This window comes from Periplaneta americana, chromosome 3 (genome assembly GCF_040183065.1).
Source record: "Periplaneta americana isolate PAMFEO1 chromosome 3, P.americana_PAMFEO1_priV1, whole genome shotgun sequence".
NCBI classification, from domain to species: domain Eukaryota; kingdom Metazoa; phylum Arthropoda; class Insecta; order Blattodea; family Blattidae; genus Periplaneta; species Periplaneta americana.
The window spans coordinates 129,405,766-129,548,909 of NC_091119.1; the positions used below are offsets into that span (position 1 = coordinate 129,405,766).

General features: G+C 36.2%; 3 protein-coding genes across 7 annotated transcripts; 1 reads left to right on the forward strand and 2 right to left on the reverse strand.

The window, feature by feature from the left end:
• Nucleotides 1-787: 787 nt before the first annotated feature.
• LOC138696515 (prostaglandin reductase 1-like) lies at nt 788-39,026 on the reverse strand. 4 transcript variants are annotated; one of them, XM_069821572.1, is made up of 10 exons: nt 38,950-39,024; nt 32,376-32,506; nt 31,942-31,987; nt 28,452-28,508; nt 25,666-25,854; nt 23,415-23,533; nt 22,367-22,521; nt 16,891-17,002; nt 7,835-7,953; nt 788-1,129 (listed from the first exon to the last, which is right to left on the reverse strand). In XM_069821572.1, exons 1-10 carry the CDS (start codon nt 38,964-38,966, stop codon nt 1,019-1,021), a joined length of 1,056 nt encoding a protein of 351 aa, XP_069677673.1. In that variant the 5' UTR covers nt 38,967-39,024; the 3' UTR covers nt 788-1,018. The 4 variants fall into 4 exon arrangements, with proteins under 4 accessions (XP_069677673.1, XP_069677674.1, XP_069677676.1 ...); XM_069821573.1 differs by lacking the exon at nt 25,666-25,854 and having other exon boundaries at nt 38,950-39,026; XM_069821575.1 differs by lacking the exons at nt 31,942-31,987; nt 32,376-32,506; nt 38,950-39,024 and adding an exon at nt 31,303-31,476.
• Nucleotides 39,027-52,368: 13,342 nt separating this feature from the next.
• Nucleotides 52,369-120,397, reverse strand: rictor (rapamycin-insensitive companion of Tor). 2 transcript variants are annotated; one of them, XM_069821570.1, is made up of 29 exons: nt 120,243-120,397; nt 120,112-120,156; nt 119,838-120,000; nt 113,398-113,529; nt 105,351-105,541; nt 103,223-103,433; nt 100,413-100,566; nt 96,741-96,919; nt 95,420-95,550; nt 90,742-91,010; nt 90,104-90,208; nt 89,405-89,590; nt 87,286-87,494; nt 85,329-85,418; nt 84,016-84,217; nt 82,952-83,121; nt 78,682-78,889; nt 77,910-78,153; nt 75,717-76,064; nt 74,921-75,113; nt 73,529-73,773; nt 71,207-71,462; nt 67,125-67,243; nt 66,126-66,317; nt 63,309-63,479; nt 61,887-62,027; nt 58,826-58,958; nt 57,151-57,289; nt 52,369-54,763 (listed from the first exon to the last, which is right to left on the reverse strand). In XM_069821570.1, the coding sequence occupies exons 1-29, from the start codon at nt 120,301-120,303 to the stop codon at nt 52,847-52,849; spliced, it is 6,804 nt and encodes a 2,267-aa protein (XP_069677671.1). In that variant the 5' UTR covers nt 120,304-120,397; the 3' UTR covers nt 52,369-52,846. The 2 variants fall into 2 exon arrangements, with proteins under 2 accessions (XP_069677671.1, XP_069677672.1); XM_069821571.1 differs by having other exon boundaries at nt 120,108-120,156; nt 120,243-120,393.
• An 8,141-nt stretch (nt 120,398-128,538) lies between these two features.
• Nucleotides 128,539-131,758, forward strand: LOC138696517 (sodium/potassium-transporting ATPase subunit alpha-like). Its single transcript, XM_069821581.1, has one exon. The coding sequence runs from the start codon at nt 128,580-128,582 to the stop codon at nt 131,595-131,597; it is 3,018 nt and encodes a 1,005-aa protein (XP_069677682.1). The 5' UTR covers nt 128,539-128,579; the 3' UTR covers nt 131,598-131,758.
• The last annotated feature ends 11,386 nt before the right edge of the window (nt 131,759-143,144 follow it).

Genomic DNA, 143,144 nt, shown 5'->3' on the forward strand with positions numbered 1-143,144 from the left:
AAAGTACATGAATATTAGAGTATCAATTTTTAACTCAATTAGCTTAAAAGAAATATAAAACAAATAATTAATCTAATTTGTTCCCTAAATCTGTGTGTGTTAAATGTACTTAGTTCAGGGTAAGCTCTAATTAATGCATTATATATTGTTGGTCCAAAATTTCTGCTGTGTTTTAATCCAGCAGTTGTGTGGCATTTTGGAGGTGTTCAGAAAGAAACTGTAGTTTTGTCTCGTACAGTATTCATGAGGATCAAATTTAAATTTATTCTGATTTTTATGGAAGTAAATCAGCAATGTTTGTTTATAAATTTGTTCTAGATTTGATACATCAAATTCCTGAAAAATTAATTTTGTTGGGTAATCTAAATGTTTATACGGACAAATTTTGATAATTCTTTTCTGGAGCAAATTTAAAGGGTGGAGAGTCGATTTTGTCATTTCTCTCCAATATACTATATGTGTGTGTCTAATACTCAATATTTAACAGTGAAGTCATTCTCCTTCTTGCTTCCCAATATTTAGATGAAAGGTCCATAAAATTTTCCAGAGATTCAAAGACATTTAGATGTTCCATATTCATGGCATCTTCCTTACTGCACAATAAACATTTAGCAGAGTCCAATAATCCGATTCGATGTAGATGTTTTGTAAGACAGTCATGACCAGTAATCAGTCTGAACATGGCCACGTGGTAGATCAAGAATGGATTTTAAATCTTGTAGTAGATTGTTCCATCTTTAACTTCCCCAACCTAATATAAAATGCTTCCATTATATAGATATGTAAGAAATCCTTTATTAATAAAAAAATATGCTGCAGAATACCATGTTTTAAATGTGAGGTATTATTTGTTTCACTACCTCAGTATCTCGTAATTAAAAATATACATTTATATATTTATGTTCAGAAGAATGAGCTAAATGCTCCCCAATTCAGCCATTGGAAAACAACATACTGTATTGTATGTTCAATTGACAGATTTCTTCTACATCAATCAATACCAGCATCTGTTTTAGATTCATGCTTTCACGATTGCTTTTCCAGTATTTTCTCCTCTAAGCATTCCTATGAATGCTTTAGTCATGTTTTCAAATCCTTCTGTTACAGTTTCACGATACACCAGTTTTCCCTGCAATGACGAATTACACAATGATAGGACACTGCATTCATTTAAGAAATATACGAGTCCTTATAAACTTGCAGAAATTATAATTCACATTACAGCTTACTTATTTTCACACACTGCAATGTTCTATCTATGTTATTGTAAGCTCCAATATGTTGATTTATATATGAAATAAAAAAATTAAATACAGAGCATTCCAGTGATAAGTACCGGTTTGTTCATCAGCCGCTAAGCACTGGCAGTGGTTAAGCAACCGCCAGATGGCCAGCTCCCCTCTCTCGGCATTCAATACTTCACGTAACATTTCAATGACTAGTCAGTCTGAGATTGGAATACATAGAGAGGAGTCATGTTGTGTTGCGTATTTAGTTACTAGATGGAGATTGTGTAATGGTGAGGTATTCTGTACTTGAACATACACATGCTATGAAAACTTATTATACGAAAAAAAATCGTATGACAAAACAAGGCGAAAATTTAGAAATTGTTTTCCAGGCCGCCCAGTTCTGACCAGGAGGGTAATAAAACAATTAGTGAAAAAATTTATTGAAACAGGTTGTGTAATTGGCAGAAATAAAAAATCAGAATCTCGTGTGCTTACAGAAGAAAAAACTGAGGAAGTTAGAGCAAAATGATCAACATTTCCAGCAGCTAGTCATGAGGATGAGTACAAAATTCTGTAATTAATATAACATATAATAATTAATGTTAAATACAACGTATTATGGTTAGTTTGTATACGTGTATGTTTTAATTCGGTGAAGCGCCATGAGTTTAAGGGCCCGGTTGCCAGAGGATGGGTCTATGATAAAAGAAGTAATTAATGAAGGGCATCCAATATATTCCCTCTTCATATGAAGCAACATCCCAAAATTAGTTCCAGCTCACAAAAAATGTTTTCCTATGGTTCACTCAAAGTGTCTCGTACGTTTCTATTATCACTTTAATATTGCAGAACTCCCGATCACAAATCAAACAGGTGGTCGCACAGGTCTGCAACTGCTCTCAGTGCAGAGATATTACCGAGAGAGGCCAAGTAGCACAGCTAATTTTATATGCAACGTCAGTGCTCTCCATGCCAGTAGCGAGGAGAGGAGATGTTATTTGGCATGGTCACACAAGCTGCAGTGGTTCATGGACCAGCTACTGATAACATTAGCATTCAGTTGTGGCTCATAGTGTTGTTACAGTAAGCATTTGAAATTCTGCAATTTTTTGTTTTACCACAGATCCTGTGCCCATATTCAGTGCAGGGGAAAATGTAATCTAAGTTGAAAGGGTGAAAGGCGAAGAGGAGAGGAAAAAGGAAGAGAAAGTAATAGTATTTTATTTAACACTGCTTTCAATTGCAGAAGTCCTGCACCATAGCATTGCAGTCTAAGGCTTTATGCCTAGGACTCATATTACGGAATGAGTGCTGATTCAAGTCCTCATGGGGAAGAAATTTTCTTCGGAAAACGTATTGTGTGTCCTTTCTCGTGTTAAATTTTACATTACCTCATTAACATGTTTCAGTCTGTTATCGGCCATCTTCAGAACTGGTTGTTGCTGGTCTTGGCGCATTTTGTTTGTGTTTCCTGTGGGGGTGTGTTTGTGTAGTGTAATGTAGAGTCAAAGAGTGTGTGTGTTCTGAAATTGAGTTGTGTGTTGTGTTGAGAATTTCATTTGGATGTGTTTTTGTGTGTCTATATATTTCGTATTGTTCTAGTGTGTTTAGTTTCTGGCTTTTTGATTGAATATGTAGAATTCCCATGTTGTGTTGATGTCTCTGTTAGCACTTGTGATGTGTTCTGCATATGTGGAAATGTTTTGTAGTTTTGTTATGGCTGTGATGTGTTCCTTGTAACGTGTTTGAAATGATCTGCCTGTCTGTCCTATGTAGAAGTTGTTGCAGGTGTTGTATTTGAGTTTTTATACGCCTGTGTGGTTGAATTTGTTTGTGTTGTTTGTGTGTTGAGATGCTTTTGTAGAGTGTTATTTGTTCTGTATCCTAAGTTGTAATTTAATTTCTTGAATGAGGTTGCAATCTTGTGTGTGTTTTTATTTTCTCATGAAATTTTGGACAGTGTATAGAACCAGTGTCCACCAGGACTCGAAATGAACTGGAACGGCATTCCGGTTCATGAATTTCAGGAACCTTTTCATTCCATATCAAAAGAAATGGCTATTGTCCATACTGGGTAGTTTCAATTTGGCATTAATAAATTATATATGATATTTCAATACATTTTTCAATTAAGTGTGAAGTAAATTGTTAAAAATACTGACAATGACACTGTAGGTACTACTACATTGTTATTATAGCATTCGTATAAGCTTTCGCTAATATATAATAATTAAAGCCCGGATTTCTAAGCAAAATGAATATTCTTTTCCACACTTTTAAAGGTAAGCAGAAAGGTTATACTTCGTAAGACACACCTAGATAAGCATTTTTAACTATGTTTGTTAGTGCTTATAAATGCTTATTTCGCAGGAAAACGTTTTTGCTTACTTATTTTACGATTTTTAACTAAAACAGCATATTTTACCCAAAACTGTAATTTTAAAAGTGCATATTTCACTCCTAGCAGTCATTTATCACTGATTCCCCCATTTTTTGACTAATAAAAAATTAACTTCAGTCAAATGCGTAAGAAAGCAATGCTAGGATATGACCCAGGATGTTGTGAAATAATACTGCATAGTTCTAATTAGGAGAGAACCTTGGGATTCCCCACCAAGCTTCTGCGAGTAGGCAGGTCAATCGATTATCGCACTTATCAGAATGATGTCATGTGCATGGATGGTGAATCCCCGACTTTTTAGGTGTGTCTGATTGCTCGCTGTTGCAGTTAAGAAATGCCACTCACAAAAACCTCTCAATCAGCATTCTACGAAACAAATAATTTATTATATTTCTGTGTATTCGTTTTTGGTTATTTTGACCATTTTTAGTGCGTATTTGCTTGCTTATTTTACTGTTTGATTGTGCTTAGAAATCCGGGCTTTAATAATAATCTTGTGGCATATCTTTGATATGTTTGATTCTGCACTGAGTATTATTGAGGTTAAGAATAATAGTGCAGCATTAATGAACTTAAAAGGGCCGGAACTCCGAAACATTTTATCACCCCATATCGAGCTAATGATAAGTTGTCTTAGATCATATATTCTGTTGAATGAAGTGACTACCTTTCGTAATTTCCGTCTGTGTAAACATGATAAATGGATGAAAATTTCCGAAGTAACGTGTCCCTAATTTTTGTATTAATTGATGTGTATATAAATATTTCATGGTAATACTTGTAGTCATCTCAATGGTCATTAATTCGGTCGTTGGTGTCATCAACACCACCATGTCTACAAAAAAATTAACAGAGCATTTTGGTTCAGTGATATCGTCCAATTCGAGCCCTGATGCCCATCCATCATGATGGATTTGGGGAGCTACACTACATAGAGAAATCTGTTCTCGAGAACCAGCTATAACAGCTGAGAAGTTCATCATGCAGACCATATGTTATCCTCATGCTGATTGGATGTTTGTTCGAGGTATGTGGACGTGAGAGCAGTTGGCTGGCCGGTTTTGGCCTTTCATGGTCTGTCATGGCTGGATTACATTCAACTGAAGATGCTACTGAGCATTGAAATTCAACATGAACAAGAAATGGTCTAGAGCTACATATCAAGGACAAAGTTATTTTAAGTGCTGGAAATCTCAAACATGAGTCTCCCTCCCAGAGATCATGCAAAGGATTTTATCACCCTTTAAAATCCATTGTTGTGTTAATGGCAGGGCTTAAATCGAAAGGAAACGCAGGTACAGCTTGATTCAGGAATTTTGGCCCCTGCAAAAAGTAAGTAGATAGACTAAGAGCGAGTTACTCATCACTACTGGCAGGCCACCCAGTCATAAGTCATAACATCAAACACTTCCTTCTTATCATGTCGCAGTACACTCCACCTTAAAAACATAATATTCTTCCACACGTCCCGTTACTACGTCTGTTGACTAAACAGTGTCATGATGACTTACATTTTCTTGACATGAGTCTCCTCAGCTACAAGCATAGATATTATTTTCATTCTTCCTCTTCCCTCTTCCCCTCCTATGCACATTTGTGATTAAATTTCTTTCTTGTGACGCAACACACAGCTCGCTCACTAACCAAACAACCAAGGACAGGGGCCAATAACGTTGAATCGAGCTGTACATGCCTTACCCCTATGTGTTTTTCCACAGGGGAATGATGTATCCTCACTTTTCAGGCCCTTTACCGATTCGGGACATTGAGAAGATAACAGGTTTCAACTATTTACTGCTGAACATTGGAATGTCCACACCTGTGGAGTAACAGTCAGCACATCTGGCTGCGAAACCAGGTGGCCCGGGTTCAAATCCTGGTTGGGGCAAGTTACCTGGTTGAGGTTTTTTCCGGGGTTTTCCCTCAACCCAATACGAGCAAATGCTGGGTAACTTTCGGTGCTGGACCCCAGACTCATTTCACCGGCATTATCACCTTCATATCATTCAGACGCTAAATGACCTAGATGTTGATACAGCGTCGTAAAATAACCCAATAAAAAAAAATAAAAAAAAACATTGGAACACACAACCGATATTAGTTTTTTCTCAGATCGTTTTGGCAACACTGCACCTACATCATCTTTTGTTGCAGTTTTGTAAGCGGCTAAGCGCTAAGTGGTTGAGTGTATCCCAGTGTTGATGGCAGCAACTTACAAAGCTCTTCAAACAAACAACTGTCAGTACTGCCAATTTAACAGTTAGCTATTTTCGTTTTTTGAAAGAGAAACAAACAACGAAGTATAGCAAAAGTCAATCTGGTTGTGGATGTTGTATTTGTATATTTATTTGTATACAATAAAGTGAGTACAAGGAAACGAAGTATCGCTGATTATATTTTAACGTCTGTTCAGGTGCAAACGAATCTGAGAGTGCTCCAAAATCAAGTAAAATTGATGTAGGCCTATGCTCAAAATCTGTTGAAGTAAATGTGCATAGTGAAAGTGAAGATGCAATGTCGGTTACTGTTACTATTACCACGAATGCGCCTACTAATACAGACGTGAACAAAGAAACAACAAATCTGTTAAATATCCTGAGTGTTGGAGTGAAAGCATATGCAATGACTTTAAATCAAAGTACGAGTGGCTGATATGTTCAGGTGGTAAATTAGGGTGCGATGTATGCAGGAAAGTGAAAGATTTCAGAGAAGATAAATCTCAAGGGCTATACATTTCTAAAGAATGCTGTGGTGTTACAGTAAATGCTACTACCGAAAACAGACAAGCTCAACTAACTTCACTGACAAACAAAATATTCAAACACAAAAATTCTGAATTTCATGAACTGGCATGTAAAAAAGTGATAGAATCTAAAAATTTATATTTGGAAACTCTTGTAATTAACCAACACGGAGAGTTGTTTGAAAGTACCAGCAAAGTATTTAGAACTGCTTATTGCGGGGAGGAAGGGGAGGGGAGAGAGAGAGAGAGAGAGAGAGAGAGAGAGCAATGGAGGAGGACGGAGGAGAGAGAGAGAGAATTATTTCGAAAATAAAGAATATTAACATACTACTGATACTAGAACTACACTGTTCTGTCATTTCGTCAATGTGAAAATGAAATGACTAATTCTAATACCGTATATACCCGCATAATAGAAGCACTTTTTTTTTTCGATTTTTATAACAAAAAATTAGGGTGCGTCCTTTATGCGAAAAAAATATTTTAGTCAAAAGAAAAAAAAACACGTATTAAAGGTGTTTATTTTCAATTTCAGGATACTTCCCACACTTTAGACCACGAAATGATTTTCTTGATTTGTTGGGGGTTTTTAATAGTGGTTCTTTTTGTTTCTGCCACTTACACACATTACACTCAGATACTGTAAATGTTAAAAATGTTATGTTTCATTTAACGACGCTCGCAACTGCAGAGGTTATATCAGCGTCGCCGGATGTGCCGGAATTTTGTCCCGCGGGAGTTCTTTTACATGCCAGTAAATCTACTGACATGAGCCTGTCGCATTTAAGCACACTTAAATGCCATCGACCTGGCCCGGGATCAAACCCGCAACCTTGGGCGTAGGAGGCCAGTGCTATACCAACTTGCCAACCAGGTCGACGACACTGTAAATTCTGTTACCTTGTTCTTCCGCGAATTTGATAACTTTCAGCTTAAAACTTGCTGTATAACTTGAATATATCGGTTGATTCTTATCCATTGTCGAAACACAATTTTATCAACACAAGTGATTACTGCAGATGTCCTAAGAATATTGCATTATTAATTGGAGGGTATTTATATTTTGTGCGCGTAAAAAAATAACAAATCACGATTGCAGTGATACTGTGCATTGTTGTTTAAAAACTTAAATTGAAACATAAGTAGTGCAGCCAATCTTACGACTTTCGATATTATCAAAACGATCTTTGTTTAAAATGAGATGCGTCTATTACGCGGGGAATTGTTTTTTTTTTTTTATTTTAACGCGAAAAACTGGGGTGCGTCCATTATGCGGATAAATACAGTATTATAGCATTATTTTGATTCTTTAAATATAGCCTACGTAATTATTTAGTATTAAAGTACAAGAGGTTTACATTCCAGTACAAATAATTACGGATTTCAAAATGATATCGATAAACAGGTTTAGAGGATTCCATAATATATCACAGAAAAAAAACCTGGAATTTTATTTACCTCCTTTATCCACTGCAAATTCTGCATGATTCCCTCATTCCACCTATCCAACCAGCGATAAGTAAGGAAACCTTCCATCTTTAACTGTTTGGACACCACTGCAAGCTGAACGATAGGTGCTGTAAAATAATATTTATTGTGTCATATAAATTCTACATAAATAAAACCTACATACCAGTAATATTAACTCAGAAATGTGTTCTAGTATGTTTACAATACTAATGAATATACGAGTTAATTATGAATACGATATCCATGATAAAGGACCATTTAAATTCATATTATGTAACATACCGGTACCAGTAAACCAGTCAGCCTCATAAACGAATGTCTGTATTATAATAATTCAAACAAAGTTAAAATGTTTTACTTATTCAATAAAAAAAAAAAATAAAACAAACTATAAAAAATAAGCAGAAGAACTTCCAGAACCTAGAAATACCGGTACGTCAATTATTTGTAATTATACAGACTAAATCAAACTTCATGTCATCATAATATTACTTCGAAAATTTATCAGCTATTTGTGAACAAAGTTTGAGCAATATGCGCTTCTCATGTGAAAAAGTTAAGTTTTTTATCTTGTTGGTACGTGATTACCAGCTCAAAATAGAGAAGAACCCTTTTATAACGAATCTCTGAGGGGATTACTTTTTGTTTCCTTAAGCAGGGGTTTTCCTTAAAAGGGAGTTTACATAAAATGGGAAGGAAAGGCTAAAATAACCAGTACCGGTACTAACGTGTGTTATATATCAAATATTATAATCATTTATGTTGTTGTTGTTTTCTAATGCCAGGCATTTGACAATAAAGTCATTTGACCTCTTGCACTCCAATATTTTTCAAAGATATTATCATGGCCAGCCACTGAAGCACAGATTTTGAGGTGTTCCGAATCCATTTCTTGGTTTGAGTTGCACAATGGGCAGTTAGGGAACTGATATATTCCAATTCTATGCAGGTGTTTGGCCAAACAATCATGGCCTGTTGCCAATCTAAATGCAGCTACAGACGATTTGCGTGGTAAATCGGGAATCAACTGTGGATTATGATGCAGAGAGTTCCATTTTTTCCCTTGAGATTATGTTATCAAATTTTGTTTGTTGAAGTCTAAGTATGTAGATTTAATAAATCTTTTCACAGAGTAATATGTAGATTTAGTAACAGGTCTGTAAGTAGCAGTGCTGCCCTTCTTTGGTACAGCATCAGTATTCTCGTTTCCCAGGATTCCACAATGGGATGGTATCCATTGGAATACAATTCTTTTATTGAGTGATATTAATTGAGAGAGCATTTCAGTTATTTCTGCTGTTTGAGATGAAGGTGTGTGTTTAGAGACGATTGATAGAATAGCTGCTTTGGAGTCTGACAATACAGGGTGTTTCAAAAATACGGGTATAACTTCAGGTATGTATTTCCCACATGTAGACAATCAAAATAATTCATTACAACATGTGTCCGGAAATGCTTCATTTCCGAGTTATGGCCTTCACAACATTGAAATTCACCGGAACGTTTTTCTTTCCGCAGGTCGTTGTCATTACAGAAGATGTTCAAAATGTCTACCTCCTGCTTGAATACAGACCTCACCTCGATGTCTCATTGACCTGCGAACACGATCCCAAACTCCAGGAGTATTGCGTATGTCCTCAGAACATGCCACAATTCGATTCCGAAGGGATTCCAAATCAGGTACCGGAGACGAATAAACCAATGATTTTAAATGGCCCCACAAATAGAAATTGAGAGGGTTCAGATCAGGTAGCGTGGAGGCCAAGCAATTGGGCCATCTCTACCTATCCATCGATCAGGAAACCTTCGATCCAAGTACCGGCGAGCCGTACGACTGAAGTGTGCAGGAGCGCCATCGTGCAAGAAGTGAATGTGTTGACGATTAATCAGTAGACTGTCTTCTAAAACATGAGGTATGGTGTTTCCCAGGAAGTTTGTGTACGCCTGCCCCATAAGTCTGTTTACAAGTACATGGGGTCCAACTAATCGATCACCATGATACCGGCCCACATGTTGAGGGAGAACCACACCTCGTGATGAGATGGAACAGTTGCACGTGGGTTTTCATATGCCTATACATGTTGGTTGTGGAAATTTGTTATGCCATCTCGTGTGAACTGTGCTTCATCTGTAAATAATACTAAGGCAGGAAAGTTCGGATTTACACCACACTGCTGCAAGAACCACTGACAGAACCTAACTCGTGCAGGGTAATCTGCTAGTGACAGGGCCTGTACACGCTGCAAATGATAAGGATACAATTGATACTCTTTCAACAGTCTCCAGACAGTCGTATGAGGAACATTGACTTGCAACGCTACCCTTCGTGTGCGCATAGAAGGAGCAATGTTCACAGCCTCCAGAATCTCCTCCTGTACTTCTGGAGTTGTAGATCTTGGTCGTCCCCTTCCCAAACCAGGAGAGTTAAATTTTCCATACTCGCACAGACGGTAATGGAGACGTACAAATGTCTTCCAATCTGGACATTGTCGCTGTGGGTACCTCTCCTGGTACAAACGACGAGCCAGCGCAGCATTGCCGTCCGCCTTACCGTACATGAAGTGTACAGTATCTCTGCCAGCTCTTGATTTGAATACATGTCGCACAGTCTAACGCCTACACAACACTGAATGTAACTTTCGCCTCGGAATGAACTGTCAGAGTGCCCTCTTAATGTCTCCTTTGACGGCAACGACCTGCGGAAAGAAAAACGTTCCGGTGAATTTCAATGTTGTGAAGGCCATAACTCGGAAATAAAGCATTTCCGGACACATGTTGTAATAAACTATTTTGATTGTCTACATGTGGGAAATACATACCTGAAATTATGCCCTTTATTTTTGAAACACCCTGTATAACTGCATTCTTAAATTTATTGATGTGGCATAGAAGATTCCTGAGACTTTCACTTATTGCAATGATTCTTCATTAAAACTTGTTGTTCCATACCCAAGAGATCTATAAAGTGAGAAGAGACAGCACGTAACACCTGCACCAGCACCTTGTTCTCTGGAGATCAAGGATCCGTCAGTGTATAAATGAAGCCAGTTTTGTGGAGGGTACCTAATATTAATTGTCTCTAAAGACAATTGTTTTAGTATTTCAGTGTTTACTTTTGATTTCAGTATTTCTTCTGTTAAATTTAGATTATATTCTATATTTTATAGAGTTAAAGGGTTTGGTTTAATTTGTAAGTTTTCTTTTGAATTCGGGATATTGATTTTCTGTTTTAATTCTTGAACAATGGATATGAAACTTTTTTGAGTTTTCAATCTACAGAGAGAACTGTATGAATGCCAATTGTTTCCTGGTAATCTGATAAGTTTTTCATATTGGATCAGTGCTTTTTCTTCTATTGTCATTTTGATGCTGTTAATATTAGTGAGGAATCTCATAGAATCTATTGGAGTTGTTTTGATTCCACCAGTAATGAGTCTGAGAGCTTGGTTTTGAACATATTCTATTTCGTTTATGAAAGGTGAAGTAATTAAAATTTCTCCGCAGTATGTCAGCACTGGCTGTATAAATATTTATAATCATTTATTTAGGCTTATAATTATTATTTACAATACATTTCTTTATAATATTTTCTAACTCTTTAAATGGTGAGGCATCAATGTTTTTCCACTTGGTTGAATCCAACCACACTGAAAATTTCTTCTTTCTTTTTCAAGATTACCCGTAATGAAGTAGTTGGCAAATAAAGTTTTTTTTTTTTTTCATACCTTATTATTTTCACTTTCTGTCCGAGAGTTAATTTCTTCTGTTTCTTTACCATTATAACAATGCATAAACAGCAAAAACTAACAAAAAAATTGGAAACATGATGCACAAATCGCGAGAACAAAGCAAGCAAAGCAACCACTCTGTGAAAGCAAGGCAAAGCAAGACCATAAAGGACAAAAAAAGAATAATGCCACCAAATTACAATCAGTTGAGATGCACTATCGAATATGCTGGTAATATTGATTATTGAAAGTCGAGTTAATATTTCGGGCTTCATTATCACAAAATCCACTTGAAAAGTATTTCTTAAAAGTGGGAATTAAATACATTATTCTTATGGTAATTTGGCTGGGACTTACCAGATTATTCCTTAAAAACGTGACTATAAGAATTGGGTTTTACTGTATAAATATATTTTCTGAATTCTGTAAAATTACCAATATATAACTTAGTTACGCATTACAACAGCACTGTATCCCTTGACTATGAACTCTCAATTTCGAAATATTTGCTTTTGCTCCGGTTTAATTATCAGGTTGTTAAACCTGTAGGGGAAGGGACATGTTTCTAGTTTCAAGATTATCTCTAGGTACCAGTACAACATACTCTTACAAATTCAGCTTTGACGCCAGATTTTCATTAAGCTATGAAGTATTATTGAAGAAGAAAAGACCACATTCAGATAAATTGTAAAAGGTAATGTAAAAACATCACTGATTTATAAGCATCTATTCAGGAAGCAACATCACGGTATAAGCAGGGGCGTATTTTGCGGACTACCGGGGCTACCCAAGGAAATTACAAAAGAAAAAGTTTATAATATAACATAATGTAATAATTTTGTATTACCGTATTAGTTTTACCACAGTCATTAAAATTAAAGTAATTGTTAGATTTATATGCGCTCTCTGCTCTCGAAAAGAAACAAGTTGTCAAGGCGGCATCACTGGAGAAACAGCTGCTACGAAGGGTAGCCTGTGACCGTTCCACTCACGTCGCACAACTGCCCGTCCCCCACTCCCTTCAGTTTCTATCGTGTAGTGTAGGCAGGTGAGTTGCCGCTCTCGTGATCGGTTTCTTGGAAGGCACGAAGCAACAATAAGCTTAGTACGCTAGCTCATTAATGTGATTGTGTTCTTGCAGTGCAGTATTTTAAATCTGTGATTTGTTCGAGTGTCTTAGAGTTATATTAATTGTGAATTATTAAGTTTTTAATTTCCCAATTAAGTGATATTGTGAAAAATATGGCAGAACAAGTTTCTGGAGAGGTTTGTGTTGAAAATGACTGTGTAATAGAAGGTTTATTAAAAGTGCCTTTTAACCGTCGTACATACAACGAGAAAGTTGAAATTGTGAAAATGGAAAGACCAACTCCTGAGTTAAATTTGTCCATGGACGTAAAAGAAAAACAGCGTGAGTACACACGCCATTTCACTTCAACATCATATGGTAAGTGGAATTGGTTGTGTGGTAGTTTAAACTGTCTAAACTATTTTGCTGGCCATGTTTGTTATTTAGCCGCGAAACTAATGTGTTGTCAAAAGAGGGGTTTTCTAATATGAACTCCCTTCGAACGGCAGTCCTAAAACACGACAAATCAAAAGCTCATATTTATAGTAGCATGAACTTTGCAAACTTTGGGAAGACAAGAATTGATTTACAGCTAGATAAGCAAAAAGCTCTACACATCAACCAACACAATGCTCTTGTGAAAAAAAATCGGGAGATTTTACTGCGTCTTATTAATGCAGTCTGCTTTCTAGGAAAACAAGAATTGGCTTTTTGGGGTCATAATGAGAGTGTGGAATCAGACAATAGAGGAAATTATATTGAATATTTAAGTTCCTTACGTGAATTTGACCATTTACTGGCCAATCATCTTGAGAGTTCAACAGTATTCCGTGGTACTTCTCCCGCAATTCAGAATGACTTAATATTTGCTATAAGTGGGGTTATGATAAAGAACATAAAATCTGAAATAGAAGAAGCACCTTTTGTGGCCATTGTTGTTGATGAAACAAGTGACTGCTCTAATCAGAGTCAATTGTCCACTGTTTTAAGATACGTCGACAGTACTGCCAATGTTCAAGAACGGTTTATAGGATTCACAAATGTCAGTTCGGGCAAAACTGCTGCTGCTTTGTTTCAGCATGTGGAAGGTGTTATAGCAGAATACAATGTCGGCAATAAGTTAATTGCACAGATATACGATGGTACTTCAGTTATGGCGGGAAATATTAATGGCTTAAAAACAAAAGTTCAAGAAAAGTATCCTCAAGCACTATTTGTCCATTGTTACAGCCATGTTCTCAATTTAATTTTGCAACAAACTACTTTATCCATTCCAGAATGCCGCATTTTTTTTCAAAACACTGACGGGTTTAGCTCCATTTTTCTCATCATCTCCTAAAAGATAAGAAAAACTCAAGGAATTTATGAAAAAGAAACTCCCAAAAGTAGCACCAACTAGATGGAATTTTACATCTCGGCTTGTAAATACAGTAAAGGAATACAGAGAACAACTGACTGCTTTCTTTGAAAATATCATTTGTAATGACTCTGAAGAAAACTGGGATGATGATGTAATTGTGGAGGCTCAAGGATATTTGTATTTTTTCACACAGTTTCAGAATATATTTCTTCTTGAAGTCTATGCTAGAGTGTTCGCACATACAGATGTGCTCTACAATATTCTTCAGACAAAAAGTCTAGACATAGCATACTGCTTGCAAGAGGTATCAAAGTTAAAAAATACTATATCCGAGTTCAGACGTAGTGGGTTTCCGTCCATATGGAGTAATATGGAAAATGAAAATTCTTCAGACAATACAATGGAACCACCATTAAAGCGAAGAAAAGGAGATGATGAATTGAAATACAGGCAGCTGTACTACAGCATACTAGATCGTATGCACATGGAAATTACTGACAGATTTTCTGATTATGGTAAGCTTCAGTTCACACATCTTCTAGATTCTCAAAAATTTTCTGCTTATAGAGAAAACTTCCCGAATGAGGCACTACACAAATTATTTCAGTCCTATAACAGTCACTTTGATCAAGTACATTTGAAAAATGAATTAAGTGTAATATATTCAGCAGAAGTCTTTGATTTTTCGAACAAACCTATCCATGAAATATTATCTGCCATATATGAAAACCAGCTGAACCAAGTTATTCCTGAAGTCCTTAAATTGGCAACATTAACTGTGACAATACCAGCTACGTCAGCATCGGTAGAAAGAACATTTTTTGCATTGAAGAGAATAAAATCCTACTGTAGATCAACTCATACACAAGAACGTTTATCCGGCTTGGCACTGATGTCCATTCAAAGTCATTTCTACAGAAACTTCGCAAGCGGCCCAACTGTAATTTCAATGACGAAGTCAGCAAAGTATTTTCGTCCCAATCAAGACGTCTGAAATTTACATATAAATAGGTAAGGAATTTTATTATAAAGGTAAAGGTAAAGGTAAAGGTATCCCCGTAACATGCCATGAAGGCATTTGGGGGGCATGGACGTAGAGCCCCATGCTTTCCATGACCTCGGCACTAGAATGAGGTGGTGTGGTCGGCACCACGCTCTGACCGCCTTTTACCCCTGGGAAAGACCCGGTACTCAATTTTATAGGAGGCTGAGTGAACCTCGGGGCCATTCTGAAAGTTTGGCAACGAGAAAAAATCCTGTCACCACCTGGGATCGAACCCCGGACCTTCCAGTCCGTAGCCAGCTGCTCTACTAACTGAGCTACCCGGCCGCCCAGGAATTTTATTATAGGGTTTTTAAAATATATTTTGTGTAATAATAGGGTCAGTGGTAGCCCAGACCCTTAAACCAGTATACGCCACTGGGTATAAGATGTCAAAAATTTGTTCACTGCAATTTATGAAATCTTTTAACGAATATGTGGGAAAGAAACGATTTACTTATGAACGAGAAATATCGTTTGTGACCAATTTCTGTAAAAAATTACGGTTATACCAGTGTGAAATATCTTGTAATATCTTGACTGAGAGTAAGCTTGTAGAAATGTTATTGTGTTCGCGTATGAAAACTGTACCGTAATTAGAGTTATTTATAATATATTATTGTGATTTTGTGAAAATATGCAAAAGATTATTTTTAAGGTGTTTCTGCTCATACTAAATTTAATGGGTATTAAAATACCCAATTTAATGTAGTTAAAATACCTAAATGTGTTTCAGTTTCTACTCTCACCTATCCTTATATGAAGTGAAAACCCTTTTCTAACAAAAATATGCTTTTGAGGAAAAATTAATATTAATCAGCTAAGATTCGTTAAATAAGGATTTTACAGTTTATATTGCAACTACACGTTTAGTTTTAAAACAGTGATGAGAGTGAATGCCAGCATTTTAGTATACAACTACGAAATATGTACAAAAAATACTTATTTCACTTATTCAATAAACATTTTGCAACAATATACATGGTTTCCAGGATGATAACTATCAATAAGAAAGTCTTGTTAAGTGTGCCCATAATGCAGTGACGAAAATTCTATTCACAGCAAAACACAGAGCAGCTTATAAAGTTTCGATGGTGGCATCACTGTAATCCTCGGTCATGTTTGGCACTGTTGTTGCCCTGCACAGTCTGTGATCAAAGTACGACCACGACCACGACCACGACCACGACCACGACCACGACCACGACCACGACCACGACCACGACCACGACCACGACCACGACCACGACCACGACCACGACCACGACCACGACCACGACCACGACCACGACCACGACCACGACCACGACCACGACCACGACCACGACCACGACCACGACCACGACCACGACCACGACCACGACCACGACCACGACCACGACCACGACCACGACCACGACCACGACCACGACCACGACCACGACCACGACCACGACCACGACCACGACCACGACCACGACCACGACCACGACCACGACCACGACCACGACCACGACCACGACCACGACCACGACCACGACCACGACCACGACCACGACCACGACCACGACCACGACCACGACCACGACCACGACCACGACCACGACCACGACCACGACCACGACCACGACCACGACCACGACCACGACCACGACCACGACCACGACCACGACCACGACCACGACCACGACCACGACCACGACCACGACCACGACCACGACCACGACCACGACCACGACCACGACCACGACCATAAAAAGTAATGGAAAAGCACAATAAGCCTAAAGATGTGCTAGTCTTCGGGACCCTCCTCGAACTTTACACATGAGTTAAATAAAATTTCTATGAAACATTCAATGGACATACCTGAAGGCATGTTCTTAATATCTGCATTGTACGAGGAAATGGAACCACACACTGAAATACGACCCCTCTCATTCATGCAGGAAATGATGGCACTGCTCAATGTTCCACCAACCTAAAACAAATAATAATAATAATAATAATAATAATAATAATAATAATAATAATAATACGTCGATCTAATGGCCAGTTTTTCCAAGTAATGTTTAATTTGGGTTAACAAATGTTAAATTAACAGCTGGTTTATTTTTAACGTTTTGTTAAGATATTTTCCATTTTTCCAACATAATTTTGTTTAAAATAACCAACACTTAACTTTAACTGTCGTTAATACTATTCTAACTACTCAAAAGCAGTTGGTAATGATTTTGCATATATAAGACAACTTCTTATTGGCTGGTATTATTATTTAAATTCTGTACTGTAGAGTAAGTCATGAAACATATGTAAAATCATAACTTGTTACAGTAGCCATGATTCATACAGTACAGAGAGTTGATAAATGAAAGTTGCATTGACTACTAATGAATAATAATAATAATAATTATTATTATTATTATTATTATTATTATTATTATAAGTATGGTTATATTTTATAATGCTAAATATGAATTTCTGTTTAGAAAAATCTCAGCATTATGACTACCAGGTGACAATAATTACACGAATGTGTATAGTCAACTGTACGCAAAACCCCGAGGAGAATTCCGTATCATATAAAATTCTCTAATTCAGGTCCATGTATAAATTATATATAATTTCGTCCTAAAGAAGCAAATGCTGCTGAAACATTTTATTTACTCTTTGCGTATTTTGAAGCACTATTGACATCGGCTGTAGTTGAAGAGCCAGTAACATAGAATCTAGAGTTAATAGTAGCTGGTGAATTGGAACAAGTGGCCTATTTCTGTTTGTAGGATATTCAAATCTGACTTCTTATTTCTTGCCACGTTGAGATATCACATTTCCTCAATGTTAAATGGATAATAGCTCAGCATCGAAATAAGCGTCAGTATGATAATCATTTCACTTATAAAGATTATCTTCCCTACATTAATATTCCAAAATATCTTTTAAATTATATATTACCAGTCTTGTGGCCGGTTTCACAAAGCTTCATTAAGGTTTTAATGATTCATTAATGTATTTACTGGTTCATTAAATCATTTTTATATCTCACCAAGCATCTTTAGCCTAACGAACCAGTAAAACTATCATTAAATTTAGTGATAGAAATTTCAGTCTTTAAATTTTTAATTATTCATTAGTTGCAATATAAAATGGCGGAACGTTTCGACGCAGAATTGTTATATCTGGAACTGCTCGAAAATTAAGAGTCAAATGGAGATAATGTTAACCATTTAAAAACCGATCATTTTGAAAATTTGAATGACACAAAAATTCACAAAAGATACCGCATCACGAAGATCGTGGTACCGGTACTCAAAATTTTAGAAGAAACTGATCATGGGTTAGAATATCATAAAAACGGCTGAGACAAAGCTGAAACTAGTCAACTAGGTAACATACAACTGAGTTTTATTTTAAGACATGAAAGTGATTATTATAACTACATACCAGTACCTAAGAAATATCAGTAAATTAATACATAATGTGCATTCAAACATAATAAAACTTAATTGGTATATTAACTTTCATTTATTATAATTATATCAACTTATAGCTAGCGATAAGATATGTTTGCACTGGCTTTAAAACACAAGCGAAAGAACTGGATTCTTGGAATTTATAATCGTTTTCTTTCCGATGGAAATTTAATTTTCCAGCAGGATAATCACCCCGTGCACACCGCCATAAACGTTCAAAGACGGTTCACGGAATAGCATGGAAAAGAGGAGGATTGACAAATGTCGAGACATCCCACCTCAAAATCCAGATCAGTTCTGGGATCAAGTTCTGGCTACCTGGGAAGATTTCGCTAAGGACCAGAACTATTTCCGCGATCTGGTGGACTCAATGCCCCGATAATGCCAGGCAGTGATAGACGCCGGTGGCATGTGGACAATGTATTAGATCCACATGTGTATTTCTTTTATTTTTCTTTAATTTGTTTGTTTATCTTTGTTTTATTTCGGGAAGAAAACTGATCTCCCAAGAGTTTTTTTAAATTCTCCTAGTGGAGTCAGAGTAGCGAAATAATTCGTTCCACTACACAAAATTAAAAAAATGAAGGAAGGTAAGATGTATAAAAATTAGTTACGTTAATAAAAAAAAGCCATTGCCGAGAATCGAACACGGGCCCCTAGAATGGCAAGCCAACGCACTACTGACTGCTCCATCGGATATTCGTGACATAACTAGTGCGACGAGGCACATATAGCTGCTAGGCTTGAAGTCTAGAGAGACAGCGCACATATAAACATACTCGTGTATATATTTTAATGTTCAGTACTAGTTTATGTTTCATTTGAGCTGATTTACTGAAACTTGGTGAAACCGGCCCTTACTCTAAACATTCCTCAAAGAGAAACATAACATGTTATTTTCACAACTTTTGTCTGAACAGCTGTGGTGTTATCCGTCATGTTTACTGTTTGTTAAATGAGTTAACGGCCTAAAATCCTTCATTTAAAGTTAACAAACGGTTAAGAATCTGTTAAGCCAAACTGGTGTTGAACAAATGGAAAAACTGTATTTAACAAACTGTTGAAGGTTTACCAGTCATTAAGTGTTCTAACAATACTTGGACAAACCGGCCATAAGCATAATAAAATTAACAAACATATGAAATTGGCAAATATTTAAAAAGATTGGAAATTTTCTTAAAATTGAAACTGCTACAAATCCACTTCCAGGAATATGTCACATTATGAAAACTAATATAATGAGAGACACAATAATAATAATAATAATAATAATAATAATAATAATAATAATAATAATAATAATAATAATAATGATAATAATAATAATAATAATAATAATAATAATAATAATAATAATAATAATGTCAACCTAAGCATACTAAAATTAACAAACATATGAAATTGACAGACGTATAAAAAGAGTGGAAAACTTCTTAAAATTAAAACAGTTAGAACTCCAATTCCAGGAATATGTCAAATCTGAAAACTAATCTAATGACATACACGCACGCTCACACACATACACAAGTATTCTGTCCATGGGCAGGTCTTTTACTGCAAACCCAGCATTCTCCAATCTTTCCTATTTTCTGCCTTCCTCTTAGTCTATGCATATGATCCATATATCTTAATGTCATCTATCTTCTGATATCTTCTTCTGCCCTGAACTCTTCTCCTGTGCATCATTCCTTCCAGTGCATCCTTCAGTAGGCAGTTTCTTCTCAGCCCGTAACCCAATCAATTTCTTTTTCTTTTCCTGATCAGTTTCAGCATCATTCTTTCTTCACCCACTCTTTCCAACACAGCTTCATTTCTTATTCTGTCTGTCCACTTCACACGCTCCATTCTTCTCCATATCCACATTTCAAATGCTTCTATTCGTTTCTCTTCATTTCGTCATAATGTCCATGTCTCTGCCCCATACAATGCCACACTCCACACAAAGCACTTGACTAGTCTCTTCCTTAGTTCTTTTTCCAGAGGTCCACAGAAGATGCTCCTTTTTCTATTAAAAGTTTCCTTTGCCATTGCTATCCTCCTTTTGGCTTTCTGGCTGCAGCTCATGTCACTGCTTATAGTGAATCCCAAATAATAATAATAATAATAATAATAATAATAATAATAATAATAATAATAATAATAATAATAATAATAATACGTCATCCTAAGCATAGTAAAATTAACAAAACTTGGAATTAGCTGATGTAATAAGCACAAACTGGAAAATTTATTAAATTTAAACTACTACTTACAACTCCAATTCTAGGAACATGTAACATATGAAAACAAATATGTAATGCGATACACAATAAATAAAATGATGATGATGATGATGATGATGATGATGATGATGATGATGATGATGATGATGATGATAATACGTCATCCTAAGCATAGTAAAATTAACAAAACTTGGAATTAGCTGAAGTAATAAACACGAACTGGAAAATTTCTTAAATTGAAACTACTACTTACAACTGCAATTCTAGGAACATGTAACATATGAAAACAAATGTAATGAGATACACAATAAATAAGATGATGATGATGATGATGACGATAATAATAATAATAATAATAATAATAATAATAATAATAATAATAATAATAATACGTCATCCTAAACATAGTAAAATTAAAAAACTTGGAATTAGCTGATGTAATAAACACAAACTGGAAAATTTCTTAAATTGAAATTACTACTTACAACTCCGAACATGTAACATATGAAAACAAATGTAATGAGATACACAATAAATAAGATGATGATGATGATGATGATGATGATGATGATGATGATGATGATGATGATGATAATAATAATAATAATAATAATAATAATAATAATAATAATAATAATAATATAAACATTTAGAATTAGCTGATGTAATAAACATAAAGTGGAAAATTTCTTAAGTAATTGAAAAAACTACAACTCCATTTCTAGGAATATGTAACATATGGAAACAAACGTAATGAGATACACAATAAGCAGCAGCAGCAGCACCAGCACCAGCACCAGCACCAGCAGCAGTAGCAGGAGTAGTAGCAGTAGTAGGTATTACAAAAAGAACAAAAACAACATAGGCCCAATTAGTATGAAGAGTGCACAAGGAAACGAGACAAAATAGCTGATAGAACATCTTTCTACCATTCTTAGTGCATCACATTTGTTTGAATGCATTACGGAGACCAATTATTTCAGATATGTCACAGCATATACACGACGCTTAGCTAGCAATACATAATTATAATCTTACTAACTGTAGCCGTAAGAATGTGGTTGTCTCGAGTGCTATCTTTTCTTTTTCAGTGATAATTTTACAATCTTTATCAACTGCTATGGTTATCTAGTGTCTGAATGAGATGGTGATAATGCTAACGAAATGAGTTTATAGCTATTGCGATTTGTTAGTCTTTCACTATTAACACTTTTGAATTGCAGAGGAAAATTAACTGGAGCAATGATGCAACGAGAATTGCAAGAGAAGCTGCAGTGTTACGAGAAAACAAACTCTGTATGCAACAAACCTCATGGGATCTACCCAGCATCGAGTCCCTAGTCCTTTGGTAAGACGTTTTCTGCTAGACGCCTGAGCAATTGGACGTTTTACAGGTGGAAAGTAACAAACCCATACACACTCACATGAGTCCATGTTGCTACCTCAAAATTGAACGTGACTAAGAAATTGCCGATAAATTTGTCTTGAGCACTCTTTTACAAAGGCAAAGTTATTTTAAATGCTGCAAATCTAAGGCACAGACAGGACTTCCAGATTCTTTTCCACTTTTCTTCCAAAAGAACCCATGCTATGAATTATTATCCTCGCCTAAGAAATAGTTGTTAGACTTTTTTAGTTTCTTATACTCACGTTGTCGAAGTAACAATCTACACCATTGGGGGCTGCCTGTTTCAGAGCTTTTGTCACATCAGTTGTCTCGTAGTTGAATGCAGCATCGAATTTGAGTTCATCCACCAACCATTTCACTTTGTCATCCGACCCAGCAAATCCAATTACCTTGCAACCTGCAGAAGGGAGAGATTTATCAATCAAGGATTTATCTAGATTGAAAGACAGTGCAGAAAGTGAGGAAACATGCACCAACTACTGCACATAATTTTTTTTTTAATATATGGTTGTCATATTTAAAAAGTGAAAATCCGGGACACTTTACTTCCATCTTTAAAATGTAAGGAATGAAAAGGATTAAAATTACATTAACTTCCTTGCATTTGATGGTATAGTAAATTATACAATAACTAAAACTGTAAAACATTTCTAAAAATACTTTATATAGGCTATATAAGCAAATATAGTTACCCTACCTTAAAACCACGTCTATTTTATATTCAACAATCAGCACCTAATGAATCACTACTGACTTACTGAGATTACAAAAAACCATTTCCTGGACAAGGGAGCAACAGAAACAAAATACAACATTTTTACCTCAATATTTTCTATTTTATCATATTTTTCAACAAGAGACAGATGGAAACAGAGTAGTCTACCAGTAATACCAACAATAACCACACACAGACTTCAGTAAAATGCTTTGTTCCTGATCCATTCATTATGAACCTAGCTGAATCGTGAACTTAAATCCAGTCCTGTACCAGTATATATTTGTTAAGTTCTTCATTTTAAACCTTTTGTTGTCTAGGTAAAATAATTTAAATAAAATAATTATAGGTAAGAAAAATTGAAATAATGGATTGAAAATAATACAATTGTTGGAAAAGAAAGGAAACTCTGATTTTCTTTGTTTTCCTTACTGTTTGCTGAAAACAGAGATGTTTAGGCGACCGAGATGCAAATATTTGTTCCGGTATGGTCCCGGAAATATGGGACATATGGCAATCCTATCTTAATAAGAGTTTTAGAGTAACCCCACTGTGATCTGTATACATATTCGTACCCTTAATTTGTGCGATTTGTCCAACATGGCTGCCAATTGCACCTGCTGCTCCACTGACGACCACAACTTCTCCTGGTTTTGGGTCACATATCTCAAGGAACCCAAAATATGATGTATTCCTGAAAGATGTCAAATTATATATGTAAACATGGTTGGTTTTTAATGCCTGCAGATATTCATTCATTAATTCATCTAAAACTGGCACTTCAACCTATGAAGAGCATGGGCCTTTTCTAATATTTGAAGCTAGTACATTTAAAGCAAGGAAAACGTTATACAATTTGAATTCTAGAGTTTTAATGCAAGAGTATACCATTATGCATTAGTGATTAGAGAGACTGGTTTCTTTTTTCGATATACATTTCGTTGCTATGGTAACTGTGCCATGCTTCTATAATAAAAACAATTTTATTGTTGTTAAGATACAGACAGCAATAATTATGTACAATGGTTTTGCTTTTACGAGTTCCTATTGGGCTCGGAAACTGTACACTGCAGTCCAACCATAACTCTGTCTTTTAATTGGGTATTTCTTAGTAGACCACACTAGTGAGAAACTGAAATAATTGATATCGGATGTAATTGAAAATATTTCTAGGAATGCACTTACTAATGCTGTTTATAACACAGAATAACGAATATTTCTTATTAAACAACATGGTGGTGGCCATTTTTAACCTTTCTGTTTTTTTGTTTCTTCTTGTTATAATAAACTCCAATTTCGTTTCGAACAAATTGGTGTTTTTATTTTTGCATAATTTAAAAATTTGCCAAAATTTGAAACTGAGAATTTATTTTTCATTTTTTCATTTAATTTATTGTATTCCATAGATCTTACATTAGTATCGAAGCTTTTAAGTGGTGGAATAAGTAAACATTTTACAAGATTACAATATTTGACAAGATGAGGCCACGGATTCGCCATAGATCTCCTGGCATTTGCCTTATGGTTGGGAAAAATCTTGGAAAAAACCGAACCAGGTAATCAGACCAAAAGGGGATCCAACCCAAGCCCAAGTGCCGACATGGATACAGGTCTTAAAATACAAACTGTCTGTACAAAATAGGAACATAATATGGCAACCCCACTTTTATATACACTGTCTCCCGTGGAATCACTACCACAAAGAAATATCTCGTCACTCAGTGAATTTAGAAATATGTTTCTCATCTTGTCTTATGTAGAAACTCTCCAAGTTTGGTAACAATGAAAATTATGACTCTAGTACGCATGCGCGGGGTATGACAACACATAGAGTTAAAATGTCGGAATTCACGGTACAGCAGAAAGTGAAATATTATTGGTTAGCTGAATTGAAGTTTCCAATTGCAGTGCAAAGACGATTTAGGCAGGAATATGGTGCAAATGCTGCAGAGCGTCATATCATTGTGAAATGGTATAATCAGCTGTTGGAAACAGACTCTATGTTAAGGAAGAAGGGAAGCGGCAAAAAAGCAGTGTCTGCAGCAAAGTTGAAGGTGTTAGGCAAGCATTTCACTGCAGCGCAAGGAACTCAATTCAACGGAACAGTTCAGAGCTTAGTATTCCGAAGTCGACTGTTCACAACACTGTGACTTAGAGCATACAAAATCCAACTTGTGCAAAAGCTGCAGCGAAATGATAAACCCAGAAGGACCAAGTTCACTAATGCAGTATTATCCCGCATTGATGATGACAATGGATTCCTCAACCACGTCGCATTCTCAGACGAAGCAACCTTTCATACGTGTGGTAAAGTGCACCGCCATAACTGTAGAATATGGGGAGAAGAAAACCCACGTGTTGTAATGAAATATGAACATGATAGCCCTAGAGTTAACGTGTGGTGTGCTTTGACTTGTGATACTGTGATCGGACCTTTCTTCTTTGCTGAAAGCACAGTGACAAGGACAATATACCTAGATATGCTGGAGAACTATGCAGTCCCGCAAATACAGGATGAGTTCTTCTTCCAGCAATATGGAGCCCTTCCACATTACGCCAATCAAGTTCGAGACTACCTCAACACACAATTTCCAAACCAGTGAATCGAAAGATCAGGTCCCATTAAATGGCCTCCAAGGTCACCAGATTTGACTCCTTTAGATTTGTTTCTTTAGGGATATGTAAAAATCATTGTTTATCGAACTCCAGGACAGGACCTGGCTGACCTCCGAAGGCGGATAATAAACGCATGTGCTTCCATTACACCTGCAATGCCGGGGAAGACATGGAGAGAGATAGAATACCGTCTGTGACATTTTCACTCACCCTGGCATGCCCAACATCCCAAGTGCAAGAGACAGAGGCAGGCCCTTCAAGTCTGGTATGACTGCAGCCTTTACGTTGAGTCCTCCTTCCAGAGGCTTGTCACCATTAACAACTGTCTTTGTTCGCCACCCAAGTTGTCCCACAACATGGCAACCAACTTTGTAATCTGGGTGTTTACTTTCAATAACCCTAGAAAAGAATTGTTTGTGCATGGCATCATTGATATTGACAGAAAACTAATCCAGTCACATCTGCAGTAACATCCATAAGGTACAGTAGAACCTCACTAATTCGGACTAATTGGGAAAATTCAGTCTGAATTAGTTTAAGTCCAATTCTTTAATTTATTTATTTTACGACACTTTATCAACTGTGATGGTTAACTAGCGTTTGAGTGAAATTAAGTTGATAATACTTACTTACTTACTGGCTTTTAATGAACCCGGAGGTTCATTGCCGCCCTCACATAAGCCCCCCATTGGTCCCTATCCTGAGCAAGATTAATCCAGTCTCTACCATCATATCCCACCTCCCTCAAATCCATTTTGATATTATCTTCCCATCTACGTCTCGGCCTCCCCAACGGTCTTTTTCCCGCCGGCCTCCCAACTAACACTCTATATGCATTTCTGGACTCGCCCATACGTGCTACATGCTCTGCCCATCTCAAACGTCTGGATTTAATGTTCCTAATTATGTCAGGTGAAGTATACAATGAGTGCAGCTCTGCATTGTGTAACTTTCTCCATTCTCCTGTAACTTCATCCCTCTTAGCCCCAAATATTTTTCTACGAACCTTATTCTCAAACACCCTTAATCTCTGTTCCTCTCTCAAAGTGAGAGTCCAAGTTTCACAACCATACAGAACAACCGGTAATATAACTGTTTTATAAATTCTAACTTTCAGATTTTTTGACAGAAGACTAGATGACAAAAGCTTCTCAACCGAATAATAACAGGCATTTCCCATATTCAGTCTGCGTTTAATTTCCTCCCGAGTGTCATTTATATTTGTGCTCCAAGATATTTGAATTTTTCCACATCTTCGAAGGATAAATCTCCAATTTTTATAGTTCCATTTCGTACAATATTCTGATCACGAGACATAATCATATACTTAGTCTTTTTGGGATTTACTTCCAACCCTATCGCTTTACTTGCTTCAACTAGAATTTCCGCGTTTTCCCTAATCGTTTGTGGATTTTATCCTAACATATTCACGTCATCTGCATAGACATTTATAACTACGATATCGCACCATCTACCCTTAAGTACTAAATACGATAACCTGTCACTGATAAATTCAACCTTTTTTACTGCTGATTTTATTCTTTTATGTACAAAGAATCCTGTTCCTAACTGGTGATTATCGTTTATATCAGACAAAATGAGTCCATGGCCCAGCACCGAAAGTTACCTAGCATTTGCTCTTCATGGGTTCAGGGAAAACCCCGGAAAAAACCTCAACCAGACAATTTGTTCCAACCAGGATTTGAACCCGGCTTGCTCATTTCACAGTCAGATATGCTAACTGTTACTTCACAGTGGTGGACAAAAGTCGCTTGCTTCATATGTACCAACTTGCATTTGTTTTCTATTCACATGTGATTCACAATAATGGATGGACTAACGTCTATGAATAAGAAAAACGTTCTCTGCTTTTGGTACACAGTTGGTACCGCCTTAATCCGGACTAATCACGACTATGAATAGCACCCAGTGAGTTTAAAGTTATCTAGTCCAAGTCCATTACTGCACAGGAAGTATACAGTGTAATTTAGCTTTTGAAACACATAGCACACAAAACTTTACTCCAAGTCAATTAGCGAATAGTAGTTTTTTTTTTTTTTTTTTAATTTTCAGACAGTGATTTGAAGAAAGAGGCAAGTGTCGTCTGCGTCTGTTTGCACTGTTGTTTTTCATGTACAGATACAGAAATAAAATTTGGAGTTCTCTTATTGTATAAGTTTTGCTTACAATACACTGTGCATGTGCAGTAAACAAGAATCTCTGTATTTATGTTACTTGTGGACAGTCGTGCGAAATTGTTGCCTATATACAGGTGGACTCCCATCAAGACTCGCTACAAATTTTAATTCCTTATCTGTAGATCATGACGCATTTCTTTTAAGGCAAGATAAAATTTCTGATAGTTCGGATTACAGTTCAAAAATTCAATAAATTTATCTAAATGAATCTTATGTTGGATAATATGAATTTATTACCACATTTTTCACTCTTTGCATTCACTTCTATATTCAATGTGTGGATCTCGAATTCCGAATTAATGATTTCACTGTACTTAAAAACGAAACTACTGTAGTTTAAAATTTGAAAAGAACAGCAGTTCCAATTCTGATATCCAGAAGTGAAACCTCGACTATTACAAAAGTAGAATTTCAAAAATGCAAAACAAAAAAAATTCAATGTCATAAAGATCACTTATTTTCTTTTTATGTGTTCTGCACATTATTTTTTTAAATATGTTATTTTACGATGCTTTATCAACATCTTAGATTATTTATCGTGATAATGCCAGTGAAATGAGTCCGAGGTTCAGCACCGAAAGTTACTCAGCATTTGCTCATATTGGGTTGAGGGAAAACCCCGGAAAAAACCTCAACCAGGTAACTTGTCCCAACTGGGAATCGAATCCAGGCCACCTGGTTTCGTGGCCAGATGCGCTAGCCGTTACTTCACAGGTGTGGACTCTGCATATTACGTAGCAATTCAGTTCTCCTCCATGTTACTACAATCTACCTAAATTTGAAAAAAGAATAACTTACTTGGCAATTTGCGATCCAACCATAGTGACGCCTGTGGGATATCTTGCTGTGTAAGGTCTGTAAAAAAATTATTTCAATCAGCATAATAAAATGTACAAATTACTTAATCTAGTTCGAACTTCTAGCTTTGCCACCAAAAGATGCAACACATAATTGCCTTAACAGAGGAATAAAATATACAGCCTACTTACATACAAGGTGATATGTGACTAACAGGTGATACTTCAGTTACTGCGGTAAGAATAGCTTTTGTGAACATGGATCCGAGTTTCGAAGGTTGCAGTGTTATTGTCCTTTATATGAATAATTGATTAAATAGCAATCTTGGTCGTGTTAATTGTGTAAGCATGTGCGGCTTACAGTTGTTTCGGTGTTACTTCACACCATCCTCAGAGCCTACTAGATCTCGGCGTCATCTCGAACTTCGCTGCCTGTTGTGTGGGTGTGTTCGATTGTTGAAAAGTGTTGAAATGTGGTGTCAAAAAGTGTGTGTGTTCTGAAATTGATCTGTGTGTTGAGAATTTGATCAGGGTGTGTTTTGGTGTGTCTGTATATTTCATATTGTTCTAGTGTGTTGAGTTTTTGGTTTTTGGGTTGTATGTGTAGGATTTCCATGTCTGTATTTATGTTATTGTATGTGTGGTTAGCATTAGTCATGTGATCAAATTATCAACACACAGATCAATTTCAGAACACACACACTATTTGACACCAAATTTCAACACTTTTAAACAATCAAACGCACCCATACAACAGGCAGCGAAGTTCGAGATGACGCCGAGATCTAGTAGGCTCTGAGGATGGTGTGAAGTAACACCGAAACAGCTGTAAGCCGCACATGCTTACACAATTAACACGAGTAAGATTGCCATTTAATCAATTATTTATATTCAAGTGTTAAAAGTAGTGTACGAAAGATTCAACATGGATTGTCATTTATATATTGGTAAAAACGGAGTACAGAATATTTAAATTTACAAATCGAAAGTTAGAACACTGTTCAAAACTATGGCACTATAATCATTGGTCTAAGTCATCACTCATGTTACTTGAAGATATCAAAAGTTTCAACCAACAGCTGATACAGAATTATAATTCACGAGAAATCTGCAAACTTGCAGTTCAAATTGAGTGTCCTGCAGGATACTTGCTATCACAACACGCCAACTCAGCTATTATATGAGACTGAACTCAGTGGTCGTGTAAAGAATGCAGGATGTACATTATGTAGCCTATCAATTCTTACCCAGTTTCTTGAAGCCATGTCTATATTCGCCAGCTTCCGCACTGGTAATGTCCAGTGCATAAAACATTACTCACCACTATATTACAGAGGTCGCACAAGTCCGAGTTAGTAAGTTTATCTTCGGTCACTGTGTCGAAAGATGAGGAGGAAACATTGCTGTCACTGTCATTTTTACTAATGCTGTCTTCTCCGACATGTATGATGAAACTGAGTAATATGTCAAGAAGAATGTGATCTGTTTCCCAGTTCTCAACTCTGATTGAGGTGTACATACATTAACAGGCAGTACATCTCATTTGACGATATGTGTCAGAGGAAGAACAATTATTTGTATGCATCTGAAGTCTACATTAGTGTAATATGGAGCTAGTCAGTGATGTATGCAATGGAAGGGAAAAGAAACTGACCATCCTACTCCATTATCTTCTGGCCTAGTTGTCTCGAAGTAGTGCCTTCTTGGTATCACTTGTGAGGTTCAAACCTATTTTTGAACAGTTGACTAAACAACAAACAATTTTTTTGACATGATTCTCTATTATTTTGCGTCCTTCTGAATTAATTATTTCATTCTTTTTTGAAGGATCCATATTAATATAATGCACAGACGCTACAATATAATATGGAAGCTAATTCAAGCCATACCTGTGGCTCAGCACTGTCGTGATATCCATCCTGATCATGATGGAATTGTGGTGGACAAAGCAGATATTATAGAGAATTTTTCTCGGAGTATTTCCGTTTAACTCTTTCATTCCACCAAACACCCATTTCCCTCCATTTCATCTATCATCTGGAATTGTTAAAAATAGGCTGGGATTAACTCTTGGGGGCAGTATGGGTCTCCGTACCAATATAGAATTTAACACTTACCGCCCAGCCATGGTAATATTACCATGCACTTAAATTTGCCAAAATGCCACATTCCTCTAATACCTGCAATGTTAGGCACGATGTGCTGGCTAGACATACCTCGTGTGACTTGAACCACTCGGCTAATGAAATCAACACGACTTTACCCAATTATGCAGTTATACGAACTCCTGTTTAAAAGTTATAAATTTGCATGCAATAGTGGTATAAGAAATTTTACCAGGCGCAAAATGTTAAAGACTTTGGGCTCGAGGTTCTGGAGTTTATCATGTACTCGTCTGGATATGGGACCTGACTGTCTAGACTCAGACAGGATGGCTTGTCTGTCAGCATTGGATTTACAACTGCCACCCAGGCCATTTTTCAGACTGGAATAATAATCCATATAGGTCGTACAAAGGACCAATGTGAGCCAAAGTATATGGATCCATTTCCGATATGTTCCTCAAAAAGCCAGCCAGCCAACCAACACAATGCAATCCTCTCAAAATTAATACGACATATTTAGACAGACAGACAGACAGATGATAGATAGATGAATTTAATGTCATTCAGCAAATCAATAGCCATAGACGTCAGAGTAGAAATATAAAATGCATGGCTACTACAACATGAATAAATGTAGAAATAAAATCAAAAATAAATATACACTTACCAGATAATCACAAAAACAGGTTAAAAATGTTGAAAGAAATAGTATAAAATCAGGTTAAAATATACAGATTTGTCAATTACCTATCTAACATCACGTAGTAAACTGAAATCTGTTACTGGCAGCATCTGTTGTCCTCTTAATCTGGTTACATCTACAGGGTGTCCCAAAAGTCTCCAGACATAGGGAACGCCAATCCAAATTAGAAATGTCACATAATGTGGTCAATGTGGCGGTCTTCGAGAGTCAATGAATGTGTTCCAAGTAATTACGATGCAAATGCTGCAACATGTCCACCGTCATAAGACAGGCGTCGACAATACGGGTTTGCAGATGATGTAAGTCCCAGATTTTCTTCTTGTAGACCTGCGACTTAAGATGACTCTAGAGGTAAAAAACAAGAGCTGTGAGATCTAGGGAGTGGGTTGGTTATGTTGAGCATATTATGTAACATTTTTAATTTGAACAGGCATTTCCTATGTGTGGTGACTTTTGGGACACTGTGTGCAAACACACCTGCCTGAAGTGCTTGTCAAAGCAATATAATTGCATACATGTTAGCCACACCTATGACTCAAATCTTTTTTTCAGGCGGCGCAAGTTCGATCTTGGCCAGGTCGTGATAGAATTTGAGATCAACAAAATAGACGTTGCTGTGCTTTATACGCATTACAAATACGCATGGGAATGAAGTAAGTGCAGACAATAATGTCTCTACTTACCTCATATATGGGTCCACGCTTAGATATTCTGCTTCACAAAGAAATTCTGTAATAAAAGAAAGTTCATATAGAGTACACACATGATAAAAACTAAGAAAATAATAACCAGTCAAAATGAAAATGTCCTCAATTCTTAAACTGGACACTGTAAAAAACAGAAATAAAATTATGTCATGATTTGGAGCACAAATAGAACCCTATGGACTCATTGCAAGAATGTGCATAATATCTCTGAAGACTTCTTGTAGTCTTATCCTCACAGATAATTTATTCCAGTCATTCATTCATTATTCATTCATTCAATGTCATCAATTTTTACTTTTTTCACTTGTTGCAGTCATTCATTACATTTCAGTTCTATTTAATTTCATAATTCAAAAAGAAAATCTCGGTACCGGTATTTTAGTACACCGAAACAAAAATAAACATCTTACCTTTATCTTTCAGAGGAGGCAACTCTTCTTCGACAAGTTCCAAATCACTTTCCTTTGGTTCCCCAACAAAGTGCTTGACAAGAACAAATTTCTTTGCCTTCACCATGTTTCTCGCCAAATTTGGGAAATTTCTGTAAATAATACTAATTGTTAGTTCATTACTGCGATTTATTTAACAAATTAATACTTTCCCTACTAAAAAACCCACATTAGGGTTAAAATTATGACATATTGATGACGGACTGTACAAGAGTACGATAAATCAGAAATTTGTTCACTGAAAAGAGTGCAAGTATGCACACACAAAACATTGTACTATCTACATGAAAATAAAGAAGGATTTTGGTAATTGCTAGATACCATTATAGCCTATAAGAATTTGGTACCTTATTTCATTTTCCTATTAATTAAGTTATATAAAATAAAACAAATAATTCCAACATTCGTCTTTTCGTCACTTCTAGCGATGTGATTTATTGTAGAATAATCAAATAACTCATACGTGCATTAGGCTTTTCTTACCATCATTCACTAATGTCACGATGAAATTCACGATTGACGGCCTAGTTGCACCAAGCAACGCTAGAATTAACTGAATAACTGATACCTCAACATCTAAACAAATTTAAGATTTGATTATGTTTAACTTTTAACTCCAGTACATTTCTTGTATTCGAAGTTTTAAAATTACAAGAAATTCAATAATTAGAAAAGTTAAATGTTAAATGAAAATAAAAATAAAAAGTAGAACTGGAGATTTTTTTGTAGAGAGAAGAGTATAGAGTATATGGACCTCTAAAAGAGTATAGGGCCATTCCATGACAAAGAGAGCCTGACCCCAAAATTTTCAAACACCTTATATTACATCGAATTTTGAAGATTTTGCAAGAGAAAAACATTGAAATTATCTGTGAAAGAAGAAATATGAATATCAGTTCGCCATTTATCAAGAAATTACGGTTTAAAGAGAGTAGTGGAAATTTGCAGGCCTCAATTAGATTTTGTACTGTAAGTTAGTAATACTGTATAAAGTTCCCCATTCCATTAGTTTGCCCTTTTATTGTGCTGAATAAAATAAGATAGTTCACTGTTGCAACCGCAATAATATTTGGTTCTGAAAGGTAGGCATATTTTCTAAAATTAGTGCATATTATAGTGCTTGTTTAAATGTCCTGCCTGTGACAAAATAACTTGATAAGTTTGTTTCTAGAAAAGCAGAGCTGGAGGTTAAAGTTGAAGTTATGTATATGTAAACATGTCTTCATTAACATTACGAATCCAGTGTTTCAGATTGGTACACAAAGAGATTTCCAAGATTATTGTAATTTTTATGTGTCCCATACATGACAGATTTTATGGAGACATTTCTTTCCACACACGGGTAAAACAACATCTGCTGACAGTATGCAGAACTTGCCCACAGGAGATAAAAGGAAGTGTGGAAATTTTTTTTTACTTGTTTATTTAACGACGCTGTATCAACTACTAGATTATTTAGCATCAATGAAATTGGTAATAGTGAGATGGTATTTGGCGAGATGAGGCCGAGGATTCGCCATAGATTACCTTGCATTCACATTACGGTTGGGGAAAAATCTCGGAAAAAACCCAGCCAGGTAATCAGCCCAAGCGGGGATCGAACCCGCGCCCGCACGTAACTTCAGACTGGCAGGCAAGTGCCTTAACCGACTGAGCTACGCCGGTGGCTGGGAAGTGTGGAAATTATAAAAAAAAGAGAAAGGAAGGACAAAGACGGCAGACAAAATGAGAATAAAAGTAAGCTGATTTAAAGGAAATATGTGTAAAGTAGCTTAAAAGAAAAAAAAACTGTACCGGCAAAAAATGAAGGATAATAGTGAAAACAAACAAAAACAAGTCCGTTTTTGTTTCAAATCAGGACCATATAGGACTTTCCTTGCACTTATGAAGTAGAGTTCAGGAAGTTCTTTCTCATATTCCGAGCGAAAATTTACACCAATCCACAATGAGTAGAAATCACTAAAATTTATTATTAAAAAAAGTCATCCGTTCGCCAAGCATTCCATGCATTACAGAAGTGTATGGTGTGTGTAAGATACCGGTCAATAATGAGGGATTATTTTTGGCCCCAATTGGAAGGTGTGGATCTCAGAAACGTCTCATTTCAGCAAGATGACGCCACATGTCATACTGCTCACGAAACAGTCGACCTTTTGAGGGAGAAGTTCAGAGGCTTCATCATTTCACATGGTGGTGTTAACTGGCACCCGAGATCATGTGATTTAATGCCGCTGGATTCCTTCTTATGGGGTTATGTTAAATAACAGGTTTATACCAACAAGCCAAATATCACGTGCGTTATTCGTGAAATTGAATGTTTATGTTTGTCTGTTATTGAAAATTGGAAGACCCGTATACGTGCAACCCAATGAACCTGTAGTGGCCATTTAGGTGACGTTCTCTTCCATACACAATGGGATTAAGTATATTTCAATATAATAGTAAATAAATAAATAGACCTCTTTCGTTTATACAATTTATTTCATGTTAAATGTGTGACACTCTTATTGGAAGACTCTTTATAAAAATTTCCAATGTAGGTAAGCCAAACTAATTTTGCATAATATTAGAATATACCATCACTTCACGTTCACACAAATAATTTTTTTAGAGAGAGAGAGAGAGAGACAGAGTTAATTGTCCATATAAGTGGTTTCTGAGAAATTGTACTGAATATATAACCGCATTAACAGCCAGCATTTTTAATGTACGGGTTGGAACATTAAATCTCTTACAATATTCAACAAACAAGTTTGAGATGGTAGCTACCATGTGAACCTAAAAACAAACGTATCACTTCAATATCACCACAAATTTTATACTTGTGCTTAAAGTATTTGCGAACTGGTTCATAAATATTTTTCTTCTGTATATTCACTTGTTGTTGTTGATCAACACTAGTCTCAAATCGAAGTCTTGAAAACAGCCTAACACTGATCGTAGATTTACAGTTTGCCCAATCATTTTTAGAGTCCCTTTCCATTTCAGTACTGAAAGGCCTTCTCATGTCATTACTCATTTATTTGTAGGCGTATTATAGGTCTACTCTTGGAATAATTCAACACCTTGTCCTTTATGATTTAATGCACACCATTTCTTGTATTTTTCAGTTCTCAGAATATTTCTTAAGATCATTCCAAATTCTGCATAAAAAAGTCTCATATATTTTCGTACATAATCACTTTCGCTGTCATTCAGCCAGTTGGTAATGAAACTAATACATAAACAGCTTTTAAAATGCGGTATGGGATACTACCTATATTACTTTTGAACACACATTTCAATTGCCAAAAACACAAATTAGCAGCAGTGCAATGGCTCAGTCCTGGCTAGTCAGTTTGCTGACATCTCATCAGATTAATTTATCGCCATAAGCTAATATATTCGTATAAGATAGGATCAACAGCTATACGACAAATTTTCTTCAAATACGAGGTGCGTCCAGAAAGTAAGTTTCTCTGAGACCGTTTACAGAAAGAAAACACAATTTCATGGAAAGATTTATTGTAACAGGTACAGCAATTATTGAGGGATTTTTCAACATATTCCCTACCGGAATTGGGACATTTGCCATGCTGTGGGATCAACTTTTATACCACTGCTTTGTAGAAGTCTGCTGCCTGGGATCGGAACCAGTTTGTGACAGCCATCTGTACTTCTTTATCATTGTGGAAATGCTGACCTGACAGCTCTTGAAGTGTAAGATACGATGTCAATTCCCAAGGTTGTCTAGCATCGATGAACTAGTAATCACGCGATAGTAGCCTATATCGGCGAGATAAGACGCTTCACATCTGCCTTACAGTTGTGGAAAGCATCGTAAAAAAATATTCTTCGCTGATCCCTCCCACCAGAAAACGTTACTCAGTTCGGGAATTAAACTACAATTATGTTGGTTTGATTTTTTTTTTTTGGGTTTATAAATAGAGGATTTGAGTCTATGACAAGGGCAGTGATTAATTAAGGGGAGTGTATGCAATATACAGTGCATGCATTTGATCTTTTCAAGCACTCTGATCCATACATACTTCCGCGAGCGTGGAATGTATACAATCATAGTCGGAGTTATGGGGTGGGGACATGGGGGGCACTGCCCCCCCCAAACTTGACCGAACTTTTTTTTTCTATTAACGTTAGAAAATACTGAATTCAAAACAGTTTTCTTGCTTTTGTTTATGATTAAGTTTCTGTGCTTAAATTGACGAATTAATGTCTTCAGACCATATGTCTGGGCTAAATTTATTTTAAATTTCTGAATGTATAAGAATTTCTATACCTCATTTGAGAAATGGAAGCACTGTAATGTTTCTTTTGTAACAGCCTATACTTATGTGTTAGAACTCTGCAGATCTTGGAGAAATATGAATAATATACTGCACAACAATGCAGAAAAAGAAAAGTGATCTCAGTATAACGTGTAAACATAAAGACGAGATGTATAAATAAAATAATTAGAATTTACATTTCATACGACATCTTGCTTTTTTAAATGAACAGATAAATTAAATGTAAAATTGCTCCTCCACTGTGTACTCATGGCTAGCACGTCTGGCCATGAAACAAGTGGGCCTAGATTCATATCCTGGTTGGGACAAGTTACTTGGTTGGGGTTTTCCCTCAAGCAATTGAAGCAGAATTGCTGGGTAATTTTCGGTGTTAGACCTCAGACTTGTTTTGCCATCATTAATTCACATATCATCATACATACATTAGCCTGGGTTAAGTTCACGGTGCAGCATGCTGTACTTGTACAAGAGCGCGGCCATTCAGCTACCTAATCATTCACAGAATAAGAGTGGTAAGCACAAAAATACTCAGGCTGCAGTGCAAGCCTTCAGGTCCCTCTTCCATACAAGAGGAAAAAAAAGTAAAATTCTCTGTGCTTTTTGTTACAATTTTACTTTATTTTACAATACCTTTATTAAATGATCATATTCCGATATAATGTAGCAAGGTCAAGCTCTAATGTAGCGAGGAGATTAAAATATGATGTCTCCCATAATCTCGTTATATCAGGATTCTATGGTTTTGCTTTGCCCCCTCTCCCTCCCCCCCCCCCCAGGAAACTGTTTTCTCTCCGCCTATGTATACAATATACATATGGAGCGACATTCCGAAATTCACAATAATTTTTCACAATGGTTCGCTCAATGTGCATCATATGTATCTGCTACCACTTCAATATTTCATAACTCGAGATTACAAAACAGACTAGGGGTCGCACAGGTCTGTAGCTGCTCTCAATGTCAAGATATTACCAGTCTAGTATATAGTCACGAAGCTAGAGTTGTTGAGGGTACCGTACTATAGGAACAATAGACTGTGCCGGTATTATTTCGCATTGTCTGTAATGAGGCGATAGTAGCGATCCTAGTGGTTAGCAACTATCTATGGATGCATATTCTCTACGTATTAAGCTTCGTGACTGTATATACTAGACCAGGGGTGGGCACCGGGAGCAAATCCAAACTCTAAACGGAGACGTTTAATATTCATCCGTCACTTCATCAATGCTGCGCAGTATTCGGCGGGGAAGGAAGGAGTTGAAGAGAAGTCATATGGCTCCCCGTGAGAGAGTAGAATTCGCTCTTGGTGCCCAGCCCTGTACTAGACTGTGATATTACTGAGCGAGGCTGTGCCGGCTAACTTTATAGGCCTACACTTCGACGGCCTCATGCTAGTAGCGAGAAGTGGCGTTCAATGGGCGTGGTCACAAGTTCACAGCCTAATTATTACTAACATTTTCAGCAATGGCTCATAGTGTTGTTACAGTAAGCACGTGAAATATTGTAATTTTTTAAGCACGGATCTCATAATGGGTGCCCGTACTCAGTGGGAGGAAAAAAATTTCTACGTCAAAGCCTAATAAACGGCTGTATCGGTAGTTAACGAGATTGGAATCCACGAACTTTCTTACGTTAACCAGAAATGCTCTTTAGATCTTCAATAGTTGCATACCGGTATTCTGAAAATGTAGGACTACAGGAGCACCCTTAGCCTACACAGAAACTGCATTACTGTGATAACATAGAAACTTGCGAATTTGTGAAGTAAATTACTTAAATATGCAGTATAAATTATATTTCGATCCTTACCAGCTAAATAAGTGGTCACTCCGTCTTCAAGATATTCCCGACGAGAATAGACGTTTTCACGATGATAAAGCAAAATGATTCTGCTATGAAATAATCTATTGTAATGTTAAGCTTGCTGAAGGTCACTAATAAGATAACAAGCTATGATAACAAGTGCGACACTATAGCTTGAATTTTAGAAGAAACTAACGTTGAGGTACCAGTAGTTCCGTGATTTTGGAAGTGAAAATCGTTGAATTTACGTACAATATTTTTTTTTTTTTTTTTTTTTTTGTGGAGATGAAGTTGATCCTTTATGCAAGGCATAACAAAAGCCTAAACTAACCAAACCTAATCTGTCACAGATTCGTATATACGAGGCGTATGAGCCAAGAGGAGTACTCCTTTTGGTATGAGCAGAGTACGAAGAGACCTACGTACACCCCTAGATCATATGGTACACCCCACATGACCACATCCCAAACAAGTTGTTAGTAGCCGGGTAAACATTTGGACGGATCGTCGTGTCGTCTGCTGTAGTTTTAGTTCTAATTCTGCCGCTAGATGTTAACTGGCGCGTTAAATGAAATATCGGTTTAGAAAAAGCGAGAAGCATGCAACAAGTTCATTCGTTATCTCGTGAAATCTACCTGCGGATCAGGGGAAGAAGAAAGTGGAGTGTGAACTGAGAAGCTTTTCTTCCTCGCTACGCTTCTACTCGTAGCAAGCGAGCTCACTTACCCCAAATACTCTACAATGATAATACCGGAAAATTCACGGTAAAAGTGGCGAATGACTCGCCAGTGCTATCTAGCGGCAGGGATTGTAGGCAGCGAGGATGACGTGACGAATAGCGCGTTGAACTGTGATATGAGCTTTATTCTTCAAAAAACACATGATGTCCAAAGGATTATTCTCATTATAATTGTAGCCTACACAATGTCAGTTGAATGAGGAAATGTTTGTACTATGTTTTGTAAAAACTATGCCTAACAAAATATGCTAGAACTTTCTTCAGATTTCCAAAAGATAGAGATTGGGAGTAGTCATGTAAACACCAGTAGAGTAGTACTTTTCTGTTACAAGATGATGCTGATGCTTATTATTATTATTATTATTATTATTATTATTATTATTATTATTATTATTATTATTATTATTATTATTACTGCTTCTACTACCGGTACTAGTTATTTGCTTTTGTCTTCTAGGTGTGCCATGCTCATATAGGTAAACAAACGCAGACAGACCTTAGTTAATGAGGTTTAATAGGGCGCGTCAGCTACTATCGTTATTTGCGTCCTTATCTAAACTTCTTTAAAAAACAAAACACAAACGATATCATAAGCAAAATGTGAGCACTAACTAAAAACGCTGTCAACAGTTCTAGACAAACATTTAAAATTAGAGGGATAGAATATATTATGTACAAAAATCACAAAATATTTTCGGATTACTTTTGATTATGAAACGTCAATAACCATAATTCGAAACAATAGGGAAAAGTAAAAATAGGGTGTAATAAATAAGGAAAAGTATACCGAAGTTTTAAATCAGTCGTAGGACTGTTAATTTTTAATACTCTGGTTTTAATAACAGACTGAAGATAATAGTTATTATAGAATTTAACAGGTCCTTCTTCCGAAAATATGAGTCAAAATAAAAGCACAATGAAAGAATCACGAAGGTCCCAAATAAACATATTAGATCTTGCATCGAGGAAGCTGCGGGATTTCTGATATTAGACGGAAACGACAGACCATACTCCTCCATCATGTAATTAGATAGTGCATTAGCAATGACATTCTCTATGTTAACTGAAACAGATACTAAACTGCATAAATCTACTTTACATTGTTCATATAAAACAGAATTTCTTTATAGCCTAGTTTCTCCATATAAAAATTGGAATTCTTTACTTTTTTATCCAAATAGTGTGTCTTGGGATGCGTAAAATAAAAATGTGAATTGTTGATTTTGTGAAGAAAGTGGACTCATGTTTTTTCATAATAAGTGATTCAGGTAGTTATTCGGACAAATAATTTGCCTACTCCTATATTTTAAAGGCGTTATTAATATTTCACTAAATTAAGATTTTTTTTACGATGCATGAAATCCTAAAAGATAAAAACTGGCTCAACCGGAGATGACAGCTCTAAACACAGCAAGTCCAAATGCCGATTTAATTAAAATTGTTCAAGATGATGAATTCATTAGTCACAAGTGTGCTTAAAAAGAAGGAAATGGGGAAACGATATTCCAGTTACGATAAACGTTTTGCCGCAACATTCCATTAATGTTCACCTCAAGACGAAAGATATCTAGGAAGAAAGTTATGTTTACCAACAGTTAGATCTCTCAAAAATTGACTTCATGAATTTGATATAGGCCCGGTATAAATCGCACCATTCTACAATTATTTATTAAAAATAAAATCCGATATTGTACCATTGAATGACAAGGTTATAACTATTATTGTTTAAGATGAAATGCCTTTGAAGAAAAACATAACTTATAATGCTAAAGCAGACACTTTGAGGGATTCATTGAATTGGGTATAGATAGGCATAATCAACAGACTTCAACTGACGTAAAAATTTCAGCAGTACCATTTGCAAACCAAGCACTGGTTTTCATTATTCGAGGCATGTGCAAAATTTTAAAGCAAACTACGTGTAATTTATTTTCTATCAAAAGATACAATGCCTGCAGAAATCTTAAAATCACATCTGCTTGATGTAAAAGATAAAATACAAGATACAGGCTTTATCCCTAAAGCAGCAACTGTGCCAGTATCTTCACTGATAAATATTTCAATGTGCTAGTAAATTGTTACATCAAAAATAAAATGGATAATCATTAGCCAAGGAACAAAAGTTTCTAAAGTCATGCACAACTTAATCATAATTACATTTGAAAATACGAGAATTGTTCCATTTCATTTATACTCCAATAACTTTGTAACTTCTTATTAATTTAAAATGTTGTGAACCTTGTGACTCTAAATAAAACTATAGATTTGCATCTTTTATTGACATCAAATGAACACTTCTCCGTTTTTCCTCACGTAACCTACCACGCCGGAAGAAGTGTGTAAACAATCCAAGCCGCTAGATAGCAGCACAGTCACTTTTCGCCGCCGCTTGCAATGCTAAAGAGGCAAGCTTTCCAGTATTATTGTTATAGAGTATTTGCTTACCCTCATCATAAGGTTCTTACGTTATTGCTACGGCGCACGCAAGCATTTTGGTTTCATGAGATAACGAATGAGTAATGACCTCGTATGCACTCATCCGTCTGTTTCCGTAAAGTGCAAACATGTTCATTATTATCGTGCATCATCCATTATTAATTTACATTTTTCTTCAAATAGTCACCTGTGGATGTGGTACGTCGGTACTATTAATATAATAATTATACTACAAATTTTGAATTACTACTCTGACGATATGTCTCAGAGGAAGAACAATAAATTGATTGTATGCATCTGAAGTCTGATTAGTGTAATATGTAGCTAATCGGCGATGTATGCAATGGAGGAGGAAAAGAACTGACCACCAATCCCATTATCTCCTGGCCTAGTTGCCTCATAAGTGGTGCCTTGTTGGTGTCATTTGTGAGGTTCAGACCTGTCTTCGGACAAATGACTAAACAACAACTCAAGCAGACTTTCCCAATTACAATATAAATCGATAAACAAGTGACGCTAAACTCAATGGCAGACAAGTCTGATAGGGCATCGAGAAATAAACTGAAGAGAAGTGAAGTGAACGAATGACCTATACATATATATATATATATATATATATATATATATATATATATATATATATATGTGTGTACAAATGAAGTATTCTTACCCTGCTCATATATGCAGATATTGTGAAAATTGAATATGAATAAGCATCACAGCAGCAAATAAGAAATGTCATAAAGTAGCGTCACTTATTGAGTTTTGACAAATAACGGCAATTTAAGGGCCCTGAGAAAACATATATTAGGTTATTTTTGTAAAAAAAATTGCAACAGAAGTGATTCCTGTTATTCGAAGATCATTTTCTTAAACATAATCCATTCGCATATTCCCGATTGTGGGGTCGAATATGAGATATCAGTCTCCAGTTTTCTGGACGATTCCAAATATTCTCGTTTATTACTTCCAATCATGACTTTCCTCTTCTTTCCACATCATGTTTCACCTGATCTTTCCACCTCATCGTAGGTCTTCCTCTGTTCACTAACTTTTAACGTCAATGTCTTCTTTAGCAGGTAATCTTACATCACCGAACTTCATAGCATGTCCAAACCATCATCTACTTGCCACCAGTGTGGCTCAGTCGGTTAAAGCACTTGCCTGCCGATCTGAAGTTGCGCTCGGGAGCGGGTTCGATCCCCGCTTGGGCTGATTACCTGGTTGAGTTTTTTCTGAGGTTTTTCCCAACCGTAAGGTGAATGCCAGGTAATCTATGGCGAATCCTCAGCCTCATCTCGCTATCACCAATCTCATCGACGCTAAATAACCTCGTAGATGATACAGCGTCGTTAAATAACCAACTAAAAAAACATCTATAGTTTTCCAGTTCATCTTCCAATTTTTCAATTTCCAAAACATTCACTTCTTCAGTCTTTATTCTATCTCTCATTTTCTGTACTATGTTGTGAAGAAAATCTTGTCTCTGTTGTAGGTTCCCCCCATAGAAATTGTGCCCCATCACAAACATTTGTCAAGGTCCTCGTCAATATTTTAATGACTGTTAAAAAAATTATGGTTTATTTAATAACGCTCGCAACTGCCGAAGTTATATCAGCGTCACCGATGTGCCGGAATTATGTCCTGCAGGAGTTCTTTTACATGCGAATAAATCTACTGATATGCGCCTGTAGCATTTAAGCACATGTCGACTTGGGCCAGGATCGAACCCACAACCTCGAGCACAAAGGCCAGCGCTATACCGACTATGCTATCCGGGCCCGTTTCACAATCCTTACAAATTACAAATTAACAATTTACAAATAACAAGTAAAAGATTACATATGCTTGTAAATTGTGTTTCACAATGCTATACGAACTTTACAAAATCAGCTAAAGAAATTTACAAATACGCATTATTGGTTACACAATATCGCCAATGACAGTTTACTAAAATCGCTAAGGTGCAGAGCTGAAGTCGCTGTATTTTTACTACTATCGATACATATGTTTATATTTTGAACTAAAATAGATTATTCTAAGCTTGCTGATTCATATATGAAGTATTGTTAAAAAAAAATTAAAAGTATTTAGATTTTTATATATTGGCGACAATGGAGTTTCAGGTGATGTGATTGGTCGAGTATACCAATACGTCTATTACTTAAATGAGCAAAGTTAGCACAAAATTCAGTCAAATAAGTAAATAACAGATTTGGTCTACGTACAAATATGCAATTGATAAAATAATTACGATGTCTAAACACAAAATCAGGTTAATTTTTTGTGTTGATCCATCAGTATTTATTAATGTTTCATCCCTAACCTCTCAAACATTAGTGATCCCATCAGCAGCATAAAAATTCTGTGCTATAGTAAATAACATTTTGGTGCTCAAAAAACTGCCCCGAATTTAACTGTTTTAACAACATCAACTACCCTGTGCGTACTTTTGCACACTGATATCTTAGAAATTCCGTGCTTACCTGCTAACCCACGGAACTGACTGCATCCAATGCAAAACAATACAGTTCTCGCTTTGAGGTTAGGGCATTACTTTTCTCTTTTGGATGTTGGATATATGATGTCCCATATCTTGTAGGAGAGATTCCAGCGAAACGGGACTCGAAACGACTTCAGAATACCTCGTAAGCAGTGTCGCTATTGCATTATTGAATTATTTATTTTTGGTGCAGGGAACTTATTTATTAAGTGCGAGTATTTATTAAATACAATCTTCGTATATAAATACTTAAGCGGTATTCTGAAGTATAGTGCGGGACTCATTCGAAACCTTTCATTAAATTTATACAATGATACGAACGTGTTATTAATTCTTGCCCGGAGAATTTTACGTATACGTCTTCGTTTGATTAGGCCTAAATTCAATATCTTCGTCTGAGTCATTAGAACTCCTTAATAACATAAAAACTGCTTTAGTTTAATTCTTAATATTATCCAGTTACTCAAAAATTACTTTAATAAGTATTTCTTTATTGTATTTATTCATAATTTGTTGCAATATGAAACTTTACACATCTCAGAGGTATTGTAGAAAATGTGCTAATTTTACAAGTAAAATTTACATGTTTGTAAAATTATTCTTCATTGTGAAACAGAATACTTGTAAAGTGAGCAAAATTTAATTTGTAAAGATTTGATTTCCTTTGTAAAATAAAATTCAACATTACAAACAAACAGGGGCGGCTTTCGAAGGGGGGGCTGCGGAGCTGCAGCACCCCCAAACATTTGTGGCTCTTGTCTCGTTTTATGTTGTGAAATACATTTATTACACAATCTCATTTAGCGGCTCGAATTTTTTAAAAATTTCGGTCTCATTGACATGCACGCAATCGTTAGTGAAGTCACTCCCCCCCCCCCTGGTGCGAGCGAAACGAGAGACAAGGACGGATTGTTGAAGCCACTTCCTCCCCTGGAGTTGCCAGTCTCGTCTCGGATGCTTTGTGCGTAGTTTTATCCCTCCCCCTGCTAGCCCCTCGCCGTGAATGCAGAGTTTTCAGGTGCTGCAAAATTTGCAGCAGTTTGTCAGTAGCGCGCAGTTTTAAATACATTTTCTTCAATGTTGTGAGTATAACAAGTTCAACAATGTTTAATTCTGTACAATATTTACAGTCTATTTAGTTCAGTACCTTAACAATTTAGGAGAAATGTGAAATTAAGTTCCCATCAGTTGAATCTCATAATGAAAAGAGCCGCTAAACAAAATAGCCTACAAAGCCCGCATATTTTTTTGCTAATTTATCCAGTATTCCTGCTTTCTTCTCTCGATCTCCACACAGTCTGTATTAGATTAATGTTTCAAAGACAATTCCATCAACTGGGGCAGCAAGATGGAGTTTTAAAATAAGAACAGTAAATGCTGTTCATGAGAAGAAGGAGCCATTGCTAGAATGTTTTCAAACCATAATGGAATCTGAAACATCTAACAACAACACAATAAATGAGGCAAACGCCCTGGTTCGTACTCTTGAAGATCCTGAATTCAATTTCTGGCTCAGTTTTTTTCATTTATTGATGTATCTATCATGTAGATATATTATACAGCCAATTACAACATTGCCAGTTAGATATTTCTAAGGTTCAAATCTGCATATAAACAAATTAAATTATGATTTATTTCACGACACTCGCAACTGCAAGGGTTATATCAGCGTCGCCGGTGTGCCGGAATTTTGTCCCGCATAATTCTTTTAAATGCCAGTAAATCTACTGACATGAGCCTGTCTCATTTAAACACATTTAAATACCATCGACGTGGGCCGGGATCGAACCCGCAACCGACTATGCTACCGAGGCCGATTCTGCATATCAAGCTTTGTTAATGCCATATAGACAATACGAACAGTGCACAGATGTGCAGCGAGATCTGTGAAAATGAAAACCCTAAAAAGCGTCGTAAGATCGAAGGGATTCAGACAAGGGTTGCGGCAGCCAAGGAAGTGTGTGACCTCATTATCACACAAGCTAACAGTTCATAGATCATGTGATATTATCTTCTCTTCTGTGTCAAGAAAAATTTGAATGCTACAAAAGCTCATTTTCTGAAAATGACCTAAATGTATGTATGAAGCTTTTTCCAGTATTCGATAAAGACAAACTAAAAACGGAACTCACTGTGTTGTATCAGAGACAAGAATTCAGAAATATCAGTGACGCAGTCAAGCTCTTGCAGTTTCTTCTGAGAACTAGCAAGCCTCATCTTCAGAAGTTGTGGAACTACTACGCATAGCTATCACCATACCAATGACAACTTCTGAACCAGAACGTTGCTTTTCGTGTTTGAAGAGAGTAAAATCCCATCTCACAAATACGATGAGAGAAGAGAGACTGACCACATTAGCTATGTTTTCCATTGTAAAAACTATGTTAAACGACATAATAATAAGATGATTCTAAAGTTTGCAACCTACAAGACAAGGCATATGAAACTAATCTTTAAATAATGTAAGTTGCATGGTTTATTTTTGTATGCAGTCCCCCTGAATCCAATACCCACGAGCCGCCACTGCAAACAAAGATTGTGAAACAGAAGTTTACAATTTACAAAGATTGTAAACATTGTGAAACAGGACTCACAGTCAACGTTTTATCCTGAAACACAACAGAACCACAGCTTCCTACACTTGCTTTCTTTAGCATGATTGTGTAGTGTAACAATTTGAAATAGACACGGATCTCACACTTCTCATGGGTCAAATAAGAATATGTACGAGGTGTATTCTTAAAGTAAGTTCCAAAAGGGTATAGTAAGTAAATGGGAAGATATTTACAAATCATTTTTGTTGCATTGTATCCCCACACTTCAGTTACTTCTCACCATAATCTCCACCATTATTGAGGCATTTATCGAGTCGTGGCACAAGTCTTTCTATCCCCTCATTGTAGAATTCGCCCGCCTGCGATGCAAACCCCTCCCGCACGGCTGTTTTCACTTCATGGTCGCCATCAAAATGTTGACCACCGAGGAACTTATTGAGGTGCAGGAAGAGATGAAAGTCACTCGGAGTCAAATCCGGGCTGTAGGGGGGATGGTCAATTTGTTCCCAGCCAAATTTCGAGATGAGATTTAGGGTGTCACGAGCTGTGTGCGGCCGAGTGTTGTCATGAAGCAACACAACTCCGTCGGTCGCATCCCACGTCTCTTGTTCTGAATTGCATGATGGAGCTTCTTCAAGGTCTGACAATAGGTTTCTCTATTAATGGTTTCACCCCGAGGCAAGAATTCGATGAGTAGGACTCCTTTTCTGTCCCAAAAAACAGTGCACATGATCTTGCGTGTTGACATGGTTTGTTTGAATTTCTTTTTCCTTGGCGATGCAGTGTGCCTCCATTCCATGGACTGCTGCTTCGATTCAGGTGTCATGTGAGACACCCCAAGTCTCGTCACCTGTCATGATATGGTCAAGAAATTAATCGTCTTGCTCACTGTAACGTGTGAGAAAGCTCAATGCACTGGAAGCTTGTTTGGTTTTGTGTTCCTCGGTGACCATCTCAGGTGCCCACCGTGAGCACAATTTTCGATATCGTAATCGATCTCTCACAATTTTGTAGAGAACACTCCGCGACATTTGTGGAAAATTCAAGGAAAGCGAAGAAGTTGTGAACCTCCTGTCCTCATGAATTTTTTCGACAGCACGCACCAAATCGTCACTGATCAAAGATGGCCGACCGGTACGCTGCTCATCATGCACAGAGACGCGGCCTTCATTGAACTTCCTAACCCATCTCCTGACCATTCCATCACTAATGGCATCATCACCATACACCTCACAAAGTTGACGATGAATGTCAGCTAGTTTGACGTTTCTCGCATTCAAGAAACAGATAACAGACCGCATCTCACAGTCGGCAGGGTGCTCGATCACTTTAAACATTTCAACTGATCACAACTAACCACACACACGGACTGAAGCTCTGAAACTGCATGCACAGCTTGCCTGAGGACTGAAGAAGAAAACACGCATGCGCAAAATAACGATTGCAGCGATGCGACGGCTGCAATTGAAAACGGAACTTACTTTAAGAACACGCCTCGTATCATGTCCATCCTGAATTACTAGAAATTACTGGTCCTCTATATGAAAAGTTATTTATAACAGTTCCATTAAAATTACTTACCTATGTAAAGGATCTTTCTTTGTATTCATAGTGATTAAAAGTAAATAAAATAAAATGAACTGTCTGGAATGGATGGTAATCTGATGTAAAGGTATATTAAATTCACATTTTATCAGTCTTATTAATGGTATACCATACCGACTTGTTTCCCAGATTCTGTAAGCATAAACCCATTCATACCAACCCATTTTCAGCACTGATAAAATATCATGCACTTGTACACGTGGAGACTGGGAAGCCTCACTTGGCCTGTGCCCCTTTTAGGCAAGTCTGAATAGCAAGAGATTAGTAGGGAGCGAGAGCTTGTGAAAGCTTTCAGGCAGGTCGAAACCAGTTATTTGCAGGTTTTAAGACATTTCCTTTCTATTGTGACAAACATAATAATACTGTTGTATTTTTTTTTTTTTTTACCCATCTACTGTTAAGAGTCATGCAACTTCGATAAAAGCTGGAGTAAATGATTTCAATAAGCATTTAGGTGAGAAAGTTAAATAATACGAAGATTGCATAGCAGATGAACGATGTTTAGAGGCAACAATAAAACACAATAAGTTAGTGAAAGAAAATGGACATGAAGGTTAATGTTGTGGGGGATTTTAAATTTTCTGGCTGTCGGCCGAACTATCTTGAGAAAGATCTTTCCTGTAGGAATGTGTGTGACCCACCTGTCCATTTTTTTTACTTGGTTACTTAACGACGCTCTATCAACTACTAAATTATTTAGCTTCGATACCTGCCCATCTTAAATATTCCTGTTTCTTTTATGAAAGGGTTATAAGTAGGGGACAGATGTTGATGACCTAAAAAATCTACTTAAAATGATCATTAAAATGTCCTTAAACTAATGGAAAAGTGACATGAAATTAAAAGAAAATGACATTTAAATATTATTCACCATACTCGCACTATAATGTCTTAAAAATTAGTTGTATCTTTTTTGAACGACTGCCCTGCAAATCTCAGAGAGAGGAGGCAACTTTTGGAATTTGGCTAAGATAAAGGAAAAGGGCATGCAACAAAATGAAGGTTTTAAGGGAAAACTATAGATTTTAATGAGGGTCTACAATGTATTTCAATCAGAAGTGGTCCATGTCAGTGCCTTCATTCTCCGTCTTCTCCTCCTTCCGCGCTTCACTTTTGTTATCAGATCTTCCAGATGAGGGAGTGTGAATGACAAAACAAATTGTGGGCGCAGCATGGATTTCTTGAAATCTTTGTGTTAAAAATACTGTTAACTACAGTAGACATCCCTTCCAAACCATGTTGAGGACACAACATCCTATCCAGGACATGGTGAAAGTTTCCCCCCTTCCAAACATAAATTCTAAAGACACCTTTGTACCTACAAAAGTCCTCACTTAAACCAAGCTGCTGTCAAGCATTTTATATTACTTCCATTGTGTGAAGTGAAGCTGTCAGTGGAATGAGAGATGGACTTTAGAGTCTGTTCCAAACTATAAAACTCAAATTTCACTATTATTCAGTTATTCAGTAGGTAATTACTACTGACCTATTTGGTTACAAAATGATTTAACAGACCTATTGGTAAAGAAGAAGGTAAAATGCATTCTAAGTGATCTGAAAGTTCTTCAAAGTTTTAAAAATAACCAAAAAAATGCTGAAAAAAAATATAAAAAATGACCTATTAATTAAAAAAAATGTCAAAAAATTACTTTTTTATGTTGATATAAACATAGAAAAGATTTCTATATTAATAGGCATCGTCCTAATGTGAAAAATAAGAAGATGACTTTTCATCAACATCCGCCCCGTAGTTATAAGCGAACTAGGAAATGCATCCATTAAAAGGGTTATAACTGGCTGCATGAGATGCATTTCATTAGAGTGGTCTGTTCGTGAAGATAGATTTACCCTGTATCACAGCAAAGAAAGGAAGATTTGCCCTGATCTATTTACAGAATTGGTATGAATGGAGCACTGTTTCGCTCGTGCTCCAACTATCATACACACTTGTTTTGCAATAGAGTACTTTTTGCACTTTATTACAACATGCTATTACAGTTTGGTACAACCGAGCGAGTTGGCTCAGACAATAACATTTGAGACTCAAATTTGGGACATCCATTTCAAATCGCGTAGTAGACCATTCTGATTGGAGTTTTTTTTTTCATGATTTCCCTCAGCCACAAAAGCAAATGCCGGACTGTAAATTTATATGCCATGATTCACCACTGCCTCAATCACCAATGTCATAAATATTAATCAAGATCTAAAATCAATTACATGAACACAAGATCTATAACACACAATAGAAACAGGAACTCAACAATAGATAAAATGGCCTACTGATACACCCAAGGATCCTAAACACGAGATATTACCATAGATGTTAAAGAGTATACAGTAGTGGCAAAAAAAACCCTGACTGACCCTTGTAGCTGATTTCAGAGCCTTGTTCACTCCAGAGCCACAATAACTAAGACTTTCGTTGTTCGAATCCTGTCTGAGAAGGAAACTTTTTTTTGTTCCTTATTCAAATTTATTCCCAATAGTTTTCGATTGCAGTGATATTTTACTACTTAATTAACTTATTATTCCCAGAACATGAATTCTACCAGCTTATTTTCTAATGGCTTTCGAAATGGGCTACATCAGCAGTCGAAACTACAACAATTTCAATAGATTACTTGCTATCTTGTGAATGCGGGCGTGGCATGCACAGTGGCTCATTTCGGGTATGAAACCAGTAATTTCCACTCTGCATGGCATATGATAAGTCTGCTTCCTTTCGTCTATGGGACTTTCATACCACCATTGCCTTTGAAGTCTTGCCAAATATATTTTAGGATGATTTAGGTTAACCCAGGTTCCATCTACTAGAAAGCAGATGATCGAGGATGACTGTATCCTGAAGCTTTGAGATGATGTAACTTCTTAAGAAATTTAATGTGAGTTACAATGTTTTCCCTTTCCAGTATGAATTTCCTACTATAATTTGCTTCTAGGGAAAGGAACTGCCCACCCTACCTCATTACCTGCTGGCTTAGTTGACTCATGAGTAATGTCTTATTGGTGTTATTTATAAGGTTCAGACTTGTCTTCAGACAGTTCACAAAACAATAATTTGCTTTCTATACTTGAAACCAACGCTCTTAATTTTGTTACACATAGAAGATACTGAATCCTAGTAATTAATGTTCTCTCTCATGTCTGTTATTTTTTTTTTCTGTTGGAATACTGTCCTTCGTTATAATATGTGAGAACTGTTCTGCACAAAACGTCTTTACGAAAATCGTCCAATCCATGATTTCGATGTTGAACTTTGTGTACTTATCTTTCTTTCCTGGAGGCTTAAAAATCGGAACCCTCCCTTGTTCTGCAGCAGAAGCAGCCTCACTACAAGGTGTTGAGTGTATGTACTGTATAAAGAACCTACACCATACACCTCAATAGTTAGTATTCGTGTGTTTGAAAAATCTGCACTTTCTCTACACTCTGCAGACAATTAAAAAAAAAAATGTATACATTAGGCCTATAAGTTATTTTTCTACTTCGAGCATGTATCTGCAGCAAGTGGATTTCTGTAGTTCTACTTAAAAACCTATATGTAACCAAGGAATATTTGATCTATTAACTGTCAGCAGTTGTCATGAACTGATGTTGAATATGGCCATAAAGTCATTTAAATATGAGCTCCTGCATATATGACGTGTATCGTCTCAAATGCAGGTAGTAAGGCCGTAAAAGCATTATGAGCAAGGTTTGGCCGGCGCAGTGGATTGTGTCCTGGCATGGCTCAGTTGGTAAGAGTGCTCAGCGCGCAGAGCTGAGAGGTCCTGGGTTCGATTCCCGGTGCCGGTACGAATTTTTCTCGTATTTAATAGTAATAACCAAGGGAATTGTAAAAAGAAGTTATAAAGAGATATAATTAGCTTCGCCAGTACTGGTATTTGAATCCACGAACTTTGTATCCTAGATCAAAGAGGCCTACTTACACGAGATACAAAGCAAAATATGACGTTAACTGCTATAGCAACACAAGAAAATTGGCAAATGAGAGGGTCTGCATGAATAAGAAAGTCGTCCAATATATGATGAGAACCTTACAGGTTAGTATTTATTTATAAATAAAGTCTGTGCAGTTCAATAAGTTCCAAGTCAAGGAAGGTATAACAACAGAGTAAACAGTACATGCAATAAATCTCAAATAATCCGTTCTACCAAGCAATAAGCCACTAGCAGAAAGGAATGCTTGATATACATATAACTTAAGTTAACCATGCTCATGTTTTGGTTACCTTTAAATCACAGGTTGAAGTTAATGAATAACGTTCCACTGAGAATGGTCCATTATTTTAACTTGATAAAAACTTGTGAGGGATAAGGGAGGGGAAAGGTCAGAAGAGAAAATCTAACAATAATTGTCCTGGAACTTGACAACATTATGTGACCAAGAGGTGATTCACTCACAGGTCACATGATATAAAATACACTCAACACATATTTACACTTCAGGCATCAGACATAAAATCACATATCCATTCAAACGACTAACACAAATGTGACAATCATTTCTTCGCTTTTGCTTTCACTTTTAAAGCTTCTCCTTTCACAGGATCTGGACTACCAGATTTCCAAGAACTATCATTACATGACAACTTCTTGCCATCTGCACTAGTAGGAACTGCCGAAGAACCAGTCTTAGAACCAGTTTTAGCTAGTGATGATATGTTTGGCGGACACGTTGTGGCCAGTTTTCTTTGCCTAGTACCTGTCACAACAGTTTTTGTAGGAACACGACTTTTTGAGTCCTTACTATCAGGACTTGAATATCTCATTACATCTATTGGAGAGGTAATCCTTGCCTCGTCTTTAACTGAAATGGAAGATTGGGTTACCAGTAAAAAGTTATCTTTGCTTATACTCAATTCTTGAGCTTTCCTACCATACATCTGTTTCTGTGGTGCCCTAGCACCACCACTGCTAACAGGGGAAGAGGCACCTTTCAAAACGGAATTGTCATTAGAATCACCCTGCTGGATGACACTGTTAACACCATTACTGCTTGATGATGGCTGATTTTTATTTGGTGCTTCTGGCGTCAGCTCTACTTTCATACCTTCAGACAACACGTCAGCACACCCTGACAGCTCTTCAAACTGCAATGCTGTGACAGTTTCATTTAATACTGATCCTTGTGATTTAACGACAGATACATTAGTCTCTGTCACATGAGTATTTGGGCAAGATGCAGCCTGTGAAACTTTGTGTTCACTAATCTTTCCAGCCTGCAGAAAGTTAGTAACTATTTCACCTTCATGCTGCTTACTTTGGCTTCTGTTATTGATGCCTTCTGGCACCAACTGTCTCTGTGAAACACTGTTTCTGTCTTTCACTGTAGCAGAAGTTCTATTACTTACTCCACTTTCAGGCACTGGATTGTTCACACTAGAAACTACACTAGTACCACTATTATCATTATTCTGAGGAATTGTAAACTTGCAGTTAGCATTAGAAGTTGGTACACTTGATATTGGATGGTCATCCAATTTCTGACATTTACTGACTAGTAGATCGTAGCTGCCAACCTTTTCTACAGTTTTTGGTATAACATTATCTTCTAGTGTTACAGGTTGAGAAATAATAGATCTTTGACAGTTCGTAATTTTAAACTGCGAGGAAACGAGAGAGGAAGGAGGTGATTTTTTAGTGAACTGAGAATCGACATCTCTAGTAACGCTATTCTTAGTACCTAATTCACTACAGTTTAAGGGTCCTGCAGTACTTGCATCACTCAATTGTGTGGCAGAAGCACAAGCTGGTGAGTACACCAATGAAGTGTTATGGACAGCAACAACATTCTGTGCTACTGAAATCAGGGCTTCATTCACAGCACTAACAACAGGTTCTGACATTCTGATATCAGCACTTAGTGACTCACTATCAACAGGAAATTGATCTGAATCAACTGAGAAAGATCTCTCAGGATCTTCACTAGTCTCTGTAACAGATGCTGTGTCCAGATGTGAGGCTGACACCACAGATTCTTCTTTTACAACTTCTAAAGGAGGAGATCTAACTGTGTATCCACCCTGTAGTACCATCGCTTTTCCTGCAGCTGATGTAGAAGGTATGTCCAAAGCAACAGATTTTGTTGTAGTTATATTAAACTTAGCAGTCACATTTTCTGACGAAACTGTTTTCTCGTTGCCAGGAACAGGGTTCATGTCACGGGTGACTTCTGCAGTGCAAATGCTGTTGTTTGAAGGCTCTTCTGCTTGTGTCACACTGCTGTGAAGATTACCCACACTCTGTGAGGAAGGCCCTTCTGCAGTGTCTTGGTTAGCTGATATGGTGGGTATGTTCAGAGACATCGAAGATGCTGAACTCTGACCAGCACTCTGTGGTGATGCCACTACTGTGCTGGTAACACTCTCTGCCACAGACTGTTGGATCTGCAGAATGGACGTCGGTTCTTCATAAAGCTATACAACAGAAGAAACACACAGACTTATAAAAAAAATTATCATAAACACATTTCTAAAAGTGATATAACCTTACTCCTAAGCAGCATTTTATTGTCCACGGCTGTGTTATAAGCGAGTTTCCTTTATGCATCTCGTGCTGTATATCCTAAGATCAAGACAAGGCTGATAATAAGATAACACAGGATAAACACAAGATAACTAGACTCCCACAGTTCCTATGCAAGTTAAGATGGGTCTGGCACTAAGTATAAACAAAAATTTATTTTGCAGCAATCATGCGACTGGAATTAATATTTCTTGGTTTACTACATGACAGCAAATGTTCATTTATATTTTCAGACGTTTACTGGCATAGGGGTAGTTATCCAAAGAGCACGCAGTCATACTAGAGTATGCTGCTTTAATTTTCTATGTTGGCTGCAATGCAATGAACTGAAGTGTAACTTGTAAGAAGTTATCTTCATAAGCAATGTCTTGATATAAAAGAGACTTTTTATTGCTGAGGATTATTTAGTTATTCATAAGTTACAGTTTTTAATACTAATTTTGTAATTAGTTTCTTTGTCAGGAAATAATTTTAAAATGTGCAGATGGAAAACGTTCTTCCACTAACCTGGAAGTTCACACAAAGTGGGAAATAAGTTATTGCATGCTACTTCAAACTATTGAAATTTTTGTCACTACAACCAGGCCTCAAAGAGGACATAGAGCTGAATCTCTCAAGAGTGTGAGCATACACTTGAAGGACAGCAGCATTTCTTGTGTAACTGATTTGTGTTTTATGTTTAAATAAACAGTGTTCAAGAAGTTCACTGACATAAAAAGTTTTTACTTTATCACTCAACTTTAATGCTGGCAAGCAAATAATTTAAGTGCGTACTCTTAGGCCGGGTGCACACAGAATCAGACGTGACGCTAAAGCGAAACGCTACATTTTGCTTTACAACACCTAGCGACAGCTTAAAACTGTCTGCTCACGACAACTGATTTGCTGGCTGTGTGGGTTTGGAAAACTGGCCTAGGCTAGAAAATGGCGTCAATGAAAGAGGACTATCTATATGAAAATTTCTATTGTATTTGGTTATTATTTCCTAAGGATGCTTAATACGCCTAAAAATTTATACAATTGAAACAGTCTTAAAATGAAATACTATTAATGTACTGCACAAACGTCATTTTATATGTTTATGACTACTTCAGGACTCACAATAAAGAAAACTATATTAAATCAATAATGAGTGATTGTATAGAGCAGAGAATTAGGCTTACTACAAATTATTATTATTATTATTATTATTATTATTATTATTATTATTATTATTATTATTCACGTGGTGCTTTCATCTCATTTGTAATTTCTCACATATTTTAGAAACCACATTATTGTCGTGATATTATTTCAAAGATTGTACAGAACATATTTTTCCTGTACTAAAACAACTAATTTATCCGCAACAAGCTCCATTGTGAATAATGTGCACTACACAACAATAGTATTCATAGATAGTAAAGCGTGCAATCATAGTCACTACTAACGCATGTGCAGTACACTGCAGCTATCAGACTGTCTCCTCACGACAAACTTCAAGCAGTCATTTGATGTTGTCTCTCCGTGTCTCCTCGTGTCTGTTCACAACTGTCGTGCCGCATCTGATTCTGTGAGCATCACATTATACAATATTGCGATCATGAAACGTGTCTACAGAATGGATCTTGTTCATAGCTAAAAAAAATGTTAACTCTTTGACTCAATTAGCAGAAATTCGTGAAAAAATCATTGTGTAAATCGGGTATCTCTACCTATTGCAAATAGTTGAACCAGTGTCCAGTTTCTTAATGCAAGATGAGAGAAAAATAAAATTGTCAAATTCTTAAAAGATGGGAAAAACGAGCAAAATTCGCGATACATTTTTTCCGGCCAATCTTTACAAGAGAGAGAAAGTCTACGTCCTTTATCACTAATGTAGTTTATATGGCTTTTCCAAGTAATTTTATTGTCAAAAATAATTAAAACGGTGAATAAAATACATAAAAGTCGATAGTAATTAGTAGAAAAAAAAGCCTTATTTAAATATGTAAGTCGTGGAAAAAATACTTATTTAAATATGTAAAGCATGGGAAAAGTCTATATTTAAAGATGTAGAACATAGAGAAAAGTTTTAATTTAAACACAGAAATCACTTTAAAGAAATTGGCAATAAAACACTCATTCCTCTAAAGGCTTTCCCAGTACCAATGTTACACACCTGGCAGATATAATGTCACTTGCTTTGCCAAGTCCATCATCTCCTTGTATAAAGTTGCTAATTTCCATTGCACTTCATTATCTTCAGCATACCTGTAAACTCGTATAAAAATCATAAATAATATGCAAAATTACTCACAGCATCAAATTGTAAATCCAAGAAGAGTTCCTGCAAAAATCTTCTTGCAGTGAGTCTGTAAGTTGCTGAACCCATACGATGGGAAACTTCTGAATAAAGGCACACATCCTGGAACACCGATGGATACTTCTGCTTCAACCTGGTGGAAGACAATACACAACAACTCTCACCATAACAATAAAACAAATTGAATATCTGTAAAAACCTCAACATAATAAAAATATGCACATGAGAACAACTCACTTGTGAATATACTTAGCCAATTAATATGCATGTGCAATTGACTGGAAATGTAACGGAAGAGAAATCTCTGAGCTACTGGATGGGAAATTAGAAATAAAATATATTACAGTCTTACTAATAAAAGTTACAAATATGTGTGTTAAACAATGGTATGTGGATAAGCCATAGGTTCGTTCCAATAAGTGGTTCATGGATCAGTTCATGTACGATACCTGTACCATCTTATGCATATGCGCTAGTTGAGCATCTGCTATGCGATTGAAACTGGACTGGACGCTGTTGGAACGCTTTTGCAGATTGTTATGTACTAAATCCAGAGATGCTATAACTGTGATTATCTTTGCTAAGAACGGAATGCTTAATTATTATCGTTTCGCGGCTAATTCTAGTTGCAGAAAATAGAATTTCGATCATTTTCTATAAAAAGATGATTTTATTTAATACCGGGAGGACAAGACGAAACGCCACCAAAGCTACAGAAAACTAGTCGCCGGAATCTCACTACCTGCTCCCGGGTTTATGGCCCTGTTATTCTCGGACTAGATCCCACGCGAAGTACATAATACATATGAATTAGTTCGCAAGGTCTAATTGAATGATTAACAGAAATCTAGCAATAATTCATACCTTTTTTACCGTTCTTATGTGCAGTAATAATGAGTCCGCCAATTTACTCAGACTTGTGCAACAATCAAGGGAATATTCTCAGACTACCATATCCCGTGCAACAAAATATTGCAGAAAGCAGTTTTCAGTTTTGTGCTGAGTGCCAAGTATGTAAGTCTTTGTGGAGAAGGTGTCGCCATAAGTTCCATCGTCAATTTCCTGATTCCCCTGTGCTGGATAAAACAATATACCAACTAATAATAAAGTTCAAAGAGACAGGATCCGTCCAAAATAAGAAGCCTCGTGTGAATAAACGTGTATTAAAAGAGGAGAAATTGCATGAAATAGATTTTCGGTTAGAGCAAAGCACAACAAGTAGGAGTGTCTAAAACATCTGTTCAACTCGCCACTAAACTATTCAAGTTAAAACCATACAAAACCCATGGAGTGCACCAGCCTTTGGCGCCTGATGACGCAGCTAGGATTCATTTTTGTAATTGGTATCTTCAGTCAGTCCAAGAATGAGGTAAGCTTTTATGTTTCTATCGTACTGCATGTTACTATCGCTTTGGTGGTAAGTTTTTTTTGTTTTTATCGTACTGCATATTACTATCGCGCTTTGACGGTAGGAAGGCCACTCCTATAGCATGCGGAGGCTGCTAGACTTTCAGTTAAGCGGTGGCATTTCGTCTCGTCCACCCGGTATTTAATAAAGTCGATATATAAACACATTTTAATGTGTTTTCTATTGTTCACAATACCTACCAAATACATACTTTCTCTTACCTGGAAAGCAATCAAATGCTAAGCTAGATGTAATACTCACTGCAGAAGTGTTTGTTTGGAAAGTTTAATCCAAACTGGATTGCTCATGCGCACCACATGCTTCAGAATTTCCCGCCTGATTAGAGCTTTACTTGGAGTTCCTGCTTCTTCAGGTATTCGCTGCTGGCAAGAACCTGATTAACAGATCATCACACACTTCTATCATATACATTTATTTTATTTCTGGTAAATCTACGGTTTAGTGGTATATTTGTGAATTGCCATCACATGGACAGATTACACTATTACTAATACAAAGGTACAGACTTGCGAGCACATGTGGTGATTGCTAAAGTATATACCACAATGCTTGCATGAGTGCTTCTTAGCACAAATGACCTGAGCCATTTTCAGTCAGTTTTGTGTCACCTCTCAAAGGAAACTATTGTGCATGTGCGCTCAACTTAGCATTTTTGCTAAAGTGGAATGGGCAAATTAAATGTGTTTATCTCATCAACCAATTGTTTATCTCATCAACCAATATGAAAAGCAGTCGATATTATGGGATCTAAACCCTTAACTTTACTACAAAACTAATAAGGTGGAAGCTTGGGAATTTATAGCTGAAAATTTAAACCTCGAGCTGAACAACGTCAGAAGAAAATTACCAGTTTACTTGGTTTCTTCCATGGCCAGAAAAGTAACCATACTTGAATGGGTATAACCCTAGATCATATATACCCAGATTGCTCCATCTTACAGGCTTTGACGGTAACAATTTGTGTCAGGTTTACTATGCTGCCATCTAGTTGTTACATAAGGAGTCACATCATAACTCCCATTTGAATTTCATGAACGACTGTACTGCCATCTCATGTTCGTTTTTGGCGGACAGGTGGTGATCCTGGCCGCTGTCCTCTTCAAAGTGCTACCGATTTTAACATAGGGCTGAGCAATCTGTTATATACAGAATGTGATCTGGGGTATAACTTCTCTGAAGTGTTTTTCTTCATTATTTTAGGTCCAACTGACTGAGTAAGAAACTCGAAATCTTGAGACGATCCGCAAAGTTTCTGAATATCCTGAACTCTCTTCAAGCACCATGTTTCAACAAACTGCAGCTATCATAGCACTTTTGCTATTTGTAAAGTTTTGTCACTCAATAATATCTTTCTTTCTTCTTTAATAAATAGGAAATGGAATATTTCGCGATTTTTGAGGAAAATATTTCACAACACCTAATTACAGTAAATGTATATCCTTCAATACTTTTATGTCTGATTTGAATCAACGAAACATCACAAAATCTGTATCATGCAGGAAATTTCCCATGTCTTTGCTAGAAAACGCGATTTTTTAAGCAATTAGCGAAAAGTGTATGCGAATTTCCGATCTTTTAATTTTTTATAGTAAAATCAGTAGTCGAAATATAGATAATGTGAATATCTGTGGTATGCACATTCGATAGTACTGACTCCATCTTCGTTCAAATATTTGGTATGAACATAATCCTGATGTCATATCCGATTATAGTTTGTGTGTATGTAGCAAGAGTTGTATCGTAAGCACTATCAGCCCACTGAATGCATCCTTTGTTCCTATATGCCATGTGCAAATGCAAACTGTGAAAGCTTATTCTCATCATACAATAACGTTTTGTGTGATAAACACCACCATTTGTCAACAGAAAATATCAATATTTTTTTCTGAAATGTATTTTGAAAACTAGAATATTTATTGTGCTATTATGAGGCTGTGTATTTTGAAAATGCCGAAAATTCAATTTAAAAATGCCAATTTTCCCGTTTGATTTATTTATTTTTTTTTTTATTATTGGGTTATTTTACGATGCTGTATCAACATCTAGGTTATTTAGCGTCTGAATGAAATGAAGGTGATAATGCCGGTGAAATGAGTCCGGGGTCCAGCACCGAAAGTTACCCAGCATTTGCTCGTATTGGGTTGAGGGAAAACCCCGGAAAAAACCTCAACCAGGTAACTTGCCCCGACCGGGATTGGAACCCGGGCCACCTGGTTTCGCGGCCAGACGCGCTGACCGTTATTCCACAGGTGTAGACTTCCCGTCTGAAAATCCTACTTCAAACTCAATGAAAAATTACATTCTCTATTAATAAATTACTCACAGTGCACTATAAATGTAACACTCGTTATGACTAGTTTCTCAGATATTTTTTAACACAGCTGACCAGAGTATAGTGGGAAGAAATGCATGCAAAGCACTAAAGAGTTGCCACAAAAGTTCTAAACATGCATGAAGCGAGTGTGTTCTCGTCACATGTGCACTTAAGTCTGTACTCATCTTTAGATTCAAATCTGATTAATTTTTACTACAAATACGACATTATTGGCAAATGAATATTAATCTGTTAATAAATACAGTTTATATTATATTACTGGGACATTCGATTAGTAATGGCAACAATGCTGTAAATCAGTGTTCCTACTGATGACCACTGAAATCTTGTACTACGTAATAGAGCAGCAATTGTTTCATAAATTTGCAATATTGAAAGTCTCGAAGTAGCCATATTTTGTAAATACAGTGGCTGTTTCTGATTTATAGTCAACAATACAGCCCTAAATGTACGAACAAAGGTGCTTCATAAAAATCCAAGTTGTAAGACAAAAACGTGCAACTCAGTGTTTTAGAGCATTACAAGAAGCCTGTGAGAGAGAAGTTCTACCATACTGAACTACTGCAAGTTGGGTGGGAGTGAGACATTCGCTTTCAATCAAGAGTTGACATCCGAAAAGCTTTAGATTGATCAGTGAGAGAGAGATCCAGAAATACTGCTGCAGAGAGTCAGCAGTCTTCCAAAAATTTGCCAACGTATTGCTGACATGGCAGGAGACTATATTTGAAGTATGTAATGTTATACGTAACCTAAATCAATTTAGTGTGAAACAGTAACTATGCTGCCATTACTTTTCGAATGCCCTAGTATATTAACTCTAGTTGGTCTTAAACCCAAAAGGTGGGTATGTAATCCTAAACTTCATTCTGTTTTAAACCTTAAATTGACAGCTCTTGCATGAGTAGAATACAAATCTGATCTTTTTATGGATAGAATGACACTGAGAATGGTCTTCACATTACATACCCATATCCAGACTTGTACTATTTCCGCTCTCAACACTGCCACCTGGAGTGAGGCCCAGTAAGCAACTACTGGCACTATGTGATTTGCGACGTCTTGGCACTAAGACTGGAGATTCACCACCTCCGTAACTGCTTTCTGTATCTGGAGGGGGAACATTATTTCATATTAGTACGTAAATTTGTGTAATCAACTGAGGAGTCATTCTATAAATCTAAATAAAAGATGTGGGCTTTTTCTCATTTTATGAAGTATAATAGGAAATACTGTAATACTGCAAACAACTGATGTCGATATATTCATGGATATACAATGTTTTCAGCATTCTTCATATTGTAAAAGTGGTTTTGGGCATGATGTTCATCTGGATGAACTTTGTTTAAGATTTAATTTAACTAAAATGATACATATCGAGGGCATCATGCCAGAAGGGCATATTAACAAAACTACAAGCTTGCATGAGTCATTTAAATGTAGAATAATTTTTCCTATTCTTATCTACTTAACAGGGTACTGTGTTCGATTCTTCCTCATGCCATTGTAATTCTCAAATGATTGTTTTCAAACACAAACAAGTTCCATTAAAATATTTCAATAACTTTGCAGTTGTCGATATTCCCTTCTTTTATGATGCCCTCGATATGAAATATAATTATTCTTACAAAAAAAAAAAAAAATGGAATTTTTATTCACCCTCTGCTAGGCTTGAACCTGTGAATCTCAGATCACATGTCAAGCAAGGTAACTTCTAGACAACTGAAGACTAGGTCGAAGTGTTAAACTGGCATGTGTTCAAGATTCATTACAAAGTCTTGGTACAATCTATACTACAGTATTTTTTATTCTATAACGTGTAAACTGAGAAATTTAATGTTTTATGAGCTACAAATGTTGAATTACAGATAGCAACATCGTGTTTATTGTGGTTTATAGATGGGCAGTATAGAAGAATGTGTTCCAGATCTTCATCATGATTATTACACCACAGACAAGTAAATTAAAATCATCAGTACTAATTGCAGAAGACACAGCCCTGCAGTATATATTGACTACACCCCAACTCTGGCTACTAGCAACATGCATCTATAATGAACACCTATCAAAATATCCCCCATTTCTCATGAAAAACAAGAACTGAAAACCACAGTGGACTATAGTAGACTTTATGTTGTCAGCAAACAGCTGGATACATTAAGAAGATTGACTGATTGATTGATTGAGTGATCGTGTTTAATGTCAATGATCAACAATATGACCCACTGTGATACATTTCTGGACAGGTCTTGACGAGGTTAATTGAAATGCTGAATAACAAAAACATAGTGTCATTTAAAGAAACAATGTTAGTACTCGTATCTCATTAATAAATAGCCCGGCAAGATTGCCTCCCTATCATTCATTTAAAAATTCAGACATCAATTTTACCTGTCCTGTAGCGATGATATGAACTGGCTGAGATCTTCCTATCCCTCAGTCGACAGCATGCCAGGCAGTTAGCAGAACTGTGACGATAGTCTGAAGCAGAAGCATTGTGATGTGTCTTCATCTGACTCTCGAGGTCTTCAGAGTCTGAGCTTGAACTGATATCAATGTCTTCTATTTCATGGAAAGAAAAATACATAATTTATAAAGACTCCTGCAATTAACAATATTTCACATTATCATTATTTTAGATTTATTCTGTACGTGTAATTTATGCATCATTAACAAAAAGTTTGCATCACAAATTTTATCTTTTCATAATCCAGCTTGTAGCCCAGAATGTCTCATAACCTGATTCTGCAGGCCCAAATCAAGTACACTCCACACTTCTTGAAGTGATTGACAAGGTGAGGTTGTCACATCCATGTCACACATTAATATTGTTTAGACATTTTTTTGATGAAAATAAATCGAAAGTAAAAGATATGTCCTTACTCTTCCTCCCAATACTATTCAGCCTGTAAAAAATAAATTATACAAGATTTTAGAGTGTACTTGAATCTAAGCTGCATGTATTAGTGTCAGCATCAATAGCAGTATCTGCAAAGGGCAACTGGCACTGGTTTTGTTTTAATATATATGATATATCACAGCAGGTATTACTGTTTTGGTGGCGACATGTGAGGAGTCTGTGAACTACCACAATGTTTCGTAGTTGTGTTTAAAGGATTATATGGGTAAATGCTGAATCTCTTCATCATTTAAATGCATGTCTACAAAATGAATATTGGGAACATGTATATAGTACCGGTACCATTGATATTAAAAGTAAATTTAATGCATTTTTCACTACATTTACGATTTCAATTAATGTTTTCCAGTCAAGGTGGTGAAAAACATGTGGATAACGCAGGGAATTAAAATATGTGTTAATGAGTAGGAATAGTGATGATACTCATGTTCTTAAGTACTATAAAAATTACTGTAAAATTTTGTTATAAAAAATGCAAAGAGAATGTATCTGAATGAAGAAATACAAAATTCAAATAATGAGATTAAAACTATGTGGAATATTATTAAAAATGAAACTAATCAATATTCAAAGAATGAAAATATTACTTGCATTAAAATCAATGATTGTAAAATAGATTATCCAAAATCAATTGCAAATCATTTAAACGACTTCTATATAAATATTATTCAGAACTTAAACATTCAAGATTGTGCAGAAGATGCTGCAATTGGTTACCTAACTGATGCATTTAACACTGAATTTCTAGGTCTCAAATTTATTCCCACTACTGCAGCAGAAATCATGCATGTGAGAAAACAAGTAAAAACGAAATATTCCTCTGGATATGATGAAAACCCAAGTAAAGTTCTGAAAGCTTGTTCTGAAATAATATCCCCTCCATTAAGCTATTTATGCAATTTGTCAATGCAATGTGGTATTTTTCCAGAAAGACTCAAATATTCAATAGTAAAAACCATATACAAAAAAAGGAGATAATTGTACTACTGTTAATTATAGACCCATATCATTATTAACAACATTCTCAAAAGTGTTTGAGAAAGTTATGTATAATAGATTATATCATTATCTGGAGTCCCAACGATATATTAGTTCTAGAACAGTTTGGATTTAGAAAACGAAAATCGACACAGAATGCTGCTTTTAGATTGATGAAGTAATAAATTCTTTAAATTCGAAATTACATGTCAGTGGGATTTTTGTGACTTGGCTAAAGCATTTGATGGTGTAGACCACAATATATTAGTAAAAAAATTGAAGTTTTATGGTATTAAAGATGAGACGTTGGGTTGGTTCACACCTTACTTATCAAATAGAAAACAAAAAGTAGAAATAAATGTACCAAAAATAGTCACAAAACAGTTACTTATTCACAAATTAGAAATATTAAACATGGAGTTTCCCATGGCACAATTTTAGGTCCATTGTTATTTCTAGTTTATATTAATGATTTGCCTTGACCATAAACAATTTATCCCATGTAATTTTATTTGAAGATGATACAAGTGTGATTATTTCAAGCAAACAATACAATCATTTTATGAACACTTCTAAGCTGAAAGCAATTCTGTTTCAATTGGTTGAAGGAGAAAAACCACGGAAAAACCCCTACCAGAATTTGAATCCGGGCATAATCAGACATGCTGTTACTCCACAGCAGTGGACAGCTTCAATACTCAATACAATGAAAATGTTTAGCATAAAACAAGGTTTTATTGTAGCATTAAGAGCATGCTAAATGTCAGGATGATGCCAGTTCATCAATAACCTGTTAATAAAGATGATGATGCTGGAAGCAAACAGCATTTTCAAGGTAAGTTAATGTTATTTATTTCTTGTCTTGAAATTCACGTATAATTTACAAGAGGTGCCAGCTGCACTTTTTCATTGCTGGTAATGAATATAAAGTAATTTACAATGCTTCGAAGATTGGTTCCATTTTTGTCTTTAGATGAACAAAAAATAGAGTGAAAAGAGTATCCTATTCATTAGGATCGTTACAAACAGATAAATCCGACTGAATGACCAATGATTGCCAGAAGAATGCAGAGATGTATGGGCAAAAGAATAAAGATCCTACTAAAGTTCCGCAACCCTAGTACTCGCCTGGCAACTGTTGGTCAGTCATATTTAGCCATTTCTAACAACCTCAACAAGTAGGATATCTTTCTCATCCCATATTTTCTCACATTTTCAGGTGGCAAAACACAAAGCATTACCAATCTCATCACACTCAAGAGAAAAAAATTTTGCTGTACAAAACATCTCTAGAATTCTGTATCACAAACCTGTCTCCTGTAACTCTTCCATCTCTCCCAAAGATGTAGATCTTCTTCTCTCTGACTCTCTTCTGTGACTGTCCCTTTCAGGAATCTCTCCAATCCTTGTTGTTTGCTCATCTGGGTATAGCAATGCCAACTCTCGTGGCAGACAAATACCCATGTAACACTGCTGTGTTGAACTACTTGCATTTACAGTCCCTGGGGAAAAAAAAAAGAAAAAAGTGTAACATGGAAGACGAATCTTACAGTGAGGGTGTGGGGAGGGCATGGGAGGAAATTTCAAACCTTATGCAACTTCTTGTAAAGGAGAATCAAATAATTCATTTTAATTCTGAGTGTTCTGTTAAGTGATGTCAACCATTAGAAGCACATGTACAAAGTAACATTTATGATTAAAGAAATCCTGATGCAGATTTATTACTCTCTTCCAGTCACTTCTCTCTTTCTTAACATGGCTGTAAAATTGAAGTGCCATGTTACTACATAAAAGCAATTTCTTAAGGTTTGCATCAGTAACTCAATGGACATAACTGACAGGAGAATGATATATTTTACACACAGTGAAAACATTGGTTATTATTATTATTATTATTATTATTATTATGTTATTATTAGGCCTATTACTATTAATACACAAATTTAGTAAAAAGTAATTTCTTACTTAAAATCAAATTTAGAAAATTTTAATGTTGTTCAGTTCAAACTTTACATAGAATAGTTTTCCTGCAGCTGAAATTCTACTATTAATTTTCTCATCTATTCTGCCATTGTGATTGATTACAGAACCTAGATATTTAAATTGTGTCATTTATTCCAGAATTTGGTCATTTTAATATTATGAATTTTTTCTTCTCTGCCGCTGATCATAGTTTTTGTCTTATTGGCATTTAACTGCATGTTCCGTAGTGAAATTAAAATTAATTTATAACTGAAGTACACAAATAACTTAAAACAAATTAAATGTTCAATTCCGAAAAATGAAGGATGAAACAAATGACACCTTACCTGACTGCCTGATCGCTGCTAAATTAGATCTGCTGCCAATGTACTGCCGACCAGAGAGAGAAATGGAACTTCCTCCACTCAGAAGCTGTGGGGGAAGGCTAGCTTCAAATTCACCAATGCTACAAGTGAGAGAAAAAGATAGATATGCATGAACTCTAATGCACAATTATTTTCAATACAAATTAAAAAAAAAAAAAAACACAGACACACTTCGTTGAATTCAATTTCGAATTTAGCATACTTAAATCATATAAAATTGTTCACACCACAAATATGGTAGTGTACCAATACTGGCTGTATGGAGTTCTTATATACAAGGTGAACCATAAGCAATGTCATTAATTTCGAGGGGTTATTCTTTGAGATATTATAAACAAAAAAAGTTAAATACAATTTTGCTCTTTTTTGCTTCCTTTTCGAGAAAAAAAAATGTTTTATATGAACATTCCATAGCGTGTTTTGGGAAAACCATTCATTTAATTGCCAATATGCTCAGTCAGTTTAAGAGAGCAGTGTATTACGATAATACACGATTGAAAGAATTTTAGCTTTGTCCTTTAAACGTGTAGAAATTTGATATGAACAAATGTAACATTTTAAAATTCTTTGCAGAACAAAAAGTTCCATTTGTTCAGATCAAATTTCTAAATGTTTAAAGGACAAAACTAAAATTCTTTCAATAATTTATTATCATGATACAATGCTCTCTTACACTGACTGAGCATATTGGAAATTAAATCAATGGCTTTCCCAAAACATGATGAAATGTTTCATATAATACAATGTTTATCTCAAAAAGGAAGCAAAACTGTATTAAGCTTTTTCGTTTGAAATATCTCAAAGAATAACCCTCTGAAATGAATGATATTAGTTACAGTTCACTTTGTATAATAACAGAATGACAGCAAAAATGATGGCAGGAAGGTGAACTTTGATTGGGATGATAACTTTTGTTGTAAATTTTACCTATTGCACTTTTAGTTGGGGAAACGAGTAGTCAAAAGTCCAAAATGTTCAGAAACTGGCTCTTCTTCAGAAGTCAGAACGTTTTTTTCAAAATGTAGGATAAGAAAACCACGGATCTGAGTGGGAAGGGGGGAGGGGGAGGGACTGTACCAGGCAAGAATTTATCATCATCATGTCATATGATTATTTCTGATTTGTCTACCCTTGGCCAGGGAGACCATAAATGCCATAATGAGGTACACTTCAGATAGAAGTAATGACAAGCATTTTTTGTTTCCCTTAAAAATCTTATCACAGAAGTGACAGGAGAATGTAGATAAGTAACATTCAGCCACTTTTATCTTTAGGACTCAGGTTCCTATGACCTTGACCAGGTGTTATACTACCAAGAAAATGACAGCGTGTGTACACGAATATCTGTGTGAAGAAAAACAAAAATCGAAAGTGCATCGCTTTACTATGCTCCACTAACTTTACATAGAACTACAAGGGGTGCGACCTGATAACTGGTGCACAGCTTTACTAAGCTGCGTAACTTTATGTAGATCTATATGGAACAAGAAGAGAATACGGAAAATACAAGGAGAATAAGGGGAAGACGAGGAAAACAATGGGGAAGACGAGGAAAACAAGGGGAAGACCAGGAAAACAAGAAGACAAGGAAAACATGGGGAAGACAAGAACAGGGAAAGACAAGGAGACCAAGAGGAAGACAAGGAGAACAAGGGGGAAACAAAGAGAACCAGGGAAAGACAGATGATAAGGGAAAAACAAGAACAAGGGGAAAACAAAGAACAAGTAGAAAACGAGAACAAGGGGAAGACATGAAGAACAAAGAGAAGACAAGAAAAATGAAAGGAATACAAGGAGCACAAGAAACATATAATAACAACAACAAAGGAATACAAGGAGAAAAGGTGAAAACTAGGAGAGTACAAGAAGGCAACATGAAGGAGAACAAGGAGAATATAACGAGAACAAGTGGAATACAAGGAGAACGAGAAGACAAGAACCAGGGGAATGCAATGAGAGCAAGGGGAAGATACGTAAAAAAACGCAAAGAACAAGGGCAATACAAAGAATGATTGCAATTTATATGACGGTCAATTGCCAAGTTACCCCCCCCCCCAATTACATAATGTACAATAAGTGTTCTGCCCAAGGGCAGGTCTTTCACTGCAAATCCAGCAATCTCCAATCTTTCCTATTTTCTGTCCCCCCTCCTCCCAATTAATACCTAGTAAGGATACGTGAAAAGACTTCATGACAACACTTAGGTTAAGCACCAGTGTACACGTTTGACATATCTAGAGAATCCGTGATAAATGCTGTTCAGTTTAACTGGTCAGTGGTCATGTATGTAGTAGGTGGTTTGAATGATATACATTCTTATTAAGTAAAGAAGTTTTTTTTTTTTTTTATCCAATGGAAGGTACTTGACTTTGCATCATTCATCCAGACATCCTCATCTATGAATGTGCCGAAGCGGAAATCTTTTTACTGCTGTAGGTACTGGCTTCAGTCCACCATGGGAGGTGAACTATAGCTAACAACAGTGATTTTAAAGTGTGGAATTATATGGAAAGCGAGTTTCAATTAGCTTATCAGAGCAATAGCCATTGACTGATGTTTATAGTTTCATCTGCAGTGAATTGCAGAGTAGTCACTTCAGAGTATCACTGTCAACATGGTCCCGCACTGTAGCATTGTGGTCTAGTCATCATCCCTGGACTCATGTTACAGAATGCGAGCTGGTGTGAGTTCTCATGGGACTGGACTCATGTTACAGAATGCGAACTGGTGTGAGTTCTCATGGGAAGGAACTTTCTCGTGAAATTTCGGCTAATGTATGGGACCAGTGTCCACTCAGCATGATGACTTTGGGAAACTATGATCCGGTTCAGAAAACCAATTATAATGGCTGGGGAATCAATTTCCTAACCATATGATACTTCTGTACTGTTGAATATTTACTTCTGCTGAGACATGTGGACATGAGGTTAGCAGTCATCTGGTAGACCTTGGCCCTCACAGGGCATTGCATACATGATGATTATTATTTCTACTAATCCAATATTATTATTATTATTATTATTATTATTATTACAGCAGAACCACTTTTCAACGAATTTCTGAGGGATTACTTTTTCTTTCCTTAAATAGGGGTTTTCTTTAAAAGGGGGGTTATGTAAAATGTGAAGGAAAGGCTAAAATAACTAATATTAATATGTGTTATATACCAAACATTACAATTATTTAATTAGGCCTACAATTATGTACAATAAATTTCTTTATAATATTTCCTAACTCTTCAAATAGTGAGGCACGAATGTTTTTCAGTTTGGTTGAACCCGAACCACAATGAAACTCGGCATTAAATATTTATTTTTTCTTCATTATTCCTCATAATGAAGTAGTTGGCAAACCATACTTTTCTTCCATTATGCGACAATGTTATTTGAGGATTAGCATCGACATCCCTTATTATTTTCACTTTCTGTCCACTTTCTCCCATTTAGTCACCATTATAATGATGCATAAACTAACAAAAGAAATTCAGAAACAGGATCCACACAACTCGCGAGCACAAAGCAAGCAAAGCAACCACTCTGTGAAAGCAACACAAAGCAAGACCATAAAGAATAACACCACTGTGTGGTGCTGCATTACTATCAATTGAGATGTGCTATTGAATATGCTGGTACTATTGATTTATTGAAAATTGAGTTGATATTTTGGGCTTCATTATCACAAACTCAAATCCACTTGATAAGTATTCCTTAAAAGTGTAATTTTTCATAAACTGGGTTTCCTTAAACCCAAAAATATGAATGAAAGTAATGATCTTTCATAGTAGCAATTTCATTTAACTTGAGAATTATTTTGTGTAATATTAGTACTCCTGTTATTGTGTAATTGTAAATGTAATGGACAATGCTTGTATTATTATTTTTATTAAGTTTATCTGAAGATGGTGTAACAAGGGCAAAAATGTTCATATATTTCTAAGTATGTACGCATAATATAATTTTCAATAAATAGATCAGTTTTCTGACTTATTGAAATCAATGTTCTGATTAATGTTACACGACAGCTTGAAATAACAGGTTACTCACCCTGGATGTGCATACTGCCTGTCTAAACTACGAACTTTCAGGGCACGACTTGCAGATGCCGAACGACTAGAAGAAGAGGCATGACCATGATCATCAAACACAAGCAACTCCATCGCAGCAAGAGAGACACTGTCAGAATATAATGGACGACGATAACGGTGTAAACAACGTAATGTTGCATAGCCCAGGATATCTTGTTGACTTAGACGACAGCTGGAGGTATCTGGAGAAGCAAGGCCTTCTGATGTAACACTACCTGCATTATATGACAAATGTCAATGTTAGTGAAATAATGTGTGAGAGAGAGAGAGAGAGAGGGAAGAAAGGAGAGGAAAAATGGAGGGAGGCACACACATCTATAGTAAAATTCCAAAAACAAACTTCGTGAGGTAATGTGATCAAACCAAAGAATTTGTAACAAACCCATGTCCAGATATATTGTTCTGTTGCTAAAGGACATGAAAGTCGTGACACAGTGACAGCTTAAATAGACTTTTTTGTTTGAGGTCTGAGGATAATGCTGTCATGAAGACATTGTAACGAATCAAATGCAGAAGGGAGAAGAACTTCAGATACCTTAAATTCTTATTTAATAGCAAAATCAAAACAAATGCCATATTCATTAAAATTTCAATGGAAATAAAAGTAAGTTATTCACAGAACATTGTACAATTCACAAAAATTGTCCAAATTGGGAATTCACCAGTCTAAATGCATGCACTGAGCATTGGCACAATTTTTACCATCAACTACACCACTGGTGTCTTACAAAGCTGCACAGTGGGATGCCATTTAAAAGGATACTGTATCAGTAAATCTGACTACCTCTATACAAGTTTTTCTTCAGCACACCTTTGCACAATAGACCTATGGCTGAAGTGCACAAGCCAGTTCTACCACCTCCATATATTCTAGTACAAATACAAGTAAGTACAGCTTTCACTATATCACTGAGGCCTCCACCAACATTACCATTTTCCTCCTCACTTGACCTTTTGTGAAGTCAATCACTGAAACTTTCTCCTGACAATAAACGACATTAACATTTTATATGTGAATTTTATCGTTCGAAGTACTTGATCTTATTCCATCTGTTACCTCACAAAGTCTGGCAGTCAAATTTGTTTGCATTCTGTACAACATGTCAATTCAGCTAACATTTCTGATGTAAACAAATACAGGGATACATTATATAAATACCTCATAGTTTTTTTAGTAGGTTATTTTACGACGCTTCATCAACATCTTAGGTTATTTAGCGTCTGAAAAAGGTGAAGGTGATAATGCCAGTGAAATAAGGCCGGGGTCCAGCACCGAAAGTTACCCAGCATTTGCTCATATTGAGTTGAGGGAAAACCCAGGAAAAAACCTCAAGCAGGTAACTTGTCCCGACTGGGAATCGAACCCAGGCCACCTGGTTTTGCGGTCAGACACGCTAACCGTTACTCCACAGGTGGGGACTAAAAAAGGTCATATGGTTGGCTGGTAGGAACATGCTTAAATTATTTTTACATAATAATTTTGAAGACAAGGTTTCAGTTTCAGTATTACACTCAACAATATACAGAATGTTTCAGAATTCAACAGAAGAAATTTAAGGGGTTGTAGAGTAGGGCATACAGGGGGGGGGGGGGGGGAAACCGAAATTTAAAACGTAAGGGTGTACCAAAGTTGTCTTGTAGTCTATACTATAACCAGTAAAAAAAAACTAGGCCTCTGATTACATTTTTCACCAAACCGCAGGAGGACTAAAGATTAGCATAAAAAGTACAATTTTTATTAATTTTTTTATTTTCATAATTCTTCAGTGCATGGTCAATAGGGATTTAAGTCACGTCCTTTTTTTTTTTTTTTACAATTTTTAGTTTCTGGAAAGGTATTAAAAAAAACTTGTTTTAATTTGGTATATAATATTGCTATATCTGTGGCACAATCGGCAAATATTGTAAATAGTTTCTATCAGAGTACAGCACTGTTCTTACTGCTTGCATGACATAGCACACTTGAGTGACATCACTGTATTAACAGAATGTGTGACCAGATTTCTTGAATGTCATGTGCATGAACATTTCACATTAAAAGAACATGATTATTAAAATACATTACTTTCTACAATAGAGATTTCGATCAAAACATGCACTATTTTTCCCTAATTAAGTATCACAAAACTTACTTAAATGTTAAACAATGTAATGCATGCTTTCCATTATACTTTCCAACCCGAAATAGGAAGTTCAATGAAACAAAGAAGATCTTAACGGTAGAGTTTATAAGTATTATCACAAGTGAATTATAATTGTTTTCTGATAAAAATTTACTTACCATGGATGGATGACAATTTCCTGTAAATGTTCTGACTGCCCTTGCTCTGCTGAGTGACAGCTGAAGATTTGAGTGTGTTGAGCGACGTGGAGCTTGGAATAGGACTGAGAGTCTGTTCATGGGGACCTCCATGTTTAGCTGCAGGTCCCAGCCCTGAGTCTATAGAGCTCACACCACTCGAATCAGTACAGCTGTTGGAACGACTTTTGCTTTCTTGTTCACCCTTTGTTGAGTCTTTTCTGGTTCTAAAAATTAGAAACGAATGGAAATGTATAATTGCTCCATCATATCATATTGCAAAAAGCTAATATTGATTATCATTTGAAAGATATTCGTCCATTTATGAGTATATCAGGGAACAGTAGCTGTTACATTTCTAGTGCTGAGAATAAAATAATTCTTGCAGCTATAAAATTGTTCACTTTGTTTTTATTTTATCATTAAAAAAAGTACAGCTATGCTCATAAAATAGATTTCGAGATCTACGTGGAAATATGTGCGCTCACCAACCCCAATGTCATAAGTGATTTAGCTTGTAACATAAATCTATTAAAGTTTAGAGGAAAACCATCACTCAGCATCTTACAAGAGACTTTATTTAACATGAAATTTACAATTATTGTTATTTAATAAAAAATTGAATCAGGAATTTGCAAAAAGGACCAAGTCCACATTTTTTGCAAATTGAGTTTATACCCATTTCTGGCTCTCCATACACTCTTCTTGGATTTCAGCATTAAAAGGAATCAAGTTTTATACAATGTACACATTTAAATTGTGTATCAACATGTTTGGACTGTTATACATCCAGATCCATACAAAAAGGTTTTGTGTTGTTTTCTTAAAATTTACTTTTTCGGACTTGGTCCCTTTTGCAAATTCCGAATTCAATTAGAGAATGTAGCGTGACAGACCACATGGAAAACCACAAGGAATGTTATATATAGAATGGAGTGACAAGGAATGTGTAGAAAACCATGAGATGCCTGGAATGTTACACATAAAATTTACGTCAAAAGATTACTGAAATAACTGTCTTGATTGAAACATTTTATCTCGAAAATTCTCCAGTTACATTGAAATTCATAAATCGTGAGTTAATCCTTCATTTAAAGACTCTTCTGATCTTCAAAAATTACTCAGTTGCTTCAATGTGCAAACAATTGCAACAAATTACACGAAGTAATTTTAATATAACAACCCAAACAAATTTTCACATTTATTTTCCATACAGAATAATAAAGTGATTCTGGGATATTGTGAATGTACTGAGTGATCCATAAATTCTTATACGAAAAATCTGTTTACTAATGTAGCTTCAGCTACTGCACTGAATGAGAAGATTAACACGAGACTCAAAACCAGACATCTGTTTGGAGTACAATCAATTACCTTGTGGTCAACATCCAGTCTCCTTGAGCATGTGGTGTTGTTGATAGGCCTTGCACAGGCGACTGTTTACATTCACTAAGACTCCGAATGTGTCGATATGTAGTTGGTGCAGACGAAAAACTTCGAGGAGGTCTTGGATGAGGCAGAGTCTGTGATTTACGCTGCTGTTGGATTGTACTATCAACTGCATTTCCTATAAATAAATAAATACATGTAAATAAATAAAACAGTACGAAATCACTCAGATTTCTCATTGTGCCTTTTAAGCAATATCTGATAGATGCACTATTTTACAGAGAGATATACGAAATAAATCACATTGTTATTTGAATGCTAAATCCTCAGTTTTCCACGTCAAAGGCCTGATTCAAATCTGGGCGAGTTCGTATGCAATTTGTGGTGGACAAAGATTGTATTAGGTAAGTGTGGTTGGGACATTTTCATTTGCTCTACCATTCCAACACTTCTCCATAATTTGTAATAATCCTCAGGAAGCTCAGAACACTAAAACTCCTGCAAGCAAAGAAGCAACTTCTGACAGCCCTGTAACATATAATACTGAATTCCCTTTTATCCACTCCCGCATCCCTCAGTAAAAGGGATATCAGGCATAACCACTGCAGTTAAAAGAAATATCAAAGGGATACTATGTGTAGACCCTACTCATGCACCAACACTTCTGATAACTCTTCTCAGATGGTAATGTACACAATGTGTGTTTCACAATGACAAACTCGCTCAGCATTTCTATGGTATATTTTTCTGAGGAAAACATGCAAGTTTAACTACAACCAACCTGACACAACTTTCCACTTGCTAGAGGCGACAGTCTCGTCCATGTGAAGCCCCTCATCATCTCCGCTTCCCACACTGTCTACATCATCATCGTCACCAGGTATGTAGAACCGTCCAGGGTTCGAATCCCGACTACTGCCTCCAATGGAAGACCTTTGGTGCCTAAGTGAGCTACAGTTGGACTCCCATCCTGATTGCACTTGACTGGACAAGGACACACTGTCGGCTTCAGCAAAGAGATCAGAATTTTGCAGCAAATCTGCATCAGATGACTGCTCATCATCCATTTCGACATCATCTTCAATCACGGGCCAGCGATCATGACGATTATGGCGTACACACAACCAACCTGAAACAAACAACCGAAATGTAGTAGTCTATGTGTGCACTTACAGACTGGTTTCTAAACAGTTAGGACTTGGAATTGTTATATTTACACTTTTCTTCTGTCCAGGTCATGTAGCAGGTTATAATTATATGAAGCATCTACTATGTGCCACAGGTGATAAAATTACAATAAACCTCTTTTATATATTTCATACTCATGCGTTTTTCACATATATTCTTTATTTTCCTGAGGTACCGAAAAAATTCCTCTACTTTCCCGGTTATTGTATTTTCTCAAACACCCGCATCCAACTTTTGAAAGGAAAAAATATTTAGAAAAAATAAAACTTTCAACAAATGTGTTCACAATAAATTAAAGACAATAAATTAACCATAAATACAGTTCAGTTAACAATACATTTTTATCTTGAAACAGAGTCAGGGCCTTTAGTTGGCACACCTGTCGAAATTGCATAGCCAAGCCGTTATTTGTCTGTTATATATTCGATTAGCTTGGTCTCCACATTGGAAAATTTAGCTTTCTGACCACAAAAAGCTCTCCATTTCCTTGGTGTTTAATAATAGTACCTTCTTCACTCTCCAGTCTCTGATGCAACTTTCACTTACATCAAATTTACAGCTATGCATCTTTGATCATTTTAAGTTTCTCGCTGCAAGTAAAGGATCGCAATCTCGTACCTTTGGTGGTACTCATTTTCAGAATTTAAAATATAAGACGCATAAACTATACACTTATCACACTCGAACTTTGGTAATCACTCGGGGCGAGGTCTGGTGAGTATAGACGAAACCTGGGTACACTACCACCAAGCATGGAATGGTGCCATTCCTCATCACCAAAACCTAAGAAGTTCTGGTATCAGTCATCTGCAGGAAAGGTTATGCTGCTCTCTTTTGGGATGGATGAGGCTTTATTTTGGAGCACTACACACCTAGGGAAAACACCATCACCAGTGCATCATATTCAGATTTGTTAAAAAATCACCTTCAGCCTGCAATCAAATCAAAGTGATGTGGACGTCTGACTACAGGTGTCATTTTGCAACATGACAATGCTCAGCCTCATATTGCTCGTGCAACAGTTGCAACCATCAATGATCTTCACTATGAAACTTTTCCACATCTGCCATACCCACCAAAGCTCGTCCGAAGTAATTACCACATGTTTGGACCACCCAAAGGGGCAATGGCAGGAAAGACATTTCATTCTCATAAAGAGGTGCACTAGGCAGTGCATGAGTGGCTGCGCACACCACCACAAGATTTTTTTCAGAGGAATCCGTGCACTTCCTACGCATTGGAAGACCTGTGTTGAATGTCAAGGAGACTATGTCAAAAAATGATACACTTGTGTTTCAATAAATTGAATGAAAAAAATATTTACGGTTTTCATTTGACTCCCCCTTGTACAGCTCAGTGAATAAGTTTTCTACAAGAAGGGCTGCAAAATTGATCTAAATTACAAATAAAATGGTATGTATCCTAACATGGAGGACAATTTACATTTGCAAAAATGCATAACAATAGCAGCAATAACAATAATAATAATAATAATAATAATAATAATAATAATAATAATAATAATAATAATCACTTCTTAAGCGATCAATTTGGTTTAAGAGTGCCAACTTATACAAATATCTCACACCTCACCACTGTTAAAACTTGGAATGCTGTAAACGTGTATTTAGGCGAAAATCTTGAAATTTATATCTTACATTCCACAATGTACTTTCTACAATCTGAAAGTAAACAGCTATAGCAAGAGGTAATTCTTGCTATGAAGATAAGTTGGACATAAGTTTTACATGCAGCAACACAGAACATGTGGATAATGATAGCTAACCTGACTTGGTTAGGTGATTAGCTCCTTCGAAAGTCGTTGCTACCAGGCCGAGTACATAGAAAGCTGTACCCCTGACAGAATATACAGAACATGTCTGTACCAGATGCAACATTGCCTGAACAATGCCATGTTCAATAAGGAGACCAACACCCAATGGAGAGGTTGCAATATGTCCACAACCCCACAGAGCAGCTTTTAGCTCTAGAACTTCTTGCTCAGAGCCACACTTCTTATTATGAACACACTGGAACAAGAGACAAATGGTTTCATACACAGAGAAACAATGGAATACTGATTTAATTCATTACTTACATTGATTAGTAAAATAACTATGAATTATGCTCTGATAACTCAAATCATCATATGTCTGTGAATGGCTTTGAGTTTTAGAGCGATGTTAAGTAAAGAACCACAAATATCAATTGTTTTTTTATGTACTCCCATTCAGCAGAAAAAATATTTAGTAGGTTTAAATCATCTTTTGATTCTCTTCTCTACACAAAATTATGACAAGTAAACTTTCAATTGAAATAATAAATACCGCTGATTAAAGTTCTGGTTGATATGTACATCTATTATCAGAAGTACATCTCATTTGACGATACGTGTCAGGAAGAAGCATTATTTGTATACATTTTATTTCTGATTAGTGAATATGTTACTAGTCAGAGATGCATGCAATGGAGGAGGAAAGGAACTGGCCACACTACCCCATTATCTCCTGGTTTAGTTCTCTTCGAATAGTTGACTAAACAACAAGATAAATTATCACCTGAAATAAGTTTTGCAGCTTCCCCTCTTTCACTAAAAGCTGGAAGCCCTTCTCATGCTGAACCAATTGTCCATAAAGATGTGGTGGAATGTAAACATCCCGCACACTATGTTTTGCACTGGTGACCCGGCGGCTGTAACGACCATCTTCCCCTCGCTGGTGTAACGTCAGAGAATCGTGAATATCACCTTCCACCAGACGAACATACCTGCACATCACCATACATTACTTATTCTTTATTCTATTAATAATAGTTTCGATTGCTGAGGTTACTTAGTTTCACAATAATTTTGACATATGATTTAGCAAACAGAAAATACTTGAAAGCTAATACCTCGAATTTACTTGAAGATAAAAAATAACGTTGGAAAGCCTGCAAGATATTAGAAGTATGTACTAAACCAACATGTCAGTGCACAACCAGCCACTTTAATCTATTTCCAGACATCAACTGTACTAAACAAAAAAATGTCTGCACATACAAAAGAAGTCACGACATTGTATAAATTTACATATTAACTGCATTATATCTGCACTTCAACATTTTAGTATATCAATTTACTGAACATTAAATTCGATGGCTTAGTGCACACATGTTGTAAGTACTAATTTCTAAATTTTGAGGAAAACTAGTTTTAATTTTCAATACTTAATTACACTTCAATTAACATCTATTCTCAAAAAGTAAACATAATATAGGAAACTCTTAGTATTCACTTCCCAAATTTGTGCACAGTAAAGATACACCTCACAGGACTCCGATCTTGTATTTAACTCAATTTGACCGGAAAATGTACTTAACACACGTGTGCATTAAGCCATCGACATATACCGCCATTTTGTTATTTACAAAATATTCCAAAATACAGTCTTAACATAAATTGCGTGATTTCCCTGCACAGAAGTGGCAGTTCATAATCTTATTGGGAGAACTGCGACTTTGGGTATTATCACAGTCTAGTAAATACAGACACGAAGCTTGAGTTCATGAGGGTACTAGGAACAATAGACTGTGCAGGTACTATTTCGCATTGTCTGTGATGAGGCGATAGTAGCGATCCTAATGGTTAGCAACTATCTATGGATGCATATTTACTATGTATTGAACTTCGTGACTATATATACTACACTGTGGTATATATATCTCGGAGCTGGAGCTGCAAGAAGTGCCTCAGCTGACAACAGCAACGCATGTGTGCGGGCGGGAGGGGAGCAGTCTGCAGGGATAACTGGTTTGTTCAAGGTCTCGCAACGCAGTTTGTTGTGCGTTTCAGTGACAGAGCAACACGTGAAGTGAAGTGAGAGTAATGGCAAATAATAAGCCTAAGTATTCTATTCCACATTGAGTGTTTATCTACGATTCATATCTCCATACAGAATCCGTTCATGCTGTAGGAGATTTCAAGAGAATTTCCCAGGTGTTTGAGTCTCAAATTGTGGGACGATTCATAGATTAGTTAATAAATTTCCTGAAACGGGAAGTGTTCTTGATAAGAAACGAAGAAGGCGACGTACAGTCCTCACAAAAGAAACTTCTGGTGACATTGGGCAATGCTTGGAAAAATTAAATTATGGTTTATTTAACGACGCTTGCAACTCCCGAGATAATATCAGCGTTGCCGGTGTGCTGGAATTTTGTTCCGCAGGAGTTCTTTTACATGCCAATAAATCTACTGACACGAGACTGTCGCATTTAAGCACACTTAAATACCATCGACCTGACCGCGATCGAACCCATAACCTCGAGCACAAAAGGCCAGTGCTATACCCACTGTGCTACCCAGGTCGACTGCTTGGAAAATCCCCTAAGAAATCTCTTAGCCATCTTTCTCCACAAATGGGAATTTCTTATGGTTCCGTACAAAGGGCTAAGAAATTACTTAAGTTAAAACCCCAAGTGGTGCAAGAACTTAAACCGGATGATCCTGTATGTAGGATTAGATTTTGTGAATGGATTTTGAATAAAATGCATGATGGAGAAATTGGTCCTAATCTCATTCTTTTTTCAGACGAAGTGTGGTTTTATTTACATGGGTATGTAAATTCTCAAAACTGCCGAAAAACCTAATCTGCTTCATGAGGAACCTCTTCACGACGAGAAATTAGGGGTGTGATGCGTAGTTTCCAGTTAGAGAATAACAAAACCCAATTCTTTTTGAGGACACAATTAACAGTGACATATGTGAACAACATTTTGCAACCATTTTTGCTTAATTAACTGAGAAAGAATGTAGTTTAGCGTTTTTTTCAGCAGGAATCGGAGACGGCTCATACAGCCAATGTTTCATTGCAGGCAATTCGACAAGTGTTTGATGATAAAGTTATCAGCAATAACATATGGCCCTCAAGATCCCCTGATTTAACCACCTGTGACTATTATCTCTGGGAATCATTAAAAGATAGAGTGTATAAAACGAATCCACACACTTTAGACGAACTTAAGGATAACATTCGCCAAGAGATCACTTCAATATCTCAAAGAGAACTAAGAAAAGTAATGGGTAATTTCATAAGATGATGCCAGAAATGTGTTGAAAACGAAGGCAGGCAGTTACAGCATCTCCTTTAGTGACATGGATGAGTACATAACTTTTAAAGTCAATCAAATCAAATCCGTGGCACTACAGCCCATGAAGGGCCAAGACCGACCAACCGCTGCTGGCCTGACATCCACAAGCCGAAGCATAGGTGGACGATCATCCAAACAGAATGGAGATATCATGTGATTAGCACAATAATCCCCCCAGCTGTTATAGCTGGTTTGTTAAACCGGATTTTCGCTCCCTATCATAGTTCCCCCAAGTGCATCACGATGCTGGGTGGGCACCAGTCCCATACAGTGACCGAAATTTCATGAGAAAATTTCTTCCCCCGTATGATTCGAACCAGCACGCATTCCGTAACGCGAGTCCTACGCAGGATGCCTTAGACCACGACACCATGGTGTGAGGCAACTTTTAAAGTGTATTAGAATTTATTAGACAGTCACTCTAGTTTGCTAAACATCAGCTCTTGTATTGCCCAGCCGGTATGAAGCGATAGCTTATAGGCCAAGCGGGACCCCACCTCAGCTACGGTGCCACGATATTTGGATGACCCAGTATAACAGACTGGAAGTGCTCATTTTTAACTTTTAAGCCAATTTGTGAGTGAGAGAGTGAGTGTGAGTGAGTGAGTGAGTGTGTGTATGGGGGGGGGGGCACATGCACATACATATTTTTTATCCCTAGATTCCTTAGACCAAGACCTCCATGCCCATCTTTCATGGATGTATAATTTGTTATGTCTATCAACAATCAGATCTCTGAGCAAATAAAAGTAGCAGTATGATTCTGTCCATACATAGAATACTTTTCTATATGATGTTCCGTCACTGCCAGATCCTGAAGAAACACTCAGAAACTGGTATTATTTTTACTACAAAGTTATTAAAAACGCCTATATATTTCAATGATAACCAACAGCATATTCACGTAATCAATGTTGGCAACCCTCCTGTTTGAAACTACGCTACAGAAAATTAAAAAAAATGAATTACAGTATATCATCAGCAAATATACTCTGACTGTGTTGTACATTCAATAACTGTTATAAATCATTTAATTTCATTACATCAAACATTAAAATATATCCAAACAATAAAAGTATCATTGGCACATTTGGGTGGCAACACTGGTCGCAACTGCTGCAAAAGTTTCAACAAAACCAATACCAAAAATGATGTGGCTGCAACCCTGAGAATCCTGTCCACATGTCACTATTTTTAAGCTGTAAGCAGCATGAAAAAGAAGCGGGCAGCTGGTTCGGCAGCCACTACTTTTCACATGTTATAATACGAGAGTTGCACAGTATTTTGTACTGCAGCACTGCAAAAGTAGCAACGTGTGACCGTATCTTAAATCTGCACTGGAAGGTCGGAGGTCATGTGACTCCTCATTTTAAACAGAAGGGAGTGTTACATGTATAGTTTTGGAAAGAATAAAATACAGCTAATCACAAATTCGTTCTGAAGCCATTCCAAAAACTATTTGATCACACCTCGTATCTCATTCCAGTCTTCTATCAACATTTACACCAACCACTTCACTTCCAAACAGTGTACAAGCCACCCTTTACCACTCAAATATGGAGGTCTGTGCAGAATTTTAATTTTAAAAATGTATATGTTTCTAACTAAAATATTTTAATACTTGCAGTCCTTGTGAACATGTCACCATTGGTACACAGACATCACATAAAATGTCAATCATTGCATATTCAGAAGTGTTACCTGTAGTTATAGTTGGTCGCCCACCTCTCTAGCTGAGTTGTCACAAAGTTTGCATCCTGTAGGAACGTGAACCCATTAGGCGTGGAGAGAAATCTGATAAGAAGCAGCAAACCTTTATCTCCCAAATGAAGTAATGATGGCCGCAATGATATCACAGCATCCAAGTAAACCTGGACACAACATTACACATTTACTTAGCTATGATTTCCTCAAAGCAGACTGTTCTACCCCTCTATCCCCTTCCAAAAAAAAAAATAATGCCATGACTATAGAGAAGGGTGTTTTTTATTAAACTTCACGCATGGAAATACGCACTTAATTGCTAGGGTAGACTTAATAGTATATTTGAAGGGTTCAGAGCCATAATGGGCCAAGCGCCATTTATTAAAAATGGAGAAAGCAGGGGTTAAAGTTAAGTGAATATCATAGTTTAATGAAGATTGCCATATCATTTAGTTTTAATGTGTATACTTTATATTACTTGCTATATGTTTCTTTGAATTATGGTAATCACTTCATTTTAAGCCTTGTTTTCTGGGTTTTTAATATATGGCGCTTGGCCCACTATAGCTCTGAACCCTTCATATGTAAATATGACTGTGGGCAGAGGTACACACACGTATACACACATATAAACACGTACCCACACATGCATGTACTCATACGTATTAACAGAATTAAAAAATTAAGTTATTTAGAGAACTGAAAGAGAATGAAGAGGAGGAGAAGGAAAGATGAAGACAAGATTGAGAAGCAAAAACAGGAAAATGATAATACCAAAGGACAAATTTTATGCTTTTATTCTTCTTCATATATGCATCTAAACATTAATGTAAATGTAGATCATGAAGAAAAACAATGATCCACAGATTATGTACTAAACTAGTCACTTACTGATAAAATGATTAAATATAATTATTGAAAATAATTACATAAAAATAAAAGATAATCATTAATTGATATTTTTGTTACATGTAGCGTTTTAAATAACTGTAAGCTTTTGAAAACGTGTAAATCAACTTCAGATCAGCCCTTTTTTCATGAGAGACAATTATATTACTTACCTTTTCTTCTGTGGCTTCCCCTAAAATTGATATTGCAGCCAATGACACAGCTTTGCTTTGGTCATATAGCTGCATTACTAGTAATTCTATCCCCCATTTCTCGAAGTCTGGCAGTCTAGCACGGAGAAGGACCAGCAGGAATTGTGTTGCATACAACCGGGAAGACTCTGATGGAGCCGTGAGAACCTTGCTCAGAATTACCCTGAAAATTCACACATGTTTTCATTTATTAATTTCTATTATGGTCTTTAGTTTACTGTATTACCTATAACAATTTACAATATATGGATGAGAACTTTACCGTAAACAAAGTAATTTCCTGTGATAATACAAATTTTGTAGTATTTATTACATTAACTTCTATCTTAATATCGTAACCTCAATACAGAAGTTTTCTTATTGTGCATCAATTTTAAATATCTGTAGAAACACATTACAACAGTATTTGTTGCACTTCATGTACCGTAATTATCAGGCCACTATTCCTAATAACTTGCTTATTACAACATTTAACATCACACTTTTTAATCTAATTAGCAATTAAGTTCCTGCTGCAGATTAGTAATAATTAAGTTCACATTAAAAATTTCTCAATGACAGTTTATTTACAGATGGCAACTAACAAAACCTCCACAAACATCGATTAATTTATATTCAGTAGTTTTCTATAGTAACCACATTTTGAATGTAATATAGATACCTGATTTGGTGGAATCTTGGAGAGGTACATGCTTTTATTCACCTACACTGGCTAATCAGAGATAAGGTACGGCAATACTCACTATATACAGTATATTTTTATATGACAGGCTCTTGGAAAATTTCATACTGTCCTGTTGGTTTTTAGTATACTGTTTCTTTATTTAAGGCTCTGAAGATTTTGTAACGTCTTTTTAATATTATCAAAACAAAGAATGTATTCTAATACTGAAAAATACATTACATTGTCGTTGATTTTATGAAATCTCCTATGTGACGTAAAGAGCATAATTTTTCAGGTAGAAGAAAAAATTAATTGAACATCAATAGGCCTACACTGATTGTCGATGATGTCATCATATTCACAAACATTTTCTACCAGATTATCTAATATTCTTTTGTAGGCCTGTTGATATTTAATTACTTTTTCCTTCCTCCTGAAAAAATTATGCTCTATAGGAGGTTTCATAAAATCAGCGATGATATGTACGGGCTATCTATTATTAATTTAAAAAGTATTACATCTCGAAGTTTCACAAACTTTTAATTTGAATCAAGACAAAATGTAGACATATTCACTCAAAAACCAATAATTAAGTACTATTGTCACAAACCTGGGCATTCCATCCATGCTGTAGTCCAGCCCAGAAACCACAAGCTTCACATAGCAGTCATGGTTAGTAGATACAACTAAATGCAGAAGTCTAGGGGAAAAAATTAAATAAATGTAATACACAATTTGCATCATTTCCATGTGCAATTCTCTCCTGCTCTTCATTGTAATGGTTTCTACTGATGCAAGAAAACAAACGACATATGTTATAGAAATAACATATTATAGAATTTACTGCTTGAATATATTATGGCATAAAGTTTATAGAATTTACTGCTTGAATATATTATGGCATAAAGGTTAATACAAAGTGAACAGTCGTGCATTTTCCATCACAAGACATTTGTCTCCTTCAGAAGTTATTTAGCATAATTTACTGAGGAGAAAAAAATTTCGAGAAACATTGAATATATCCATGACCTATCTTCGAAATGGCGGAGTTAAATCCTGAAAATGAGTTGAGATCTTATTTGCTTCAACCTGAATCTCCATTTTCAAACTTCAAAAAAATAAATACAGAACAATTTTAAATGGCGAAAATTTGTATTCATACATTTGATTCCATCTTCCCAGTAATTCACCAAATATCAAAGCTCTTCTTAAAGAAAGTTCCTACCAATTTTCATAATGAGTAAGTGAAAAGAGGTCACTGTATTGTAACTTTCAGTTATTCGCAAAAAAGTTCAGCAAGTTATCTGCTATATTTCATTTCCATAAACTTGTAATTATTGTGTGTAAGTAATTAAGTTACCACTGCCTCCGGGTGTTTGCCCATTTGCAGTGTAAATAAATACATACATAAATATTTAATTGCACTACCTTAGGTTTTTTCACTGTTGTCATGTTGAGTTTCACAAAAATAAAATATGGTTTGCTATAGGAGTAGAGTAGTAGGCCTAGGTTATTTTACGACACTGTATAAACAGCTTGGATTATTTAGCGTCTGAATGAGATGAAGGTGATAATGCCGGTGAAATGAGTCCGGGGTCCAACACCGAAAGTTACCCAGCATTTGCTCATATTGGGTTGAGGGAAAACCCCGGAAAAAACCTCAACCAGGTAACTTGCCCCGACCAGGAATCAAACCCGGGCCACCTGGTTTCACAGCTAGACACGCTAACCGTTACTCCATAGGTGTGGACTATAGGAGTAGATCATTTGAAAATGAGAGTACTGAATATATCACCAAAGCTTCAAGGTTTCCTAACTCTGAGTTTAAGTATTCCATTTCACAACTGTTTTCACACAATTCATTTGAGCTACCATAGTCAACAAGTGAAAGTTGAAAATGATTTCAAGAAAGATTTCCTGGTGACAAAGTTCCAAGATGCGCAGCTATTCGTGAGTTAGTGAATAAGTTTCTAAGACAAAAAGGTTCAAGACAAGAAGACAATCTTTGCCTAGAATGTTTCGATGACATCTTACTACTTGAAAACTCACCTGAAAAATCACGTCAAACAGGAATTTTTTTAGTTCTGTATCCATAGCTAAATATAAAACCATACAGAGCTATCAAAGTGTAAGAGCTAAAATCCAGTTAACCTGTATTCAGATACAGATTTTGTAAGTGGGTTCTAATGTGCGTGATAGACAATATTATAAACAGCTGTGTAAGATGGAAATGTTACACCAGAAAATCTCTTTTTGAAAATATCTTTCAACTTTTAAGTAATGACACTTGTGTTAGCTCACATTAATCATATAAGAACTTTCTTTACTAAATATATTGAACAGAATATTATACCTGAACCATTTTATCCTTTGTGGTTATGCAGTAACAAAACATGTACGCTAAGTAAAAACACGTAACAGAAGTATAATCTAGTGGTCTTGATGCTAATATAACTGCCTGTACTAATGTACTTGTGGAAAGACAAATGCTGCACACTGGCAAAAGACTTGGGATCTTTATTAGGTACATACCTATTCAAAAATATTATAAGACATGCTGTACTTACTGTTGAAAGATTCCAGCTTTATCCAGCACTCTTAATCCTTTACTGCATCGGCACAGCCGACCAATGAAGAGAAAGTAGTCCTGACAAACTGAATTTGATACATGCTGAGGGCTGAAGAGGCAATCATGGGCACTTTTCGAGGAGGTGATAGCATCAATCTGAACCCAGATATCAGCAAGTAGTTCATTTAAAAGCTTCCCACCTTCGGCCTAAAATAAAAGAGAGTGCAAATGTATCCTCAATTCACAGCTTATTATTTTTTTTAATTGTGTATGCAATCTAAAACTTCATCACAACTCAATCATAGTGAACATTTAATCTCATATCCCAATACCTTTAAACACAGAAGAACCTCCTAATGATAGAAACGGATGTTGCTTGAATGTTTTCCATCTTATGTGTTTATCATTTATATCAGGTGAACCGTAAGTCATGTCATTAATTTTGGTGGATTTCTTCAAAGAACAACAAAAATCTCAGGTACTATTTTGCTGTGTTCCAAATAGTTTTCCAGAAAAAATGTGTAATTTTAAATACGTTAATTGTGCCATCGAACTATGTCGTAATCAATGGCTGAATGCACAGTAGTCTGTTGTGTTCTGGTGGACAACCTCTTCATCAGACATGTTTTAAATAGGGGGTAGTGGGTTGTCATTGACATGTAGATTATTTTTAATATCGTAAGAAAAAATACAGATGATGTACTGATTAATTTTTCTGTTTTAAATGTGCATAAAGAAGCTGCAAGTAGTATTTTGCTTCAACTTATTAGAAATAATTGCTTTCCACTTCAATTTTTAAATGAATTAACTGGTAAACTTACATAAGAGATAGTAAATGTCCAGAGCTGTCTTCAAATTTTTCAAATTTCAAATTTTCGAATTTATTTATTTAATACATTACACTTGAGCTAAAATCAGGCATTGCAGCCCAAAAGAGCAGAAGCTCATGATCAGGCACAGTTCAGTTCAGTTATACAAAATATTTCACAAAATTGAAGGGAGTTCACTGAGCACAATAACATTAATATATAGTAAAATACATTTAACATGTAATAATATATACAAATATAGAAAAAAACAAAAGTATATGAGTATTAGAGTATCAATTTTTAACTCAATTAGCTTAAAAGAAATGCAAAACAATTAATTAATCTCATTTGATTCCTAAATCTGTGCGTGTTAAGTGAACTTAGTTCAAGGTAAGCTCTAATTAACGCATTACATATTCTGGGTCCAAAATTTCTGCTGAAAGCAACTGTTTATGTTTACACGTCTTGTTCTCTTCTCCATTATTCTAACAAACGTACAAGCGAGCTATAGTACATATCCGTTAACTCCAGACAATAACCTTTTACAGCACTATCATAGTCCCATAGAATTTAAAATTGCTATGGGAACAAAATTTATACTTGTTTGGATCAAATTTCTGCAAGGACAAGACTAAAATTCGTTCTATCGTTCATTATTAGAATTCATTGCTCTCTTAAACTTACTGAGAATATTGGGAATTTAGTCAATAGTTTTCCTAGAATATTCTACTAAATATTTCATTTAAAACATTTTTTTTCTCCAAACATAAACAAAAACGAGCAAAATTGTATTAAACTGCCTTTACAGAGAGACTAGCAGAAACAGGTGGGGGAAATCAACATGCGACATAACCACTCGGTCGGACAGTACAGTTCACACTGTATACATGTAATTGGAGGTATTACAGCTTAACATCTTCATATAAAATAGATGATTAGTGATGTATTTTCAATTCGATAATTTAATGCAAGGTTATTTACTAGCATCAGAGAAAATGGTGATCAAGAATTCATCATGAAATGCCTGACATTTGCATTGTAGTTGGGGGGGGGGGGCAGAACTCAACCAGATGTTCAGCCCAGGTGGGATTCAAATCCAGCACAAAAAGTACCATGTTGCATGCTAGTTTTAGCTTGGGTGTGAACACAATACACAACTTTTGAAATTGAAATAAAAAAGTAGAGCAGCACAAAAGTAGCGACATGTGACTATACCCTAAGAGAGATGGTAAGGATAAAGTGTGACACTAACTGTACCCTATTTCATCTAAAGCCTAAATCAAGAAAAAACGAAATTGTAGAATTTACCTCCTCTACTTCCAAAAGACAGTCTATGAGCTCCAGACCAGCCAGAGTGTACATTTGAGTTTGCTTCTTATTCCCCAGTTCCACACGAGAGAACCTATTGCTAGAGGGTTTGAAGTAGTGAACAAGTCTTTTCAGAAAAGTGCGATGATTTGAGTCTTCAAGCTTCTTCAGTGATTCACTTCGACTCTGCAACACACATACACACAATCAATTCACAGGTATTTCTTCAAAAAGCGAGCTAATGAGAAAGGAAGCAAATGATTGAGTAAATATATATCTAAAAAAAAGTTACTAGATAAATAAACCAAATAAAAGTATTTGCATTCTTCATAAAGTTTCCTTTCAATTAAGTGTATTTCAAATAAGTTTTCAAAACACGAAGTTCGATCCACCTTTGACATCAGATGAGTAGGACATATGAATTTAGCACATTACTTTCAGATCATATATAAATTAATAAATAAGTAAACGAATTAATTAAATTCATATAAATTATACTGAAGACTTGAGGATCCATATTTAAAATGAAACTTGCTGGATCTTCAATAATTCACAATTATTGTGAACACTGGAATGATGTGTACTATATAGTAAGTTTAAACACAAATAAAACAATTTAACATATAGATGAACGAAATGTTCATAGCCTACTTAATTAAAAAAAAAACTAAGTAAGTTATTGTTTAAAAAATTATGTACCTTTAGAACTGCTCTCACAATATTCCAGTTCCAAGAGAAGCCATCCTTACTTGCTAGCACAGCTGAGTCTTTTAAAAAGTCATCACCTTCTTTTGGTGCCACAAGCTGGGAAAAGAAACAGTTATTCTATTCAATTTATAAACATTCTAACAATAATTTTGTACTTGAAATGGACATAAAGCCGCCCCTAGTGGTCTAGGGGTAAAAGTCTCCTCTAGACCCAAGGGTTGCGGGTTCAATGGCTAACTGGGATCAATGGATTTTTCAGGACGCAAAAATCCAGAGCACAAGTCCTTTTACAGTACTAGTACACCTTTTTGGTTCCACCATTTCAAGCTTATGCTCCCTCCTGTCTTTCTATCCTCGAAGAATTAAACAGTCCTGAAATATTCATCAACTTCAGAACCTTATTCATAATCCATTTCAATAGTATTCTCAGCCTGGAGATTTATGACATCATATGACTTGATCATATTCGCAGATTACATGACACAACAATCCCTTTTAGCACAAAAACCTACACCTCAATCTCTATTATAAAATTTTATTCTGTGCATGTCCCTTCAATAAGCCAAATACAATCCTTGTCTCATAATTTAGAAAGGTCGTTGATATGAGATAAGAATTAATTTTATTACTGTATGGAGTTTGGATCGTTTGCCAGTCTTGCTTTCTTCCCGGCCCCATCCTCCAGCCTGCAGAGTCCGGTCCAGGAACAAAGATGCTGGAGCAGGTCTTCTCTTCAGCATAGAATGCAACTGTGACAATATTGTAACTGCTGCCAATGCCTGGTGCTGCACTGATGGAGCTGAAGCATTAGATGCATGTGCAAGCAGGTTTGGAAGAGCTGGTGTCAAGTTGCAGCATTCAGGGGGCAACAGACTGTGTATCAGATGCAGCAACTCACCTGCAAGTATAAACAAGCATAACTTCCTTCAAAATACTGTGTACAGAAAAGTACATTCCATAATAGTACCTTGAGCTAAAAGCATTAATAGAGATAGAAGAAAAAAAAATTTAATATGCAACAATGCAAAACTTGAGAATTTCAAAATAATATTAGAGAGACTAAAACACAAACAGTAAATGGCAACAAATATGAAACTGTCTTTTTTTCAAATTTACTCTTTACAATAATATGACTTATGTGATAAATAGCTAAAGTGTTATTTCAACACACTGTTGGGTCGGATCCCTCGTAAGGCAGAGATATTTGTGCACTGTCTTTTGTGGAGGTCCAAAATCATGGAGGTGCAAAAAAGCCCAAATATGGGCTCAGATCGGGCCCCTCAAGGGCTATAAGCACTGTAAGCCCCATTGTGATGATGATAATCACAGTCTACTATATACAGTCACGAAGCTTGAGTTTTGAGGGTGCTAGAAACAATAGACTGTGCTGATACTATTTCGCATTGTCTTTAATGAGGCAATATTAGCGATCCTAGTGGTGAGCAACTATCTAATATTTGCATATTTACTATGTATTGAGCTTCGTGACTGTATATACTAGACTGTGATGATGATGATGATGATAATGATGATGATGTAATAATAATAATAATAATAATAATAATAATAATAATAATAATGATGATAATAATAATAATAATGATAATAATAATAATGATAATAATAATAATGATAATAATGATAATAATAATAATAATAATAATAATAATAATAATAATAATAATACCTTTTGGAATTAAAAGATAAAGTGATTATACAAGGAATCTACTCTGAAGAATTTCTAATTGAGGAATTAAGCAACAGGATACATTATCAACAATACTGTTCAACATAACTCTTGAAAAAGCTACAACAGCAGTTCTCATAAATCCTTGTGGCACAATTTTTAACACTGTACATTAGAACAATTTATTGTTTGCAGAGACGATGTTATTAATAGCAGAAATGGTAATGTACTGAAACGAGACATTTTTTAAATTGGTGAATGAGGTCACCAAGTTTGACTACAAGAAATGAAACTAATTATGAGATTGCATCCAGAATTCTGAATAAGTGAATAAATTTTGAAACACATGAAAAGTTGAATATTTGCAAACAATTCTATCAGAGAATAATGACAATGAAGTAGAAATCAAAGGAAGGATTAGAGAAAGGAAATGAATGTTACTATACACTCGGGACTCTCATGAAGTATATAAATGTTTCAAGGAACAGAAAACTACTAGTAAAGAATAAAATTAGACACAGTAATATACTGGTATGCTTTGGAAACCTGGCATCTCAGAACAAAGGAAATAAAATATGCTAATAATTTGGAAAAGGAAATAAAATATGCTAATAATTTGGAAAAGGAAATAAAATATGCTAATAATTTGGAAAAGAATATGATTGAAGAGAACATTTTGACTTAATTATGTACAAGTAATTGGGAAATAAGATCAAACAAGAAACTGGTCCAATTATATATACACAACAAACCCAATTAATACAACAAACAAAGTATAATTGAATCATTCACTCAAACAATGTTGTAACCAACAAAAGAGTAAAAAAAATTGTAAAAATTATAATGTTGTTCCACTAAAAATTAATATCAAATATCTGTAATGGTGCCAACTGTTGATTTAGGCAAAAACAAAATTTCCCGTCGCATGCAGGAGGACATACATAACCTAGCCCCTACAGCCCAGGCTGCGCAGAAGTTTAGAGTAGGGACAAATTGAAGCTTGCGTCCGCCGCCATGCTTTGGGAGAAGCACCGGCTAGCAGACGGCTGCACTATACAATGCTGAATGTTTAATATATATGTTTGGTGTCTCTTATAAATCAATTTGAATGGATAAATGAAAAAAAAAATCTTATTAACATTTAAAGCGACTACGTTAAAGACATAATCAGGCTCAGTTACCGTTAGTTTGACATGAAACGAAAGAAAACTGTAATAATTTGATACTGTAACTAAAGATGTTGTATAGTTATTTGACAACATATAGAGCGAACAGAAATACAAATGCATATTGTAGTAATAGTTCAGATGAAAAGAAAATTATTAATATTAACTATTATTAACAAAACACTGCCTGTGTAAGACATTACATTAGGCCTACATTGTAAACACGTTTGCTTTGATGTGGACGAGAAATGAACAATTATTATTTATTCGCTTCCATATCACATAATATAGGCCTACACCTGTAAAATAGAAATACGTACCTAATGTTTTAGTTAGAAATATAAGTAGGCCTACTGTGCAATAGCTTACTATCACAGCTGTAGTATGAAATTTAATAAAAGTCACATGCATGAATTAGTCATATAATAGAACTCAGGCCTAGTGTACAGAACATCTTGCCTATTGATGCATTATTATTATTATTATTATTATTATTATTATTATTATTATTATTATTATTATTAATATTATTATTAATATTATTATTATTGACTCCGTTAAATATTGTTTTACAACATTTTTATGTAAAGTCGTGTTGTACTGGTAACCTTAGGCTGTGTGCCAACATCTACTCTTTATGTAGTACTTTCTTTTATTTGGTTATTTAATGACGCTGTATCAACTACTAGACTATTTAGCATCGATGGTATTGATGATAGCGAGATGATATTTGGCGAGATCAGGCCAAGGATCCGCCATAGATTACCTGACATTCACCTTACGGTTGGGGATATAAGAAAAAACCCAACCAGGACATTAGCAGGAATTGAACCCCCGACCGAGAGCAACTCCAGACCAACAGTCCTTAGCCCACTGAGCTACATCAGTAGATCTTTATGCACTTTTATGGTCAGTTTCACAAGTTTAAAATATGATTCCCAGGAGGAATCTGGGATCCATTTTCTAAAATATGTTCCTATAAGTGTAGAAAGATTGTACAAGTGTTCTACTTCTAGAGCACATTGTTTTCACAAGATGTAAGAGTGGGTGGTAATATGCGATTGAACTGTCAACATCTGTATAATCGCTCTTTCACTTAAGCGGCATATTTCTATAATCTCAGATGATGGTATGACAAGGCTCCCATTATTCTTTCGTTAAAAAAATAAAAGAGATTTTGTTTACTGCTGGTAGGCTACGTACCATAAATTGAGTATTTAGGTTTATAACACCATATTTTTTTTAATGATTTAACAACTAAGCCAGCAATGAATACAATCACATTTCGACAATATTGTGTCATTGAGAATGATGTAAGAATGAGGGAATTGCAATCGATGTCTGCAGTAGAAGAGTCATATCGCCTCTGATTCTCAAAATACTGAGGATTATTATTACACTGTGTTAGGTGTTTGGAAAATACCATTGGGTATATAGACATTTTTAGCGGACATCCCTCTGTTTGTAATATAATTTAAATACATTATTTACGTATTTTCTAACGTATATAAAAAACATAAGTAAAAATATTCCATGTATTTGGTCATAGGAAATAGAAATAAACTAATAAGTCTAATTATGAGCAATATAAGGTGTTTATATTTAAAACAATGCTTAATTACAATATTTAGATTTACTTCTGTTATTTTATATTATACGTTAGAAAATATGTAAATAAGTTTAGTTATATTACAGTGAAGGAGGACATCCACTAAGAAAACGCCTATATACTCAATGGTATTTTCTAAACTCCGAATGCTTTATAGAAACAATCATTCGTGCTCCCAAAACATGGCGTCGCGCAAACCTGTGTGAGAGGTTTCAAATTTGTACACACCAGTGCCAATTGTGTGTCTAGATATATAACTACGTCGTCTTTGTACATAACATACTGTAAATACGCGAATACTCCACACACACTAATTTTAGAAAAAAAAAAAAAAAAAAAAAAAAAAAAAAAAAAAAAAAAAAAAAAAAAAAAAGATTGTAATTTATGTTTAATCATTGTTGTCATCGTCATCTTCCCATAGAATGTCATCTTCAGTTCCATCAAGTGAATTCATGATACAGCAAAGTGGTACCAACCTTTTTTCAAATGCACCCCATTTTTCTTTGCTAAATTCCGGAAAAAATATGTGCAGAGTATTTGCGTATTCATGGTAGTTCCATCTTCAATTCATATTTAATAAAAGTGTTCGTTACAACGTTCGAGTGAATGATTCAATTGGTAAAATAAAAAGCAGAAGATTGAATAGCTTGGACATGTAACAGAAATGAATGGGGAAATGATCAAACAGATCTCCATTGGAAAACCAGGAGGGAGAAGGAAAGTGGGCAGCCTAGACTGGGGATGCAGGATCAAAAAGAAATGGACTACGAGCCATGGGGTGAAGAAATGAAGGCTGAAGACAGTAGATTCTGATTTCGATAGTACAAACAATCACAAATACTAACCTAACAAAACAGTTGCTCTGACAGATATAAAAGTATCAGAAGACACTATCACTTCAACTATTGCTTCCAGCAATCCAACTTCAAGAAACGTGTACAGCAGCAAAGCAAGATGTATCTCCACAATATTTGGTCTGCAAAAATAAAGACGGCAATATTTATTTGTAATTAAATCTCCTGTAATATTTTCAATATATTAATTACAATATAAATCAGCTTTACGTAACACAATATACATTTTAAGTATCTTGCATTAACATACTCATGTTTGTTTTTAATCTGAAAGCTTTTTATATGTAAATACCTCTAATTTTTTCTGTAGTTTATAATGGGATTTAATAAAGTTTTAATTATATATATATATATACTTCTCAGGAGGAATGTAAAATACTTCAGGATAATGTAGTTTGGGTTAATCTACATCAATTTAACCTAATATACCTATGTCCGAAATGTAACAGCTGGGAAGTTATTGATGGGCGAACTTTTAAATGGAGAGAGGCATTATAGACCTATTTCTATGTTTCAGAACATTATGACATGACACATTATTGAAAATGCTGCATCTTGTGTTGTTCCAATAAGTTTATTTCATAATTAAGTACAAACTCAGTAAGAGAATAAAATAATTACACAACACAAATCACTAAGATTGCCCTTCTTAAGGATTCCATGATTGTAAATTCACATCATGTACCAGTACTGGTTCCTTTCCGACCTCAATAAAACACTCAATACCTTTCCAGTTTCAGATAACAGCCAGTAAATACGGGAAAACACACAGCTAGATGGAAGTCTTCGACAGGGAAAATGTCATCTGTATTCGTCAACAGCAGCCAACGCACTGTCATCACAAAATCCATAAACAAAAAAGGATGTCTGCATATTCAATGTTCAAATTAAATGTAAAGTGTATTCAGCTGTCTGTGTTGCACTGGCGTTCTGGTGCTCAGATGCTGTTGTATATAAAAGATTTGGTGTAACATGTCAAGTATAGTACACGGAACAGTAAGACGCTCCAGTATTTCTTCCCCACAGTTAGATTTCGGATATAGGTGTATCAGATTAAATCGATATAGGTTAACCCAAACTACATTATTCTGAAGTACTTTACATTCCTCCAGAGAACCCTCTAAACGAGAATATACACTTATGAAACATTACACAATTTTTCATGGACAGACAAAATGTTTTAACAATTTTTTTTTTCAAATAAATTTTTGTAAGATAAAAGTATTAAACATATAAAAGAACATACAAATAAGCATTTACGGACCACTGAAAGAAAAACACTCAAATTACTCATTAAGTGAACTTGTAGTACCTGAATCTTGCAAGATGTGGTAAAATATCCCTGCCTTCTGCACTGACAAACCCATCCTGGAGCTTCCAAGTGTCTCTGGGATGTGAAGGATCAACTGCCTCCAGAGCCACACTAGATTCATCTGTCCACTCAGGTTGAGGCAGACCAAGTAGCTCGTACAGCAAATCCAAAATGCCCTTCTGTAATTGAAATATGCAAACATGTGGCATTATTACTAGAGACAAGATTTCCATGCAAACATAGGTTTTTATGTAAGCTTGCTACAGTTCTCAAACTTTGTAAATATCCGTTTCATGGCTTAGTGATTCGAAATATGTAAACTTTTTCCGTGCATATTTGCATGTTTTGGTCTTCTTAGGGACAAATTCATGCATAATGCATTTTTTTTTTTATATTTTAAGTTTAATAATTCATATTTTGAGGTTTACGTTGCATATTACGTCCATTGTTATAGTTTCATTGCATATTTTATGTTAAATTACATAATACTGCATTTTATAAAAGTTGCCTCGTAGAATTTGGTATTTCTGAGCTTACAATATTTGAGTGTATGTACTGAAAAAATGCTAATGGTTTGCAGGGTTTCTACCTGAGGACTTTGAACCTTACCAGCTAATCCTCTCATTCTACTGTCACACTGGAATTTCACATCTGCAATTCCTGTTCTATACAAGCCTTATCCTGAGGCTAAAATTATTATTAGAAGGATGCCTCTTCTGCTCCCTCCCATACTTCGTAGTCTGGCGACAACAACAGCACTAACATCCTTCCCCTAATATGCCGTTAATTTAGACAGGTATATAGGTAGAAGGTCTGTAGTAGGCTACATGTAGAGGTGTTTTGTGAATTAGCTACTGTATTTGTGTTCTGTGGTGATCGGTGAAGTGCTGTAATGCCCTCGATTAAATGTTCGAGAAGAGATCTTGTGGCACAGTGGATCGAGGGAAAAGAATATGTTAGAACAGATGGTGAAGTAATTTATTGTGATTGTTGCAATAAACATGTAAGTATTAATATTTTTACTACAAATTAAATATTTAGGATAATATAGGCCTATTTTAGAAAACATTATTTCCGTCCACCTTGAACATATTGCATGTGAATTTAGTGTACTTAGAGTCCTTGGTGTGCAGGCCAGTCAGTTCTTCTGATAATCACTAGTTCTAATCATCAGGGCATTAAAAAATAAATAAATAAATAAATACATAAATAAATGAGTGAAATATAGGCCTATGTAAAACTTTCATTTTCAAAATATTGATTTATATTGTATTTGCAGATTGAGTGTTCAAAAAAATTTTAAGTTGACCAACATGTCTCTTCAGTTTCACATATGGCAAAGATGAAACAGAGGCAACGCAACTAACCAAAACAAGCACCAAATACTTTTTATGGATTAGTGTGATACTTTTGTGGGAGCAAATATAACTTTCGAAAAGTTAGCAAATCCTAGATTAAAAGTATTTCTGGAGAAATACAAAGAAGATAATGACCCAGATGCATCGACCTTGCGAAAAAATTATCTACCAAGGTCATATGCAAAGGTATGGCAAATTTAAACAATATATTATCCCATTTTTAATTCCTATTGTTATCTGAGAACAAGTAAATAATAATCTAATAGTAATTTAAGGAGCTAACACTATTTCAGTAGATAGTCTAAATAATAAATCTGTATAATTGCTGCAGGATTTATTAGATGAAATTCGAGAGGAACTAGGAAAGTCGGATATATGGACTGCTGTACATGAAATGACGGATTCCATGGGTCAATATGTAGCAAATTTAATTGTCGGAAAGGTGTGTGAGGTTGGAGCTGGCCATCCTCATCTTGTATAGCGCGAATTTTTTTTTTTGGGGGGGGGGGACAAAAAAAACTAATCACTCCACAATTCCAAATTTCTTTGACGAGGCACACTCACACACATACACTCTCTCTCTCTCTCTCTCTCTGTCTCTCTTTAAAACAGGTATACTCTCGTTAGAATTATGTTGTTCTTTACTAATCTTTTGAAATATATTGACATTAGCATTGAATACTGTTGTTTTCATATTAAAAATGAACCTCGTGTTCGATTATGTTTTACTGCCCACCGGCATGTATTTGCATAAATATTATGAGTTAAAGGTTATGTGGATTAGGTAAGGGAAGAGCTAAGTAACATGAGGCCTAGGAATGATGGGATAGATGACTAACATGAGGCAAAGGAATGTTTTTATTTTTAGTTGGTTTTTTAACGAAACTGTATCAACTACTAGGTTATTTAGCGTCGATGAGATTGGTGATAGCGAGATGAGGCCGAGGATTCGCCATAGATTACCTTGCACCAAGGAATGTGACAAGGTTAGGTTAGGTGAGGGGGATAGTCAAGTGACAGAAGACCGAGGAATGAGGCAAGGTTAGAGTGGGTTTAATTAGGGGATAGACACGTGACAGGAGACGAGACTATGAGAAGGTTAGAGTGGGTTAGTTGGGAGGATAGCTAGTGACAGGAAATCAGACTGTACAGTAATTTTAAGACAAAGACATAATTAGGTGAATCTTACAGGAGCGTGATTGCTCTTTCAATTATTTTATTTGATACATAATGCTAGAGGGATGAATTTCTGATAATGTCATACAATGCCTTGCAAAATCTCCATTTTCTTTTCTCAAACTGAAACCTCACTCACACATTTTGTTTAACCACGGCTAAATGGGTTTATTCCTTTGCTAGTGATGTTTCTGATTGACCAAGTTCCTTATGACATTTTTGTTTCCTAAAGTTGATAAACAATATGATTGATCAATGCACCACTGTATTTGGTGAAAGACCAGGTATTTTCTCTATGCCAAAATTAAAATGGGAATGTGATCAAAATTATACACTTACTTAACGCTTTGGCGAACATTGTCCCGAAATATGATTCCACTGATTTAAATGATAGTCCCTGAATTACATCATATTTCTCTTTTATTTCGCTGTGATAACTTGCTATAATATCTTACTTAATTTCTATATTGTTTTAGTGCATTCAAAACACTGCGGTTCTCTGTAAACCTTGCAGTTGACTAGTGTAGTAAATTATTTAATAATATGTCACGAATTTTACTATAAACATTTCAATTGTCTTTTGTTTCATATGGCTCGGTATGACCCGTGATTATTGGCAAGCATAGCCAGCATTATTCTAAGGTCTGCTTTATCCAGTTATTACAAATGTTTAGTAGTGCCCAGTTACTGTCCGCTAAATGCAACAATGAAATAAAAGAGACAGTATTATTATAAGTAATAGAAATGCTAAAACTTCAAAATCTCCAAATTATGATATCGAAACAGTAACTTCATTCAGTCACAAGCAGAATTCTTCTCCGGAAATTGTATTCCTGAAATAAAATGCCCAGTGCTCACTGAAAGTTGGGAAAATAACGAAAATTTTTATTGTAATTGAAAAATAAACGACAAAAAGGCAGTTATACAAGAACTCAAATGCTTCCATTAAAGGTAAAGGAAATATTAATGGAAATAATTTAATGCAGAACAAAATTCCACAAGCAACTATTAATGCAGGGTTAAAAAAACATGTGCCACCATAAATCCAACTTAATCTCATTGGGATTTTGGCTTTCAGCACGAAAAGTCAATGCTCTTTATGTCTGGTTAATGATTAAATATACATTATATTACTTACGCGTACTTCTAGCTGCTTGAGATACAACACATTAACCAGAGATCTCAAACCGGAAGTGTTGTTAGGATGGCAGAAGTGAAGTAAACCAGGCCAGGATCGCAGGACAGACAGTAAGGCAATCCTGCTGCAATGGAACTGAACTTCACGTTCTTCCCTGGTAAAATAAAAGAGTTTACATCATGTTCTGCAGGACAGTCATTCAAGCAGGTAAGTCAAAAGTTTCTTTTGAATGCTATTCTGATTTTAGATAAGTATCAAATCCTATTCCATCATCAAGAAGGTATTCCTTTGCAATCTGTATGTAAACTTTCGAACCCCCTCAATTTTCTTCTTCTCATATTTTACCTCTTAATGACACTTACTTTCTTGCATTTAATTATTAGGTTATAATTGTTTGTCTCTTTTGATATAGAACTGTGAGTTTCACCTCACGAGGTCCAATGGGGGTAACTTGGGAATTGACAGTCACATAAAAATGCAACTGTCTCATTTGTTCTTCTTGTCTTCCCCTTGTTATTGTCTTCACTTTGTTCTCCTTGTATTCCTCTTGTTCTCCTTGTACAATAATAATAATAATAATAATAAAAATAATAGGTTTACTATGCTCCATATCTTTTTATAGAACTACATATAGTTAGTACGAGAAATGAAACAAGGAAAATACAAGGAGAACAAGACAATGTAAACAAGGGAGTACAAGGAGAACAAGGGAAATGCAAGGAGAACAAAGTGAAAATCTTGAAATAAATTTGTGCAGCTTCACAATACTTTCTCTAATGAGAAAAAAACATTAACTATTAACACATTTCTGCTTCCTCTAAACTGAAGTTGCTCTAAAGCTACTGTTTTGCTACGACGATCTTTGTTGAATGAACATCGCTGACGATTGAAATCGCCAGCAGTCATCGTCAAAGAGTGGTTTCTTTACCGGCGAACTTCGTAGGTGGATAGTTTATTGTTTTATATAGTTGACCATGTCTGATCAGCTGATAAGTGGATGACAATATGATAACGTTATAATATAAGTTTTGCCTTGAAAAACAAGTACGGATCTTTTAAGTAGTTAATGTCATGTTTAGAAATAGATATACAGAGGGGTCTTTTAATTAATTGATATTAAGACATCTTGATAATGAACACACCAATTTTAAGGAATATTTCAGACTTTCTCCCGAACAATTTCATTTTGTTTTAAGTTCAACTGAAAATGATATTGTAAAATTACCCACAAAATTTATTCACAAACCAATCAATCCAGCTGAAAGATAAGCATAACTTTAAGGTAAAAACCAATTATATAAAAACTTTATTTTTCCTTTTTACAATTTTATTTTTTTCATTTAGGAGCATTTATTTAGGAAATAATGTTACAAATAAAAAAAATAATGTGAAAAGGAGGTTGTTGCATTTCTCTCCTTTGCTCGGAATTCCACTTCACTTACTATTTCACACTCAAACTTTGCTTCAGTAGCTAAATCTGCCGCATCGTGTGTGTCCTTCAATTATGAATCACTTTACTCAATTGTATTAACAGTTCTGGTTGTTGCAAAATATAGATTTGTTATTGTTTACATTGGTTCTTCTTTTTGGCTCATGTCGAACAGGGATTTGTGTTTAATCAATTAATATCTCATCTTCATTAGTAGAGAAATTGCAGAAAGATTTCTGTTTTACCGCCATTATGGTATGTATGATGTATAAATCACATGTTATTAAATGATTTAATTCATGAACTTGTAATTTTACAATTGGTTTCTCAGCAATGATCGCCAGGTTTTTGCCTCCAAGGCAAACGCCGATGATGTTTGCCGAGCCCAGCGACGTTCGTTGACATTCATCGCCATAAAGAAACCATGCACATTCAAATCAACAGGACAGAATCCCAGCGAAGATCGCCGTAACCAAACCGTAGCTTAAGACAGAGTATGTCATCACAAGTAAGCAAAAAATGAGAGTGCAATACTTACTTACAAGTGGTGTTTAAGGACCCAGAGGTTCATTGCTGCCCTTACATAAGCCCGCCATTGGTCCCTATCCTGTGCAAGATTAATCCACTCTCTATCATCATATCCCACCTCCCTCAAATCCATTTTAATATTATCCTCCCATCTATGTCTCGGTCTCCCCAAAGGTCTTTTTCCCTCTGGCCTCCCAACTAACACTCTACATGCATTTCTGGATTCGCCCATACATGCTACATGCCCTGCCCATCTCAAACGTCTGCATTTAATGTTCCTAATTATGTCAGGTCACGAATACAATGTGTGCAGTTCTGCGTTGTGTAACTTTCTCCATTCTCCTGTAACTTCATCCCTCTTAGCCCCAAATATTTTCCTAAGAACCTTATTCTCAAACACTCTTAATCTCTATTCTTCTCTCAAAGTGAGAGTCCAAGTTTCACAACATACAGAACAACCAGTAATATAACTGTTTTATAAACTCTAACTTTAAGATTTTTTGACAGCAGACTAGATGACAAAAGCTTCTCAACCGAATAATAACACACATTTCCCATATTCATTCTGCGTTTAATTTCCTCCCGAGTGTCATTTATATTTGTTACTGTTGCTCCAAGATATTTGAATTTTTCCACCTCTTCGAAAGATAAATCTCCAATTTTTATATTTCCATATCCTACAATATTCTGGTCACAAGACATGATCATATACTTCGTCTTTTCAGGGTTTACTTCCAAACCTATCGCTTTACTTGATTCAAGTAAAATTTCCGTGTAAAATGAGAGTGCAATGCAAGATAATAATACTAAGTTTTGTCACTCAGATTTGAGGTATGAAGGCTATCATACTTGCCTGGTACGATCACTATTCTGAAAGTCACAGTATGGTGCTGCAAGAGACTGGAGGCAGATTCCTGTCTGGCTTCTTGTTCCAGGGTTGTTCAGCAAGTACAGCAACACACCACAAAGTGATTCAGCAATGCGAGGCATTTGACAGTCCAAAAGGTTGCGTATCACTGCACTGACGCCACCACACGAAATAAAAGTATCAGGATTCAAAACACCTGCAAGTAGTTCATTGAAAAGACTAAAAAAACAGAGATCATGGAGTAAATACTACACTTTCCTCATTCCTTAACATATTACATTATAATAAGAGTAGGAGTAGCAGCAATAATGATGATGATGATGATGATGATAAGTCGTCATCATCAATTCATCATCCAGCATGTTTCACCTCTTAAGGAAAAACAGGCTAACAATAAATGTTAACAAGCAAATAGATGACAGGCCACGCTATACACAATATGTATCTGTGTGGAGACATGTCGTGTACTAGGGTGAGTGTATGTGTAAATGTTCATGTAAATGTAATGTAGGAAATGGGTGAGGAGGAGGAGGAGGAGGAGGATGATGATGATGATGATGATGATGACGACGATGAAAAATGAAAATGAGAAAGGGAGATGAGGAAACTCGATGCCTGCACATAACCTACTCTTGTCGAATAACACCAAGGCAACTCCCAGGCTTAATGTCACATCCAACAGACGAATCACTATCAATAATGACATATGCCTTCTCTTCATATGCACTGCAGAGAGATTTGGAATTTAACCCAGGCATATTGGTGCACAATCTAGTCATCAGAAGTTGTGCACCACCACCCCTCCTAGTCCAGAGGTAGAAATTTTACACGAAAATTTTTTACTCTGCCGGGAACTGAACCCAGGCTGCTAGTCTTGTCATCAGAAGTTGTGCACCGCCACCTCTCCTAGTCCAGAGGTAGAAATTTTACACGAAAATTTTTTACTCTGCCGGGAATCGAACTCAGGCTGTTAATTTGGAGGCAGACATGCTACCATACAGCTAACTCAGCAGACCATAAGAAAATGAAGCAAAATAAACAATATGAACTAGCTGAAAATATTGTTTTGTTATAAGAAAGAATGTGTAGCAGCAGCAGCAGCAGCAGCAGTAGTAGTAGAACAGCAATGTTAAGGTAGTCACATATCAATACTTTTGCTGTGCAACTTCTGCAGCTGCAAAAGTTGCGTGTCGTGTTAACACATAAGCCAAAAGTAGCGTGCTGCATGCTACTTTTCGTGCTGCGCAACCCGAGCGCTGCAAGAGTTGCAATTGGAGGCTGCGAGTCTGTTCACACACAAGGCACTACTTTTGCAGCTGCAGTCTTGCTGCAGGTTTCCAGCTCCGTGTTGACTTCTCAATATACATTTTACAGTTATGTTCGCATTACTATGAAACTCATATGATAGCTTACTTATCTATTATTTGCTTTTCTGTTCTAACTAGTATTCAGAAATTGGCATTATTTTTACTATAAAGCTATTAAAACGCCCATATACTTAAATGATAACCAACAGCATATTCACGTAATCAATGCTGGCAACCCTCCTGTTTGAAACTATGCTATGGAAAAATAAAAAAATGAATTACATTGTCAGCAAATATACTCAGACTGTATTGTACATTTAGTAACTGTTACAAATAATTTATTTTCATCCCATCTAACATTAAAATATATCCAAACAATAAAAGTATCATTGACGCATTTGGTTGGCAACACTGGTCGCAACTGCAGCAAAAGTTTCAATAAAACCGATATCAAAAATGCTGTGGCTGCAACCCTGAGAACTCTGTTCACATGTTGCTACTTCTAAGCTGTGCAGAGCATGAAAAAGTAGCAGGCAGCAGGTTCGGCAGCTGCTACTTTTCGGGTTGCACCGTTCTTCACACGTCGCAGTACGAGAGTTTCGCAGTTTTTTGTACTGCAATGCTGCAAAAATAGCGACATGTGACCGTATCTTTAGAATGCAAATAAGAGAAATGAGAGTACACTGCAAAAATATATCACCAACCACTGTTTCTGTCCACCATAAACTAAACTCCAACTGAACCAATCAAGATTCTTCGAACCTGGATTACCTTTTTCAATACCTACGCAGTCAAATCAGACTTACATATTTCAGCAAGTGTTGCTAAGCAAGACCGCAGCAATCTGTCTTTCTCTTCAGCTGCACCATTGGCTAAGGAGACCAGTGAGCGTGCCAATGAAATGGGAAATTCTTTAGGAGCAAGAACAAGCATACGACGAATTAGTCGCAGGGCTTGAACACGCTCCACATCATTTTTCAGCATTAAGTCCAGACTTCTGCAAATCAACAAACACAAACTTCATTATACAGATATTGCATTTTAGGTTCTGAAGCGATGAAACAGAAATAATTTTATGGGCAAAAGGAGAATGCACAGTAGAGGCAGCAAGTGAAGTGCTGACACACTCCATGGGGCTGCGTAACACACCGATAGGGAATCCCTGCAGTAACCTATAAAATGAAAGAAACTCTTGTTTAGCAGTCCACTTAGATTTGTGACAAGGTTAGAGTGGTTATCAGAGGAGAAAAATTCGCTCTGGCGGTGAGAATCGAACCCGGGTCCTTGGTTCTATGTACTAAGCACTCTAACCACTGAGCTATGCTGAAGTCCAATCCACAGCACCGGATCGAATCCCTCTCCTCTACTGTTTTTCCCATTTGTGGCCTTACTCCATGTTCGACATACATGTTGACACACATTAAGTCAACTGCCATTATACAAAGAGCGCACTCAATCAAGTGACTTAGTGGCCAGGATTCCACAGTATATTATGCACTGTTGGGTGAAGAATCTACATAAAGATTAATTTTTATCCTACTCTAATAACCACTGTTACCATAGCAGATTAATTCTGTAGGACCAAAAATTAATCTTTACGTAGATACAAGGTTAGAGTGAGTTTTCTGAGGGGTTAGTCTGTGACATAGTCCTGAGGTCTGTGGTACGTAGTCCTCAGATTTGTGACTGATAGCCCAGAAGTCTGTGACAGTTTCGCTGTGATGGATAATACTGAGGTTTGTAACAGCCAAAATTCACTTAGCCTCCTATCAAACAGAGTACTGGGTCTTTCCCAAAAGTAAAAAATGGTTGGAGCATGGTGCTGGTCATTCTAGAGCTGAGGTCAAGAAAGCATTGATCTCTACCTCCATGTCCATCAAGTACTTTCATGGTATATGTAGGGGATACCTTTACTTTCTTTAGCTTTTCATATACACATATCTGAAAATGCAGCAAGGAACCAAATTACAGGCTATTGCAGTTTAGGATGAAATGTAGGAATTCCTTTCTATTGGATTGGTGCATAAGTTGGTAGTGTTTGTCTATAATTTCATTCATCTGCTGTCCATATTTCCATAGAAACCAAGTATTTATTTACGCTAAGAACTTATGCACTAATACAAATTCACTAGCATTTACACTATGAATTTATCTAAATATATAATTTGAACTGGTAACGTAAATTATGGGAAACCAGCTGAATGGATTTAATGAATGACCTGTCATTTTGAAGCTTGGCATCCAAGGATTTTCAGAAAAATAATAACTTCTAGTAAAGTGTTAGTTTTCCTACATAATTTTCCTATTTTCCAAAATCCAACTTTCGTCGGTTTTGAGAACTAATTGCATTTCAGAATAAAACAAAATACACACTACAATAAACAATAGGCTATTACACGAAGGCCATGACCTGCAGGATTGCCCACACATTTAGAGCTCAAATTCAATTGGTTATTAAAAACTTCAAGATTTACTAAAAATAATTTACAGGTCTGATTTGGCAGTGTGTAATTTTCTGAGTACAGCTGTGTATTGGATATTAAAATCTACAAAATTTGAGGTGGTTTGATGACATTATTACCATTAGAATTTAATTATTATTATAAGCAGGGAACGGATTTATATGGACTAAAAATATATGAAATATGTAAATATATATGTAGTTATTTTTACCAAAATGTGGAATTAAATATGGATTTTTACCAAAATATGGAATTAAATATGGACTTAAAATTATAAAAAAAATGACTATGTACGTTAAATATTGGTACATTTTAATCAAACTAAACAAAAAATATAATGGACGTACCTTATCTTCCAATGTAGTTTCAACAAAACACAATTTTTATTGTCTGTTACCATAACAATAGGTTACAAACATTTCTTTCAAGTGCTGAAAAGTGAATCTTCTTCTATTGTCTCTGAGGATAGATTTATACTGACTAAAAGAGCGTTCGACGTCACAAGAAGTAACTGGTACATAATTCAATTTCACAATGTCTGCTGGGGATAAGTCCAAGTTAATCTTCACTGTTGATTCACCACTCATCACAGCAACAACCTTTTGTAGTTCTTCATATCCAGGGTTTTTTGAAAGTACAGTGTCCACCTTAGCTCTTACTGCATCTGCAACTTTACCTCTACCACGATTCAGTTGTTCCACAGTACTATTTATAATTTCAAAACTTTCAGATAGTGAAAGGTGCCTATTTTGGAGACTTTTGAGCGTTTTTATGATGCATGAAAATGTATGCTGAATGTGAGCTAAGTCATTCTTCACACTTATGTCACAGGTAACTGTTTTCGCAGTATCAATTGAGACTGCATCTTCAGAGTCCAATGCAAGGAGAACATTGTTAATAGAGTCTATATGTTCGGCATAATATTCAACTGCTTCTAGCCATGTACCCCATCTAGTTAAAATTGGCTTTGGTGGCAATGGAATTTCAGGGTACATTTCTTTCAACACGTTAACTCTACTGGGAGCTTTGAGAAATACTTTTTTCACTGATGAAATCAACAAATCTACTTTAGGGAAATTGTCTCTGACCACTTCTGCCACACGATGAAATGCATGCGCCACACAAGTAAAATGAGTCAATTTAGGATATACAACAGATAATGCTTGTCCAGCTTTGACCATATAAGGGGCAGCATCGCTAATAAAGAATAACACATTATCGTACATAATACCCTTTGGCCACAGGATACCCATAGCTTCGTTGAACAGTTTAACTATAGTTTTGTTATTGCACTTTTCTAGAACATCACAATGTAAAAGAATTCGTTCAGAATATTGTTCACTTAACAAACCGATAACTACATTACCAACAAGTCTACCTTCTTTGTCGGGAGTCTCATCAATGGAAACCCAAATTGAACTATCTTTAATTTCATCTCTTATCTTCTGTATTGTCTCATCGTAGATGGATGGAGCATACGTCTTCCTAAGTGTTGACTCATCCGGGATTGTATGTTGAGTATATTTTTCAAGGAATTCCCTGAAGACCTTATTCTTTAGTTTGTAGAGAGGAATATCAGCAGAGATGAGAGAACGGCACAGGTCGATGTTAAACTCAGATCTTACATTCGATGTTGTTGGTTGTGTTAAAAACAATTGTCTCTGCTTGGAATTTAGTTGTTTGTTGGCCTGATGTTTACTAGTTGTAATGTGTTGTTGCACCAGGAACTTTTGTGTAGATGATACTGCACACTGACACAAATTACAAAATAATATTTTATTGTCAGTTGATAAACCATCTTCTTTAAATTCTGAAATGTAACTTGTTAGTTTTGATTTTAAATTGACTGAATGACGTACTTTTGGCATATTTACCGTCTTTATAGTATGATTTACAAAACTGAACCTATGTGTACTCTGACTGGTATTTAACTGTTGAGCTGCACAACTGAAGTCTGTTAAAAATTTTAAATTAAATTAATACAGTTTTGTAACTTACTTTCCCATTGTTGATAGGACTGCTAATTTTCAAATAACTCTGATGTTAAAGGGATTACTGAACATGTGTTTAAATCTCTATTGTTGAAATGTATTTTTAAAAGTTAATGGAATTTTGTTTTGTTTTATTGTTAAACCTAATATAATATGGACTGTTTTATATGAAATATGGAAAATATATGGAAATTAACGAAAATATGTACTAAACTCTAAAATATGGAAAAATATGGAAAATAAAAGTAGGATTTTTCAACCCTACACATTGTGAAACATAAAGATAATGCAAAATATAAATTATATTAGCTTTATAAGTAAATATGTATTTACATATAAATCCTTTCCCTGATTATAAGTTATGCCATGATGTGACTATTTTTCATTAATTATACATGTTAATTTTATATTCATGATATGAAAGTGAAACGTTTTGGGGTTATGTAAGTATATGTACAGAATATCTTAAATTAGATCTTCATTTCTGTAATTTACTGAATATATAGTATATATATATATAAAACTACAAAACTTACGTAAGATAATAATATTGTTATTAAAATTCAAACATTTTTATAGTTATTAATCAAGTGGGGTTGAGTCTTTTTCATATACTTAATGGCGGTTTGGTGTAGATATTTATATGCGTCATTCCCTTCAGTATTGGCTCGAGAGAGCGCAAAAATTACAGTTCCTAAGAAAAGACCAAAAGGTATTACTTACTGATAAAATAAGAGGCCTAGAAAATTTTGATTGTTTCAACAAGATCTCTTAGCAGGATAAAATGATTTTTCCCTCTACATTTCAAGCTCTATATGCAGCAGCTATACCAGGATGCTATGTCTATTGTTCGAAAGCATAGCAAACCTGACATTTTTTTAACTTTCGCCTACAATTCACAACGACCTGAAATAGCTATTGCTTTATTCCCACATGAAAACCCACTGATCGTCCTGACACTGTTACTTGCGTTTTCGTGATGAAACTCAAAAACTGAAGGTGGATAGTTTCATGAAAAAGTATTTGGCATAAAAAACATTCAGAGGGAGTATGTTTCATTATTATGGAAGCAAATAACTTTCAAAATGTCTGATATTCTTAATTGAAAATAAACCTTAAAAATGTTTATTTGAATATCTAATGAACTTACTTTGCATCATTTGCTGCACAAGCCACTAGTAATATACTAAAACACTAATAGATACATTGTAAGCACATACACACACTGAAATAAAGTTTAATATACTATAATAATTAAGTACTAAATACAAATTGCACAAGCTCTAATCCTAAACTGTTCTCTGCATTGCTACACTATGGTGTACCAGGCCGAAATATTTGTTATTTTGGCCTGTGCATACTATTTATTAGAAAGCCTTGGCTTAAGGGCCGGATTTGTATCTGCTCTGATAGCCAGGCAGCTTTAAAGGCATTATGTGCAGTCAAAACATTGTCCAAATTGATACGGCAATGCCAGAGGACACAATCTTCTCTGTTCCTGATGCCCTGTATCGCTGTGTTGGATACCACAGCATACAGGGATCAGAGGTAATGAAACTGCCGATAGATTGGTGAGGGATGGCTCTGCAAATACCTTTATGGAGCCAGAACCTGTCCTTGGTATCACTCCATGGAGGACTAGATGGGAAATCACGCAATGGATGATTCACCAGCATGGCACACTATAGAGAAATCTCACTAAGGCTAGGCAAGATCGAACATTGATAGAGGGTCAGTAGGATTCTCTTATCCTTTAACTGTGTAAGCTTAGTGCATAGTGACAAATGACCTCAGAATTAGCAGAATAAATAATAAATTTTTAAGATAAACGAGAAAATAGCCTTCATAAAACTAAATGGGCCGTTACACATTAACAAGTTCAAAAATTTAAATTTCTGTTCAGAGTCAAAATTAGATGGGAAAAGAAGCTAAAGGAATTATGTGAAGACAAATTATAATATGAGAGAATCCTTCACCCTACAAAAGCTATTAGTTAAGTACAGTAGTAACCAAATTAGCAACTTGTTAAATAGTTTAGTAAACAAGTGAAACGAATTATAATAATAGTAAAACATTTTCGTAATATAGCGAAGTGAGTTTATCATGATATTATTATTATTATTATTATTATTATTATTATTATTATTATTATTATTACTACTACTACTGCATTCGTATTGTGTGGTATAGTATAATACAGTAGATATGCAGTATTAAATAGTACTATATCTTATTAGCAGAGCTATAAAATTAGAAGTTCATGGGCTAGTGCTTGTGAAACTATATACTCTTTTCGCTGTAAGAAAAATCCTAATGTAAACACAAACACGTGGCTGTCATACCAGTGATTGGCTCCCAGTTGAAACATTCGCACAACGCAGGAAAATATAGTTCCATATTTGAAAATCATAACCTTGTATTATTTGAAAATAAAAATTGAATTCTAGTTATTAAATACAACGAAACATGTAATTTCACTCATATGTAAACTGCTATGTAAAAGAAAAGTTACTTTTATATTTTGTTATTTACGTTGTAAGCGGATGAATACTAAGAGTAATACCAAGGTACTCTGTTCTTGTAATATGCTGACGTCACTTGAGCTTGTTCTCATAAGCACGTTTTAGTATGGTTTCTGCATACTCAATGTGTGTGTTATTAAACATAAGAGTGGAAATTCTCTCAAAACCGCAGAGAAACAAATAGTGTTTAATGTATATAGTAAGTTCCAACTAATAAATTATAAAGTAACAGTTTCCTAAGCACACGAATGCATAGTAGTGAGGTTAGGTCTACTATGATGACAAACGGGAAATGTTTAACATGAAACAGAATGTACAGGAGAGGGCGGGATCACTTACTGAGAATCTCTGGCATCAAATTGTGGCCACTTCAGTCACGTGCCATTTTTTACTGTACGATTATTCTTACAATGAAAGGATTACATATATTTGTATTTCATATGAGAATGACGAATTTGAACTAGAATGCATCAAATCCACCATGTCCAGATAAGATCGATGAAAAATAAATAAATAAAATAAACTGTGTACAGCTTAGAGATGTAGTGGGTCTATTAACAGGACATACACTCTAAGGAAACACCTGCATGTGATGGGAACGACTACAGACCCCACATGCAGGAAGTGTGGAAGAGAAGTGGAACCATCTGTCCACATTATTATGTGATTATGAGTCTTTGTACAATCAGACATGTCCTCTTGGGCTCTGATATGCTGGGACCAGAGCATAAAAGAAAGCAGACCCCAAAAGCAATCCTGGCCTTCAAGGAGACTTCAGGACTTGAGTAAATTTTCCAGTTATCTGGGGCACAAGGGCCCTCTTAAATGGCCTATGTGCAGGGGGCCGAAAGGGCCCAACCCATTTCATTCATTCATTCAATCCAAAAATGAATGTGCATTTCTCACAATGCTAACTAAATTATTAGTATACACACAATTTACATAGTTACATACATGAAATTATACTCACACAATTTATAAAAGAATGTGTATTAGTTCAAACTACAATTTTGTCATCTAGTCTACTGTCATAAAATCGGAAAGTTAGAATTTGTAAAACAATTATATTACCGGTTGTTCTGTATGATTGTGAAACTTGGACTCTCACTCTGAGAGAGGAACAGAGATTAAGGGTGTTTGAGAATAAGGTGCTTAGGAAAATATTTGGGGCTAAGAGGGATGAAGTTACAGGAGAATGAAGAACGTTATACAACTCAGAACTCCACGGATTGTATTCTTCACCTGACGTAATTAAGAACATTAAATGCAGACGTTTGAGATGGGCAGGGCATGTAGCACGTATGGTCAAACCCAGAAATGCATAGAGAGTGTTAATTGGAAGAGCGAAGAGAAAAAAAAACCTTTGGGGAGGCAGAGACGTAGATGGGAGGATAATATTAAAATGGATTTGAAGGGGATGGGATATGATGATAGAGAGTGGATTAATCTTGCACAGTATAGGACCGATGGTGGGCTTATGTGAGGGCGACAATGAACCTGCGAGTTCCTTAAAAGCCATTTGTAATGCAACAAGTGAAAAGTACAAGTAAGCTTCCTTAGAATAATAATAAAAAAAAACATTCCTTATTTGCAGCAAGGGGATGTGTCATTTAAAAACCACATACGACTGACATTCGGAAAAGAGAGTCAGAACAGCAGGTAAGAGCACAAATAAGCATAGACTACCATGAATCTGTTTTTCACACATTAAATCTCATTTTACAATTTTTTTTTTTTTAATATACTGGTACCAAATTTCTTACAGAGATGTCATTCTACCTTTTACATACTTAATGTAATTATATATAAGAACAAATTACAAGAGTGGATTTTTTTTTGTGGTTTGTGAGTTCTGAAATACACAAAGTATGAATATACCTGGATATAAGGCAAGGATAACGCAGCTTATTAAGTATCCTGACATCTTTTTCTTCCTTCAAAAGATACCTCACAGCTCGTAAAGCCGCTGCACGGACTTGGGAAGCCTCATGCACTAATGCCACTCGTAAACTGAAAAGAAAAGCATTATAACAATAATAAAATTTTAATTTGTGTAATTTCAAAACAAATAAAATACAGCATTAATACATATAAAGGGTGCGAGGGAAAAACAATGAATATCACAATTCTGTTAAGGTTGATGTCATTACCTAATTTAATGGATCACCACGAAATTTAGTGTTGTTCTTACGAAAACTGATAAAAAGGAGAATTACCATCATTAATATAGTAATCTTTTTCTTTATTTCTATAGAAACAGCAATACATCTTGCAGTTATACACTCAATTAGATTATCTAATCTTTAACAGCAATGTGACATTCATCATTTTTTCCCAATGCCCTTCATATGTAAAAGACACATTTGTGAATTTGACTGTAGCGGTCAAATCAATCTATAATTGAGGGCTTTGCCGGAAGAAAGGCAGATAGACCTATACGCCCTTCTTCGGGAAAACGATTTAAAATGTAGTGAATAATTATACTAGCGAAATTTTGTTTTGATTGTACTGTACATACCTGCAGGACAGGGTTGCGTGCGTGTATAACATTTTATTCAGGTGCGTTTTAAAATCTTAGATTGCATGTATCTCAATTCGCCATATTGACGTATACGCCCTTTTTTCAGCAAACCCCTCAATTACATCTACAGTAAGTTCCAACGTAACAGATTTTTAGGGGCAGAAGAACTCTTAAATATAGCTCCCTCCAAGGGGAAATAAAGTCGTAGTTTTCATGTTGGATATATATTATATTATACGCAGTACTTTGTTTTCTGCCGGAACGCGCCCGTTCCAGTACTTTTTTGTTTTATTTTCCATTACAGAATCGAAAAATGTGTTAATGTTTTTCTTGAACTCCACTTAACCTTGAAAGTCTTAAAGATGGACGAAAGGAGGTTAAAAACGACAAAATTCCCGTGCACTAGACAGTAATCATTTGCCTGTCTGCTTATGTTATATTCTACACAGAGTTCCACTAGCTTTTTCTTTAGAACAGCGTTTCTCAAACTTTTTTGAAGTGGGGACCACTTTTTAAAGCCAGAACAGTTTCACGGACCACCTTACTCTTGTTCCCTTCGAAAGCAAATTTATCATTTTCGTAGCATATTTTAATATCAGTATACCTATATTTTAAAATCGAATTAAGGTTCGGTAGTTTGGTCCTCTGTTATGAATTCCGGTGGTCCCTGGCTGAGTTACAGGCGCGGCGCCAGATGTGCAGGGAACAAATGTCGAGAAACACCACGTATATAGTGCTTTAAATCCCTCTTTTGTTGCTGAGAGTAGAGTGGGAAGTCGATAGATGGGTAGGATAATAAATGTCATAAAATGTCAGTACTGGGAGAAAAAGTGAAATTCGATTGTCATGTGTCATTTCCAAACTCTGAGATTTTAAGCTATAGTGTGAAACGCAGTTCGTTTGAATTTTATTTTTTCTTCTGTCTTTTTTGAAGGACCACAAGGGCAGACCTCGAGGACCACAGGTGGTCCGCGGACCATAGTTTGAGAAACACTGCTCTAGAAGAAAAGCACTGGTTATAGGCATACATGAAAAAAAAAATTCTGTCTTAACAAAGAGGAGTCCACTGCTGTGGAGTAATGCTTAGTATCCCTGATCGTGGAACAAGTGGGCCCAGGTTCAAATCCTGGTTGGGACAAGTTACCAGGTTTTTTCCGAGGTTTTCCCTCAACTCATTAAGAGCAAATGCTGGGTAACTTACGGTGATGGACCCCGAGCTCATTTCACTGGCATTATCACACGCATCTCATTCAGATGCTAGATAACCATAGCAGTTGATAAAGCATCGTAAAATAACCAATTAAAAACCAGAGAGGCGTTCAAGTAAAATTTACTGACAATTTTTGTCCATGTCCAAATTTAACTTTGCATATCTCTATCCCCCTCCCCTCTCTCTGTCCCATGAGAGTGTGTGTGTGTATGTATGTGTGTGTGTGCGTGCGTGCGTGCGCTTTTTGTGTGTGTGTGTGTGTGTGTGTGTGTGTGTGTGTGTTTGTGTGTGTTTTTTCTCTTAGACTGGCCTTCTTTGCAGATATATTTTTCGAACACTTGAACGCTTTGAATAATAGTTTGCAAGGTCAAGAAGTTAACATAATAGACAGAGATAAAATCGACGGATTTATGAGGAAACTTGATTTCTGGTCGATATCACTTGACAAAAAAACAATCTGAATTATTAAAGAACTCATGGAAAATTTAGCTATGTACCACTTGCTATGACAAATACTTCTTGTTCTTGCAGGCATGCAATTAAGCTTACACAATTTTAGACAACAGATTTTTTTTTAATTTTCTGGAAGAACCTTGAAACAATTATTACAGTAACAGAAGAATACAGAATCCATTTTTAGACAGCTGAAATTCCAAATATTAAGAAAAGTCACAGTGAAATATGGTTTTACTGACGAAATTTGAAACTATACCTTCTTTCATAGAGCATATAGGCCTATCAGTTTTAGATCAAAATAATGCAAGAATAATTCGAGCTTGCATAAAAAAACTCAAACTTTTGGTAACATTTGCAGCCCCATAGGCTATTTATGAAAAATAAGTTTCCCACTTACAACTAACACTAAACAAAAACGAAGACTCTCCTTGGAATTCAAATAACACTGTGTGTATATGTGTGTGTATCGAATACAGAGTTCAGATTTTAAAAGCTACGTCCTGAAAAACAGACATTTATGACATTTTTTTTAATTTGTAACTTCTGAAATTTTTATTTTTACGTTCTACATTACATTGTTTATGTTTAAGTTTCTAAATGCAAAATAATGTATGTTACTAAGGTGTTTCTTGTTTTATTTTGTAAGTCATCTCATGACCTGCCTCAGGTCTTTACACGTCCCCCTAGGGAATCGCGATCCTCACTTTGGGAACCACTGCCTTAAGTTATTGTATGGCATCAAAGAAAAAAAGAACTGACATAAGCCTATTGGTGAATAATTTTAATTGTATTTTATTTGTTATTAAAAACTGCCATATCATGAAATGTACAAACCATATTAAATACAGTTAAACTAGAGTCAACATGTATTATTCCATCACTTTCCTGTTACTTTGTCACAACCTTGAAATAACAGATAATATGCCACTACAGCACAGATGTACAGAGACCACCTTCACTTCAGCTAGATATCAGGGCAGCGGGCAGTCTCTACATTGCGAGAGGGCAATGGGATGACGACCTATGCTCTTTACCGTGGTCATCTGGAGACTAGCTGAAATCTACCATTCAAATGTCATTTACTTCAATATTAAATACTGTCACTGTTCAAAAAATAGTAGTCTTGAAAATGAAACGCTATAATAAAAATACTATTGATGGAATAAGTTAATCTATTTTTAAATAATGAATGCAATTTTTTACAAAAAAAGAACAGAAAGAATGTGAATGTAATAAAGGAAACAATTCGAAAGAATTATTTAGACCTACTCTTGTTTCTCCAAAGAACTATAACAATTTTTTCTTAATGTGTAGGGCCTAAGTGTATTTATACTTTCCTTAAACACAACATTTTTCTAAAAGCTTGTCAGATGTATTAAAACTGATATTATTAATTTAGAAATCTTCTCACTATTCGTGAGCTGCCACAAGGGACAAAGAGTACTTAACCATATAAATGTTTACAAGTTCAGTGAACCATTAATTTTGTTTTGACAATGAAACTCCTACAAGTACATAGCTGCAAATACATTTTGTGATTGGTGGAAATATACCTAGTTTTAGAGAGACAAGTGTTACAAAAAAGTGAAGAATGCTAATGAACTTGGTTTCATTTCGAATATAGGTGATGCTTTTTTTATTTTAGTAGGTTATTTTACAACGCTTTATCAACATCTAAGGTTATTTAGCGTCTGAATGAGATGGTGATAATGCCGGTGAAATGAGTCCAGGGTCCAACACAGAAAGTTACCCAGCATTTGCTCATATTGGGTTGAGGGAAAACCCCAGAAAAAACCTCAACCAGGTAACTTGCTCCGACCGGGAATATACATAGGTGATGCTTCAGGAGAACAATTGATCCTTTCAATGCAGCTAAAGTTACAATCGGAATAATAGATGTAGGTATTCCAAGCCTCTTAAACACATCTTTCGTGAAGAGAGTAGCGGTACCTCTTGCTCCAACCAGAAGTCCGATTATTTCAAACTCTTCTAGCTGGTACTTTTGGAGGTAATATGGAATGGTAGGATTGTAGATATTCTTTTTTTCCTTATCCACTTCTGCTGGCTGTTCCTCATTTGTTTCGAAACGCACAGTGGGATCAATTATGAATCCAGATCTTGTACATTCCTTGAAAGCTATTATATCTATGTGCCGTGTACTGCCAGTGACAGAGAAACCATGTACTTTTTCAAAGGTGTTGTAATCAGCATCTTTAAGGGCAGTGGCTATAATTGATCGTACTTGGTGGTGTCTAGCGTTTTGCAGATCTTCACTGGATCCTTAACAGCTTCAACTATTTTGAGCAATCATTCATTTTAAGTTCTCTCACTGCTACAAACATTCCTCTCTCGGTAAGAAGTTCTGGTGTGGATCTTCTGAGTAATATAAACAGACGCATAGAGTTTAATAAGCAACTCTTTCAGCATTACTTCTTTTTCGTGCAGCATTATAACGGAAAAGTATCAATTTTAGTTTACATAATTACTATACTAAGAAAAGAAGTTCCTTAAGGAAATATTTCGTTTGCATGCGTCGAAACTGGATCCTCTTTAACAACATTTCATCATAAAATGCATTATAAGCTACGTTTTTTTTTTCTTTTTTTTTTACATTAGTACCTATATGATATAAATGCCAAAAGCAAACTGAATTAAAAAATTTAATGGCAATAAGTTTCCATACATACCGTAATAGTAGTATTAACTTACAATTAACATAGCCGACAAAAATTACAAACACGATTTTATCATTATTTTACTCCTAAAAACCTAATCTATCATGTCTAATAAACATAACATGTAAACCTATTTGGAGGCTAAACAGCCTATAAGGAACTTACTTTCCACGATGGCAGCAAAATTATTTAGAACAAATCAGTACCTACATTACAAGCATCTTGTAATAACCAAAGACCATTGGGCACAAGAACGGTTAAAAATTAACATGAAGCATTAAACTTCAGAAGCTGCTAATAAGGTATTTTTTTTTTACTTTGTTATTTAACGACGTTGTATCAACTACTAGGTTATTTAGCGTCGATAGAATTGGTGATAATGAAATAGTATTTGGCGAGATGAGGGCAAGAATTCGCCATAGATTACCTGGCATTCGCCTTACGATTGGGGAAAACCTCAGAAAAATCAAGAAGGTAATCAGCCTAAGCGGGAATCGAACCCACACCCGAACGCAACTCCGGAACAGCAGGCTAACATGGTACTAGCAGCGGTAATTCTTCATAAGACGTGAACCAAAGGAAGCACAATTTATTTAATTATTGCCTTTTTTGAGGTCTATACACTAATACACGTGTTTTACTTTCTCTCACTTGCAAGCACTTTCAACATAATAGAAAAATAGCTATTTGTATGTTCTTATGCACGGCTGTAGATATAGGCCTACTATATTGACTGCAGAACATTCTCTCATTCCTTCCCTTCAAGATTCTTCCCTCCCTGAACTTCATTTAACACATCACGAACGCAAACATCTCCATTCAAATCAAACAGAAGACTGCATAATTCACTTTACAGACGAATTACTGGAGAATCCAAAGATTTCAGTTCACATACGCTGATTCGTTTACTTTCACACAATTAAGCAATCCTAGATGATACCGACCCATGTCATTATTCTCAATGGACTTTATCACGAAAGTTATCCCTTCTTCTTACCATCCATAATCATTACATCATTCCCTTTCATTGAATCTCCTCTGGACTTCTCGAGACGACATCATAAAACCTCAGTTTCCCTTCCTCATCGACCAAATGCTTCCGGTGGGGGCATGTGCGACGGTGATTCACGTGAAAAATACTCCTGCACCAATTCCCAAATACTTCGGAAACTTGAGAAAAAAAATCCAGTCCATAGAAAGGCAGATAAACAAGTAGGATAGGCCTACAATGATAACACACTATCACGAAATACATTTTGTGTAGCATCAACATTATTATTTCGTACAATCAAATCCAGATAAATAAGGGAGGCGTTTAGCAATATTGTAGTAACACAGATAGGCTTATTAGACCACAAGTATATTAATATAGGCTACGGTAGCTTGGATAACACAAAAGGTTTTAGTTTAATGGACTTAAAAGTTGAAATAATATAATCAAATGAAAATGACTCACCAGCTTTGTAATTCTTCCACACTATATCCAAGTGCCCCAATCCCACCTTCCGATTTCGTAACCAATTTGACAAATGCACTTAGGTAACTAAATCGCTTCCCTTCAGTCAATCCTTGTTTCTTGCATATATTTGATAGAATTTCGCGTGCAGTTTCATTTGGACCTGTAACAAAGTGACCGAAGTTTCTTACCATTTACTTCTTTACAATATATTTCTTACGATAGGATAAAGGTTCTTATTTGTATTGCATACTTTAACACAACACAGACCTACCCTTCGAAAAATCGACTTGTGCTTCGTCTTCGCTGTCATGCCGACCTGTAAGAGCAAACATATCTTCATAAAGTGTTCAACAATATCATTACGCACATTACTGTTTTAAAATATTAATTAAATCATCTTACTACGTATTGAACGTCCTGAACGCAAGGTTCTACCCCTAAACATCCAACTTGCCATCGCCATATTCCTGACCGTTGCTTACGTTGATTGCGCAACGAAAACTAACTCTACATTGTATCCCTGATCTAGGATTGTGAGTATGATCTGTGAATTAGTACTGTCCGTAAAAATGCTTAGTAATTTAAGCCACTATAGCGATCATATTTCCTTTAATAATATAATGACATAAGTAATACTTTATAGCATTCGTTAGCCATAATAATAATTACAGTTGATTTTTAATGTAAACATAATTTTTATATATAGGAGACATCTCTTGACATTACATCTGTACTTTCACAATTCTGTTTCATCGATCATAGAACTGGCCTAGGAGCAAAGTGAATGTATAAAATAATTCTGAATAAAAATATGGTAACACGTGAATACAGTTAATATCAGTTAATGACGAATGCCTTACTGATACTTAATGCTTATTGATAATTTCCAACTTCTATCATCAGCGACATCTTTTATTCACATGGTAATGACAACAAACACCATTAGGGAGGGGCGCAATATTCATTAGTTAATGTGTATAAGAATGACTACTTCTAGGGCTTAATATTATTCTATTTCGTTTCTTATGTCCAATTCTTATCCTAGTTACTATAAGTATATTGTAGAATATCGCAATTTATAGTAAATACGACTACATTAATTAAATATCAGATGTTCTTTCCAAGTGCTACCATCTATCAGCTAATTCTTGCTTCATTTTCTCATTCGGTCTCGGTAGCTCAATTCATTATTCAATTCAATTACACTTATCAAGACACATTAATCATTATAAAAGTCGGAGTTGCGGTAGAGCAGTCGGTAAAGCAATTGCTTATAGCTTATAGTTTGTGGGGGCTGGGGTTCGATTCCCGGTAAAACCATAATGACCAGACTCTGAGGCCCACCCTGCCTCGGGAAATGGGCACCAGACTACCAATGCCTGGGAAAAGATGAACAAAGCGCAGTTCTCTGCGACTGCTACTGCTGTAGCTTGTAATATTGTAAATAGAAGAGTGACGAACGCGCAGAACTGATTCTGTGACCATAATATAGGGTTTAAAAGAGATTGATTTCTTTTTAAGTAAACAATATTGCGACAATGTATTTATTTGAAAATTTCATTCTTTTGTAATTCAAATTTCGCTTCAATAAAAGTTTGTGAAGGACTAGGACAAAAAAAAATGGCACAACAATACTATAGTTTTAAAAAAAATTATTCGAACCCAGCTATTTCAGAAGCCCCCAAATTGCTTCATTAATCGTTTCCTGTATTATTTGTACTAGAACTGTAGAACTCTAATATTATTAACTAGAACTGCGTTCCGGCCAACTACAGCTCTGGGCACAACTCAAGAACAGAGAACAAAAAAACAGAAAACATATAAGTGAAAATAATATTGTAATACTAATGTTAAAAATCAAGAACATACTATTATCGTTAAAAAATATTGTTATTGAAATTTAGGGAGTACTTTTATGCCACATTATTTCAAGTATTGTTGTTATTTTTTGTAGTAATAATGTATGTAACGATCGATGAAACGGGATTGTAAAACTACTGATGTATACTGTCAAGAGATGTTACCTACTGTATATGAAACTACAGCTACCTACCCAGAAATAAAATAACCACTTAACACATAAAATAAACGTAAATGGCCATTTTCGCTTTTCCAAATATTATTGGTGTAAACATGTAAACATGTACCTCAGACCGAAAATCGCATTTTTTTTACTCGAAAATGGCTGAACCGATTTCTATGAAAATTGATATGTAAGATAAATTAAATCCCATTTAGATTTTAGGTTATATGACATTTAAATTACTTTCTTTAAAAGAGGGGTTATAAGGGGGCCTGAAGGCTGCGCGCGGAAAGTTTTACGGAATGCAAAGAAAATGTACAACCTGAAAATTACGTAGTTATTGCAGACTTTTCAAAATACAATATTTCAAGCTTTTAAATGCATTTTCCAAAAACATTTTAACATCAATATCCTCAGAAATACGACGCTTGAAATTTGCACTATGCGATATTTTTAACGAATTTTAACGTGCAATATTTTAAAAACATGTGAACTTAGGTGGAAATAAAATACAGGTATTAGTTTATTAGACCCGTAGAGTTGGTAAACAAAATATAAACGCAATCAGGAATATGAAGGTCAAAATTTGTACAATTTTGTGCGATTTGACTTGGAATGACACGTATGTCCGTCTGTACCCCAAGTGCTAGAGTGCGCTGTTCTTCCATCGAGGTGGCCCGGGTTCGATCCCCGGCGAGGTCGTGATGGAATTTGTGGTGGGCAAAGTAGACGTTGCAAAGGGTTTTTCTCGGGGTACTCTCGTTTCCCTCTATCATTCCACAAACACTCTCCACCTCTCTTCATTTCATCTATCATCTGCAATAGTAAAAATATGCTGAGATGAAGTCTTTGGTGTAGTACGGGTTTTCGGTGCTCATATAGGAAGGGCTTGGGGCTCCGGATCCCTGGGGCACATCAGGCAACTGGTATGCGGATGGGATCTGGTTCTATCAGGGGGTGAAGAAGAATGGCCCACCTGTCAGCATCGGATTGAAGCCACCTGTCGGACTTGGGCAATCATCGCATAGCAGTGGCGGCTCCTGCGTATTTCTTAAGAGGAGGAAAGAAGGTAACAGGACGAAATGACACTTTCTTGAATGAAACATGCTACAATTAGCCAACATGCATACATGTAAGACCAGGTAGTGTTGGGGTTGGTGTACCCTTCTGTATAGCAAAAATCTGTTCTTGTAAAGTGAGTTTCCTAAATTTTCCAAAATATAAATAATGTTTTCACTTCCATTCATTGTTGAATAATTGCACAAATTAACAATTACAATGAAATTCACCTCGCAGCATTTTTCGAGCACACTACAGCATGACACGCGTTGGAAGACACTATAGCTACTAACACGTAATCGGAACCGCGGAAATGGGAATGGGAAATAATCTAACGAAAGCGAGAACACTGCACCCACCCACGTGGTCTGTGTTGCCACATGTACATTTTAAAAGTTGAGTATCACATGCTTTTGAAGAAAATCAGTTCTTGTAAAGTCATACTACCATTATTGTTCAAAGTTGCCGGTGGCCAATTAATTTTTTATGTTAAAAATAATGTAGTTTGGAGTACTACTTTCAATTTCAAATATATTTGTAAAAAAACTGACAGCATGGCTGTTGCCCTGTCTAGTACACAATGAATGGAAGTGAATTTCAGGAGCCAAAAAGATCTGCGATACTAACGTAGAACTACTTCCTCTTTGTTTTATATAAACCCGACTTTAACTTTCAAATATCCTTGAAAGTTTCAAACAATGAATAGTAGCTATATAAAGTGCAATGAATAATATTTTTTTATTTATAATTTAAAAAAAGTTTATGAGGTGTCTTTCATAGCGTTGCGTTAAAACTGTTTTTATTGTCTCCTCCTATAGTCCCGACGCTGTTATTTCCGGCGTGACTCCGCCTCTTTGCTTACGTCTTAGAAAGTGAAGGCTCTATAAAGTCTAGGTAGGTAGTATCGTGCGCCATTTTTGGTCTTACGTTGCCGAGCTACCATACGAGGAATCTATTTGCCACACCGTTAAACATTATCATGTCGTAGCTCCTATGATAATAAATCAAACGCAATGTAATTCAGCAAATAATTGAGCCGTAAATAACGTCTTCGTGTGCTTTCTGCAAACGCCAACAAAAGAGCTAAAATGGCGGGCGATTATAAGAAATGAATCAGCGAATCACAAGACGCATACGTTCAAATGTAGCCGACCTGCAACGCGATTGGCTGCCGGAAATTAGAGCGACGGGACTATAGATGTGTTATAGTCTGGTTGAATGCAAGATCGTTAGATGGCAGCGGTAGCGAGCTTGCTGCACGACCAGTCGGTTTCTATTACCCACCCATGCGTTGATTCAAAGGGGGATCTCCTCCCTCTCCGTTCATTTACTTATTTTAAAACTCTGCTTCTTTCTCTGGCCGCTAGTGCGCTGTTGTCTATGTGTACTTACTGCAGTAAAGGAGGAATGGATTGACTTTCCTCCACACAAACAATCTCGCATCTTTCTCACAGTTTTCTAGCACCACATGAGCGCGCATCGTTTAAAACTCGATTAACCGAGGTTTTCTTATAGCTGTGAACTTAAAAATTATCGAATCTTCCTTGAATTTCAAGGCACATATTTTATTTGGTATTTACTTTCAAAAGAAGGAAAATGTGAGGAGGACGTTCCTCCCTTCCCTCCCCCGAGGAACCGCCACTGTCGCATAGACTATACTGTATAGGACGCCCAAAGGGCCAAAGTATGTGTAAGTTTGTCAGGTCCAACCCCTGTAAAAGTCAAGATATGTTGTCTGGAACTCGCCGCCCAACTGCCGCGTTCGCTCTGTGATTGATACAATGTATAGCAATAGACCACAGCAAATTTGCGGTCACTGTGCGGCGTTCGTTCTGCTATGGGCGATGCGACGTTCCACTGCCGCAAACTCTCCGTCTGTATGAATTGCTACATTTAAATTAGTGTGCCATAGAAAAAGATGCGGCCGCCGCGCGTCCGTCGTTTCGCGAACATTCCGCTCGTGTGAACAGGAAGAATCTAGAAATTTGTATGAATGTGAGTGTGATTACGTGTGTGCCGGGTTATTAATTAACCAATCTTCAAATATAAAATACAATACCTGTATATTAGGATTGTCGCTGGACAGAAACCTGAACACAAATTTCAATGTCACATTGCTGACATGTAACGCCATTAGTTAGCACAACCAGAAGGCACTAACAGGTGATAAGAGAGTTAACAGTGCAAAAATAAGTTCATGATGACATTGCAATATCAACTATACCGTATCTTAATATTTCAGAACAGTTACAAAAAAATCTTTATCATGCTGCTAAGGAAAATAAAAACAAACACATTTCAAATTTTGAGAACTATAATCCAGTAATTTATCATAAACATAGGACCCCAAAACAATATTTTAATGTAAAATAATACAGCAGTAACTTAAATTTCAATCGTTGTTGATTAATAACACCAACATGTTATGAAAAAGAAGAGAAGATAATAATAATAATAATAATAATAATAATAATAATAATAATAATAATAGTAATAGTAATAATAAATTGTCAAGGTTTATATTATGAATCATTATTGGCTTGTTAGTTCCTCCCAGTGAAAGATAGAACTCACTGGTTCCATACGCGTATAGGGAATTATAAAGTATGGACACTTCGCGTCGGTACCTTTGACTGATTTCAATGACCTTTAAACCAGTTTGAGCGTGAGATTCTGCTTTTTCCTAGAGTTGGCGTTAACATCACACCAGCTAGCAGTCGACACAGCGGAAATATAACAGATATTACAATTAATAGATCTAAGTACATTATGTACTCAAAATAAATTGGACCGATGAAATAATAAATCCATCATTATCTGTAATATCTAGACTCTAGAGTTCCTTTACAATGAGAGTTCAGACGTTGACTTTCTCAACAATTAAAATATGTAATGATTTGATATTATCGCCGCGGCCTCATAGTTAACATGCCGGCATCATACAATAACGTGCGGTGTGCTTTTAAAACGTAATTTTGCCGACCTATTGTTGCTCTGAAGGTTTCACTTTAAGCGTCACGTTGTCACGTCTACTTCCTCGATAAGAATAAGCACTAATTTGTTGTATTGTTAAATGATTATTATTATTGTTTTATTATTGTTTCATATACGAGTACGTTGACATTCTTAACTCTTAACAATAATAATAATAATAATAATAATAATAATAATAATAATAATAATAATAATAATACCTGGCGCTACAGCCCATGAAGGGCCAAGACCTACCAGCCGGCTGCTGACCTCACGGCCACATGCCGAAGCAGAGGTGGACGATCATCCAACTAGAATGGAGGTATCGTGTGGTTAGCACGATGAATCCTCCAGCCGTTATAGCTGGTTTGCGTAACCGGATTTCGCTACCTATCGTAGCTCCCCAAGTACATCACGATGCTGGGTGGGCACCGGTCCCATACACTGTCCGAACTTTCATGAGAAAATTTCTTCCCCCATGAGGACTCGAACCAGCGCGCATTCCGTAACGTGAGTCCTAGGCAGGATGCCTTAGACCACGACGCCATGGCGCGGGACTCTTAACAATAATTCTTTAGTAATCATTTTTAATCACACACCTTAATGTTCGTCCTCAGCACAAGACATTGCAACCTCGGTTTTAATCCAAGTGAATTAGACAAGTATATGTCATTTTATATTGGAAGCAACTTATTGGTTGCAACATTGAAATTGAGGCGAGTGATTGGAGCGGCGACATAAGAAATTGAAAACAATAATATAAATAAATTTCAAATACCTGCACGAGGCCGCTCAAAGACATGCCGAATGTTAAGCATGAGACCGCGGTGATAATACCACAGTCTACTATATACAGTCGCGAAGCTCAATATGTAGTAAAAATGCAAACAGGAGTAGTTGCCCACCACTAGGATCGCTACTATCGCCTCATCATCGCAGATCTCTCTCCTAGCAGCCGACAAAATATGTTACACTTTCGTTGTTGTGTTCTTTTGGAAAAATTAACACCTTCCTTCCATTATTGAAATATTAAATGCATAAAGTTAATTTATTATTTTAATGAAGTATATTAAATTCCACCATAAACTCGAAGATACCTGCAAGAAATAAGTTAATATAATTTTTGTTTGTGCAAAACGAACTGAAATTTACTATAATAGCTTCACTCATTCAAGATTATAGCGATAATTAACTGTGAATTGAAACCAATAAATATTAATTTGCATTTCTCTTTACAACAATAATAATGGAAATATGAATTAATGGAGTAACTTACGTGTACCGGTACTTGTAGTGTAGGCTTACGTAGTTAACAAAATGGGATGAGGTTAAGCAATAATAATCACACCAGAATTGGAAATAAAACGTGATCAATACATTTTATTGTAACAGACTTTTTCTACGTCTCTAGTTAAAGCAACAAATAAAAATAACAACAAAATTAACAGCTATAATTAAAAACATATCCTTTGAAGAAAAAATTAGGCCTAAGCAATAATAATCCCACCAGAATTGAAAATAAAACGTGATCAGTAAAGTTAATTAAAACAAACTTAATTTTTCTACGTCTTTAGTAAAATAACACATAAAAATAATAACAAAATTAATAGCTACAATTAAAAATATATCCTCTGAAAAAAAAAGTAGACCTAACCTTTATTTATCTGGAAATTTAGCAGCCTAAGTGACAGAACTTTGACCGGTATCTAATGTCCTTTCGGTTAGACTGAAACATTTCATTGTGAAATTTAAGGATATAATGTATTCTAACAGTCACAAAGAACTTCAAATTAACAGTTTTGTTTCTGCACAGCATTCTTGTGGAAACCCAGGAACCTTTCTGAATCTTTCGGAAATCGGAAAAAGGATAACTCTGGCCTCTTTCTCTTACTGTTGGCTACAATTTATAGCACTACAAACGTCTCCTCCTTGTCCCATATTATTATTCCAATTATTATATTTTAGCCATTAACATTTTCATTATAACCAATAACGAACATTTCACAAGCATCAATGTGAAATACGCAACGAGCTAGCACTCGATAGAAATACGACACAGTCCAAAGTCGACCATGGACAGTCTATTGGTTTTAGTTGCTAACCGCTTGGAGCGGTTTATCACGAGATTTGCAAAAAAACACCTCAAGCTTCGCGACTGTATATAGTAGACTGTGATAATACCACCAAATACGAATACCTTACAATGCTATACTGTGCGATAGTAGCGATCCTAGTGGTTAGCAACTAAAGTTCAACTGTCATTGGGTCATTGGATGCATATTCCCTATGTATTGAGCTTCGTGACTGTATGTACTAGACTGTGATTGTAGTAATTAGAAGGTTCTGTTTGTGTTTGAGGGAGGTCCTGATTTCAGATAATTGTTTGTGTATCTGAGGAAGAAACATTAGTCAGTTGCGAACAAATCATAACATTTAAAATGTCGCCAGATTTCGCCAGCGTTATTTAATGAAATGGAAAGAAAATCAGTCCAGTTTCCAAGCAAAATTTTCAGATGCCAAGTAATGGGGAGAAGGCGCCAGAATGGCGAAAAATCGCCGCATGTGGCAACCCTGTTAGAAACGAAAAATCTCACGATAACAATGGCTCCAGTTAGTTATCTTGCAAAGCTGTATTGAATTCGAGGAAGCGTATTCCAAGTTTCTCTGTAAGTGTCTATGTGAAAATGAGTGCATCCTTGCATAGTATTCGAAGCGTTCGTCGTATAAAATCATACACACAAACCGAATTAGAGGAATTCAAAAAGGAAGCTGATTACGACGACCATTTAATTTCTCTTGAGGAATTATGTGATCGGTACCAAACAGATCTTAAAAATGGGCTCACATTTACTAAAGCGGAAGAATTACTTTTTAATCACGGACCTAACACATTGACTCCCCCCGCGGTTGTACCCTTGTGGTTGGTGTTCCTGAAGTTTATGTATAAAGGATTTGCAATGATATTATGGGCCGCTGCAGTACTGTGCTTGATTGTGTATCTTTTTGAGAAAGAAATGGACCCTTATGCATCCGCTGAACACTTGTACCTTTCTGTAATTTTATTTTGTGTTATCATTATTACTGCTGTATTTTCATTTTTACAAGAAAGGAAAACCTCCAAGATTATGGAGGCTTTTAAAAATTTGGTACCACTAGGTACGACTGTAATAAGAGAGGGAAAACCAACGGTAATTCCAGCGGAAAATGTGGTGTTAGGAGATTTGGTGGTACTTTCTGTCGGAAGTCGCATTCCTGCAGATGTTCGAATTATCGAATCTGAAGGCTTGAAAGTTAACAATTCCTCTCTGACTGGGGAATCCGAACTCCAATCGAGAACGGTGAAGTTTACGCATCCAAATCCTATGGATACAATGAATTTGGCTTTCTTCTCGACAGAAGTTGCCGCAGGGGCGGGAAAAGGTATTGTCATAGCTTGTGGAGATTGCACTATTATGGGACGTGTGGCTGGACTAGCATCTGGGCTCCAACAACAAGAAACTCCCATAGCCAAAGAGATAAAGTATTTCATAAAATTGGTAATTGTGATTGCTCTTGCGTTAGGAATCTTAACACTGTTCCTTTCTTTCAGTGTTGGATATTCATTAATGGATGCAATAGTCTATGTATTAGCTATAATCATTGCCACTGTTCCGGAAGGTATGCTCATCACATTTACCTTGTGCCTCTCCATATCAGCAAAGCGCATGGCTGATAAAAATTGCCTTGTAAAGAACATGGAAGCCGTGGAGACATTGGGCTCTACCTCTGCCATATGTACTGACAAGACAGGAACTTTGACGACAAATGCTATGTCCGTGTCTCACGTTTGGATAAACCAAACTTTTTTCGAAGCGAAAAAAGAACACTTTCACACTGAACACGAGCAGATCGACGTGCAAGATTCCACTTTCAAGACGCTGTGGTTAATTGGCGTGCTCTGTAGCCGTGCTGAGTTCGTGTTCGGGCAAGAAGACGTCGAAATAAACAGGAGAAAGGTTATTGGAGATGCTTCGGACAGGGCAATTCTGAAATTCACAGAAATAACTTTAGGGAAAGTTCTAGAGACTCGCAAAGGGTACCCCAAACTTTGTGAAATCCCCTTCAGCTCTGAACGTAAATTCCAGCTTTCTGTACATGAAATAGAAGAACAGCAATATATGATAGTCATGAAAGGTGCCCCTGAGAGGATCTTGGACCGCTGTAGTACCATCTTGCTAAATGGCAGTGAGAAATCAATAGATGGTGCAATGTCAAAAATCATTCTTGATGCTTGCTTGAAGCTTGCCAATTACGGAGAAAGAGTAATAGCTTTCTGTGACAAGTTACTGTCCACAGAAGATTATCCTCCTGGTTACGAATTTGATAGCAGAGATGTTAATTTTCCCGTGAAGGGACTGAGGTTCGTTGGGCTCATGTCCTTGATTGATCCACCTAAACCAAATGCACATATTGCTATAGCTAAATGTCGTACAGCCGGAATTAGGGTAATCATGATTACTGGAGATCACCCTGCCACAGCAAAGGCAATCGCGAAGAGTGTCGGTATAATCTCTGCAGACAGCAAGGTTTCAGAAGACATCGCGATGTCGCAAGCAGACTCTCACCAGACAGTCGCTATTGTCATAACAGGCGACACTCTAAGGAACATGTCAAGGGATAGCTTGGACGAATTGATTCGCATTCACTCCGAGATCGTGTTTGCGCGTACCTCACCTACTCAGAAGTTATCGATCGTGGAAATTCTTCAGAAGCAAGGGTACATTGTGGCAGTGACTGGGGATGGAGTGAACGACTCGCCCGCTCTCAAACAGGCCAACATTGGAGTCGCTATGGGCATCGCCGGTACAGATGCAGCCAGGAGCGCCGCGGACATGATCCTCCTAGACGATAACTTTTCTACAATAGTAGTCGGCATAGAAGAGGGTCGCATTATCTTCGACAACCTGAAGAAGTCCGTCGCATTCACGCTGACTGCTACAACTCCAGAGATTCTACCCTTCCTTGCAAGCGTGGCGATTGGTATCCCATTGCCCTTGGGTGTTATTGCCATTATATGCATCAATTACGTAACTGATATCTGGCCAGCCATATCGCTGGTGTACGAGAAGGCTGAATCTGACATCATGAAGCGTGCCCCCCGTAACCCAAAGAAGGACAGGCTCGTCAACTCCAGAATGCTGACAATGACCTACATTCAAATTGGTGGCATGCAAGCAGCTGCTGGTTTCTTTACATACTTCGTCATCATGGCTGAGCATGGCTTTCTGCCTTTGGATCTCATCGGTCTGCGCAAGAAATGGGACTCCAAAGTCATAAATGACCTTGAGGACTCATTTGGCCAAGAATGGACATATGCTGAGAGAAAAGTGTTAGAATATACTTGCCACACTGCATACTTCGTAGCTATCTTCATTGTCCAGATCGCCGATGTGATAATATGCAAGACACGACACAACTCAATTTTTAGTCAGGGCATGACTAATTGGCCCCTCAATTGGGGAATTATAATCCAGACGGCTATAGCTATAGGCATTGTTTATATACCTGGAATACATGAAATAATAAAATTCTATCCACTCCAAGTTCACTGGTGGTTCCTTAGTTTGCCATACTTCTTCCTTATAATTCTTTATGATGAAATGAGACGATTCTGGATACGCAGGCATCCAGGCTGCTGGTTGGAGAAAGAAACTTTTTACTAATATAGTTGGTATGTTTGCTCTGTCTAGTTTTCCAATAGGTTTACTATAATACCTTCAATTGTTTAATTCAGAGTTTTGTTCTGACTGTCCCATGATCTACTAACTTACATATCATATCCCTTTTAGTCATACATTCCATTCAATTAATCTGTAATAACTAATAAGTTACTCATTTATTGTTTCAAATTACTTTTTCCTTCATGTTAAAGTTGCTTTGTGCTGCTGATATGGCAACAGATTCTTCCAAATAAGTGATTATACTACTCTTGCTTATCCAGCTCTCAGTAATCTGGCCTCCTCCTGTAGTTTACTTCCTAACAATTCCACTGTAATAGTTTCCTGGGAAATTTGCACTGGTTCCATGTGTTATACTGCATTACTTATACACATATATAGGTCACATGTGGAACGTTCTAGTTTCGATTTAGAAGTGCAAGTGAAGTGGTTGGTGCAGCTTGTTCATTAAATTTAATGACATGTCTAAGTACTCTCAATAATCTGGCACTCTCACTAATCCGGTAATGGCTGGATTAGCAAGAGTCTACTGTATACTGACTCATTACAATACATTTTTTTTTTTTTTTTTGTGATGGAAGCACCTATGTCTACTGCAAATCTTTAGGTTTGTTTAGTCATGAAGAACATTTTTATCTTTTTCAAGTAGGTTAAGTACCCCCAAAAGGCCAGTTAACTTGCTGTATGTATTGTTGTGACATTCATTCTTGGTTTACCAACAGAACACTTCATTTTATATTACCTTGCCCCACAATATGTACTGTGTAAAATAAATAATATTATGTTACATTTCCTTCCTTAACTCTAGTCTCAACGCTTCAGAAGCCTCGTTTAATATTTAAATTGTGTTACTTTATTTAATTAACTCTCTATCTCTCTGTACAGTACAATCTCGATTATCCACCGTAATGAAGGGGAAGAAAGGACTGGTTAATCGAAAAAGACTGATAATCCATTCTGTTTATTCTTACCTTATTTTTATGTTTTGTTAAATAAGTCTGTCATCACTATTTTCTGACTTTACTTCAAGTCTCAGTATTTCCTTTTTTTTTTTTTTAATGGGAAATATGATCCTGTTTTAATTAGTGTTTAATATATCTTCTTATGAATGTATGGTGTCCACTCTTTTCACGAAATCAACAGATCGAAGTATTAAATCGCCTGCTTTATAGGACAAAATGTCATATTTTTGCAAGTTACAGTGTGTTAATGGTATAATATTACGTAATTATTATTATTATACCGTGTGACAAAGAAGTCAGCTGACAAATGGGAAACATTACTCTCATTGGAAATACAATAATTGTATACAGTATGTTCACTACCGCAAATGTTCAAAATGTGATCTATTTATTTGAAGACAGTGTCTCACTTGATCCTAACATTCTCTGTCATGCTTAAAAGTGTTGCAGGCGGGATGTGCTGAATAACATGGGTGATCCTTTTTTTCAACTCATCTGTCTGGAAAATGTGCCGTTTCACAAATCCCTGTAAAAAGAAATCAAGGGTGAGGTCTGGTGACCATGGTGGCCATAACTGAGGTCAACCTCATCTAATCCAGTGTACACCGAACATATCATTTAGTTTCTGGCCAACTGTTAGAGCATCATGTGCCATGGCCCCATCTTGTTGAAACCACATTCTTATCCATTTGTTCAGTGGCAAATCATGCAGAACTCCATTGCAGTGCTGTCCAGCAATTCCCCATGTATGGTGGTTTACATTTCCAGTAAAGAAATATAGTCCTACAACCATATCACCTAGTATTCCACACCACACCATAACTTTTGAAGCACCAGGGTTGTTAGCTTCATGCATCCAATGTGGGTTTTCTTTGGACCAATATCATGCATTTTGTGTATGAGTGTGCCCATCCAGAAAGAATACGCATTCGTCACTGAACAGAACATGCTGAATGATGGATAGATCAGTACACAAACGCTGTGTGATCCAGTTGCAATATGTTCACCTCTTGAGTGGATCCTCTTCTTGCATTGTGTGTAAATGCTATAATTTGTAGGGATGAAATGTGCAGATTTCAATATTCTGCGAACAGATTCTCTACTGATATCACTTTCTCGAGCCACGTAGTGCACTGATCTTTTAGGGCTGGCCAACATCTTCGCAATCACGTCTAATGTATACTGACAGTCAGCAGCAGATCTGGGACGAAAGGTGGAGAATTCTAGCAATACAAAAGGAGAATATGTACTACTAACCTAATAGTACAAATGAAAAAGGTCACTTAGATTACCTACATCTTGAAGGGACACGTCATTATATTACGTTATACAATAATTATTTCAGTTTTACAATTAGTAATGTTTCCCATTCGTCAACTGACTTCTCTGTCACACAGTATTTCAGAAATAAATGAAAAGTGAGTAGTCATTAGGATTCCAACTATTACCAGTACTACCAAGCCTAACATCTTCGTTATGAGCTACTGTAACATATTTGGCAGCTGCCACATTGGGTGATACAATGCCTCAGAAAAGATGATGGCAACACATTACTCTAAGAGGTTAGACACATTTTCTCACAGAAACGTTAGCATGTAAATCCTGCTAGAAACGAAGTGAGCCGAAGTTGGAGATAGACAACTTTTTCAAGTACAAGACAGTGGCAAGTTTTTCTGTCCTAAGCTCAACATATATTCATAGGAATATTATTAAATTGAAGAGCAGTGATGTATGTGAAATATTGTGAATATTTTAAGCCTGTATAAGTGTGTGATTGTCAATAGTTAAATGGACACTATAAACCTTTTAGTTGAGTAACATTTACAGACTCATTCTTATAAAAAGAGTTAAATGTTAGAGAAAAAAGTAGACCTCTACCTATTTGGAAGTACTGACATTTTTTATTTGGGGGGAGACAGTGGGATGCACAACTTTCCTATGTTATGTCTCATATCAGTGAAATGTGTTATGAAAGCAGAACAGCCTATTACTAGTCACCTTTATGTTTCTATTATTAAATAGGATTAATATTGAATGATTTAGTTTCACTGTACCATTAGAGAAAGTATACAGATATGCAAAAAATTGATTTTGACATGCCATTTGTCTTGTCCTCTGTATACAGTGACTTCTAAAAATTCTCGACATGATTTTGTTCTTATTCAGTGCCTGAGCCAATTTATCTGGGAATGATATACATGAAATATAACTTTAGTAAAAAAAATTTATTTGAAATCAAGAACACACAATGGAGATCCAATTCAAATAAAAACCAATGATTTTAATACAGGGTATTTCATAAGTAACGAGTTTATCGAAAAATGAACTATTTTGGATAATTTTTGAACTGATGTTCATCCTCAGAAGAAAGAATCCTTCCTGGTGCCTTACATTCGATTTGGAAACAAACACTTCCTCCCCTTGCTGGCAGATCTATTAAAGAAAGAATGGTTAGTGTTTTAATAAACACACAAATGTAAAAACAGTTTCAATTGTTGACAAATTATGGTGTACAATTTTCAAAATGTCTTCCATTCTGCTGAATGCACAAATGTACAGATGCCTCAAACTAGGAAGCTGCCTGGAGAGGGGAAGTAGTAGAGCTAACGGAGGGGGCCCACCTAGGCTCCGATACCCAGGTATAGTCATATTATCTGAAAAGTTGACCTCTTGACAATGTATTCAAGATGTACCCTCCCTATGCAGCCTTCTCAACTGTTATTAGAACTGAGCTGTACCGTTCTATTCCACAGTGCACAGTAGTAGGAGGACAGTGGTAGGGGAGAAGTGCTCTATGCGCCAGTGCAAACGAGACATCTTGCTAGTTTGAGGCATCTGTAAGTGATGTATCAACTCTTCATGGACTCTGGTGAGCTGCGTGGCATTTCTTCATTCCAGTCTATCACAACATTGTGTACAGGATTGTTTCCGGTCTCTGATAACGAATTTGAATGACGTCATGTGTGTCAGGAATCATACCAGCAGCTGAATTGCGGTGAAAGGTGACAGACCAGTAGTGAGTGATTTCATAATCAGCGTGCACGGTGTATCACAGTAGCAATGCCCAAGAAAATCGAGCTTTTTTGGGAGGTATACATAACAACCCTTTCTGATGCCAAGTACAGTTACGTGAAAATCATAGGAGCCAGCAAAAAAAAAAAAAAAAACGTGGTTTCATTATTTCCAAGAAAGGCATCTTGTGTGTACCTAATTAGACTGGCAAAGCTCGGATGGGATTAATTCCAGAGTGGAAAAAGCAAGCAAATCCACACCCGTCACAAGTCGCCGCACCCCACGAGATGATACAAATTAAATGAGGATCGTTTTTGCAAAACTTGCTAACTGTAAAATTTGCAAAATTGAGATTTTGGTGGATTCGTTAACATAAAGCAGGCCTCTACACGATGTTAAAGTTATCTTAGTAAAATTGCATTATTTCTCTTCATTATAGTGTGTCAAAGTGTGATGGTTGCACCTATAACCTATTTGCCTTCATTCAGTTTTTGTCTCTCCTGTAAAATTTAGTTTTTTCAGTTAGCAAGTTTTGCAAAAATGGTCCTCAATTCCATTCGAGCTTTACCAATCTTATTATGTATTATTAATCTTCTTGGAAATAACGAAACCTCGTTTATTGCAGGCTGCTTTTATTTTCACTTATCTATACTTGGCATCGGAAAGAATTATGTACCCCTCCCAAAAAGGCTCGATTTTTTTGGGAATTTCTGCTTGAGTCGCCATGCACTCTTACTATGAGATCACTCACTACTGGTCCGTCACCTCACGCCACAGTTCAGCTATCGTGTGACTCCTGACACACGTCATTCAAATTCATTATCAGAGATCGGAAACAACCCTGTATAAGCATGGCCATGTGCCATTATCCTTGGCTGATAGAAGGCCATTCTCCAGGTCATTTTAAGTTGGCATCAAATGCACATTATATCTGGATAAGTAGCTTCCACTGGCAACGGGGGAGGGGGGGGTGTTTGTTTCCAAATTGACTGTATGGCATCGGGAAGGGTTCTTTGTCGTGAGAATGAATATCATTTCAAAAAATTATCCAAAATAGTTGATTTTTTAATAGACTCGTTACTTATGAAAGACTCTATAGAATTGTTTCTTTAAAACATCAAGAATAAATTGATAAATGAGACAGGTAAGTTAGTATCCACAGAAAGTGTGTGTATATCCAATGCCTGCCCACTTCACTGTAAGTGATTCAGGTAGTGCGTATTGCAGATAGATGGCAAGACTGTGGCCTATTTTTCAAGTTGTACACCACTTTGGCAGGCCACACTGTGCATAATGTGTATCTGTGAAGAGTTAGGCTCATGTCGTGTAGGCCTACTAGGTGAGTGTAAGTATAGGGAAGGGAATGGGTGAGGATGATGATGATGATGAGGAAGGGAGAAGGGGAAACCCGGTGCCAGCAGTAGCCTACTCTTGTCGAATAGCACCAAGGGGGCCACTAGGCTTAACATCCCCACTCAATGGCCAAATCATCAACAGTGACATACCTTTCTCTTCATATGCACTGCGGTGCACAATATAGTGATTAGGCAGTCCACATGTTAGCTCTGTGGTAGCATGTCTGCCTCCAGACCAACCGGCCAGCGGAGTCAGAAATTTTCATGCAAAATTTCTACCTTTGGACTAGGAGAGATGGCAGTGCACAACTTCTAATCACTAGATTGTGCACCAATATGCCTGGGTTAAATTCCAAATCTCACTGCAGTGCATATGAACAGAAGGCATATGTCACTGTTGATAGTGACTCATCCATCAGACAGGGACATTAACCCTGGCGACCCCCTTGGTGCTATTCGATAGGAGAGGCTACGTGCCGGCATTGGGTTCCTCTTCTCCCTTCATCATCATGACCGATTCATACACTTTCACATATACTCACCCTAATACACGAAAGAACTCTCCACAGATACAGATTGACCCGCCAAAGTGGTGTGCAACTAGAAAATGGGTCACAGTTCTGCCATCTATCCACAATACACAGTACACAAATCACTTAAAGTGAAATGGGTAGGCATTAGATACATACATCTAATGATCTAATGATTAGAAGTTGTGTGCAGCCACCACTCCTAGTCCTGAGGTAGAAATTTTACACAAAAATCTCTGACTCTGCTGGGAATCGAACCTGGGCTGGCTAGTGTACAGGCAAAGATGCTACCACAGAGATAACTTGACGGACCTCGACAGAAAAGTTTGGCAAACAGAAATTATTATATACAGTTTTGCAGAGAAATTCCAGTACTTCCACACCCATCTTACTATCCAGATCTGGATCCCACAGATTAAACAGCAGCTGTAAGATCGTCACCACTGCAGAATAGAAAAAAAAATGAGGAAAAAAAAGTTTCTACACAGCCAAACGAAATAAAATTTCCAGAATTGTTAATCAAGCATTCTTTCAAAGAGGAAAAATGTTAAAAAGTATATGAAATCCACAAAATTTCTTACAAATTATTCTCATCACTCTTGAAACATACCTTGTAGATACAGCTATTTAATGTGAATTTGTGAACAATTAATTACATATGCACATATGATGAAACTTAAACTGTGTAATTTATGATGTCTTAAATTTTGGGATTATAGAGAATATCTTTTGTATGTGACTGAGAGAATGATGATAGGTATGACCCCGGACTCCTATGTTTCTAGGAATTATTATTAGATGCAAATTCCTCTACTTCAGTTGCGAAATTCTCATATAGCAGAATATTTTAATTGCGCCTTGGACACACGAGCATAGACTGCAAGTCACTGCACCCCTATAATCTATACCCACCTTTACTTCACGAAGATGTCTTGGAAATCTCGGTAACCATGCAGTGGAATAACCAGTATCGCACAACAGAAGAGTTACAAGCAGCTATGAAGATGCCTTCATGCATTCATCTGACCCCTAGATTATTTCTGCAAAAAACCACCTGCCAGAATATGGCACAGAATTCAACCATGCTGCGACAATGATGGTCTCAGTACCAATGTTCTGGACCCTTAAACCATCAGGAGTATGTGTTCATATCACACATTCATCATAGCCATCATAGTGTCGAAAATGGTTTGTGTCAAATTAATGCTTTTCAGTTGTGCAGGATCTTCGACTTCAAGAAAGACCGCACACTAGGCAGAACATGCGACAAATTATGACGCAATTCCAACTGAGATTTCTGAAGCCACTTCCAAGAAAAGCAATGCTGTTAGCTTAGGAAAGACAAAGTTTGGTTCAGGCACATTAAAGCTAGGGTTTGTTTATGGCGATCATCGCTGGACGCACATCACTGTCAATTCTCATTTGTTTTGCTGCCATAACTGGATTCAATATTTCTACATGGCCTTCTCTAAATATCGATTACTGAATATGCATGCGGTGATGTGCATCCTGAATTTGCTTTAGACGCAACCTCCAGCAATCTACGTTGGCAATCATCGCTATAAAGAAACCATGTGCCCGGCGATGATCACTGTAAACAAAGTGCAGCTTAAAGACTGCCTTCGAAGTGGACAACCAGTCAAAGAGATTCAATTCACGATCTGGAGTTGCCAAATCCATCCAATGGTCAACTCTTAAATTGACATGGAAACAAGTATCAAAACACGGAGTACCATGTTCAACACTGTATCATCACATGAAGGACTTACTGGTGGTCATTTTGACCTGTTTTCACCAATGAACTGATATGAACAAACACAGCAAAGCATGTGTTTCATTGCTCCAGTAATTTCCTACTGATTTCGAAAAAAACATCCTCTTTACCACAACATACTCTGGTCATTTTCTGGGAAAGGAAAAATCCATATATAACATAGAAATTGGAACACAATTCATCATGTGTTATGTTATGGGACAGGTGCTGTTGTAACATTTTTTTAAGGGCCTGTTAATGGAACAACATCTGGAAATGCTTTGGATTGATTGAAATTAAGTTATTGATCGCGTTTTCAGCATGATTATGTGTGGACTCATCTTGCACAGTTTGTGACTCCCTAAATAACTTTCCAGGAAAGTGAATTGGTCATGGATCTCCAACATCAACATCACAGTCACTATTACCATGGTCTTCATAAAGTCCCAATTCTACCACACCGGACAATAGCATGTGGGAATACAACAAATTCTCAATTATTCGTGCACAGGTTATTCGGTTTGCAGGTTATTTGTGCAGGACTTTTTATTTTACTTCAGCGAAGGTGTTTGAAAGATTGAAACGACAAGAAATTTCGAATACATGTGAACTGAGCTCGCACAACTAGCAGCACGCACGTCATAAACAGCAACAATCGACACAAAGCTGTAGTACAAACAAAGTACAGTACATACATACTAGATAAACGAACTGTACAGTAATTTCAATGTAGTAATGTAATTAGAAAGAATAGATTATAAATGGTATTGTATTTTGAGTGTCTAATTTTTTAGCGTTAGAGCAACATAGGCCATTTTGTCTTCTTAATTACAATTTAGTCAACTTATATTGCTGTTTTATATAGTTTAAAATTAAACTGGCATTGTGGTTATTATAGATCATTACAGTACAGTATTGAGATTTCAACTGATGTGATTAGGTGGTGAGATGATAAGTATTGTGATAATTGTGGTATCTACCGATACAATGGCTGAAAAATGTAAAGTGGTTCTAACACTGAAAGAAAAGTTAGAATTGATAGAAAAGTTTGAGAAAGGTGAATCAGTAAAGAAACTAGCGAACGATTATGGCATTGGTGTGCAAACGGTTAGACATACTAAGAAAATATAAAGAAAAACTTAACGAATTTGCATGGAACTGTAGCAGTGAAGCTGGTCCTTCGAAGCGTAAATCAATGAAAAAATCAACTGCACTCTTATGATGGTTCCATCAGAAATGTTTGGAAGGAATTCCAGTATCTGGTGTAATGTGTGCTGAAAAAGCAAAATTCTTCCATAAAGAGTTAGGACTAGAAGGTTCCTTTAGTGGGTCATCTGGTTGGTTTACCAGGTTCAAGCAAAAGTACAGAATATGAGAAATTGCGATGCAGAATGAAACGTTTAAGTGCTGACACTTCTGTAGCAACTGAATTTCGACAGGAGTTCCAGGAACACATAACAGATCAAAATTTGTGTAGACTAGATTTATAATGCAGACGAAACCGATTTATATTGAAAATGTTTGCCCTCCTGTACTCTTGTGCATGAAACTGAACAACACGCACCTGGTCGTAAGTCTTCTAAAGAATCACTGTCATGAGTTATGCAAATGCAAGCGGAAACCATAAATTGAAATTGTTGCTGGTAGGGAAAGCTAAAAGCCTGGGTGTTTTAGGGGAAATGAGAAACAAAGTCTCCCAATTCATTATTATAGTGCGATAGCTGCTTTGATGGATTGGAAAATATTCAGGAACTGGTTTCGAGAAAAATTTGTACCAGAAGTGACTGCATTCCTTAAAAGTATAGACTTGCCAGCAAAAGCAGTCTTATTATTAGACAATGCACCCCCACATTCTGGCAAGGACGAACTGATTTCTAGTGATGGTGGAATTTGTGTAAAATTTCTGCCCCCAAAATGTGACGGCCATCCACAGCCTATGGACTAGGGGGGTCATTGCTACAATGAAGCAGATTTATTGACACAATCTTGTGCAAACTTTAACAGAGAATGGTGAGAACCTACTAGTTCTTTTGGAAAACACTCTCTCTATTGGATGTTATTTTGTTAATTTCAAAATTATGGACAGAGATTAGGTCCCTTACTACATCGCGGTCTTGGCAAAAACTGCTGCCAGAAATAGAAGAGTCAGTTTTTCACGGATTCCCAGAGTAAAGTGATGCTTCATCAGATACTGTAAACTTGGTTACAAACGTACAAGGCTTTGGAAATGTAAACAAGGAAAATGTGGAAGATTGGCTAAACATAGATGCATGTGAACCGGGCTTCCAGGTTTTGAGTGATGAAGAGATAATCGGAGCAGTGACTGGCAAAGCAAGTGAGGTGAGTGGGGAAGAGGAAGAGGAAATACCGGAAGAAACATGTGTGAATCATAGTGTCGCTCTTCATTGTGTTGATACTTCGCTCGACTATATGGGACAATGGGATTATGATTACAAAGATGTCATTGCCATTCAGAATATTTGTTCCATTATACGAAAACATTTAAATGCATCTAAAAGAAATACATTTTTGATTACTTTCATCCAGAAAACAACCAGTGAAAGTTCTGCAGCAGTGGTGACAGTTCCAGGAATTACCAATGCTGTAAGTTCAACGATTAAACTGCAGCCTGATATTTTTATTCTGCCACAAGAAGTAAAAATAATAATTTTAAATATAGTAAGTTCATCAATTAATTATATTCAGGTGTTAAAAGTGGTGTATGCAAGATTCAAAATGGAATAGTAAGTTAGCTTGGCGGCTGGGTAGCTCAGTTGGTAGAGCAGCTGGCTACGGACTTGAAGGTCTGGGGTTCGATCCCGAGTGGTGATGGGGTTTCTCTCATTGCCAAACTTTCAGAACGGCCCCGAGGTTCACTCAGCCTCCTATAAAATTGAGTACCGGGTCTTTCCCGGGGATAAAAGGCGGTCAGAGCATGGTGCTGACCACACCACCTCATTCCAGTGCCGAGGTCATGGAAAGCATGAGGCTCTACCTCCATGCCCCCCCAAGTGCCTTCATGGTATGTGATGGGGATACCTTTACCTTTTTAGTAAGTTAGCTTACTATACATATATGTTTATTATTTTCTTATGCTAAACCATTATTGTGGCAAATCCAGGGTGCGAATTAAGGAGGGGATGGAGGGGATTTCTCCCGTTGGAAAATTATCTCCCTCATAAAATCATATTAACATCCCTGCCAGGGATAACTTCTATCCACCCTCACAAAATATAATTGTTTTAATACGAGTATATGTACTTTATAAAGTATAAAGTAAGCAAAGAAAATAATATTGATGTATTATCATCACCAGCAAGATGACAACAATCAATAACTTAGGAATTACACATCTTATCTTAAGCCTGGTCATGGATATAATTATATATATATTTTTTTTAAATTATGGTTTATTTAATGACGCTCGTAAATGCAGAGGTTATATCAGTGTTGCTGGTGTGCCGAAATTTTGTCCCGCAGGAGTTCTTTAACATGCCAGTAAATCTACTGACATGAGTCTGTCGCGTTTAAACAGACTTAAATGCCATCGATCTCGGCCGGGATCGAACTTGCAACCTCGTTCATAGAAGGCCAGCACTACACCAACTACGCTACCAAGGCTGACTGGATGTAATTATTATTATAATCAAGATGCAAGACAAGCAACTCCATGTGACCAAGTGTTGAGCTGTATTGAATGAGGATAACAATACTTTTAAGTATGGTATTCTCTATCTAGGAATCTATCCCCCCCCCCCCACTCTCATCAGAAATCTTAATTCGCACTCTAGGCAGATCAATAAACATTTCTGATTATTCGTGTTGTTTTGTCCAGTGATTAGCACGAATATTCGAGAGTTTACTGTACATCAAAGAGATAGTGGCTGCAAATCGCTATGAAACTAAAAAGCTGTTCTGAA

Coding starts and splice junctions, on each gene's coding strand:
- LOC138696515 (XM_069821572.1), bottom strand. Junction 23,534..25,665: donor GGGATGTTGGGCATGCCAGG/GTGAGTGAAAAT, acceptor GACATCTTTCAG/GAATACATCATATTTTGGGT. Junction 22,522..23,414: donor ACAAATCGCACAAATTAAGG/GTACGAATATGT, acceptor TCCCTTCTGCAG/GTTGCAAGGTAATTGGATTT.
- rictor (XM_069821570.1), bottom strand. CDS start 120,303: ATGGCGATGGCAAGTTGGATGTTTAGGGGTAGAACCTTGCGTTCAGGA. Junction 78,154..78,681: donor AGCTGCAAAACTTATTTCAG/GTGATAATTTAT, acceptor CTCTTGTTCCAG/TGTGTTCATAATAAGAAGTG. Junction 71,463..73,528: donor GAAATTGTCATCCATCCATG/GTAAGTAAATTT, acceptor CATATAATGCAG/GTAGTGTTACATCAGAAGGC.
- LOC138696517 (XM_069821581.1), top strand. CDS start 128,580: ATGAGTGCATCCTTGCATAGTATTCGAAGCGTTCGTCGTATAAAATCA.